At 39.4% G+C, this 110,688-nt stretch overlaps 1 protein-coding gene across 3 annotated transcripts; it reads right to left on the bottom strand.

Annotated features, from left to right (window-relative positions):
- Positions 1-20,805: 20,805 nt before the first annotated feature.
- On the bottom strand, positions 20,806-83,863 carry NFATC3 (nuclear factor of activated T cells 3). Of its 3 annotated transcripts, XM_082769677.1 has the most exons (11): positions 83,643-83,863; positions 67,526-68,657; positions 59,667-59,829; positions 46,606-46,805; positions 45,248-45,420; positions 44,358-44,498; positions 41,970-42,025; positions 41,201-41,327; positions 38,358-39,410; positions 29,741-29,842; positions 20,806-21,157 (listed from the first exon to the last, which is right to left on the bottom strand). In XM_082769677.1, exons 1-11 carry the CDS (start codon positions 83,740-83,742, stop codon positions 21,033-21,035), a joined length of 3,372 nt encoding a protein of 1,123 aa, XP_082625803.1. In that variant the 5' UTR covers positions 83,743-83,863; the 3' UTR covers positions 20,806-21,032. The 3 variants fall into 3 exon arrangements, with proteins under 3 accessions (XP_082625803.1, XP_082625804.1, XP_082625805.1); XM_082769678.1 differs by lacking the exon at positions 29,741-29,842; XM_082769679.1 differs by lacking the exons at positions 41,201-41,327; positions 41,970-42,025.
- Between the last annotated feature and the right edge of the window lie 26,825 nt (positions 83,864-110,688).

The following is a 110,688-nucleotide window of genomic DNA, read 5'->3' as shown; positions in this document are numbered from 1 at the left end:
CAATGGTGCATTTGAGTAAAACGTATCTTTATCCAGCGTTTAATATAAAGATGCTAACAAACTTTGGTTCCCCCCAGTGGCCTCAGGCTCCTTCACCCCTCAGGGCCAGCACTGCTGTGCTCGGGGCCTTGCTGGGGGCTGCCCCAGCCGTGCTCCCGCTGCCGTCCCCTCAGGGTGGGCCTGGGATCGTTGGTCCCCTCAGGCCCTTGTGGCGCCCCACTGTGCCCGGCTCCTTCTCAGCGGCCACCGAAATGAAATTAATGAAGAATGATTTTTTTTTTTTCCGGAGGGGTTGACTGTAGGGCTGGGGGAGGCAGAGGAGTGGTGGGAGAGTGCGGGGAGCCTTCCTCAGCCATGTCAGCCTCCATCAGTTGTGTCCCCGTCTGGTGGTCGTCGTGTGCCCCCTCCTGCCGTATGCCCAAAAAGACTGAATGTTTGCCTCTGTCATTTGAAGTGTTCTTGTGACACGTTTAGGAATAAAACCCCGTGTGACTAAGGCCTCCCTTCCTGGCCTGGTGGATGCCACCCAGCAGGCTGTCCCTGAGGATTTATGTGCCTCACCTGTGGAAGGGGAGGGAGGGGTCGTGTAATTTGGGTGCTGGAGACCTCAAGTACAGCAGGTAACTGCTAGAAGCTGAGGTGAGCTCACAGTTTGGCTGTGCTTCTGGAAGCAACATGCACCAGAAGTAGTGTCAGGACTGTATGAAAAAGGTATTAATCTTCTCAGACTTGATCCCCAAGCACCTTCATCATGCCTTCAAATGGGGGCCTACATCGCTGGAGAAGGCCGGGAACTTAGGGTAAGGCCTAAATCTGTTTTCTTCTATTTGATGCGTGTGTTTATTTCTTGCAATTGAATTTTTAGACCTGCTCTGTTTTGGAGGACTTCTGAAGTGGATTACTGTTGTAATAAGAAAAATAAGTACAGAAAATGTTAAATGTAAATTGTTTCACCAAAGAGAAAGATGAGAAGCTTGGGAAAGAACTTCTTTGAGAAAGAGTCCTTACTCTCTGTGTTCAGCCACAAGAAGTGTTTCTCAAAAATTATTATATGATTGAAGTACGGAATTCACATTGTTTGTATTTATTTGTTTCTTGATTTAATGCTTCTGATGGTGCTGGCTTTGAGATGATCCCTTAACTGGTGCATTCCTCTTCCTGTTCTCTTGACATTGATAATTTTACCTAGGAATTATTTCTGTGTTGTTTATCTCATGTTGTGTTTCTCCCCAGTTCTAAAATAAGGTAGTTTATTTTTGTTACTTGAGATTGGGGTGAGATGAGACTTAAAAGCTTGCAAAAGCATCTTGTTCCCTGTTCTAATGGTTACAGCTGTGTTTCTGGATCAGGTGTTTAGTGTTAGAATTGCTTCATCAGCAGAGCTAACTCTCACCCTAGGCAGGTTGATAAGTTTTGCTTGTTTATGTGAAGTAAAATATTTTCAACAAACTTTTGCCAGTGATTATCAATTCCTGATTTTTTATGTATATATTTTTAAGAAAAAAATCTTCTTGACTTTTGAAATAGTATTTGTATCTTCTTTGGTCCATCTGTATCTCCTTGGTCCATTGAAATAAGTTTCAAGTGTTATGGTTTAACTAGTTGAATAATGTTTTGTATAGACATATATTTGCCCGAGTCCATGCTGATAGGTTTTGAGGCTCACGCTTAGTGTCATGTAAAAAATGATTGCATCTAAAGTTGGCTTGAAATAGTATAAAGCAAAAATCTCTCCTCATGTGTGCCAAGGTTTGTCTGAGGCCAATCTAAAACTTTAGCTATTTAGATTTACTTGTCATGTAGATACATATATTAACAGAATCACAGAATTTCTAGGTTGGAAGAGACCTCAAGATCATCAAGTCCAACCTCTGACCTAACGCTAACAGTCCCCACTAAACCATATAAAAAAAGAAAGAAAAAAAGCAAAACTAAAATGAAACAGGAGCATAATTTTCTTCTTCCTATAGAATTATGTGATGACCACTGTATTATTTGGATGGATATCCAGGTGGACAATGTAACTATTCAGGTAAAAATGATGACAGGTTCATCTAGGCTTGTTTTGAATAACCCAGTCAATTGCTGTTTCTTACATTGGTGTATATTAGTGCGATCATATTTCATTTTATCTATATGAGTCAAAAAAAAAAAAAAAAGCTATTTGTTTCTGCTAATCATAAAAAATACAGTTTAATTAAAATGCCGTCTTTTCTACAAACACTACTAAATTGTAGTTATAATTTGTCTTTAATGTTGTCTGTGTCTTTGACAGTTTTTAAAGGCCTTTACGTAAGTGATAGTAGCAGAAGCTTCTAGATTTCTCAAGTGCGTCAGTGGATTCTAGGTTGGTACTGTAATTTTATTAAACTGGCAGTTTGGTGTTTCATGCCTGCACTAATCCTTGCTACCAGTAGATGTCCCCTTTCGACCAGGCGTTGCAAATAGCAAACGAAATACAAATACTTCGGGACTGAGAGCTTCGATGTTAGCAACTGCAGTAGAAGAGGCGTGCAAATATTGTTAAATAATTTAGTGTCTTAAAACCTCTCAAAAAAAAAAAAAAAAGCAGTTAACTTTAAAAATTATTATTATTTTATCCATGATCTTCAAATTTAAATGCTTTCTGCCTACAATGGTTTGTTTATTGGTATTTGTTAGAGCTGCTTTGAAATGTGCAAATACATCTCCAGTTGTTTCCTTTGGTTGAGCACCATGAACTGACAGTCTTCAGAAATTGTCTTTGTAGACGACTTTGTGCACAGTAATCACTCAGTGCAGTGTGTACATAGTGTAGAAATAGGGTTCATAAACATCAGAAGGGGTTTTAGTGTTGGATATCCTTGCTCCAGCACTTTGGGACTGCCTCACTTGTTCAAGAGAGAATTTTGTGAAAACAGGAATCATGGGGAAGGGGGGGAGAAAGGGCAGTTGTATAACAATAGTTCTGCTAAAAATAAAAAATAAAAATAAAAAAGGCAAACACCCTTTCCCACATCCCTTAACCTTTTAACACCTGAGTTGTCTTTATAGACTCTTTTTTGTTGTTTTGAAACACTCCATGTATTTAGGAATATCCTTGTCATGATGGAAAGGTTGTTTCCTGCAGAGCTTCAGAATAAATGCAGTATTTTAAACGCTTTTCAGTTGTGAATATAGCAATAGAACTAGAAGGAAAACATTAGCTCTTGGTTCTTTATAAACTTCCCACTCCTTGTGTTTAATTTTTAAGAAAACTACAGTAAACTCATTTGCCAGGTGTGTTTTTAAGTGAAAGCATAGAAAGCCATAATCTTTGTCATTTAGAAATTCTAGTTTTAAAGTGTTGAGGTGTCCAGTTCTGTGTCACCTTCCCCAAGCCCCTCTGTAAATATAATTAGTATGTACTTTACTCAAATTTCTGATCGTGAACTAAGAATGTTGAGTCAGCAGAAAATACAAAGGAATTGTTAGTAACAGAATTTAGAGACAACTTAGCTGGGTTGAGTCTATACCACTATAACACAAATTTAGACTTAGGAGAATGCAACTCACCTTGTGTCCAAAGCCTGGGGATGTTCAGCAGGGCATTTTACTGCTTTTACAATATATATATATATATATATATATTTATGATAATTTTGCAGTAAGAAGGAATGGCAACAACAACACGTTGCATTGTTTTTATTTTGGGAGAGCATCTTTTATAATAGACCTGCTTAATGTGCAGTTACTCCAGTTTATATCAATTTCTTCTATTTGTCCCTGCCTTCTGCCTCAACTGTTAAAGTGGTGTAACTTTTGAAAGTTTTGTTGCTGTATGTTTGTTTGCTTTAATGATCATCTGTTATCAATACTTAATTTTCTGCTTGCTGGGAGTGAGTGAAGCCAATTTGCTATTGCCATGAGTCACTTATAAGTGTATATTCCCTTTTAAAGTAATTTAGGATACTTGCAACTGTAGCTTTTGGACTGTGTCTTTATGTGCAGAAAGCTTCAGAACCTTTAGTCTGGATGCTTTTAAATGAAAAACATTTAAAAGTATCCAAGGGTAAAATGAAGGAAAACTATTTCCATGTCACGGAGTAGCATTAAAATTTGACTTTGATGCATTGAAATCTAGCACTAGCATGCGTGTCAGGAAGAGGAAGAGCTGTTCCTAAAGTTTTTGTACTATGTCACTCTTAGGGATGTGTCTTCCTAGGCCCAGGTGTGCACTGCCTTCAGTGTGGAGGGCAGATAAACACAAAGACCAGCTGTGGGGAGGAAAGTAAAGGTGTGGTGTAACTGAACAGAAGCAAGAGGCAGGCTGCAGAAGGTGCTTCCTGTCTCTTGGCAGGGCAGGACAGACTCAGCCTCAGCTCAAGTGTACCAATTGTTGCTACAGCTTAACCCACGGAGATCTTTAAATGTGCTCTGAGAGCATGGGCCTTATTCCTGTTGGATTAAGTGTGTCTCTCTTCTGTTTGATGCAATGCAGTCCTTCAGCAATCAAAATTTTACTGTGAAAATCCACACATTACATCTAATATTAATTCTAGCAAAAGCATTAAAATGGCCTTGACGATTTTGCTCAGTTTTTACTTAGAGTGGAATAATCTATGCTTGATGAGGATAAAGTTGCATGATCGCTTACAATGCTGCATGTTCTATGCATGGTATTTACATCTTAAATCTTATTATCAATCTTATTAATTATGTGTGTTATTTACCTCTTAAATCCTTTTAAAATGACTCACCAAGTCAAGTACATTGTACTGGTGATGCAGTCTGGAGAGGAGGTTAAATGATGACCTGCAGGATGTAAGCAGACATGTCCTGAACAAGCAGTAAAAAGGTAGAATTTTGCCTGTTTATGCTCCTGTGAATAATAGTCTATTTCTCTCACTTGTAAGTAGGAGAAGTCTTGCAGTGATGGCAGCTTCCAGGTGTTCAGTGAAATGCAACTTCTGCTTATCTTTAAGTTTAATCTCTTTTTGTTCAGTTAAAAGATATTGGCAACTGAGAGATTACAGCATGGTGATGTTTTCCTTAGAGCATTAACCTGATCTTACTGGGAAAGTAAGGAAACCCTGGAAAATAAGGGTTTCTGAATTTTCATATTATGGGGACAGTTTTGAGGCTGGTTTGGAGAAGAAAGCTATATCACAGTGCTATGGGCCTAGATGCTGCTCGTGTAATCCCATAGTCAGTTTGCTAACAAAGGGAAATTCAGAATACAGTAGAAGCAAGTTAGAGGGTTTTTTCCTACTCTGTTCATTGCACCAGGAGAGGATCTAATTGTTCTTTCTTAAATGTAGCAAGTTTGAGAAACAAGAATGCTGGCTTGCAACTGAAGTGGACCTCAAGACCTTTCAGCTACAGGGGAAGTTCAGTTTTGGCTCTTGTGGCTTTCAGAAGGTTTGCAATGACTAGACCAGTTTGGCTAGTGGTATAGAGATTAATATCGTTCTGCTAAGGATTGAGAAGGTGGTATGATTTCCTGACCTGTTTTGAACAGGAAAAGCAGGTTGGAAATATGCTGAAGAGGCAGTCGGTGGTGTTAGACGATACTCTGGGTAGGATGGGCTGAGGTGGAGGCAAAGTGCATTACTGCTAAGAGGCTGTTCTTGGGATAATTCTGGACAGGCCAGAAGAGGAAGGTGGAGCAGGAAGGTGAGGAGACAAATTCATCAAAGCAGTTGATAGGTGATAGGTGTAACTAATCTAGCTTTGAGCCAGGTAGCTCTGGAACTGCTAGCTCCGGGCCTTAGCAGCACTGATTATGTCAAAAAGCTGGACAGACAGGGAGGCAGTTACAGGACAGCGGCCATACTGCTCGTGTTGCTGGTCTCATGACCTGCAGTCACAACAGACTATAAAATAGGTTGCTGAGTACAATTACAGTTTGTTGGTTGCGTGTATGTTGTTGAGCATAAAAGAAGGTTTAGCCTTTAGATATAGGATAGGAAACTGGATTTGGGATCTGAAGAAAGGGCCAAGGAATCACTTTGCTTGTGCCAGCACCTTGGCTTTCATCCCTGTCAGGCAATGTTTATCTAGTAAGAGGGAGCATTTAATATTTGTACTGATGTCACTGTAAAAGCACATAGTTTTGCTTGAGGTATAATTACGGAGTTGGTTTAAAAAAAAAAAAAAACACAAAAAAAAAAACACAAAACAAGACACCCTTAAGCACCCTTGAATTTCTAATGCTGGCATTGGAGTTGGAAATTCCTTAGAAATGCTACTACAATTAACAAGTAAGTTTTGAATTCTATTTAGCAAGCACAGCATGTCTTTTCAGAAATTCTTCTTGTTCCTACCTATTGTTACTGATTTCAGAAATATTCAGCATCATATTAGGTATAGGTATCAACTGTGTGAAGCACACAGGACAAACTTGACTGCAGTTTAACAGACTATACCACTAAAAATCAAACTCTATGAACTCTTTGTGTAAAAGGACTTGCATTTTTTCCTGAATGCTCAAAACCACTGCCCTCCCCCCACACACTTGAATGTTTTTCTCTATTGTTCAGTGTACCCAGGAAAAATAAGACTCTGTGGTTTATCATTCGCTTTTATTTTTTACACACAATAAACCATGGGGTGTTTTTCAGTGTTTTTATTAGAAACACTCCATCCTTAGTGCCCCAAATCAACTGGTGAGCATTGATACCAAGGAGATCAGCTTTTCAGTAATTTTGTGATATAAGTAACAAATAGTGCTTTTCAGATGCATGTTGTTTAGTTGTTGTTGTGAGTGAGTAGCTGTGCTACGTGGAAGGGTAACCAGTATGAGAATCTGCTTTGCTGGAAGGTGCAGTTAGAATACCAGTTATCCCCTCTTCTCTCTTAAATGGGTTCTGCTGATATCCTATAGAAATTATATAAAGTTTCATGGCTGCTGCCCTTAAATCACTTCAAGTCTGATATGTTTATGACAAGGTGTTTTTCACAAAATATAAATGAAATCTTAGGATCTGGAACTTGACCTCTCTTCTTCCTCACCAGTGGTAAGGTTTGCAAGTAGTTGACATGAGTGATTTGGATGACAGACCAAACTATTCCCTCTCACTGGGGTAGCTTTTCAGTGCTAAAAGGAGTAAAGATGGTGGGGGTTTGTTTGTTTGGAAAAGAAAATGGAAGTGGCAGTTTATACCAAGGATAATATAATACAATCAGTGCAAAGGGAAAGCTTTTGTTCTACCTTTGATGCTCATGAGTAGCTCCTCAAATTGTGTTTGCAAAACTTCCTTGTGGCACAGCCTAGACTATGTTTCAGATCTAAGGGTCTTGTGTTTCTCTGACCTGTTCTTTGTATATTCCCTCTTTAGAATACGTCCCACTTCTGTGTGGTGGATGCTTGGTAACCTCTGCACAGCAAACAGTTTTATATCAGGTTATCTGCTGCGTGATTTTCTTGAACCTTTCTCGGAAGGGATTGTGCAAGCAGTCTGGGCCAGCTTTCAGCCCAAAGCAAGAGAGACGACATGGCCCTGGTTTCCTCTGATATTCCCCACATCTGAGCTTCATTTGTAAAAGGAGCTCATCTAGTTCTCACTTCAGCAGTCTGGTGTGTTTGAAGCATCACATTAACATTTAGCTTAGAGTTATCTTTGTTTACATGCACATCAAGAGTTTATTCACACAGTATCTCAACACTGAATAAGATCGGTAACCTGTGATTTTTCTCAATTTCTTGAATTTTTCCCCCTGCATAAACTGACTTTCGTTTACAGGCACAAAGAAATAACTCTTAAAAAATGTTTTCTACATGAATACAGTAAATGCAGTCCATTTCAGACCAAATAGTCAAACCACACATGTAGCCTTTTGACTCAAATGTATTAAAGTATTGAAGATAATGTTCTCTTGATAATATTTCATGATGGGAAAACATTCCTCCCTTTCAAAAAGTGCCTTTACATTTATATTGCTGTAGCGTTCACTAAAGGATTGCTAATGTGGAGCTTTATAAATAATCCTTTCTGCACTGCAGTAAGAGTAATTTAATGGGCATTTCTGGGAGGACATGCTGATGGGAAGATATTTATAGGAAGTATCAAGGGATGCCTGACAAACTGAGGTGCGTGGTTTGGCTTTTAAGTATTTCTTACCAGCTCTGAGCAGAGAGTGGGGTGGTGATGTTGGTGAGTACACAGTTTGCTGCTGTGCGGTGTGAGCACGCTTTGTGCCCACTGTTCCCAGCCCACCCACCATGTTCTGAGAAGAGCTCAGCTCTTCAGCTCTTGTAAACATTGCTCCAGCTGTGTGAAACCAGCAGAGTGGCTACAGTAGTTGCTGGAAGGCCAACCGAGGCCAGCCTTAATTATGCAGACTTTTTAGAGAAAATAATTTAAATGTTCCCAACACTGAGCAAACAAGGATTTCCTCTTAATCCTATGAAAGCAGAAAACCCTATTCCTGAAGGACAAGTTTATTTTTTTTTTTCCTTTCAGAATGGCTTCTCTTGTTGAAAGTCATCACTTAATCACAGGTTGTACCTGGTTGTGCCTCCAAGTCCAGCTCCTTTTGTCTCCTTTCTTAAAAAGGGAGGTTTCTCCATGCAAAATTCTATACTAAGATGCTGTTGAGGTTCCTTTGGGCTTGCTTACTTTATTTTTTTTCTTTTTTTTGTGAGACCTGTTTTGTGGTATATCTTGGGATGCCAGGAATCCATTCTGAAAGATTTAATGTTGTCTTTCATAAATGCACCTTCATGTGGCCTTTCCTCTAGTTGTGTGCTTTTTTCTGTGCAAACAGCCAGTTGTGCAATGCGGCCTTTCAGGTAGGACCTCTTCTGGCAGGGCAAGACTGAGGACTTTCTGAGAAGTTATTTAGCAGGCCCCGTGTTTGAGGCAGTCCTTTCGTGTGGTTCGGATGGTTCTGTGCTGTTGCAGGGACAGCAGCAGGAACATTGAATTAATTGTTTATATATAAATTATTGATTGGTTATAAATTAATGAAACCAACACGAGAAGCACATGTTAAAAATGTCTAGGGTTCATCAACCACCATCTGTTACTTCAGTGAATTTGCTGGTGGGATATAAATAAGGCATTAGATGAACCTGAGTATCTTTTGGTAACAGCAAAAAAAAAACAAAACAAAAAGATCTGAAGAAGATGACTGTAAACATGAAATAACAGCAACAGAATGGAGTGAGATAACACAAACAGCTCTAACTGCAGACATTACTGCCATTGTAGATTTATGCTGCAGATAACAGAAGTACTTGAATAGCCCTATCCTGCCCCCAGTTTAGTCATCCCCACACATTTGCTGCTTAGCAGCTTACTTCCCTTGTGAGTACAGGGAGGGCTGGGGACTTGTGGCCAGTGCCTCATCCTAACCTGTCTAATGCTGGCTCCTGGGTTAGGGTTCCTAACTGGGAGGATCTGCATGTCACTGGTCCTTTTCTTCGTCTCCTGAGGGGAATCTGGTATGAATTCACTACGTGGCATGAGAAGTGATTATCCTTTCATTAGTACCTTAAATTTCCTCTAGTTTTAGACTGACTTTAAATGGTGAATCTATCTAGGATGGGGAGGGACACCCTTGATAAAATGGTGAGTGGTTTAGAAGTTTGAGTTACGGGAAAGGTTTATGATGAAACAGCTTGTGATCGATATGCGGTATGCTGACAACTACTGAGACTGTAAAAGGTGTTCGTCATAACTGATAAGGCTCCAAAATGCTTTAAATATATGACCTGAACTGTCAACCAAATATCGAGTTCTTGGAACTGGGGATTGGTACTTAAGAGATTTTATGCTATCTCAGTGGGACGCAGTGGAAAATAACTTGATGGAGTTCAAATGGTGATTGCTTGATGCTACTTAAGAACGCATTTACCTTAGTGGTCTGCACAAACTCAGGTAATTATGTAGCACCTACCTGAGACTCATTGGTATTTCAGCTAGAAGAAATTATATTTCTTAATCTCTTGACTTCCTGTGGTTACTATTAAACACTTGCTGCAATCTACCTTAGTGGTGGTTGTCTCCTTGGTGACTTACATGCATTTTCTGCATGTATTTGAAATAACTGATAATGCAAAGTGTTTTTTAAAGCAAGCTAAGTTACAGTGATACTGAAAAATTAGCAAATCCTAAGACCTCTTTGTTCATTTTACTAAAGCTTATTCAACTCTGTGATGTTCTGTATCCTGTGAGCTATGGGGTTCAATATGCTCCCAGCACAGAGCCTCCAGTGTGGCCAGTAGTTACTGGAAGTTATTTTTGTGCCTGTGGCCCTTGTGCTGTCAACTCTTCTCTGGGCAGTGCTGCTTGAATGGGAATGCACTTTGTTACTGTTAAGTAAGTGGGTGAAGTACTGGGGAACCAGGCCACTTGCTGAAGTCCCAGTTCATAGATCCACCGCATGTTAGGACAAGGGATGCCTTGCTGTTATCCAGATTACTTTATCCAGCCAGAGTTAAGTGTGATTTAGATTGTGAATACAGTGTTTAACTGTATTGTATGCTCAGAGTAAGCAGTTTGCTTTCTTTAAAAAGTCATAGGTGTAGAAATAACTAACAAACCAACCCCCATGTTTAGTCTAGTTGCATTTACGCTAGGGGAGAAAGCTCTCAATTTGTGCATTAAGCGTCTTGGCTCTTTCCCCATCTGAGAAGAGCTACTTAAGGACTTAGCCTTTGTTTTTCTCCTTTTTGGTGGGGTATCCTTATCTTTTACAGCCAATATTCTCTCTCAAGTCTTCTAGAGAGTTTATATCAGTTTAATCTCTCTGGCTGTCCCCCTGCTTCCACACCCTCTTCTTGAGTAGGAGAGAGTTTGGCCATCCTGTTAGTTAAAATAAAGGCTCTTTCCCTTTTACGTGTATGTAAAATGTTGCCATATCTTCAGCATCAGTTCTTTTACTAGACTGCTAGGTTTTTTATCTAATTCTCTCCTCTCTCTGATGGATAATGCTGCTTGCTGCAGAGCACTTTCACTGAGGCAGTATTCTGTGTCTGTCTGCAGAGAAAACAGCACGCTGCAGTCATACAGCTTATTACTGCCTCTTGAGAGAGACCAGACACTTGCTACCACTCAGCGGTAGCACGTTGCCAACCTTTTCCTATTTGTAGCTTCCTAATGTTTCTCTTTTTAAAAGCAAACTCCACTAAACTGTTTTTTCTGTCCTGCTCAGCCCTGTAACTAAGTGTATGTGAGTGACTCCTGTGTTAGCAGTGGCACCAGAAATTCAGACATTGCTTGCTTTCAGCTGGAGATCTGTCAGTTCATCTTCTGGGAGAGGTTATTTCCTACCACTGTGGGTTTTTTCAGGAAAAGGTGCAAGGCAGTCTGGTCCTTAGTTAAGGTTTACCAGAAGTAGCAGCAGCACTGGCTTTACCAGCAGAAGGCACTAAAGAAGTTGCGAAGCTCCTGATCAGTTCTGCTTGATTCAGTGCAGGCAGGCCAAGGCTGTTTCCCCTGGTGACCTCTCTACACGTGATTTCATCTTCTATTGCTGCTTGCTTATGGTCATCTTGTGGGGGGTCATATTGCAAATAAAGTGACTCAAAATACACAGGAGGGAAATCATTCACACTGCATGTGATCCTAGATATACCTCTTGGGTGCAAACAGGAAGCTAAAATTAGTGTGTGCTGTAAATTTTTTGCTTTGTGCCCAATGTCTGTGTCTTCAGAAAGCTCGTGAAGTATAACTTGGGCATGTGCTTCGTGAGGACTCACACCTCATTTGCCAGGCAAAAGGGCTGCTGAAAATTCCTTGTAAGAAAAAAAGAAGTTGGCTAATTGTTCATAAACTTTTTTCTTACCCCTGACTTTTCTTGTAGGGAATTAGAACAGCAGGTGTAAAGGTGAGATCTCTAAGTTGATTAAACATTATACCATCCCTTCATCCCCATCTGTGTTTTTTTGAAATAAAGGCAAAACCAAACAAAAAATCCTAAGTCAGTATGCTGCTGACAATGGAAAACTAGACTGTATCCATCCAAGTGGCAGCAACACCAAAGATTTGCTTGGTTATTTTAAATTAATATGGAGCTTGAGAACAGCTCAAAAAGCATCTCAACAGTGTGATTTTTTTTTTTTTTTTAACATCATCCCTGAGCATTTTCTTAATGCACAATATCCAGTTCTGATCTGCTTCCTTGGGCCCATCTGCAGCAGGTCTTTACTGCCTGCAAAACGGCCTTCTGTGCTGCATCAGCTACTCAAGTGGATTTGGGATGAAAGAAACACAATGCTGCTTAAAAACTACCTTACAGAGTGGAAAGATACAAGTGTAATGGCCTTTTTCACTACTTTGTTTATGAAAGACTTAGTCACTGTTTAAATATTTAATGTCACCTGCTATTGTACTGTATTTAGACTGGGTCCCTCCAACCAAATGGATTTTTTGTTACAATTCATAGGATTCCATTTTATCCATCCAGCCTGAATGTTGTTGGAACTGCTAAGGGTTCACGGATTGCTGGAAAAAATCTTGAGCATAGTGTAATGCATGTGCAAGTGACATGTAGCAAGGAAGGCATGGTCCCTGCACTGGGATCCAGGAGGAAGGGCAAAAATGGCACAGAAAAAGAACAAACATTAGAACTTGCCCTGCTTGGCCAGTGGTATGTTTAACTCTTGCTTATCTAAGGGCTGTTTTATACAGCGTATGTGCTATCTAAAAAGAATTGCTGAGACCTTTGTGAGAGGTTTTTCTGTCCTCTGCTATAAAGCAGGAGTTGAGATTAACCTTCTGTAGCAGTGGAAGTCTGCGATTGGAAACAGACCTGTTCGGTAAACAAAATCCCACCCCTCCCTCTCTTTTTTTTTTTTTTTCTTTTTAGGGTGTGGGGGTGGTGTATGTGTTCTCCTTTCTAGCAAAGGAAACCTCATTGATCCCCAGTCTCATTTCAGCAGCTGGATTAGTGCCATAGGTTTTCGTCTCAGTCAATCAGCATTTTAGACTCAGTGAAACTCTGCTGACAGCCACAAAATGTATGTCTCTCCCTCTGCCTGCAAACCACGATGTCATTCAGCCCAGTACTTGGCCAGTGTTGGATTGCTTGTTTCCTTCATTGTTTGTGCAACTTTTCCATTATAACTCCTGTCACTGGTGAGGTCAGATGGCAATGATGACTTTCTTGGCATAACTTCTTTTTCCCCTCATATCCTTAGAAAAAATAATCCCATAGTAGCACTTAATTCAGTTTCAGAATTGCCTTATTTGTCCTATTGGGTTGATGACTTGCACTCCTCATCCAGCTACTGTGACCACAGCCCTGTGAATGCCACAGGGTAAGCAACCTGAGCACTCAGACGCTGACATAAATTATCTGAGTACATGTTGAATTAATGCCAATCTGCAAAAATGACATGAACTGAAATTGTTTCAGATTTGTAAATAGTTGCACCTTAATTATGATTTTTAAAATGTCAGACCTTAATATAAAAACGTAATTCATGAAATCATAGAAAACTAGGGCTCTGGAGCAGGCTGTGCAGAAGCTTTGAAGGCACTTGTTCAAATGTCAAAAGACTGGAAAAATCTCTTCTTACATCATACTCACAGAATTTCCTACTTGAAAAGTGGCATACTTCTAGAAGTCTGTCTTGTCTTTTTCCAACACATTGTGAGAGAAACTTGGCTGGCAAAACCACCAAGGAGCTCATGAAATATTTACAAACAGATCCCTTTATTGCAGTGAGGAAAAACTTTTGATACATGTAAGAAAACTGGAATAACAGCTGTAATTTTGTATGTTTCTTGCAGTATGGCTGCCAGCTTGGTAGAGAGAATCAATCGTGTTTTGTATGAAGCTATATTAAATTTAGGAAGGGTACCCTCACCCTTCATGTCTTGTCCTGAAGAATGCTCAATACCAGATTAAATCCTCAAAGTAGATGGTGATGTTGATGCCAGTGCCATGGTAGCTTCACTCTCGCTGCTTGCACAAGAGCCAGAATGTGGAGGAACTTTCCAAGTCACCACTCGCTCACTTCTCATTCCACTGACACAAGAACTTCTAAAAGTATATTGCTCCCGTTCCCCCCTGCTTATTTCAGGTGATACCACTGATTATCCAGCACTGTGTGCCCAAACAATATTTTCTTGAATGTCCGAGTCCCCTTTAGATGCAGAAGACTGTAGTCTATCACTTTTCTTTGAAAATGTTGACACGTTGATCAAAAAGCACAAGCTGGCAGTAACTTTTTTCTTCTGTAAGAGGTGAGGTTAGGAAGGAGTTTGAATGGGTGGGAGGATGGAACTGCATTGATAATGGAACAAAACTCCAGTCTGATCATTGGGGGTGGGGGGGACAGACACCCACCATCCCACAGCAAACGGCATCTAGGGTACAAATACACATTGTCAATTACTTTTATTAGGAAGTACGGCCAGAAAGTTATCTGTTGGCATTGAACATCTTCATGCAAGGGGCAAGGACCACTCTGACCAGAATCACTCTTGATTTTTCAGACTGTCTTGCCTGTACCTTTTTGAGGCCCTAAAGCCCCATGTCCCCCACCCTATTATCTAGAGAATCAGATCAGTCTGTCCAATCTTCAGGCATGCTCCATGCTGTTGGGTCTGGAAGAAATCAAAAAGATGTACTTTGTATCTTGTCATTGATTCCCTTTTACCTGGATAATGCAGCTGCTGCATGCAGAAATGGTTATCACCAATATACTTGCCTTTTTGATCTGCTCTGTCACAACAAATCTTTCTGTAAGGCAATGGCAAGAATGGCTTTTGAAATAAATCTGTAAGGGCTGAAGCCTTGGGCTTCAAATAACAGATCTGAGAAAGATCTATATGTGTTTTTCCAGCTGTTACTAAACAACTTTTTAAAAGATTGGACTGGGTAATTGATGGTCTTGCACCAAAACACGGCCTTGTGAAAAACAAATGGCAACTCTAAGATTTTTTTTATGCTCTTTGCTTATTTGTCCACCCAGAGTTTGGTCATTCGATGTTTGTGTTTTATGATTGCCATATATATACAGTTAGGTTTCTGAGAGATGTTCAAAGTGTTTGTTTATGGAAGGTTTAATGCTTTCTGCAATGTATTAAAGGGTCAGGACTAAATAAACCTAAGTCAGCCAAAAAAAAAAAAAAAAAAAAGGTCTACTTCAATGGGATTTTGCTTGGTCTGGTTGTTGTTTTGTTTGTGTGTGTGTTCTTGCTTCAGTTGCATTGCATCTTCAGGAGATGCTTCAGTGAGAGCTGAAAAGACAGGAGTTGCACATGCATAGCATTTAGCATGGCTTCCTAACAGGCATAGACAGCTGGAAGGGACTTCTGCTTCTGGTGTGAGCTATTTAAGTTTTCTTGTAACAACATATGCATTTCTTTCTGAGAGAAAAAATTCTGGATGAGTATGCATCAATTGCACAAACGTCTTTTTTTTTTTTTTTTTAAATGAATGAAAATATCAAGTGAGGTATCAGAGCCCTTCTTTGTAGGGGAAGAGTCTTTGCAATGGGAGTAAGCAGAGACCACAAACACTTTTCCAGCTGTTACCTGCAGATGACATAACAATGACAGTAGGGAAGAGATAAGCACTGTTGTTTTGAGTTTCCAAATTGTATTTCAAGATAGTAAACAAATTTTAAAAAATAAATATGAAATAAACAGAAGAACAACTTTCCCTCACCCCTAAATCTGTGGAAACATTAGAGAGAACTCTGCCCTAGCTGTAAGGTGACTGTGTAAAGCTTGACTTTTCTACATCCATCTTTTTATAATAATTAATGATACATACAACTCTTCACAAAGCAGCCATCCTATTTTTCTTGCTCCTGTGTCATTTATGACTGTATGTTACAGGCTGGTTGATTACAAAAACATACATGCACCCCTTTATGTGTAGCAGATGTTACTGGTAGCAAGAAGTTATTATGAAGTAATTTTTTTCTTAGATGCTCCCAGCAAACAATGATGCTTTTTGTGTAAAGGGCTGATAAAACTTGCTCTTCTTAAGAGGCAGAATGAGGTTCAGTGTTAATGTTAATTACCAGTGAAGTCTGCATGCAAATCTATGTATGAATTTAAATTCTTTTTTTTTTTTTTCCCCATGTTGAACTAAATGCACTCCTAGGGGGCTTTTCAAGTATCTTAATACTTTAATCACTACAGCAGTGGCTACTTCCTGATTATTTTTGTCAATTAATAAAAACCAAAGGGGGGGGGGGGAAGGGCAAGGGAGAATATGTGGAAATGATCTCATCCCTCACCTAACTAATTACAGTGGGGTAAGTGTTGGATTCAGAGCACACTTGTATTTGAATTGGGCTGGGAGAGATGGCACGGGCAGGGCCAGAAGCTGAGGCAGATAGTAGAGCTATTGCTGTGGAGTACTGAAAGGAAATTAAGAGAACTGAGACTTTTGCCAGCACTTCATCTCTTCTAAAGGCTTTAACAGGATATTTTCTTCTTTGCTTGCCTGAAATCACAAAGCAGTGTTTTATGAGTTAGAAGTGATGTTTTCAAGAGGCCTAGAGTAAGGTCCAGCTACCTCTGCTGTGCACCACGACAGATGGGGGTGTCAGCACGGGTGCTCGGGGTCAACCATGCTCAGCTTTAAATGCCTTGGCTGGAACACAAAGCCTATCAGCTTTCAGACCCTATCAATCTTCGTGAATCAGCCTTCAGCTTACTTGCATCTGAAAGGCTTGAATTGGCAGTAAAGCATATACAATCAATCCATGGATTATTACTAGTATTGTTGGTATACGCTAATTATATCCTGGGTAATCATACTAAAACAAACGTGTGGAGCAGCTTTGAAAAAACATGTATATATTTAGTAAAACTCAGGTATAATGACTTCGCGTTCAGATCCTGGCACTGTAGCCACCCCTTTCTGTTATATTTTTAGATTAAAAACCATCGGTGAAGGTAATCGCTCAGGACAAGCGCTGTAAATAAGAGGCTAATCCTAAACTGGTCTATGTTCTCACTGCAATGTGAGCAGGAGATCACGGTGATCTCACTCTGTTTCACTCTGGGGCAGGTGTGCATTGCTAGGCAAAGGCCAGACCTTTGCTTCAGCATTGGAACTGGAACACTTGCATGCCTCAGTACACCTAGGTATGCAAGTGGGATTCCATGGATGAATAAAAGACCCTGTGGCCAAACTGAAAGGGAGACAAATAAATCTTTTCAGTAGCACTAGTTCCGCTGAGATGGGATGTAGTTTTTAGGGCCTGATTCTGCTGTTGCCAAGGGTGTTTCCCTCCACACCACTTGATTAGCCGACCTTGGGTTAAAAAAAATAATTCAGACTGTAGGAATTTTAAATCTGTTTTTGAAACAGCTTAACTTACCTGTGCTAATATCCCTTCAGGGATGGAGATTACTGTTTATAATGCTGTTCCTGAATACTTTCTGGAATAATTTCTGAAAATAATCCTGTAATAGCCTAACTGAAACAATCACCTTTGCAAGCAGGAAATCACCTGTTATTGTGCAAAATGAAACTGTCAGAGCTGCCCATTGCCCACCCACTATGTACGGGCTCACTGTTCCTGGGGCTAAGCTGAGCCCCACACGCTTACCATGTTGGTTCAAACCCACCACTCTTCTAAGGAGGAATATTAAATGTCCCTCATGTTATAGGTCATGATGGAGTGCAGCTGTCACCGCTGCATCACAGCTAGGGATTTTCTTCCCACCCTGCAGTCAGAGATGCATTTTTAAATAAATGACAACGCATTTGCGTTCTTTTTATTTATTTCAACACTATGATTTAAGAGCCTAAATGCAAGTTCTTCCCTTTTATTTCTGCAAGTAGCACTGCAATCATAACTTACAAAAATGTTTAAAATACAAAATGTACATGAAATTACAATACAAGGCTCTGTAAACATCTAGAACTTAATCTTTATTGTCCCATATTTTTAAATATAAAACTTCAATTTGAATGATTTCCGAACCTCAAGGAATGACATCCATTCTGAGTATCAAAAATAGAGTTTCAAAGCTTTGTATCAGAACAAAACAGTCATGTTCTTTTCATTCTTTGGTTAAAAAGGATGGCAGTTCCACTGACAACATGAAAGTGTCTCTACACAAATTGAAATTGCTAGTTTATGTTAATTTCAGAAATAAAACTCCCTCCCTCCCTCCCGGATTAATTTATTGTCCCATAAGCTTTAGTTTTCAACGTTGATCTTTTCTGACCTTCCTTATAGAAAAGCTACCTCATCATTAAGGCTTTCCTTCAGGACAATCTAAATCAGTACAAGTTTTGGAAGAGGTCTCAGGAAGAAGAAAGGACTTAAGGGCCAGAAAGTGGATGCCAACAAAATATCAACAGTTGCCGGGTTCTGCTGTTTAATTAATTTTGCATAGTCCAATAGAGATTGTGTGCTTTTTATATCACTAAAATTATACAAGATTAACAGTCTTTACCTACGTTATCACACAAGCTAAAATAAAATTAAGACCCTTGTATTGAAGCTTTTACAAGGCAAATACAAAACTGCTTTAGTATCCAAAGCTATATATATTTTTTTTTCATTTCATTTTTAAATAGGAAAGCATCTCTATGTCTACAGGCATCAAGGTATTTAAAGGCATCAGAAAATTTAGTGCATAGCAACTCTGGATTGTTTGGGCTCCTATATTTTAGGTACAGTATGAATTCCAGCTACTTACTTGGAGAACTTGCAAGGAGAGTCTGTACCAGTAGGATAAAGGAGCATAAATCCCATACAGTATGAAAAGCTTTTAAGTTAGAATTTTCCTACAAATGATGCTTAATGCAAAAGACCCAATAAATGGATGAAAACTGGAACATGCCTTGCCACCAGCACGCAGTCTGAAGACAATTACATAGCTTACAGTGTTGTTTTTTTGTTTTTTTTCTATGTTGAAAACATGACTAGATGCATTTCTGAGCATGTCAACCCTTTTCTAGGATTTTTAAAATAAATGAGTAGAGGACAGAGTAAAGCACCATCGCTGAGGGACAGTTGTAATATCACACTTTTCAGATTACAGCCCTGCCAATCTTTTACTTCAAATCTAAAGATTTGCACCATTGAACAATACATTCACAAAAAGGATGCTTAGATTCCCAGCACATACACAGTGTCCTTGCATTGTTTGAAATAACTACGGAGTGTTGAGATAGTAGCTTTAGGCTGCACTCTTAAAAGGAAGCAATTGATAAAGATTTATATTTCACCTGCTTAATGTATGGACTTTGAAAAAGTACAGGATTCAGCTATTACAAAGATGCAGTTGTGTAACTACTGTAATGCTAGAACTGGGGTGCTGACTTAAATTTAGGAGTACCGGTTTGTCTGCAAAAGGCTAAATGTAAAGTCTTCCCCTGTGATTATCTGCCAAAACGCAACATCAGGAATCCGAATTTACTCTTAGAGGTATTACAATTCAGTAATGAAGTCCACTTTAAGACTTACATTTTACTGTACCTTTAAGAGCCTAGAATATTTTCCTACAGGACACAGGCACATCCTCCATGTGTGTTTAGCTGTTAACATGTCCACAATTGTCTGAACGCTTCAGTGCAACTACATTTTCAGTATTTCAAAATTTTTGAGTGTATTCTCTTTTCATGGCTTACCCAAATAAGGAACTAAAACTAACATCTTAAATATGCTGAACCTCAGATGCTTCTCATCTTATTTGGCTGTGATTGTTGTACCCTGTATTTTCCGTATCAGAAAGCTATGTAAACTACCATTTCTTGTGGGGGAGGGAAACATTTGTGACCTAAGCAGGCAGTTTCAGATCCTCTCCTAGGTTTCTAATCATAGAGGCCTGAGACTTTTAATAACCATGTAAACAGATTGCTTCAGATGTATCAGGTTATGTGGGCAAGGGAAATGCATCCTTTGAGCACAACAGTTTACTGCTGCCATGAATCTTCTGCATTTCTTTGGTAGCTTCTGCTTTACACATTTACAATTAAATGTGGGCAAATTATACTACTTAATTGCTAATTCACAGGAAATTGCTTTTTAGCAGTCTGAAGTTTATAAACGGTTTACATTTAAGGAACTGTAATTGTCATCTCCTTTTGGACTTCAAAGTGGCATGGTCAGGCATACAGCACATAAAAGATACAGATGTGATCAAATGATTTATTGCATGGAAAACTTGAATGCCACCGAATTGGTGACTTCAAACCATATTCTGCAGGGTTAATAGGAACACCTGGATCCTCAGCAAATACTAAAATTTCTCCTGTATCTAACATGGCTTTGATGTTGCTGTTCTTTAATCTAAAACCCTACTTCTCAAATTTGATTACAAATGTAACTTTCTAAGAAAAAGCTATTTCAAGAAGGAGCCTGTGCTAATAAAGAACAGGAAGATTATCCACAAAGTTATAAAAGTTAAATTTTTGGAATGTCATTTCTATCCCAACACTTTCATGATGGAATGGTCTTTTTGCAGCCTATCAAGTAACATTTTCAGTTTATAAACAAGTGCAGATCTATATTTGGCTTTGCTTCCTATGAATCTAAGAAAGAAAACACTACAGTATTTGTATACACAATGGCTTCCATGGCATTGGCTTCAGATGACAGGTATGATCTGCCACTGGAAGATCATATTAAAAAATAATAATAATAAAATTAAACAATATAAGCTTAAAGGCTTTCCAAAATGACCAAAAGGTGTTAACAAATCATCAGTTACAAACTATACTATCTCTAAGGGAAAGCAGCACACTGAAGATGTGTATTAAATCTTTTTCCACATTCAGTACTGTGAATATTATAAGAGCAAACTAACATCTCCACACATTTGAAGCACTTACAATATAAAAGTATTCTATTTAAATGCAAAAAGCAAAGCTTGTTTGTAACTTTAAAACAGTTTAAGTATCTGGTGTAGATTCCACGTGTCCATTTTAAGAAGTCTCTTTACAGCATCTGAGGAACTATAAATGCTCTGTCTCTACATCAAAAACGTAACCCACTAACAGGGCTTTGCAAGGATCCACTGTTCCAGTTCATAAAGGCCACAGAGTTGGAAGCACAGTAAGTCTAAAGAGGAAGAGGATGAAGAAGTATTCAGAGAGACCGTGAAGTTTTCATGGATGTTGAGTTGTAAGCTTATCTGTTACTGGATTCCGTCAGATATTCTTGTCTCCAGAGATCCAGGGCACGTACGTGGAGACTGGGTGGCCACTGTTGTTCCATGTGACACTGAGATCTGTGACATATCTCTTCCTATGATCTCATTTACTACAAAAAAAAGAAAAGAGAAGTGGCTGTTTTTATACTTTCCAAAATGCTGAACTCATCAATCCATCTCTTTTAAATCGAAATATTGCAGTGCTAAGCCTTGGTGCAGTTCAGTAGCAGAGGATGAATGAGGAAACTTCAGTAACAGTTAAACAAGGAGCAAAAGCCCTAGCTTCTCTTATTACACCCTGTACTTACCATAAACATCTGAAAATCTCTAAAACTCCTGAAGAAAATAAGCAAATGTATATTCATCAAAACAAGATCACCATCAGCCACAGCATAGGTCAGTTCAGTACAAATTTCCCCACAGAAGTCTGAGATCAAAAGTGTTACAGGCAAAATAAATAACTCCAGGCTTTCTCTAGCTACTTACAGAACTTCCTCAGAACTTGTATTTGGGTTAACAGAATGTGTTTTTTTTTGTTTTGTTTTTAAATACTACATGCCTATTTAATTGGCCAGTCTTCTTAATCTTACTCAGTCTTATTCTTTATTCTTATGTTTCTAACACTTCAGTAACAAAATCTTCCTCAGTCATCAGTCAGCTTTTCTACAGTCAAGAATTAAGATCGACTAATATGCAGATCAATTCTCTGTGTGTGTGTGTGTCACAGTACATGTGGAATATCTCTTATTCATCAAAACTTTGAATATGCCAAATGATTGTAGTGAAAGAAAAGCCCCTGTTGTGAATTTGTTTGGATGTTCTATAAGCATGCACAGAATGGGATCCTTTTGTTGAATATGGAGCACTCCTCGTGTAACTGTAACTAAGACTGTTCTTCTGCTAGTAAATTGCTTTTATTAAAAAGCTTAAGATACTGTGAATGCTCTGCTGTATGTGGAATGTGTACGAAATCCGGCTCTTGTGGACAGGCTCTGTCTGCGTGCTTTATGTGGGAAAGCTTGAAGAACACCTTATGTCATGTACCCGTATGTAATCACGGAGGAGGTGTTTGTTATCTAACAGTCGATCAATGACAATGGTATTCTCTTGCATGAGTGCAAGGACAGTTTGTTTAAAAATACACACTATGGTAGCCCAAAGGTTAAAATAGTCCAGATGACCTATGTACTAACAAATTCCCTTGAGCATTGCAAGACTGCAATTTGCTAAGCTTAAAAAAAATGTAGTTCAAAGAACTTAAACCGGCACTATGCCACTGAAAATTGTGTGACTGCAGGTAGGATGCTTTTCCAAACATTTTTTATTTAATCAAAATAATGCATAAGTAAACAGTTGTTAAAAAACAATATACTTTTTTTTTTTTTCTAAACAAAATTCAGATTTTTGCTTAAGTACTGTGCTCCCTCAGTTTCTGTCAGGATACTGACTGGCTTGCTCTGTGGGACCCCTAACAATTATCTGCTGCATGCTGCTGAACAGATTGCTTTGTGCAAATCCAGTACTGCAGCTATTCAGTACCATTAAAACTTTGAGTGGTACAATAAAAAGCAACATAGCTAAATCCAGTTTTTGCTTTGAAAGTATTAGACTCTTACTTCCTTTAAGTTTTGATAGATTTTAGATATATCTATCTGTAGTAGGCAGCAGCATATCAAACTGGTCTATACTGTTCAACATTTTGTAGTTCCCACATGCAGTGGTGTTTACTAAGTGAATAGCACGTCCCCACGTGGCATTACGCTTTCCTTAAATCCCATTGTATCATGAAAACAATAGCTGGTCATGTGATGTTTTATTTGCCAAGGTTCTGCATAATTCATTAGGTAGAGTATTGAAGTTACAGGTTAGTTTGTAGTGTTTGTTTTGTTTTTAATTTCAGTGTGGTATCTCTGTCACACTTGGTATTTTGGTGTTACAGAACCTTTTTTTGGCAACATTTTTAGCCTGTGACCAACAGAGATTTATCTGCAGGCAACAAATGGCCAGGGGAAGCACACTCCAGACATCTATAGGTTGCTTTATGTTATGTACAGATGATGGTAGAAATGTTTCAAAGAAAGTGCAGACTGCAGAAGTCAGCAGCCAAGATCAAAGTGTGCTAACCCACAGCACGGCAGCCTGGCTGCTGGCTTGGAGACACGGGGACAGGGCTGTTCCACAAGTCCTGTGATAATGTGCCTCTAAGGGAGGCCTGGGGAGCCCTGATCCAGTGTAGGAAAACCCTACCACTGCAAAGAAGTCATATTGAATCTCAGGCAGCCGCAAAGCCCTTTGGAGTAGCTCAGGAAGTACCACCCAGCTTTAAGGCAGCAGTTAATGAGATGCCTGGATATATCGAAATTGGGAAGCATTTGGCTTTCTATGAAGGACAGCCTACGTTTACCAGCATTATAATAATTAACTTGTCTTTCTGACAGTGTGATGGTAGAAATTAAGAAAGTTTAAAATATAAATTGTGTAATTGTTAAGATGAGTAAGAGACTGCAGAGAAATATATGAGACTGAACGTAAAAATCACATGGTGCTTTCCCCTTTGTACTCATTTGTGATTGATAAAATTAATATTAAAGACTAAATTAGAAATCCACAAGTTAGAATTTGAATGCATGATCTTCCTCCATACAGGGTCAATATTACCACAGAACATTTACTGCTCTGTGATTAAAACCGAAGACTTAATTCAGGAACATAAGCACAGATTTTCTATAATGTTGGCTAGTTCTTACATGACAAACTGGGAGAGGAAGTCTAGTTCAACAGCCTGAGACTGGCCAGAGCTCGGGGTACACTGACAGTGCTCTATAACAGAAAGAAAACTTCTTTTCTATAGTTGTGGCAAAATGCTTTATCCCACCTTTTCTATTTTCAACTACGGGCTGTAGGGGTCATACTGTTCTTGAAATATGGCTAGAAAGATTTCATATACCTTTTACTTAACTGTAAAAGCTATTCAATCAGCAAACAGAAACTGGGAAACCAAGATATATTCTTTTTAAATACATGCACATATTTTTTTATAAAACTTCCTTTCTTCCTTCAACATAAGTTTATTGGGGAAGGTTGCGAAGCCTGCTCAGGATTGAGCAATCCTGATCTTGGGTATGCTGTTAAGGTTCTACAGTCTGCCAGGTTCATTCCTGTAGTGTAGCTTACAGTTCTGCTCCCTTTTTGAGGTGAGCCAATCTCATGAGTTCTAAGACGGAAGGGAATAGGGCCTTGACTCTTTCAACTTACTACTTTTTTTTTTTTTTTTTTTGAATTTGCATACTAAAACTCTTGCCTGTTTGGTATGTTCATGCCAGGTGATTTGAATACTAATCCCACACCCCAGACCCCTACTTCCAAAAGAATCAGAGAGATTTTACATACAAATAATTAGAGATCTAACCAATGTTTAGTACTCAGTATGTACTGATGACCTAAACTTGTTTTTAGTTTATCAATGCCAATTGCATGGGTAACATCAAAAGTGTTATCAGATGCTTAATGTGCTAACAGTTTAGGTTGCTTATCTTTTAATAATGACTAGATCAGATCAAAAATGAGAGCAGTGGCACACACTACAATCCGTGTAGAAATATGGCAAGTCCGTCCACTACAAAAGCAATAACTGCATTCTGAAAGCTTGATTGTCAAATATGGCGAGGATCAAAATGCATAACAGGTATTTTAAATCAAGCTGTTAAATGGAAATTATTTTAATAACTCTCCAGGGTCTATTTCATTCACTTCTTTGGCAGTTATCCCATATTTCAGAATTTCAGCTGTTATTTTATTTGCAATAATTTTATCCTTTTCTTTCCCAATGTCTATACATAGTTTAAATTGGCTGGCAAATTTATACCCATACTTAAAAATAGGTGGTGCAGAACCGAATTTAGCATGGTGAGAAAAAACCTTCTGCTACAGACAGATTAGATTGGACCTGTAAATACTGGTAAGATTGTAATGTTGTATTGCAAGGGTTCCCTGCTTCCGTCTCCCTGTCCTCCAACCACAAAGTCTGAAAGTCATCTGGATGCTCAGCCCCTATAACCTTTCAAAAAAAAAAAAAAAAAGCAGCATACTAACACCCGTACCAGTGGAACAGAGTAGAGGATAACCAGCTCTGACTTTGGGGTTTGCTATCAAGCTTGTAAAATAAGAGCAACCACACATTCTGTTTTCCCGGTTTGTTCCCACTGTTTTGATTTCACAGTGTTCTGTTTGCTTTTTTAAGTCCCTGCTGACTACACACATGAACGACAGCTGAGCCACTGAGCTTGATATAAAAACCGGACCACAACTCTTTAGAGGCTCCTCCTTCCCTGCTTGCCTCCCCCTTGACTTTTAGTCAGAGGACTTCACCTCTTGCTCCCTAAAGACTTACACTGGGACAGCTGATAAAGCTATTGCTCCAGCTGCTAGCAGCATGAACAGCCAGACTGTTCGTGAAGATTCCTTAACTGTTGCAATTTGCAATCCAGAGTTTTAAAATAAATTAGAATTGGGTTGAACAGCTCAGCCATTTGTGCAGTGAGTGACACACACAGCTATGAGTTGTAATCTTGTCAGCTGTTCCAATGGAGATGTGTCCTGTGTCCCATATGGAGCAACTTCCTGCAAGAAATTCTCACCTACAAAGTTATCTGCATTAGCTGTTTTGAACAGAACGGGGTTCTTGTGTTATGAAACATCACAACATCATAAGAGCTGGTGATTTCTAAAAATAGGTTGTGTTTTTTTAATAAATAAATAATGACAACAACAAAAAACAGCTTGCAGTAGCAAGTTCTAAAAAGGAACTGATGCTTTTGTATATTTGTATGGTCTGTTTTTTCCTCCTGTTTTATTTCTTTCATCAATTCTGCAACGTCACCTTTTCAGTGTGAGACTTAGCCATAATTTGTGAGTCATCTTGTATACTTCTACCATCTTACTACATATTTCATATTGGAATAAAAGCACAATTAGATGTAGCGTAAACTCTGAGATAGGTGTTTGAAGTTCTAAATTCAGAAGTGAAGGTGTTCTCTTTTTAAATGAAATGTCAATCCAGAACTAGCATCCTCCTAATTTGGTCTATACCTCATTCCCCCAGTTTCTGTGAAGGCTAAGAGACACGTATTTTGTACAGGAACACAGAAAAACATAAGTCATTCATTCCTGAACCCTAAAGGCCACTCTGGTAATAATGAAGTGACCTCCTTTACCTTGCAGGAAGCTGGTAATCTATAATCAGCATGGTAATCTACTATCAGTCCTTTCTACAGGTCTCTGTAATAAGCAGTTGCCAAGCATTTTAGGTTTTCATAGGTCAAAATACTGCCTGAAAACCTCTAAGGAGAACTATCAGGAAACCAGTTCAGATCACAAACTAGATATGTAATGGGCAATAGCAGAGAGAGAGAAAAAAGTAGGGAAAAAACATCATGATGCTTCTACCAGGCTTCAAAATGTGCTTGGCCAAGGGAATTCCTGAGACAGTATCTTCTGTGCTGAACAGTCCAATCTGGATTTTTCTCACGGGGGTCTTTTGGGTCTGTGCAAAATTCTGGCATCCGCAACACTGTGAGGCGGTAAGTTCCAAAGGTTAACTACATGTAGCCATATCAGTGGTTTTTATTTGTATCAGTCCGTTACTTCACTTGCTGAACACTTTTTTTAATCAGCTTTCTCAGTAAGTTTTTTTGTTTGTTTGTTAGTTTTTCCAAGCTACCCATTCATTTTTAACATCTTCCCAACATTCATTTTCCTGGAATGAATTTCCCATTCATCTCTCCTGGCTGGAGAGAGCTAGCTGATTCAATGGAACTTCTGTTCCAAATCTTTAAGCTTGCTGGTTGACCTTAACCAAAACAGCACCTAATTTTTTTGTGGGCTCAGGGAGGAGAGAAGGGGACCATAACTGAAATGTGGGCACATACCCTATCTATGCAGTTGTATTTGTTCTCTGCTGGTTTCATACTCATTCCTGGCATTTATTCACCCCTTTAAAACAACTAAATTTTCATAGAATTGTCCATTTTAAATTTAAGACTGCTTTAAATAAGAATAGTCCAGAGAGCTTATCACTGTGTGTATGGAAATAGGGCAGTGTTTTTTTCTTTTTCCTCCTTCCCTTACCGTAATTGCCACTCCTTTAAGTAACATTGATTTTCTTTAATCATGAGGTTTTCCTGTAGATATTTTCAGCCAGTTCTTGTTTTTCACTATTCTGAATAGCTCAGCAGCAGTAGTGTGACATTTATCAGCTTCCAGTCCTCTGGCTCCAAATTGGGTTGCGAGAGGTTATACGTTGTGGTTAATGGTTCAACTGGTGCTTACTCTTCCAGAACTGTTGTATGGCTTTTCATCTGGTTGCAGTGAATTCACTGTCTGTTTTATCTATTTGTTGCGAAACCCTTGTTTTGATGCTTCAACTTGAGACTGATCCTGCATTAAGTTCCTCTTTCAAAGGACTCTGGCATAATAATCTCGAGTTCCTTGGTTGTGAACATCAACACAAAATATTTTCTAAGGTCGTTGATAGTTATCGACTTTAAACTGAATTCCTGATTTATCATCTGTTGGTCAGGTTTCAAGCTTAACCTAATAATTTTCATGTTCTTTTCTCTTTTTGGTATTTGGAAACAGCTTCTGGACTCTCTAACTGGTAATTGTACACTTAGTCTGAACCTTTGCAAGTAGTTTGCAGACCACTTGCAACTATTTTACCCTTTTGACCATCTATTTTTTTCTTAAGTTTTACTGTTTTCCTGTAGTTCCCCTTTCAAAGGATTACTGAAGTTTGTAATTTTGTTTTACTCAGCCTGTAATGCTGAGACTGTGACAAAATGAAGAAATATATATTTTTTTAACTAGTTCCTGTACGCTACTTGGGACCAAATAAAGCGATGTTTCCCCTTGTGGGTTCCTCTCATGACTTAGTGCTCCATGAAGCACTCATCACACTTACCCATTCTATAAAGGATGACTCAAGTATTCCATTCGTGTGTTTCCTGCCTTTGCACATTGTCTGATCTCCTGCAGCACACTACAGTTACGGTTGCTGTGCTGTTCAGTGGAGTAATTCAGAAGCTATACTCTTAATTTAAGCCTGGCGTCCATCCTAGTGAGTGATACAGTTCTTTTGTCTGATTTGACACTAAGCATTCTTTAAGATACAGAACCATTCTTCTGGCTTTCCTGTGTAAATATTAGTTTACATTACAGGATTAGCATCCCACTGACTTGCTTTCTTAGATGAAATACCTATTACTTTAATTAAAAAAAAGTCACGTTTCCCAATTGTGTTTCTCAGATGCTAGTATTTGTGAATAAGCATGTTCCTCTATGGGTCTGGTTTTAAGTTTGTGTGCCCTTTCAGAAGCATACATCTTGTAATTCTATGTTTGGGTTTTGTCAGCCTCTGTCTCACCATTTACTTGACAAGACTGATGCATGCTATTTTATTTTTTTTTTATTACCCCATTGAGTCCATCATTCAAGAACTTTTCTTCAACAATCATTTTGTACCTACTAGATCCAGAATTGCACAGGCAGTAGTCTAGAACACAGAAATAATCTAAGCCAGAGCTGGTATTTTACTAATCAGTTTGCTGTTTCAAAATGTTTAAATGTCAATTCACTGTAGGGAGTCCTTTCGCAAGTTTTGCCATTCTGAAGTGTAGCTACTTACCTTACTGATCGCATTCTGATGATTTAAGTAAAGCAGGACTAAGTAAGTTTTTGAAAGATGGTAAAAGATCAATGCTGTGATTTATTTTAAATTAGTTACGTGAGCAAATCTAAGGTAAATCTACACACTAATCGTGTGAGAGCTTTATTAAGGCTATAACAGATCTAGGTTACTTTAGTGGTAACAACCCTACATTTAATGTACGCTTACAGGTATTCCCCTTTAAAAATCTACGGGGAAACTAAAACATGTTACATATATATGGGTGTATGTACATGACTGTGTGTCCATCTATTTATATATATCGAATATATATGTAAAGGGACAGGGCAGTTCTTCGGCATTTTAGGCATGTTTGTAGTAAAGTGAAAAACTTAAGAAAAATGACTCTAAATACAAACACGTCCAATATACCACTTGTCAATTTCTAACATTACTATTTAAAAGAGTCATGGTGCATAATTACCTTGTTTATACGTGAGACAAAGAAGCTGAAAGCACCTTAAAGCAAATCCAGATGAACTTTCCCCATTGCATAGTATGCATTCAACTAGAACTCTATTTATGAAACCCAAATTTCTGACACTTAGATTGGTAGTGCATGCCACTGTGTTCCATCTATTTAGATTGACATTGCTGTATCTTTTTTTTAAAAAAGGAGAAACATTCTAAGTTTCTCAGAATTAACTGATCTGGCCACTTTACAACCTTAGCTGTATTTGGGTTAAGATTTTCATATCCTCTTCTGTTATTGTACTAGATTCTACAGCACTCAGGAAGTTCTGTGGCAGCTATATATACTTCAGGTGGAGGCTTTTACTTAGTGAGTGTACACCTGGTTCACAACTTCTGAAGTTTCCAACTATTTCAGAATACACAGGTGTCCAATTATAGCAATACTTAAGTACTATATAGTGCTTTTCACTTATATATGTTAGGACTATTAAAATACTTTCCCCTCTCCTTTGTGCTCCAATTTCAAACATTGAAGCATTTCCGTAAGCAGACTCACCCTCTAGATTTTCCACATAGGAGTTGGACATGAGTGCTGAATGTTGAGTCCATTTCTCTGTTGAACCTGATGGCTGGTATTCCAGGTCAGAGATAAAACTGTCTGTGTCAGAGAAGAAGACAGACATAACTACTGACTGGACTAAACCAAGAAGTTACAGTTCACTCAACCAGGAAGTGACTTTCAGTTTTCTTTTAATAGCACTAACTTTAAATACCCAGTTTCATTCACAACTACTACATACGTTGACAATAACTATTTATAAATTGTCAGAGTGCCTATTAGAAACAGTATCACTTATCTTGTATATTTAATTAGTTTTCAATTTGTAGCCAGAGCCATAAAGGTAATGGTTAATATTTTTGGATGTCTACCTACTTGTATAATTGTGAACTTGATGCTACATAAATTTCATTTAGAATTTGTGTTGGCTTAGCACATTCCTCTGTCAGTTTTCTCAACCTGCTTTACTTAATGCAGTCAAATGAAGAGTGCTTATACCTCTTGACAGCATCTCTACTGAACATGGTAGGCATGGTAGTGCTAGTAAATAAGACCTTTATTTTTATGACTCTTATCCTTTAAACAATGGAAACAATTCCTGTAAACAGCTGTTTGCTTCTCCTTACTTGTCAGACTATCTGAATATTTTGCCCAAGGTACTGCTCTCCAGTCAGTAAGGCCACACAGTTTGCAGTGTGGGAAAACAAAGCATTATCTTGGTGTAGGTGGCTCTGTCAGAGGCACTGTGAGAAATAAAGAGGAAGAAGAAAACTGTTCTTCACTGAACTGTTCCTAGGGGAAAAATGAATGTAGAATGGTGTATTTATTAATTTAACCAACAAGAGTGTATTTATGCAGCTGTGATTAGTGACTATGCAGAACTTATACCAGGATACCTTTTTTTTCCTTTTCTGTCTAAGATGGAGCCACACATTTTTGTAAACGGGCCTTTAATACAATTAACGAAACTGCTACAAAAACTGTCTAAACTGTGCCTTCTGGATAGAGCCACACAGCTGTTTTGCCAGCATGGTTTCTAAGCAGTGCTCAGGGAGGACTCCAGGGAGAATGAAGTTTATTCTCATTCCCTCCTGAAATTCAAGCAGTTCAAATTGCTTCTTTGGATGACTTGTCAAGCTTAATTGTTTAAAGCATAAAGTTGCATGTGGAAGTGGAAGGCATTAGCTGTGTTTCAAAGAAATATCAACTGCCATTTTGAAGGAAAGGAGCAGATGAAGGACAAACTCTTGAGAAAAGCTCACTCTTCATTAGTTCATCTCAAATAATAGGAGATTAAGAAAAGAGCATTTTCTCACCAGCTGGTAGAACCAGCAGGAAAGTGACATTTAAATACACATTGAATCCAGGGAGCCAGGCAGAAAACTACCTGGGGATGAGACAAATTAACTTTTTCACAGTGTTCTTTAAAGCTCAGGCTTTCAAAGATGCAGACAACAGTGAGAGCCTCCAAAGCAAACAATGGAATTAATTGCTCCTTTTAAGCAAGTGTCTGAATCATGTCAGCATCGTTTATACAGTAAGGATTATCTGTCACTAGTGGAGAAATATGATTAAATTTTTCCCAATTAATTTCATACATAGAGGGACTGTGAGTTACTTGAGATACAAAGCTGGTGACAGTATTGAATTTTCACTGATACAAATTCCTGACACTGTATGTTGTATGTAGCATGTGTAACAGGTCTCCTGCCAGTACCTGCTGGAATGAAGCATGCACGTGCCTTAGGCACAATACTTGTTGTTTGTGAAACGTGGTAAATACAGCAACAGCCTTTATAAGTGGGTAATACAGCGTAAGGGTTTTGTATATGAGCAGTGAAGTTGGATAGAACTTGAGGTACCAAATAACCATACATTAAAAATATCTTTCTACCTTATCATTTCATAAACAGCTGAGAAAATTCTGCCCCCCCCCCCCCCCATTTCCATTAGCTGTACCAGACTTGGGTCAGAGCTGTAAAGCAATGAAAAATTGTAGCTCTGTAATAGGCTCCAGGCAGATCAAAAAGTTAAAGGAGTTCTACCATTTGGTTTTCAGGATCTCTTCAAGTATCTTAGTTTTTTTATTTTTTGTTTTAGCACTATCCAATTAAAAGCCTGTATATCCTTTAGTGCTATGAGCTGAGTAAGACGTGGGCAGCTAGTCTTAACCTAGAAGATGCGCTATTTCTAGAACAGTGGATCCCCCAAACTATACTAGAATGCACATTGTTTGTGGTGCTGGTAGAGCCAGAGTGGGTTTTTCATATCTGATGAAAGTGTCTGGCAGGTTGTACCAACAGTCAAGGCTTGGTGGTATTGCTGCATCCAGCTAGGAACTTGTGTTTTGGATGACAGCAGACTGAATTATTGTATTTACAGATGTAACAAGGATCAGTAAACCTCAAATAGCATTAGGGACAGACTGCAGCACATGCTTCCTTGCATATAGGCCTTCTTTTATCAACTCTGGATTGAGTTCTATCAGCTGTATTTATATTGAGAAGCCCTGCAGCTACATCACCGTTAGCACCACGTACATGTACTTAGCCTGGTTTTGACTCTGCAGAACCAGCAAGTAGTACAGTGTCAACTTTCCTGTTTAAAAAAAAAAAAAAAAAGCAGCAGCTGCCAGGCTATAATTAACCCTCAGTCTTCTCTGCTGTGACTCTAGGGGTTGGTGATCAAAAATAGGCAAATGGAAGGCCATGTTTGCAATGGCAAACTCTCAAGGACACGATGAGTGGCCTTGCAAGTTACTACTTCAAGCCATAAGATGTACTTATTTTAGAAGTTTTGGGTTTACACCAACTTTACTAAAAATTACTTTTTATTTTTTAAAAAACAAAAAAAAAGATGTATGAAATGTTAGAAGCATAGTTTTCATGGGCATATGTTTACAGCTAATAGAGACAGTGTGTGGGTGCTGCAGAGTTACAGCACAAGCTGTAAGTTGCTCAGTACAGTAACAAATCTGTCCATGTCATGGCTATGATGTCACACTCTGCATTTATATATTGTAGTGAAGCCACCTTATGTAAGTCACATCGCTACCCTTTCTTTCAAGCAAGAAAATAAATGAATTTAAACAGTTTAACATAGTAAGCATTAGGCGTGAATCCTGGAGCTGGAGGCCACATGCTGGGCTGTGGAAAGCAGTGCAGAAGTGTCTAAGCATATTTTTGCCAGTGTTGTGATGACATGCCTAACTCCTTTCAGCTCTGCTCCTAGTGGTAGTATCTGCACCATGATGTAGACATAACAGTTGCATTTCCAAAATGAGTTGGAAAACCTGTCCAAATTCTTAAATGGGAATCTTTTTGTGGTGGTACAACTAGGTGTACTTAACTGGAAATAGATATGAGGTGTTTTGCAGCTCTCAGAGACAAACAGGAGGATTCATACATTAGCTGGTCACAGTGATCTGAGGATTTGTGCAAAGTTCTTAACACATCAGCAGCCTATAACTGATCTTCTCAAAAGACACCTTCCTGGCCTCAATTTTATGAACTAATCCACTAGAATCCACATAACATCCTTTAACTGCTAACAACCCTGGATGATAACATCCTTTTCACTTTTAATTACTATTCCAACCTCATCCCTTGAATCTACTGCTTAGCGTCTGGATTGTTCTCTATTTTATTCATAACACCCAATTCTAAAAGCAGAGTGCTATTATTGTCCAACACATGTCAGGTTTTGCCGTATCACCTTACTCAATCTCAAGACGTCACTGCAGGAGCCCATAAAGCTTATGGGAAGAGTAGGAATTGTATATTGCTTTTTATTGCAAAGCCTGTATACTTGATAATATATACTTAAGATACAGAATAATAAGAAAGATGGGAGTTTAAACACAACCTTATTAAACAATCCACAGCAGTGCCATTTTCTGAATGCCTTTTAAAATCAGGAATATTCTGAGTTCAGTGTACAATGCAGGCTGGAGTTCTTGCTGCAGAAATCCGTGCCAGGTATGTTGCAAGATGCACCATTTTGTTCTGGGATTTAATATTAGTGTCTGACCTTCAATGCTTTACTTGGCAGGAAGTTGTCTTAATTAAGAACAACCTATTAATTTGAAAATTTTAAATACATAGAAATAGAAAATACAGTCATTCTGCAAAAACTTTCTTATTAGTTACTGCTAATAGGATACAAGTAGTGATGCTAAGTTAAGATGAAGCTAAAGTAAAAAGATGCCTGTAAAGATCCACAGATTTTCTAGTAAAGATCAGAATAATTTCTGAGCTTCCAAGCAAGAGAACTTATCCACTGAAGAGTTATCACAGAACTATTAAAATGAATGAATGCAAGTGGCTTCGAATTCTATGTGGAATGCGCCTGACAAAGCAGACTTGCTGCTTTACGTACACAGAACTGTTAGAGGATTTCTAGTTATGATTTATAATAAATCCACATACTGAATTTTCTAATCTCTGGCTTTATGTAATGGAGATGCAATGAGTAACAAAATGTAAGAGGATTAGCAGAAGGTCATCCTGATTTGCTGAATATAGCCTAACATAATACCTTGAAAATGGTTAAATACAGAAATCTCATCACTTTAGAAAGCCGTGAAATCCAAGGTAAGCTCACGCCTAAACTGCAAAAAAACACAAAAGCCTAAGTTTTAGATCAATAGTATTAGAACAGCTTTAGATTTAAAACTTGACAGTGGGATAGGCAAACTGCCGCACTAGGAGCACTTCTTAAAAACAGTGAGTAAAATCAACAGGGCCTCATCATATGATGAGACAGAGCCTGACTGACTTTTTCAAGTTGTGAAGGAATGGGACCTTCGTTAGATGAGTACACAACATAGCATGGTATGGATGATGGATACAGGAAGTGACCGGCTGCCTGGTTGTCATGTTAGCCTTCTTGTTTACACCTGCGTGTGGCCCTAATTATTCTGCCATCTGTACAGGGAACAGTTAGCCTGGGAAGATGTGCAGAAGACAGACTTGGTGAAAGCTGTTAAGGGAAAATGGAGGTCTAACATGGGAGAGACTGGGGGAGGAGGAAGAGAAAGGGATGGGACGAATAAAGAGTAGGAAGCTGCTTTTATGCAGTTCCAGTCCAAAAGTTTCTCCACCTGTGCAGATTGCCTATTGGAAAGTCCTAAGCAGAAAAAAGTACTGTTTTTCAGAATGTCTTTTAAGTGGTAACATACGCTACAAATTACTTTGAATTTGTGTTACGTTTCACACATTTTCTGTAATGTAATTCTAATTCCATATCTAGATGCCCTTCTGCACTTTGATTTCTTGTTTCGTTAAGTGGGGGGAGAAAGGATTGTGGGGAAGAGGAATGACACTATACACACAAGCAAATGCAAGGAAGGGATCAGAAAAGGCTAAAACATCAATTCGATCCTGTTCAAAAATGACTACCCAAGTTTCAGTAGGGGAAAAATGAAATTCAGTGTAACTTCTGCAGATGTACAGGTAAAGGATCTGCCTTTAAATTCTGCAATCTTCTGTCACTTGTAGTCCAAACAGAGCCCAACTTGCACTACTACATATTGGGCAAGGGAATAAAACAAGATTTTAGCAGTCACCCCATTCTGGTCATTACCAAGCATATCTGACTTTGCAGAAACTGTAAACGGTGAATCCAGATGGGTTACACCTTCCAGTAGATGCTGGATCAAGACTAATCCAGATGCTCTTGGTTTGAGTGCTGATGAAGCAGCATTGTAGTTCTACATTAAGTTTCAGATTTGGGGGGAGGAGAGTCAGAGTTTGAAGAAAAAACCTGAATGTTGGCTGAAGAGGCACTGAAATCCACTTTTGGGAGTCTTGTTTAACAAAACTGATGTATAACTACTAGCTACTTTTTTATTATGCTTTTTTTTAAATAATCATACTCTGTCTAGCTAAGCAATTAGAAGTAGCACTTCTGTACTGCACTTGAATTTTTGTTCAAATATTTTCTTGGCAAATAAAGTATCTACTATGCTAATTTTGAAATCCTGCACACTACTAAAAGACACAATACTTACGCTGTCAGGGTGTTGTTTTCTGTTTTAACCTCCTGACTTAAATATTATTCGACATTTAACAACTCTAATCCAGATGTGATTTTAAAAAAATTTTAATTGGTTTTCCCTTACTATTATTTTGAGAGCAGTTTATTTGCCTTAAGTTGGTAACCTTTAAAAACCTGTTTTCCAGCTAAATATAGCTTTCAGGTTTGATAAATTACTTGGGAGAACATATCATATCAATATTTATCTACGTATGCATTTGTGTTTGGATTTTTTTTTTCCATAGTTCTTATAACATTAGAGTAATTCATTCACAATTTGTGTCTAGCTCTATCTGTATGGAAACGAAAATTCAATTATAAACAAAAGCAAATTTTTCAAATTATCTTATAAACCACAGTAATATATTAGATACATTACAAAAAGAGTGTTCCTGTCTAAACATGTTTTCTAATTTAAAACTGATTAAGCAGAGGAAGTATTTATTCATGTTGAGAGTATTGAGCAGCTTGTTCCTTTGCACTATGAACTTCAAGATTTTTCAGACAGCAGGTTTCAGGCTAGACATCTAATTTAAATTTTGAGGTTGGAAATGAAAAATTCAAAAACCAAGTTTTTCTGTTTCTTTGAATCCTAATACTGAATAAATCAATTGCTGTATACCAGTAATATTAAAATGAAATGAATGTAAGCTCAGTGCCTGTAAATGTACAGCTGCTGCCAAGTACTTGTTTAGTATTAAAACCAAGTTCTGTTTCCATATAGGAAATGTATCATTTAATCGCCAGTTATCAGAGCTTTAAAATTCTCCAACCAGCGTTATTTAAGAAGTAATAATTATTAAAGCTGTGGTCACAAATCATCTAAAGTATTAGCAAGTGGTCAGCCTTTTATAATGTATCTCTTTCAACTTTTCCTGTGATTCAAAGTATAAAATATGTTTGTCAGCACAGAAACAATTCAGTAATTTCATTATATATATAATAATATATAAATAGATTAGATTATTATATGCTTCATTATATTTATTTATATTTCTAAAAGCAGCTAGTATTTACGCTATAGGAAAAAGAAAAAAAATCTGGCTCTCTTCTTTGCTGTGCATTCCTTCTAACTCCCAAACAGGTACAGACAAACTGCTGAACCGCTCATAAATGCGAAACACTTCTACTTAGGTTGTGTTATATTTAACTACAGTATTTATTTTTTTGGGTTTAATTTTTTATTCCTGTATCTTTTTGGTGGGTGTGAAGGGAAGCAGGATGAGAAAAAGACAGCTTCTACCATGACATTTTTTTTTTCAAACTTTAAGATTTCTTTCTCACTCCTAAAGCATAGAAGTAGATAGATATCTTTCTTTTTTTTTTTTTTTTTTTTAGGTATTCTGTTTCATAAAGCCTTCCTCTTCTTCCCTCAGCCAAGTCCATGAAAGGATCAGTCTCTTCATTCTTTTCTAGATTAAGGAAAGTTGGTTGATTTTGTGCAGCGTTTCTAAAACCAGAGTATTATTTAACTAGGGTGGCCATTTAACTGAAAGCCCAACTACATTATCACTTTCTCTCATTTTCTTTCTAGTATGCTTTGTCCTAATGGCATTTCCTACTAAACTTTCTTCCTACCAACTGGAGGTTACAATAGCAAAGTTCCATTTAGGCAAGGAACTGGGACTGATCAGGATATTTAACAGATGACCTATGCTTAAATCTTTATGGTATTGTTACTGCTGATGCAATTAAATAATTACAAAGGACAAAAATTACAGTTATGACTATTGTAGAAAAAAGATACTAGTAAGATTCCCATCATCAATATCAAGCACCTCTGAAGGTCAGGCCTTCTGTTTCTTCAGTTATTTTAGTCTGACATGTTCTTTAAATGGCTTCTCATCTATGCCTAAAATAGTCTGATGCTTAGGAGCTGCTCTCTCTTACTTTCCACTTGGTTGGAGAAGTTTTTTAACTTAACATTGTGCAAGTATTTAAAGTAGAGGACTTTGTAGTCTGGCCTCAAGCATTAGAATGTCTTCCACCATGGTCCTTGTTTATGGTAAGCAAGTGAATTCTCAAAAAAAAAAAAAAAATGTAGCCAAAGTGGTAAGGAAAAAGCATACAGCTACCGTGAGCAGAGGTGCTGAATGACAACAGCATTTCTACAGAATGCCTATGAAGAGACTAGGACAGTGCCAAAATGCATGTGCTACATTTTCAGTGAAGTAGGTTGTCCGTCAAAACTCGGACAACCCCATGAAACAAGACTCCAAACTACAGTTATGCAACTCAGACATTGTTAGGACTTTCACTGAAACATACCAGTAAGACAATCAGAAGAGGCTTCAAATTAATTCCTTGTATATAAGGTGTCAGTATGTATGAGTTAATCCTCTGGCCCTGTTTTATGACTAAAACCAAAGTCTAGCAAACTAGACTGAAGTACTTGAACTGTATAACTACAGCTGATATAATTAGTTTTAAATAAGTCATTGCTTTAGGCACAAAAATGACTCCATTTTGATAGTACAAATTTACTCTTGTAAAGAGTGTTCTAAGTTAAACAGCCCTCCCCCACACCTGCTGGTTTAATGTAATTATATCCCAGTATTAAAATATTAGATCTGCTTACCATCATCCAGTGTGATGTCTTGTAGTCCTATTGTTTGAAAATTCAATTCTCGATCTTCAGGTTCTGGTTTAATGTTAATAGCTGCCCCATCTGGTGAAAATGGAGATGAATCGCATACGGTATGGTGTACTAGGGACGAAGCTGCATTAAGACCTCCCAGTGCAGGACTGTGTGCTTGAGGGGAGTGCTGTCCCGAGTGACTTACAGTGGTTGGCGGGGGAGATGAGGCAGGTCCTGAGCTAGGAGATTGATAAGGCATAGGCTGTAGCTGGGGTGAAGAAGGTCCAGACAGCGGTGAATGGACCATAGGGTGGGAAGCTGTTGGGGATGGGGATGAAGCAGATGCTGGGTTTGTAGGATGGTACGGGACTTGCTGCAGCTGGGGAGAAGACTGCCCAAGGGAGCGACTCATTGCAGAAGGGATGGAGCCTTGCCCAGCACTCGGGCAGTGGTATCCCATTGATGGTAGGTGCGAAGATGACTGTCCCGAATGAGCTGAGTGTGCTAGCGGGTGCCCTGCGGTACTCGATGTTGACACAGAACCTGGATTTGAAGAGTGGAACGGCATTGGTGGTAGAGCTTGGCAGCTAAGATTTATCAAATGAGGTACAGCTGTGTCCTGCTGAAATGAAATAGCATCAAATCCTTGGCTGGCAGCAGAGTTCATGGGAAGACCAGACTGTCCATTGTATACATCGTTAGACTGCATAGGCTGGTAGGAAGGCCTCACAGGAGGTGCTGATGTTACCTGAAAAGACTGAACCACAGCAGGGGGCAAAACGTGACACTCCTCACTCGGACTAAGGTTTCTACCTTGCATATGCGACAGGTGGGACACTGCTGAGGTCACCATTGCTGTGTACGGCGGCTGAACTGGACACACAAGGCTCCTAGGTGATGTAGACAGTAAATTATCATGAGGATGCCCTTGCTCTGGTGAAGGCAACTGAGTTCGGATAGAATGTAGGCCCTGGACGTTGCTTGTGTGAGGCAGGGCCAAAGAGGGAACCGCAGACAAATCCACCTCATCTCTGTGCTCTTGCTTCATTATAACTAGAAAAAGTAAAACAGCATGTTACAATTCCACCTCATTTGTATCCTGTGATAAATGCACACTAATAGCTGTTCAACAGCCACAATAGCATCATTACTGCCCTTGTTCTAATTTCCCTTTTCCTCTTGCTCTGCTTTCTTTTTCTTGGACTTTAAAGGGTCAGCATTACAGGTATATAAAGGGAGAAGAATCCTTCTAGCACTTATTTAAAGGCAGGTCTCTTCCCTTCTAAACTATCCTCCTATGCAGTGTATGGTTCTTAAAAACATCTGCAATTCAAAAAAAGTTACAAGAAAGAGAAAGTCCAGTACATCTGAAGGATCCGCTCATCAAAGGCATGTGTTGTGGGGACTGTTGCTGGGCTCCACTGAAAACAGGCAGGTGAGTGCAGTATCAGGCACTAGGAAAAGGTGAATGACAATTTTTTTTAATCCACATTTCAAACTTTCATTAGCCTTTGATCAAGATGACTGCTGACCTTTGGCAACTCAGTTCCATTAGTCTGAGTAGTGTGTGTTGTTAGGGCAGCTCTTTAAGTATATTCTCTAATTTCAGTGATGGCAACTGTTCTAAATAGGCACACTTACAGGACTTGTTTTTTGAAGCCAAAGGCAGGCTCATTAAAATACTGATTTTAAGCGTAAATAGTAGAAAAATGCTAACATTCTTAATGGCTTGATTTCTATTTTAAACAGTACATGTTAAAAGCGTTATAAAAAAAATTGGATTTTTAAAGGGTTTGTGCAGTAACAGCTGCAGTTGTAAGTAAAATAACTTCTTATTTAAGCGGTAAGTTTCATTACTTCACTCCACCACTTAAATATGGATTTTTCATACAAAAGTATCACTTAAGATTCTTCTTTTAATTGTATGAGGAGCTGATATTTGTAAGAATAACTGCTGAAAGACATCACAATTTTGGTAATGCATAAGTGAATACTTAGTGTACCACAAACCTAAGTAACATTACTCAAATTATGCATGAAGTATTTTAGAGCACAACAAGCAAGCAAAACTTATTTTAAACTGTAGAAACTAATAGAAGCTTTCCTTGCCACTATATAAATAAGCTTCAAGAAGTTTGTCTTAATATTTATATCTGACTTTAAAGATTCCTTCAGCTATCTGTCCTCAAGTACTCCAAATAGTCCTAGAAGATCTAGCTCTATCATTAGCACCAAGTGAACTGACTACTCTAAGTGGGCATGAATTTCTTAATAGAAAGAAAGTGGCAGGCAAAGTAGTAGGTATTTTGTATCTAGATAGTAGTTTCTAGTAGCACTGCTTGTGCTAAATGGAAGGGATTAAAACTTTTTAACTGAAGTAGGTACCATTTTTCAGTCCTGGCTATGTTCCAAGCTATTTTCTCTGAATATGCTGCAACACGTCCAGAGGACTACTTTTTCTTCCTTGCATATAAAGCAGCTTTTTGGAATATCAAAGGAGGAAAAAAAATGCCTAACACATGCATAAAAATGCATATTCTGTTATCTCACTACCATCACTGTGGGTATTTAGAAGAGCAAATTTCAAGATTCACTTAATTTTCAAAGACTGGTAAAATGCAAATTATTCTGTAAAAAGTATAACAAAGAAATGCCTGGCTGTACGCGTAGCACTGTAGCTTAATATCCTAAACTTCAGCTTTATCATTAAATGAGTTTAAGGTGTTTTACAAATTGTTCAAATCTAGTCTTATCTATCTTTAAAAAGTATGAGACTGTCTGATACACTTTCAAATGTCTATTTTACATGGCAAAATAGAACGCAGCTTTTGTTTTTTTAATACCTGGTGTATAAGTAAAACGTTGAGATTGGCTTTTTTTCCTCTTGCCATTGCAGAGATAAAACTGCACCTGAACTGCAGCTGTAATAGTTTTGTTATGGTATGGAGGAACTTCAAGTATGATGTTTGCCTATATGAAAGTTGAAATGAAAAAGCTTTACATATTAAATGCAAATGAAACTGCTATTAATTACAGAAGAGTTAAAACAGTTTTTATTACAAAACTAAAGCAAATTGATATTCCAGAATAGATAAACTTAAAAGTATATGCATATATTACATAACAAAATAGTACTATAAGCAAACTGTTATTTAGAGACTTTTTTCTTTCTTAAACCCAAGTGTTCTGAAGGTAACACTTGAAATTAAGAAGACACATCTAAAGGATGCTTTGTTTATCTGCCAGAGAGAGCATAAAACACTCTAGGAGTCAAAGAACTGCAATTCAGATCATTAAGCTTGCAAGAAAAATTCGAATGTGCTGGAAATTATTTGTTATCTTAGAAAAATTATCTTCAGATTTCTTTTAGTTAAATCTGAATTTATTTTTTCAATGCTTTCACAGCAAGCATGCTACTTCCAATTCTTTCAACGCATTATCTTAATAAGTACTTTATAGTAGTAAGCCAATTTAGAAGTCTCCAGTTGTCTGTCTGGATCAGCCAGTGATCTACTTTACTAAATGAATTCTAAATTTCAGAACAACAATGAAAATTGAGTATTCTCATTTGAAAACAAAGATTTCTAAAAGAAGAGAAAGTAAGTGTCTCACCCCTTGACACTTTTCCCTGATTATTTTCCCTTCTACCTCCCACTGAGGTCTTCCATCTGTTGAGAGAAATTTACAAATAATTCAAGCAAAAAGCATTTTCTAAAATCCTTAAATACTTGATCTAAAACTGCATTTAGTTTTAGTCATAAAGAGGCAATTCAGGGAGAGATACAGCTGACAGGCATGTTGTAAACAGACTGCAAGTACAGGGATGCTTTCAGAGTTTCAATGCTACAGACATTGTGAAGCTGGGTGTTGTGCAGGATCCTGCGTTTTAGAAGAACTCCTGCTGATTACTTACAGTTAAATCTAGTTCTAGAGTAGGCAGTGTGTACTCTAAGTGGCTGGGAGTGTTTCCGTATTTTTCCAAAACATTTTTAAAAGAAAGTTTAAGAACTTCTAACATGATTATTGAAACAAACATGCTGAAGACTTACAGTATATATTCTCTTTCACATAGTGACTTAACCTGTATCTTCATGTACATATCCAAAGGTTATGTATTTAAGACAAACACCCACCCCTGAACTAAAAGACCCTACAATTCAACTACAGGGCAAGTTACCTGTGTTGTGAGGGAAGTTCACCTTGGTGAACCTCTCCCTGCTCTCACCTAGCATAACCTAAGGCTTGATTCTCTGTTATTGGGTTTAGTGCAGGTTATCAAGAAACCTACTGTCTAGCAGAAGTACTTCTTTAAAGGGGCTTAAAAATGCAGCTTGAAACATTGGGTGTCAAAATATAATGTAGGAAAAAACACTTTATATTGTATTTGCTAATTAAAACAAAATCAACACCACATTTTTACTTAAATATTTAAGGAAAAGATAAGATGTAGAGGAATTGGACTTAGCTGCAAACTTTTCCTTTTAATGATTTACTTTTGCTACTCTTTCCTTAAAAGTTGAAATCAGGTATTCAAGTTCCAGTAGCAATAATTTAAGTTGCTCAAATGTTAAGCTCTACATATTAAAGGAAAAATCAGAGAAGAAAAGGAAGTCCCTGGATCAGGACAGCTAATCTTTAAACTACTTTTCATGGATACTAGTTTAAAGAAGAAGCATTAAGATCATAGCACGTATCCAGAACTGCTACAGAACCAGGAAGGAATGATGGATAACAGAACATCTTTAAGTAAGTTGCATATATGTACACCTGTGTACATGACAAAACAAAAATATTTTCATAGGGCTATGGGGTGTTAAAATTTATAGTTTATGTAGTTGCATACCAATTTGATTTTGCATAATGATGAAAATGGCATTTGTTTTTGGAAAAAGACTAAACTGTGAAGAAAAGGGTTTACCTAGATAAAAAGCAATGCTTTTCTACTAATTATTGACTTTGATATAGTGCTATTCTTGTGATACAGGTATTGTTTGTAATTTTGCATTTACTAAGTTTTCTACCTATTTGGGATTTTGAGATTACAAAGAACTGAACTTGTATGTTGGTGTTGCAACCACCGAAAACTTAATCACCCCTTAAAATATAACTCTAAGAGTCATATATTTTCAATTTGTGTAAGAAATTAGATTTTACTAACAGGCTGTGTGAAGTTTTTAACTATAACAGCAATTATCCACTGCTTCTATTCTACAGGAATGGATGCGTTTTAAACTTTTCAACTTGAAGTAACGGAAGGACGAAGCAAATGCCTTTGAAAAACCTTTGATTGCAACCACAGCCTCAAAGCAAAATAGTTCAGGTTTGTCACAGGTATTACATACTTCAGTGAGAATAATGTCACTCACTCTCCATGCCCCCCAGCATTAAACCTTCACAGAAATCAAAACAAAGTACTGTGCGCTCCGAAGACCGTCTATCCTAAAACGCCAATTCCTTTGACATCCCCTACTCCATTCCTTCCCCAAGTCTAGCACTGCTCTTTTCTAATGACTTAAGCTATGCCCCCGCGGTACTACTTAGAGCTTTCAAATGAATTTTTTTTTAGCTGCAAAGTAGTGTCATGGTTAAAATGATAACCTGAAGCAGAACAGAAACACAAGAGAAGTTGTGTGTTATGTTGCAGTTCAGGGAAAAACAATGAGAACAGATAAATGTTTGTGTTTTGACAATCTTCCTAGGCTATCCAAGTTTTAGAGCTTTTCATAACGTGAACAGTAACTTTACTGACAGGCATACTTCCATAACTGCCTGGTCAATGCTTTGTACCTGAAGAACAGATGTTTTTAGTATTTTGAACAAAACTAGTTCTCCAGAGAAAAACACAAAACTAAGCTCTCTTCTGGAGTTCTTTGATGTTTGAAATTAATCCAGAACCATTTCAAAAGTGATAAAAGAGATGAAGAACACACAAAGTCAAGCTCAAGTAGTGGTTTTGGTTTTGTTCTTAAGAAGAAAAAAATGAAAAAAAAGGAGATTTACCTTGTCCTTTTTCAAAAAATATAATTTTTGATTCTGGAAGAAAATTGGATCCTGTCACTACCATTTCATGGCCTCCATTTACTGAGCAACTACTGATGCTGTATTTCTCAATCTGAGGAAGTTCTTGAGCAGATCGCTGAGCTTTAAAAATGAAAAAGAAGAAAATAATCCATCATTTTAACCATAGTAACATTGCTTTTATGATCCTAAATTGAAGAATCACAGATGAGAGTAAAACAACCATATATAAATCATAGTTGTGCATTTATCTTTGTTTTCAGAATTATGTTGAAATTATACAATTATAGAAAAGAAACACAAAGGAGTCACAAAACCTAACAGTCTCTACTGTTACAGCAAATTAAAATTTTAATTTAGGAACACTGGTGTAAAAACTACTTTAGTATTTAATAGATAAAATGAGTTCTAGGACTAATTAAGATTAAAGTCATGTTTTGATTCCTTACTGCCAGCATTTAAAAAACAAAATCCCCAGAAGTTCAGCTGTTCATTGGGTAAGTAATGGTACAGACTCCTGTAAATGAAATGGTATTATTTGTTCCTAAAATGAGTATTTATTTTCACTGAGATACATGGGCTGCCTCCCTTCATATACAGAAACTTCTGAAGCTGCTAACTGCATGACTGCAGCTGTTAGGATTAAAACCTAAAACACTGCTGTTCCTCCAAACAGCAAACGGGGTTGCCAATTGGCAAGTAACATCTTTAAATAAAACTATTACTATTTTTACATAATTTAGCTCTTTACGCAAAATGGTTGTCACACGATTGTTACATATATTCTGACACTAAATACTGTCAGAATGACATTACTACTGACACATGCAGAAAACACGGCTATAAATTATGTACAGTTAAAGCAATCTTACAGCATTCAACAGGTATGGAAGCAGTCTGCAGAGATAAAACTTTTCCACTAGGTTGTGGGATGTGAACACGGAACACAAGCCGCACTCTGGTATTCTTTCTTCCAATATCTGTCTCTCCTTTACGGAGCTCTATATCTGAATTGCGAAGTTTCAAAATACCCGCACAATCGATACTGGAGACAGGTGAGAAAGGATGGATTAGAAGAGAAATGGAAGAAAACAAATCAAACTGTTGCTAAAGTATACTCTGTAAGCCTTTCTGCTAAGGAATGGAGAACATTCCACTTTTTTCCCATGTTAATGGAGGCATTAAAATAACATTAAAAATAGCATAACATATCTGTTAGTGTCAGAAATAGCAGCAAGTATTCTCTTTAAACATTGTTCTGTCTTGCAAACATCTAGTTGCTGGTTTCTTGAACCTTTAAAAGATTGTTATTCCACTTAACTGCATATTGTTTAACCTTCACAGTAAGTTGTTTAACACAGTAAATATCATTTTCAAGGATGATATTTAGCACTGCTTAGGAAGGACTAGAGAATGATCACATCCCAGCTATCATTCAACGTGCTTATTGATTATTTATATAAGCCACACATACTTCAATCAAACAACACACAAGGAAGCTTCTGAAGACTTTTTATGGGCTCATAGCATTCAGTGGTTACCAGCGTGTAACTTCAGGAAAGCCTAAGCTGGCTTCAGAAGTATGTGTTAGAAATAAATATGCTACATTAATAAAGAAAAAGTGTAGTTCGCTCAGTTCCCTGACTCTCCAGGTAGAAAAAAGCAGTGTAATTGTTGCTAAAACTAACTGGTATTAAACTATTATTCAGTACATTCCATCTGGCAGGACCTAAACCATGAGAAGAATCTAACTGCTAAAAATAAAAACTATGTAAAAAAAAATCAAAATAAGGAAAATGCCATTGACATGGTAAGTTAGATGACCACATTCAATGAAGAAACAAGCAGTTGAACTGTATGGCTATACTTTCACAGAAAAAAGTCACCTGTTATATAAGAAAAAAACCAAACACAAACCACCAGCCATTTATAACCTCCATGCAATTCTACAGCTGTGGGATCACACATACATACAGACTGTACAGGAAAAGAGAACCCCAGAATCATTCACCCATCTTCCCATTAATCATACCAGCTGCCTCGTCTCTCTACTTCACTACTTCTAATGTTACCTGAGGATTTATTTCTGAATACTGGCACGTTTAAAGAGTTGCGTCCAGCTTAATCATGAGTCATACGTGTGGAAAATTAGCTGTTTTACAAGACACTTCATTCACATTTGTACAAATGGGGAAAAAAGCCACATATCAACTACACAGTTGCAATGTACCTGGCTGACATATTATTTTCAGGAAGAAGTGGTATTTCCAAAACTTTCGTGCTGGCAATTATTATCTCTTGGCTAGCTGTAGCAACTGTTTTTCCAGTGATTCGGTGCACCTGGTAAAATGCATGAGGTCTTAAGTAGCGATCGTCTGCCGTGCCGATGAACATTTGCAAGTTTACAGGCTTCTCACTGTAGCCCAGGAGCTGATAAAAAATGAAAGATGTATTAAAATATTAGTTAGCTTTTCTGTATTTGCATTAAAGAGTAATAATAAATTACAAACTTCTTCAGTCTCTTATGTTTTCTTCAATGATAAAGAAAACTGAGTACAGACACCAGTCCTCCAGCAACAGGTATCAGCAACATTTACCAGAATAAATGGATATCAAGGTGTCTGTATTCCTTCTGAGTCCTGGACAGAGGAAAACAACCAATCATTTCATCTACAGAACTCTGTTAAAACTATGTTATGCTATACGTGCATTTCTGATATTGCCTTTAAACAAAGAAGAATTAGCAATATTATTAAGGTACATCTACAGTTTCTAGAATTATTGAAAATATTTTTAAATTTACATTTTTATTACAAAATGCAATTTAGTGAGCTTATTAAGGGGTCGTATGAATGTAAATGTATTATGTTAGGGTAAAGAAAAATTGATTCATAGCTAGAAAATCAAGTAATATTATTTTATTTATGAAAAAATAATCATTATCAAGTTTTGCTTTTTTTTTTTTTTCCTCAAAGAAGTTAACTCGTGCATCTTTCCCTTTCTAAAATATGACTAACTACCAATGCACTCCGCTATCACAAAACTGCCTCTTGTTTGAGCTAACAGTAATTCTAGGCATGAAACACACTGATGCTTCAATAAATAAATTAAACTAGCTATAAAAAAAAACAACATGCTAGCTTTATGATTATACACTGCTAACATAGTTGTCCAGAAGAGTTAAGGAAACAAAATATAACTGACAGTAACACCCAAGTTTCCTTTACCCACTGCAATTTTAAATGAGACCTACAAAACAGGTCTTACAAATCCACAACACTCACTTGATCTTCCGTATTCGTGCAGTTTGTGTAGACTGATGCACACTGCAAGTTACATGACTTCTAAACAGCAATATAACACATTTATATTTCACTGACTTTAATTTCAATTTATGTTACAAATGGAGGGAGGGGAGACAGTCACTCTTTAAATGTGGTTTTGTCACATCAATACTTTTGACTTTAAAGTTACTTAGTTGCACAGCAATATTATCCAAGCTCTTTGCAGAACTAGCACATAAAAAACAAAACAAAAAAAAAAAAACAAAAAAAAACACACACAAAAATGCAAAAACCCATGTCAATTTAACCTACTTACAAGAATAACAACACCAGTAGTCAGCAGTACAAAAAACAAAGCACACCCACACAAAGACATCTGAAGCACCACTGCAGACTGCGTGTATCTTGATGTGCTACAACTGGTGCGAAGTTTTACCTACACCCAACAAATGCCTCTTTCCTATGTTAAAGTTACACCCATGACAACACCTACCTGTGCTATCACTTGTATTAGAACTTTTGTCTCAATCAATGACAGGAATGTTGTTTCTCAGAGTCTGTAATGTTAAAGAAAGAGCCATTCTCAAAGTTTCAGCTATAGATCTACACGAATGCTTTTGTCCAAGATGTAATGCTCCACCTAGATTTAATTAAGCCATCCAGATACAACCATGTGGTCAATATTTCCTGTCCATTAATTTTTGGTTCAATATGATTGAGAAGCATAACAGCAAACATCTAGACCATGCTAGATGGAGAAAACTGTGATTAATCATAAGCAAAACAAAACCAAAAAAATGAAGCTTGTTCTTCCCCTTTTCCCCCAGCACACACAGAATCGAAAAATTCCTACAGCCATCATACTGCAGATAAAAATCTCCAGATAAGCTACAGCACATAGCTGCTGTTGAGCAAGAACATATGGATCTTGAAGAGCTGACAGAAAAGCTTGATAGATCTAATGTATTACGTATGTTACAATTACAGCATTATTAAGTAATTCTGTGGTGTTTTTTTTCTTCTGTTTTTCCATTTGTTTTTTAAAACAGTAAGAAGGTCCTAAAAGCCACCCCACTAAGACCATACCATCTTCAAGTTCTTCACAGTGGGAGACTGAAGGGAAAGAAAGGCAGCAGTTCAGCATTTCTATCACTTTCCTGGGCTGGGTGATCTCAAGACCATTCCTACAGTAAGGAGACCTTGCTGCTTTTCATAGCTGATTGAAGGGAAAGAATTCTGGATTCTGTTGTCTTCAGTTCTCCCTGTACCTTTCCCAGCTGTTGTGCTTTCAGAAGTCAGCTCAGTTCAGTTTTATCATAAAACGCAGACTAAAAATAAGGTTACACTAAAGTAAACTGTCCTGAAACTTCATCTCTCTTCATCTCCCCCTTGAGTCCAACTACCCGTGGACTCTCAACTACTCTGTGGAACTGACCTGTGCATAGTCAAGCAGAAAAAACGGACTTAATAATGTTCAGTCAGTAAGTCACATCTCTTCCTGGCTTTAACACTCCTTATCCCTTCAGACCCTTGGTATAATGAAATAAAAATATCTGCCACAAAAAGCCAGGCAATCTTTACAAGTCACAGCAGCTTTTATCAAACACAATATCCTGCCCTATAATTGATAAATTTCCAACTAATTTCTTACATGATTTCATTTATTTATGTATTTCTACATTTCACAGGCATATGTTCTGTCAAATATGTCAATGGTTTTGTTCTCATTGGAGTTCTCAGCACAAAGAGCTAAATCTAGGAAAAAACCCTACCAATGCCTCAGCCTTCACTGAGTGGAGGCAGTCTAGACTGTGTTGATACCCATGTAAATAAATGCAATATTCAGACATTTACAGATGTTACAGTAGAGACGATGAACTTCCCATGACCACCACCAGTGTTCAGGTTTTTCTCCATCTGTCAGGAGTCACCTGTAAACTACAGCAGCACAACCAGATCACAACTTTTACCCTTAATTATCATCCCGCTGAAAGTGGAACATGGGGCCTCTCATCAATTATGGCTACACCCATTATACTCAATGCAGGGCTCCAATATCTTTCTAAAATATTTTTTTTCCCAATAACAAATTAGTATTTCTGGAAGCTATGAATTTCAATAATTTAAATTATCTAAAGAAAAATTAAGACCTTATATTCATTTAGCATTTACAGCAGTCACTTTTTGCAAAACTCTCAACACTGTGACCCCACCATCCATTTTCCTCAGTTAAAATTCTGTCTTAACATGATGAAACACAGCCTGAATGTGAACTTTGTTAAACGCATTCACTCTCATACTGGGAATTATATATATTACAAGCCAGAGCTATTAAAAAAAGTTAAGTAACATCCAAACAGGGTCACTGTGACAAAGCTGCTTTCCACTTAACGCTATCTCCCCCATCCTTAGCAATGGATACGTACACAACAGTTCTAGAGATAACAGCAATGAGAGACTGAGACTGACTCACAGAACTGCACCAGTCTGTCAACAGTCAGTGGAGGCCCTGTCCTCTACAGCGGCCCAGAGGCAGCGGGAGCTTACTGCAGTGAAGCAAAGCCCACCCAGTGCCAGTGGTTGCACTGGTGTTGCCTATAATGCTCTATGGCTGCACACCACACTTGAGTTGCTCCGAGCTGTTTTTAACAATGGTTTTGCTTCCATTATGCTAGAGCAAATGTTCACCCTCTATGCCTTCCCAGATACGCTATGGAAGACATACAGGGCCTGGTTTCCAAACATTATTCTGCAAAAGATGTTGGAGACGTGGAAAGCGGCAGAAAACACAAAAGCTCCCTACCCCGCCAACAGATTAGCTATATATCAGCAGGGTATCAGGTGCATTTTCTGAATGATCTTGAAATGCAATCTGACTGATTTACGTCACACCAATATGCTAACCTTACCTCTATGGAAATCTGAAATTATGTTACTACGGCTTGAAAATAAACATAATAATAAAAATATTAATAATATATTAAAAAAAAAAAAAGAGCCACCACATAGCAGCACTACCTTTGGCACTTTGCTATACTTTTCTACATACCAAATTAAACAAAAGCAAACAAGAAATCCAATGCACCGGCAAAACTGCAAGTTAAAAAAACATGCTACTTTTTCTTCAATGAAAATACCTACATAATTAACTTGAAAGAATACATACTGTTTTGTTCAAATACCTAGTGAAGCTGTGGTGTCTGTACCTTTAGTTTACCTTGGTAGAGAACCCATGATATATACAAATAAGAATATAGTGTCACTACACAGCTCACGGGCATGTAAATTAACAAAACTATTTTACAACCTACAACCTGCTGCGGCATCACCACACTGAAGATACACATGGTAAATTGCTACAATATCAGCCTGTCCAAGATTCAGTCACAGTTCACACACAGGAAGAGGGTAACTTAAACTACTGGTTGAGCACTGGGGCTTTTTTCCATGCATGCCTTCCAGCACTTATGCCATTAATATGCAATCTTAGAGCTGCATGCTAAAAAAAAAAAAAAAAAAAAAAAAAAAAAAAGATATTAACTTTAACTAAAAAAAAAAAAAAAAGACACAAAAGCAACACTTTCCCAGGAGTAGCAAGCACTGTGCTGCAGACAACTAATAAGTTACTGCACACTGTCACTACTGACCTCTAGAAACCCTCCTCTGTAATAGAATACTGATACACCACCCACTGCTTTGCAGAGGAAACTCAGCCAAGTTGTTTTTGTGTTTCTATATCGTTTCCATAGCAAAGGTCAGTGCATGCGTAAGTTAAACTAAAGCTGGAAGGCTAAAGACTGAAGGTCACAACAGGATAAGCCAGAACAGCTTCAGCCAAAGCAGTTCCAGCAATATTACTACATGCATTCAGTAAACTCCTGCATGTCAATACTTAGTTTGCAATTTTTATGATGCATGTATGAAGAGAGTAAGTTACTGAGAAAAATTCCGTCATCAGGATGTTGTGTTTTTATATTACAAAAACATTCATACGTCTTTAATGCATGTATAGAAAATCCTTTAGAAAAAAACAACTGTAACACTAGAGATCAATGTGATCACTGAAGTCAGCAGCATTTGCACTTGAAAGTTAGTGGTAGGGGTGAGAATCTTTTCCTTTCTGAGGAAATCAGACAGGTCACATTAAGTAAAAGGCATCAACCTAACGAGGGCAGCAGTTTTCCAGATTACATGCAGATTGTACTGGGCCATTATTTTGCTCATACGCTGTCAGTTCCATGCTCTGAGCTAAGGGAGAGCTTGCATTACCCAGCAAGCTTGTCAGAGGGCTTTAAATCTCAAGTATTTAGAAGTTCTGCCTCCCTCCACTGTCTATTTTTTAAAACTAAGAAGGTTCTCTCTCTGTTTTCCATCTGTTGTTTCAGGCCAAGTATTACCGATCTCTATTCAAATATAAATGGTATTTACCCACAACATGTGATTTCTCGAGAGCTGCAACAAGACTTGAGAAGAACATCCAACAGAAAACACTTCACAGAAAACAGGTACTATGAGACCACCATAGCATACTTTGAAATACTCTGTTTTTCTGAAAAGTAAAATAACCCAAACCCTCTTTGTTTACTTACAATAAACCAATCTCTAATATTGTCACTAAATCCAGAAGTGATGTCAGGCTTTCACTTGGCTATTCTTTTAGACTAAAAACACAGACAAAAAAAAAAAAAAAAGGAACTAAAGCTTAGGGAAAAAATAAAGCGAAATCATTTCTTTAGCTACATTGTACACTCAACCAATCCTAGATACTAATGACATTTCAGACAGTGCCAAGACCCATTTGATTGTATTTTCAAAGCAATTTTCCTGTAAAACTTTCCAGCATTCATTAGGAAATAGCCATGTTTAACCAAACTTTCACTTGTGTTTAATATTCATGTTTTATCCTTTATGCACTTTTCCTTCAATTAGCAACCAAGCAAAAAAAAAAAAAAAAAAAAAAGAATCCTATTGCCACTCCAGTGCTCCCTCCCCTTGGACAATTAATTTACTGCTTATGGCATTACTGGATTGGTAAAGTAGGCTGATTAGAAGGAAGTCTTTTACATAAAAACAGATGTCCCTAAAAATAGAGCATAGTCTTGAAATACAAGACATGTCAGGGAAAAAATCTGTGATAATCAAGGCTTTTGTTCACATAGGTTAAAAACTCCAGCTTCATCAAATGCACCAGTATTCCTGTAAAAATCCTCAGCTCAAACATGAGGAAGGGGGAAGGAAATCCACAGCAGTGTGAAGAAGTGTAGGCACACTCTTCCCCTTTACTTTCAACAGTGAGGTCCTAGGCTTTTCAACACGGTGACACGAAGCGCACGACTAACTAGTCATCTCCTCCTTGGTAGTCTCCCTGCAGCTGGATGTATTTCAGTGGTTCGTTGGAACAGCTCCCAGAGTTACACCACCAAAAGGAAGACAAAAGAGGACAAGAAAGGCCCAGCGAGATGAATGCAAAGGCAAAGATAAAGGGAAGGTAAAGCTGTACTCCTGAATTAAGTATTTTTACTTTTACTTTGGAAGACTGCAGAAGTGAAGATATGGTATAATTTACTTTGGGATCTAAACAATCCTAAAAGAAAAGAACTTTCACTACTTAAGGTTTAGTCCACTTTTAAACAGTTGTTTACAAAACAAAACTGCCAAACCTCCCCATAATAATATAATAAAAGTTCAAAAAAAGAAAAAAAAGGCTTGGAGGTGTTTTGTTCTCTGAGACAATGGAGATGTGACCCATAACCTTAGACTATTTCTGACAACAGTATTCAAGAGGCACTGGAGCATGGCTCTGAGGAACCAACATTTTTTGCTTCAGACATTTCTCCACAAGAATTTCACTTTTGATTGGTTTGCAGCTACTTTCCAACAGAACCGTGAAGACTGACATTTTAAAAGCTGAAGGGTGACTGTTCCAAACTGAGCAGCACACCTAGTAACAGCTAGAAATAAAAACAAGGGATAAAAAAAGATCCAAAGGCATGAAGATTATCAAGAAATTGAAACAAAAGCTACAGAGTGACTAACACTAGTGGTGCAATTTGCCCTAAATTTATTGTCAGTGGCATTTTGAAAAGCTTGAACCAAGCTATAGATATAAAAACAAGTTCAGGGAAGTTATTGAAAGTCAGACTGACCACAGCCATCCCCTCGTGGCTTCACAGAGGTGCAATGAGTGCTGACCTATGATCTTCTGTGGACTGTTCACAGGAAAGCAGCGAAACTCATGGAAGAGAACTCCATTCAGATCTCTTAGACAATACCCCAACCACTGACTTAAAAGCTTAGCAGTAGATGGAAGTGTTTTTAATAAAAAAAAAAAAATCATTCCCATTTCACAAAGGATTTAATGTTACAGAAAGTTAAATGTATAATTTTAAAATTAAATATGTTGTAACAACCTACTTCCCCTTCCTGAAGCACGGTACTATTTTCAGTCATTTGATTATCTGATGTAGGAAAGAAAAGCATGCACACCAGAGAAGCATCCTCCTTCCTCTTTTGCTAATAGCTCATTGAGTAGACTGACTTAAAACCTTAAAATAGTATAGATCTCTGCAATTCTGAAAAATAAAAATAGTGAGGTACAAAAGCAACAAGTGTTAACAAACTACTAGACATAGTGGCACAAGTCCAGGTTTAACAGCATTTTAAAGGTCATCACAAAGACAAATGGGTCCTGAAGAGAACCAAAGCCAAAAATAGCAGTGCATTACTGGCCATGATACCATCTGGTCATTCAACGTACGGAACATCCTTAAAGGTTTTAGAACCCGGATTCTTCTGTTTCTGAAATCTCACATTTCCTTGCTCACTGCTTGCAGACAAGACTGACTACTTGAATGCTAATTTCAGGCATATTTTGAGGAGTGTTTCAGCTCAGAGTCCTGTCCCATTCTATGCTACCAACAAAAGACCAAATCATAACTAAAATAGTGTTAGACTAACATTACAACTTCACGCCGTGCAGAATTACTGACCACATCTAACTAGCTATCACCATACACAACCCATCTTCAGTTAGCGCTACACTATCAAGAAATCATGCTATTTCTGAACCTCCAATTCCCAGTGCCAAATTACGCTATGGACAGCTTTTCAGATGAGCATTTTCAGGAAAACCCATGTAACTTGCAAAAAAACAAAAAACAAACAAACAAACAAACAAACAAAAACAAAAACAAAAAAAAACTAATTCTACTTGGAAAAATAATTCAATAGTACCCTTCCTCATCTTAGTAACCACAACAACACAAGAAGCAGACAACCGTGTCATTACCGATCCAGTATGCCATTTTCATTTTTTCCATGTTAATATGTAAATAATCATTGTATTGATTAAGTGTTCAAACATCTATTAGATGCATGTGGATGGGTTTTACTATCTATTCTGGGGGGTTCTAAGAGCCGATTACATGGCTCACACAGGCTGAGACTTACCTTCTGCATTTATTCGCAGGATGTTGTCACCAACAATTAGAACTGGGATTAGAACCTGCCTTCTGGTGATGTATGAATAAAGGGAAGGACTTGAGACAAAAAAACAAAAAAAAAACACACATAAGAACTGAAAAAATGGAAGGTGGGAAGAAGGGAAGGGTCATAAGACGCAGAAAAAACGGTCTGTATACCATTCTCTATACCCTTCCTCAACCATAGGACTGCTGACCAGTCCATAGATTGCATGGATTCCCCTCTCCCGTTGCAGCAGAATCAAGTACTGTGCAAATTTGGCTTATGGCAGAGATGAACAGCTCTTACCCTTGAGCCCATTAAAGTATGGCAAGAAGACTTATGGCACAGGCAAACTCCTAATAGGTACCCCTGCCCCAATTTTCTGTGGTAACTCACTACAGGACAGATATCCTCCTTGCGTGCAGAACAAGGAGCTCTTAGCTCCACTGCCCCTCAGTAAATCTCACTGCAAGGTTATCAAGACTATCGTGGAGATCACCTTCCTCAACAGCAACAGGACATAAGGCTAATATATTTGTTGTGCACAACAGCTTGTGGAATTTCCTACTAGAAGATAGCATCGAATTTAAAATACTTAAGAGAACTCAGCAAATTGCAGAAGCTGATGTGAATTGCAGGAACACAACATACAATTATTTTTTTAAATGAAACAAGTCATTTTAGATCAGGAAGCTAAAATACAAAAGCAAGAAACTATCCATGAGAGATCCTTATTGTGTTCCTGCCTGCTCTAAAATGCTTAAAAACCATTATCTGAGTGAAGTCTCATGAAAAACCTTAACCCTTTTAGAAAACAGTTAAATCTCACTCCAGCAAACTGTAAATGCAAACATTATTTAATTATGTACAATTTGACCTGGTGCAAGGGTGAGAAATTCAAGGAATTATGAACTTTCATTTAAGAGTTAGATGAAACATAGCAGCTATTTACTTAAAAGGCTTCTTAGATGGGTAGAATAAGTACTTTAACCTACTGAATTAGGTAGACAGTTCTCAGAGGCCTTCTCTGTCTCCTGACTATGCAACACAAGATTTCCCCGCAGTTTGGATGAGAGAATTTCAAAACGTCACCCTTCCCACTGCTTACCATGCTGCCAAGTTATTTATTCCTTCCCTGTGACAAATGTCAGCCTTATCTTGCAATTTTTCTAAACAGGTAAAATAAGTAGTGCGAGATGACACGGATTAGCTGGAACACACTCCTAAGCAAGCACAGATTAAAATGACAGTTGAAAACCCGAAAACAGTAGAATTTCAGCACACAATTCGCTTCCTTGAAGTCAATGGACTTACAAAACAAAACATGATGCTCAACTCATTTCATTTCCTCACATTTGGAAATAAGCTGATTAAATGTACTCACAGCAGATGATGCCAAATTTGTCAGAAGCTTAGTCTCCTAGCAACAGGTACAGTACAGCATTAGTAATAGATTAATGACATACGCTAATAGATTAATGGCTTGAAGCCATGTACTATCTTAAAATCTTTATTTTAAATAACACATCAACTGCACATGCAGAACTACAGAGGTTCCACAGTTTGTAAATTAAATGTTCTTCCTATAAAATACCGTGCAAAAGCAACAAAAACTCTGTAGCAAGGAAAAGCACATAGGCCTTGAGGCACGCACATCCTTTCTTGTCTCTGACACTGGTTAACTGGTTAACTTACAGGCACAAGGAGACACCGAGTACTTCTTTTTGCAATGATCACCCACATGGACAGAACTGAATGTTGTAAAGCCAAGAGCACCAAACAGAAAGAAGTTAAGTCAGATACAAATAGCAATGCATATCGTGAAGTGCATTTGTGTAATAACCTTCTGGAAGTGCTGGAAAAGCTTGCATCTTTATGTTTAAATTGAGTAATTTATGTCTACTCACAGCTATTTAATGTTTGCTTTCCACCAAACTTGGTCCTTAGCATACTGTTTTTACCAGCAGCAAATAAAAAGTTAATTCAAATCCTTGTTTTGTTTCGTAACAACTTCCTCTCCCAACAAGCACAATAATTAATTTCTAATCCAGCTGGAACAGATGAAATTGCAAAATAGAATATTGATTTGCATTCGTAGTCATTTTAATTGAGAGGCATAGCACCATGGATGTGTTTAAGTACGACACTGTGAAACAAACAAATACTACACCCATTTTTAAAACAGCATTCTTGTAATAGCGAGGTATTTCACAATTCTAATTAGAATAAAGATCTTTGAAAATAATAAGTCACATAGATTACAGATCTGTGGTTTTTCTTTCTAATTTACATCTACCACTACAATTTAAAAGCATCTGGTTTTGCAAGCAAAAGGAAGCCTAGATATATTTGTCAAGTTTTATAACCATCAGCAAACTAAGTTCCTTTAAAACAAATATTAGTGCAAGATGCAAAAACCCAGGTGGAAAAAAAAATAGTTCCCAAATGCTCAGTAGAGACTTCTTTTGGCAGCTAAAATCTCCCAAGATTCTGTCCTCATTAATGATGTGTTAAATTCCAGTGCCAGCACCTTGGCATGTGAAAATTGTATCTACTTGTTCTCCAGCAACTAAACACAATGCTCCACATGAAGAAATTTGCCCTGGCAACTACTTTCAGATTCCAGCCTAGCTCAGGCATCCTCACTTTTCTCTAGTATGCAGCACAGACTTACTTCCCCGCTGTGTATTCAGTCATTGCCTCTACTGTGCTAAGAAATCTAGCAGGTCTGACAACAGGAGAAGGTTTGAGCTGGTTGCACCGTGGCATTGTCACCAGGAGAACACTGAGAAACTCTGTAGGGAACATGAGAGCTGGAGGAAGAGCTTAGATTAAGAATGAAAATGGAAGGATGATGAAAACTATTCAAGGAAGAAGAGATGTGATGAAGAGATCCAGCCTTCTTTTCGAGGGAGGGAAAGGAAAGATACAGACAAAAAAAGAGTCCTAAGGAGAAAACAGTAGGAATGAAAAAAATCAAGGTAAGGTATCAGAGCAGAAACAGAGTTGGATAAATAGCCTGAAGAATGCGAATAGGTGTCAGGTTAGAAGAAATTTTTTAGTTGAAGAGCTTAGAAAGATTGCTTAGACAAGGAGAAAGGAACAGACAGTCCAATACATTTAAATTCTGCTGGTACATCTTTACTTATGCACATGTAACTTCAGAGCTCTTCCAAAACTGATGTAATTACAAAGCATGACAGAATTTGCTTTCCAGTGAGGAATAAAAAAGCATAAGGAGAAAGAGTGATAATATGTTTACCCTATAGTATGAGTAGGAGAAACAATAGGGACTGATTATGCCAACTCTATTACCACTTTTGAGTCTGGTTTTAAATACTAACAAGTTACTTAAACTATTGGAATGGGACTAATATAACAAATACATTTGTAATTCCTCGATTGCTCTTGTAAAACACTAAGGACTGAAACCATGACTGCCATTTTCCTGTAAAAGAACAGGAAGTATCCTGGGTTTGGGGGACAAAACAGACCTGTGGTAACCTTAAGGTAATTAGATTAATTTCCATCCCCCGCACCCCCTCATTTATCCTTTATAGCTGTTGTTTCTTTTGACATATAAGTGAACACTTGATTTTTATCGTAATATATCTTAATATATTTTGGGATTAAGATAAAAATCATTAAGCAAGATTGAGGTGAAAAAGTAAAGAGACATTGCTTTCAGCCAAGGATGCAGCAAACTTACAAATCAAGGAATCTTAACAAGCCCCATAATTCCCCAGCACAATCTTGTGTCCAGTGAGAAAGAGGGCAGTTCTGTTGCCAGCTGGCACCATAGGTACTAAAGGAGACATAAGTGACTACCAGTAAACTAATCCAGCAGCCGACCTAGCATAGGGTAGGAGATGTGTGCACACCTTGTCTCAGAGGGGAGCACATCACAACTTGTGTACACAGTTATTTATACCCACAACACCAAAACCACGCTTCTTTCCCTTCAAAGGAGATTATGATGGCAAAGCTTTCACATGAAAGCCAAACCTAATTTACCAGGACCTTACATCCGTCCCTGAGCTCAACAAGAATTGGATGGTGTTTGCAAAGTATTTATATACTACGCTTTAGATGTCTTTAGCACTTCAAATGTTTAGCGTGAACAAAGGAACCCAGCCAAAGCAACTGTTAATGACCAGTACCAAGTATCAAAACAGTTTGTGTACCACCACCCTCTGTTAGTCAGAGGGGAACCGTTGCCAGCATTACTACGGCATTTAGATCAGTTTCAGTACTGAACAAAACTGTTCTGAAAGACAATAAAGCTTGCTTGATTCTGTTAAAGCAGTGGAAACAGTGACAAGACACAAGGCAGGGTAGGAAGGGGAACAAGTCTTGCTTGCCCTTACAGAGTAACAGTTCAAATCTGAACTAATTTTTGTATTGCACAAGGTACATTTAGGGGAAAATCTTACCCAGGAAGGAATATAAGCTTCAAAGAAGGTAACGACTCACGGCATTGTAAATACCAGTAACTGTAGCTAAGAGAAAGTTATCTTTGATTCAGGAAAGTCAGACTTCCTACCTTCACTACAGGGTGTCCTCCGGTAGATGCTTTTACTGCTCCTCTGCTTCCTTCTGTTTCATAGTGAGCTCTGTGATGAGTTTTAGGCTGGACATCTATTTTCAGTTCGCATTGCCCGTAATGACTTGGTAAAGGCCAGTCGAGAGGTGGCAACGAAGATGTGCTGCAATCAAGACGTGCACACTATGGTTAAATGTAATATGCCATTTGGCCAGGGTACAATCACAGGAACTTCTCCATAAATACAGACAATGATGTTGTTTTCCTAACACACAATTACCAAATAAGAATAGCTATTAGCCTAGCACTATTTCTTGAAAATTCCTGAAGTCTTCTGGTGCATTAAAATCTTCAATTAAACATTTGGGGGGGGGGTATTTTTGGAGTATACTAATGTAGTGCTGTATTTCTTCCTTCCAATCCCCGATTGAAAGAAAGGCCCTGCATTACCAGCATTATTCCATAATGCTTTTATTTTATGTTTTTATTCTCGAGTTTATCAACAAGCAAGTTCAAGCGGTACTAAAGGGAAGAGTTTAAATTTATCTCCTAAATCATTACGTTTTAAAAAATACTTGAAGATAATAAAGCAGACAGTTACTTTAAGATTGTAAAGCGCTGCACTTTGTTAACTATCATTTAAATGAACACTACCCGATGATTCAAACTTTTAAGACTAGTAGTCCTGTCTAAGCATAAAGACTTACTGCAACAAACACACCTAAAGAGCATGCTTAGCTTATGCATGGATTATACCCTTACACCCAGTAGCAAAATTGCTCCAGGGAAGGAGGAAAAAAATGCAGGAATAGAAGTAACATGAAAAACTCTAAGGGAAATAAGCCACATGGTATCACCATTTTTTTTCATACCTATCCTTTTACCTGCTTAGATTCACAGACTTCTAATATGAAGAACAGTAGGATTCAAGTCAGTAATTACCTGGTAGAGCAAATTAATTTCTAAACATTTAAAAGTGAATGTTTATAGCACTGTGTACCACACAAGAACATATACAATAAAAATAATTTTCTATTGAAATAGTTTTTATTATCATAAACTAACCAACAGGGCAAGCAAAGTAGGTTTTAAAGAGATGGACAAACACTGGTTTGTACTGTTGCCTGAGAAAGCTCAGCTCCATTTCTTTCTCCTTTACAGGAAGTCAGGTAAAACCCCACTGCTAGTCCAAAACCATGCACACTTTCACAAACACAAACAGCTACAGATCCACAAAAGATAAGCTGTACCTTCTGGAGAGCTGCAAACTATGAAAACATATCTACAGTTGGGAAAGAAGGTAATGTTTTAACTGAAGGGGGAAAAAAAAGGCTGTCTTTAGTAAGTATCTGAATGGACTTGGGCTCAGGCTGCAGCACCATATATCTACCTTTTACTACAAACATCATTGTCACTAAGCATGGAAAAGGAGGAGAAGAAAAGGCCCCACTTGCTGGCATCCTCCTACAGGAGGGCCACCTATAAACCTGCTGGCCTGCTGCTTTGTGGAGTACCTCCGACTGTGTACTTCAGGAGAGAGCTAACAGATAAACTCATCTCCTGAAGTGCCTTTTGGGGAGTGAATGGGAACCAGAGTTTTTCCCTGTCTTCTTACTAAAAGTAAGAAATGAGAGCAATGAATCATGTCCACAAGCATTCAGTGTGTAGCCAAGACTCTTCTTCCCCCAGTAAGCAGGTCTTAGGACCAGTCCTTCCACAGCAATACTATTTACTGGGTAGGAGAAGTGATGTCAACAGTAAAAGAGGAAACAGGAAAACAAGAGGAATGCAGCATAAGCCCAGTCCTGCCAGTTACTTACCACAGCCCAAGGCGTACTGCCTAAATGCTATTATTGGCTATCAACTAGACCTTGCCATTCACTTTTATAGTTACTGAAGAAGACTCAAGTCTTCAGTCTGAAAATGGAAAGAAAACATCAGGATTAGAAGATACTAAAAATAGTTTAAAAAAAAAAAATTAGCATGCAATAATTTGTTCTTTATTATTTCTGAAAAAGTTTTTTCTCCCCTATAACCAAATATTTGATGTTAAGATAGTTGGTATGCGTAGTGAACAGATATGGTCCTGCAGAGAGGTTGGTGTAACATGCACACCACAGCCTACATACCAATTACTGAGAGATATTACTCAAAGTTACATATTAAACTCACTCTAGAAAAAGTATTTGTTGCTAATGATGGCTCTCTGTAGCTCTAAGAGGTTTAATCCTGCAATTAACTAATAAAAACGTAGCACAAGCCATATCAGAGTCCCATTATCTGCTGAAACAATATTTGGAATACTAAAACAAACATGGAGACAGGAAAATAACGAGGTCTCAAGATTTTGTCATTCTTTGAAAACAAATAAAAAAATATCAGCGTGAGGGAGTGAGCAAGCACACATGCATGTGCAGATGCCTAAATGAGAGACAGAGAGAGAGAGAGACAGAGAAAAAGAGGGAGGGAGGAAGACGCTTCCAAAACAGGTTTCCAAATAAATTGTGTAGCATTAGACTTTTAGGCCTTGCTGCTTCAAACTGCTGTTTTCTAGACAAAACAGACTACAGTTGTAGCTGCTTCCCTTTAAGAAACAGACTGTGATGTTGGATACCCAAAGCGTTAAGTGTTTATCTTTGAATATTTTTCTTGCTGTCTCCATCACCCTCAACTTCTCAGCAGCAATGGAATCCTAAAAAGTTTCAGGGTACGGTGTCATGCATCTTTCTGCCCTGTGACAATATCATTTAAATTCATTTCTGCTTCCATACCACTCTTTCACTTGTTTTGAGGAAAATGCTGTAGAGCAATGCATTACAGTGAATCGGTGATCATTTCGAAAGGTAAGCTTTTTACTTCTGTTAGTTTACCAGAGCCTCCACTACCTAAATGGTTTGTTCAAACTGAAATAACAGGAGAGAGGCTGAACAAAAACTTGCCTTGCCTGTCACCTTCTGAACGTCACATGGACCTTCAAGCTCGGACACTAAATAAATATATAAAATATCAGAATACAGTCTATAAACTTTTTTCCTTTTTTGTTTTCCCCCCCCCCCACTAGGTAGAAATCAACATCAAAACGGAAGAATCATGTCAGTGCTGGGGTGTGAATCGACACAATCTCTATACCAGACACTGTATATAAGAAACAAATTCTGAAGCTGCTAGCTGGAGTAATTGAGTAAATAAAGTTGATACTGAACTCTAGTGATCTCTGATGATTTAAAACATAACTAAGACACCTATAACGTGTTTAAAAAAACACAGCTTTTTGAGGAATGTGCAAAGATTTTGTACTGTTACAAAAAGAGACAAAAAGATTTGTCTCCCTCAGTTTGCACACAGCATGATGACATTTCTATTACTGGCAAAGCCATCTCTACCTTTGCACTCAGAACAAAGGATCTAGATCAGATGCTGAACTGTTTTTTTGTTTTGTTTTGTTTAAAAGTTATTTTAGACAAAAATATTAAAAGAAGTAAGAACTTCTGTTTTTCAAATCCCTCAATTGTCAAACTTGAGGGAGGAGGAATGTATTAGTAGACACTTCCACATACTTTGTTACAGAAGTTCATCACAAAATTACTGTTACAATACCTTGCAACTTAGTGGCTTTTACACATGGTTCTGTAATTTTTGCTTTTCGTTGCCTGAGAAAACCCCTTGTTAACAGTACAGTAACCTACTAGTAAAGCACCAAATCACATACCAGCAAACAATGACTCACGGTCATCCTAAATGCTTCATGAAATCAAATCTTAGCACGTTGTTGAGACAGCACCAATCTGTAAAGCTACAAATGTTCTTTCAGTAATACCAAGAGAATTTCATAATCTGATTAATACAAGTCTCCAAAAGCTCAAACTTCTATCACATCAAGATTAAAGGATTTAGAGAACAGCTGCTATTAAAGGAAACTTAGAAGTAGAGAAAGAACCCTTCAGTACCATCCTCAGCAGAAGCCATCATATTTAAAATGATCTCTTCAGTGTTCACACTATTAATTCAATGGATACCTTCTTCACCTGCAACTATGTCCTCCAAAACAATACTGCTTCTGGCTGCTCACATTGATGAACATACATCTAATGCTCATCAGAAGGACAATCTCATGGATTCCTCTGGATTTCAATGTTTGGACCTGTAAGTCAGGGCCCCACTCCATGGGCTGTATCTCCTTTGCAAAGGAAGAAACAAAGCCTAGAAACAAGACTGCTTGCTTGCATTCAACTTACGCTTTATCCTTCCCTCTATCCCACGCGCAGTGCTGTGGGGCCAATGGCAGCTGTGGAAAACAATCCAGTTAAAAACTGAAAATGGTTATCTTCCATTTGGAGCACTCCTCCTTGGCGATTCACTGGACAGCCAGCTGGGGCTCTGTGCAGAGAGCAATTGCTAACCCTGGTACTTAACTTTCACAGACCTGCTACTATAGTGCTTTTTAAATTATTATTTCTTAGTTACAGCAAAAGTAACACTTTACACTTGCAGCTCTCCTGAAACATGAAAATCTGTGACTGTGAGAAAGAGCTCACTGACCAATGGATATTCCACAACTTTTTCACATCCTGAGCTTTTGCAAAGAATAACCACCAGCGTTGGTTACAAGTCAATGCCGTGACAAAACCCTTCAAAATCTCAAATCTTACTATTCTGCAATATTAGGGTCCTTCTTTGAGAGTTCTTGTGGAGTGAAAACACAGCTGTGATTGCTCTTCACTACATAGAACAAAGTAACATGTTGGAAGTTAAGAATTTGGGGGCCATTCCAGTTGCCACAGTAGATTATCAATAGATTATTATTTTTTTTAATACTGTTTACATTCAAAATATCACTGTTCTACTACTAGCAGACCTACAGTTAAATATGCTTTACTGATATAGTATACTGCCGAGTAAAATCTATATTCTATCTTTCAGAACAAAGGAGAGAGCTGAATCATACGTACAGCACAGAGGTCGTGTATTAAGCAGTCTGAATTTCTCTGGATTCATTAATGGTGTGCAAACATTACAGCAATAGCCTGGCTTATTAAAAATCTAAGAGGTTCAAAGTTCTCTTGCTTGTCTCACTAAGTGGGTACTTATCTTCAAAGTCAGCGACTTGCAAATATTTTCACTTTAAAGTTTTGCTAACACAGCACAACTGGTGTTATTTCTATGTAACAAAAAACAGATGGATAACTACGTAACAGAGTAAGTCTGCCTATAGTCCACTCACATTAAAAGGTTTATTCTTCTTAAAATTAAAGACTGAGATCCCAATTGTTATGCTAAAAATAGAACAATTCTGTTCCTCTCTGCTCCACAGACTTCCAAGAGAAAGACTCAGACAAGAGAACTAACTATTGCAAGTGTTCTAACACCTGCCACTATATTTACATTACTTTTTTCCCCGAAAAAGAAGGTTAACATAGTCAGCAATCTTAGCTTTCAGTGGAAACTGCCAGATAGTCACAGGTAAAATACTCTCAAGTTGCCATTAAGCATCCACCACTAAAGAGATTCCTGAACTGCACATGCATGTGTCACAGCCCATTTGTTCACCACCACTGCAACCAAGATACTGCCTGGTATCCCATCGCTTTGCGGTGCTCCAGACTGAACTTGTGCCACGGCATTATGAAGGAAACTGTCAGTTTATAAAGTAGTTCTTAATCAGAACTAATTAACTACAGAGCACCATATCTGTGGATGTTAACACTAAATGTTGCTCAGCTCCTATGAGATGTACTTTTAGTGAAAAATCCCCATCCTGAGTATTAAATTGAGTATTAAATTACATTATAATCTTTTCTCATTAATAGTTTCTGGGTTGTCCATGCAATGTTTTCATTTTCCTGGATCAACCTAAATTAAAAAAAAAAAAGCCTTATAAAACTTAATCTAAGATGTCTAACTGTAGGCATTGTAATAGAGAACATCAGTTTCTGTGAAACAATTTACTTATGCATCACTTCAAAACACTACCTGCTACTTGTCTTTCTAAAACAGCAGCTTTGTACTTGAGGCAGCTGGCTGGAATCTACACAAGAAAACTTTAGAAGGGATCAGTCTTGATGAACTTCCCAGTATGACATGATTTCATAAATATTTACTAAATACCTACTAAATGGGAATTCCACAAAGTTTCAATGACTTAAGGATGCGCTTAAGATAACTCACATGAGCATACTAACCCTTTTCAGATGGTGCCTCGCCATGAGCAAGTGGATCACATTTAGATATTTGCATATGAATAGGCTCTAGGAACAAACACTTTCTCTGGTATTCTCCTGGACTACTACCTATAGCCTATACTGACATAGGCTATCCTGAAGCATCTATGTTGCTCTTCAGACAGGTAATACAGAATTTGAGAAGGAATGAAGGAAAAAAATAATCAAATTCATAAAAGAAATCTGAAACTACTTTATACGAGAACCTAGAAATAGGTTTGAAAGATTCACTGGGAAAAAAAGTATTGTCGGTGGATGAAATTCAAGCTCTTAACAGTAGACATGAAAAAAATAATAAAACCCAGCATCTTCATTAAACAATGGGGCATCAAATGGCAAGGTCAGATCTACTGTCTCTATCATAAGATCCCAATAAGAAAGGGATTTTCTAAGTGGAGGGGATGGAAACATGAAATACACAGAAAGTCAATTCTTATCCTTCTTCCTAACGGAACCTAAAGAAAACAAAAAAAGGTGTCTTAAACAAGAGTAAGAATGTAATAAATAAAATGACCAAATAACTTCATTGAAAAATATACTGAAAAACGACCAATTTAATCTACAATTGAAAGAGTGCTATTCTGCCATGGTACTGGTACTGTATTACGTAGGGACATTCTGCAATTTATGATATATTTTATAATTTATGTTATGATATAATGCTATATACAGTGCATATATAATATGTGATTAATATATAAATTGCAATTAGTATCCAACCTGAGGTGCTTGCTTTTGGTTACTGCTATAAACTACTTCAACAAATAGTGGATCTCCCTACATTTAATTTTTCTTCCTAAAGGGTAAGAGTGAACTTAGCTTCCCTACTTCCTAAGTAGCAAATTCAAAATACTATACAATAGAATTAAATATTGGAGTATACCGAAGATGCCTGATCTCACAGTACCTCTGGAACAAGCTACAAATGCTAAGTAGTTTGACTTTTCATACAGGATATAGCTGCTAATGCAACCATTTCCACTAATTCAATAGTCAGGCTACATTTTGGGCAGCTAATGTATCATTTTATTCAGTTTACTTGTGAATAGATGTAGTCTTTACCACTTTCTGCATGTGTACCTGTTTTATATTTTTGAGAAATGTCAGCGTTTAAATAACTTCTGATATTCTGTATCAAGTCATCAGCTCTTGATTTTGCTCCCCCCTGACTAAGGGAGCAATTCCTTCATCCACCACACCAATTCCTTCATCCACAACGCCCTTGTAGAGCAAATCTTAAGCACTGCCTCTGTAGAATGACACTACTTTAATTAGTTATTTTAAAATCAAGGCAGACTAGTAGGGGAACACCAACATTCACACCCACAGTGTGCTTTTATACAGATAATTTCTTTATGGATATTAACATAACATAACTTTCTTAGAAAATTTCTACACAGAACCGGTCAAGCGAAGTCAGTGCCTATGTTACAGCGCATCTACTGTATTTTTAAAAGGAGAAGCAGATGGGTATTCGGAGTCTCAACTTGCTTTTTTTTTCAGTTATATTGTTTACCCGTCCACAAGTTTTCTTTAAATAGTCTTAACGCATCACAGAAATATTAGTGCATTAGTATGTGTACACAGGATGCACAGGAGTGAAGCCTTCTGAAGGACTTAAGAGATTTGCTTACCACTTACCGAAATATAGGAGTATGACCAGGCTTTGGTTTGTTCCAAGTAAAGTGCGAAGGAACAGAAAGAAATTGGTCTCCGGGCAAGTCTTTTTTCAAGGTGTGTTGAGATCCAGAGCAGTCATCTACTGCAGTTTCCAGGGATGATGATAAGTTACCCTGTTCTTCAGGACAGATATCGATTTTTCCAGATAAAGTGGCAGTCTGATCCTCTGAGGTCTTTCTTGTTTTAAGAGGAATATCAGTCTCTGTACAACACTGAAATGGTGAAAGGCCGGAGTTAAGACCTTGTACATTATGGATGGAAGTGTTCAGCCATGTGTCTTCTGTTATGCTTCCTCTGGGAGAATGACCAGGTGATGGAGTTGGAGAATGGTGAGGAGAGAGAGAACCAGCATAGCAAATCTCAGCACTGGAGTGTCGTCGTTTCCCACAGGGGGATGTAGGTCTTGATGAGGGCCTTGATGTTGGTCTAGGGCTTAGCCAATTTTCATCTGTAATGCTAGTTCTAGGAGAATGACAGGGAGACTGTCGAGGTGACAAGGCATGCCCAAATCCATATGGCTGTTGCCAAGATTCATCACTGGGACCTCTTGGAGAACCACCAGGAGATGCCAAAGGAGAGCCAAGGGTAAATCGAGCAGCTGCTTCATTTAACTCCGAGTCTACATCATCATAAACATGGGAAATGGATTCGCAAGAGGAAGCATCTGAAAACCAACTTCTGGAGGAAATGCTGCTGGCAGGGCTTGGGCTAAGGGATGATTCCCTGTATGATGGCTCAAGAGGAAGATAGAGATGGTCCCTTGAAGGCCTTTCCATATACTCATTTTCTGTGCCATTTGTGTGCAATTCATCTTCATTGGCTTCAATCCCCTGATGACAGTTAGGTGAAATTGATGTAATTTGAATACTAGGGCACTCGAAGGGTTTGGGTCCACCTAGTGGACTATATTTGGATTCTGGTACCTCACAAGTTCCTTCATAGTTCTTGTGACTCTGAAGTCTTGTAGGTGGTGACAGAGGAGAGGAGTGAGACTGCAGTCCATGGCGAGGAATACAAATTGGCTGATTTACAGACGATGATGGTTGGTCTACATTGAAGATGTATATGGATGCACAGTCATCTGACTCAAGATCTGAAAACAAAATAAATAAAGGAAGAAGAAAAAAGAGGAACAGAGTCAGAGTGCAATACTTGAAAAACGTCACAAGATCTTTTTTTGAAAACAGGACGTGTCCGGGAAACATCCTAGACATTTCTTATTATACTAGGCACACAAAGTAAAGCTCATTATTTCAGATCCCCTTTACTTATTTATAGATAGATATGACTACAGCTTAAGTTTTCTTTCATAAATCTAGTTTTCAACCAGATTCTAGTTTATCCACATCTTCAGTGGTTTAAAATGTAATACACACAGAACACGGGTTTAAAATATTGAAAGCATTTAAGACAAAATGCTCAACTCAAACTTCCTCTTCCATGAATTAATTATGAATTGAATGTAGTTATAGTCCATTAAATATTTAATCTTTTTATATGAATATGAACAAACACAACACTTTCTGCAATCCCACTAGTCAATACTTATAAGCCCGGGAGTATCATATGCACAGTATTTATCTCCTTTAACATTGGAAAGCATCTTACAGTGTCTCAAACTCCAATGAAGATGACAAACAACCCAAAGCATTTAATCAAAAGAGGCCTAACAAGGAACATTATTAAAGATATTAGGAAGAATCTTATTCCAAAGGCCTTTTTGGTTGCTTAGAAAACTCTCAAGTGCCCATCCCACAGAACAGCATTTTTTCAAATTGAGTCTCGCAAAGTTTGAGCGCAAGCTGTTCAGCATAAAAAAGGCAAAGTATTCCCAGATCTCACAAACTTATCCCAAACACAGGAAATATTCCAAAGAAAAACAAGCAATCACGAGGGAGTGCAAGTCCAGTTAACAAAATCAGCAGCTTTGTCCCACAGAACCAATGCAGATATTCTTGCCCTGTTTCTCAGCATAGGATTAAGCACTCCTACAATATATTTGTCCTTGAAATAAGTAGAAAACACATCTTTTTTCTTAATTTGTAATCGCTACGTTTCCACTCACTTCCCTAGTAAAAAGGATCCTTCCCTCTAAAATCATACAAAGCGTGAAGGAGACCCTCAAGTTGTTCACCACTCTATCATCTCCTAGAAGATGAATTCAACGTACTTGGATTATTCCCACTCAATACTGAAACTAGTCTGAAAAATCTGTTAACAATATTGTCTCTATAGGATGAGTAATTTGTTTTAATGCTGAATCACTTGGAAAGCTTTTCACCCATTAAAATTGTGCAGTTTCTAGTGTTGCTTTTATTTATTTTTTTCCAGTAGTAGGGGACTATTAGGCAGAAACCTATATATTTCCACAAAAAAAAAAAAACAAAAAAAAAAAACAAAAAAAAAAAAAAAAACAAAAAAAACCTGCTCCTTTATTAAATGTAATGATAAGACACCATGTTCATCTGACTATTTTCCGTAAATGCAAATCAGATGGCATTAATTGTATCTCAGGGTATTAGCTCTTTTATGTGTTTTTTTTTGTTTTGTTTTGTTTTGTTTTTGTTATTTTGTTATTTTGTTTTGTTTTTTAGTGCTGGGTAGAATATTAACACTTTACCAACTTTTTCAGATTTTAAGATTCATTAAAAGTTATTAGGCAAAAGACCCTTTCAACAGACTCTTTTTACACACTCAGCAGAAGTCACTTATCATTCAAAAATATATATTAACTCTAGCAGATGTTTCAGTATTATCCCTCAATTTGCTGCCTTTGCTGCCCTGAAATGAAGATGGTTTTAAAATAAATTTATTCTGTCTCACAATCAAATAAAAATACCCAGACAGGAAGCCATGTATTTTAGGCCCTTCCACGATGGAAAAAAAAAATAGGATGTTAATCAAGTCATTCAGCTTCATTAATAGCAATCATCTTAATATTAACTAAAAGCCATTATTCAGAAACAAAACAAAACAGAACAGCATCTCCTCAGAGACGAGAAGGAAGCATCTTCAAGTGGAGACAAAGCATACTGTTACCAAGGAACAGACTACACAGACAATGATCCTCACATTAAGAGGTGCAAAAAGGAATTTAAGACTAATACTAAATAGTTTTACATGCATTGTGTGATTTTATATGTAACATTACATTTATATATGGGCGTTCACCTGCTATCCCTCCCCAGCAGCATGCATGCGTGTACTCAAAACACAGGCAGCTGGAAACCTGCAGTCAGAACATGTTAGCCTCTAATGAACGCCAAATCCCACAAGCGCACTTAAGACTGTGGAAACAATATATTTTGAAGTCTAAGTCACGCAAGCCAATTTCAGACATGATCAATAAACCAAACTAAGATTTATCTTAGTTTGTGCCTGTTCTCCACCCCTCACTTTATAATCATGTGTTAAAATAATCTGCTAGTTACTCATACAAAGAACAACATTAAATATTAGGACTGTCTCATTAATTCTACTATGTTAGTTACCAACAATTTTGTCATATTAAGAACTGTATAAAGAATTTGATCTGCAAGAGCCCTCTAACTAAATAGATGGAATTAGTAAGCATACAAAGATGAATACAACTTCACTGAAAGAAAGGAGGGGAAAAAAAAAAATCCTGACAATCCTTAAGATGGAAAGGAGTGAGAATAGCTGAAAGAAATCCAACAGAGGACTTCAAGAGATCAGAGAGTAAACAAGCTCACGGGAGTATCACAAAAGGCAAGTACAAGGCAAAAAGGAGTTATGCAAAAATCCATGGCAAGGGATGGAGTTATGGAAATCAGATAACTGAATGGGAGAGCTATTACATCCAAGTAATCCTTGTAAGGGAGCAAAAGATGTTGTAATAAAGGAGTAAAGACGGCTTAGGCCTTTGCTGACCTTAAAATATGTGCTGGAACCATTGAAGAAACAGAAACTAGGTCAGATTACTGAGGTAGAGCAGAAAAGCCACCACAAGCACATGGAGGCAAGATGCTCAGTAGGACATAGCAAAACACAAGGACAGAGAAAAGCACTGCCATCCACATCCAAATCCTGCCACAATCCTGAAATGGTAGACTGTAAATGCTTCTTCAGTAAAGGCAAGCAAGGAAATTAACAAAATTAATAACAATGCAGAGTAAAGAAAACTGGCCCGAGTAAAAGGTTAAAAAGCAGTGAAGAATTACAGATCAATCAAGTTAACTAACTTCAGTTATAGGAAGTAATTTGCTCCTGTAAGCATTTAAAGACCAAGAAACAAAACAAGAAGTCAACGTTTGTTAAGAACAAAACCACATCAGACACATTTTGTTGTACAACCGAGGAAGGCCTTTTGGATTGGTAGCACACAGAGAAGCTCAGCTTTGCTTTAGCTTACTACAACACCACACACTACCATGCATGGCGGAGGCAGCGAGTCTCTAGAAATAAGCAAAGCCCTCTTCCCCTCCCCAATGAGATGGTGTTTACTAGTGGGCTCACAAAAGGCAGCGCACACCCTGTATTCCTAACATGCCCGTCAGCTACACGGAGGTGCAGCCTGCCACTGGTGTCTCCCTCGTGTGTCTGTGCCTCAAGGACAGCCAGGCGCTCCAGCACTTGGAGCACACGTTTGCTACTGCCTGGAAGCGCACGAGCCCACAGCAGCTCACTGGCAGCACCGAAACACTGGCTGGTCTGTGACTGAGCTGCCAGCTACACTTCAACGTAACAATATTCCTCAGTTAGCTCAAAGAACACCCAGAACAACCATTTCTAAAGCACATTTTGCTCGCTGCCTGACATATCACACTGCTATTCCGGACCAGCAATGCTTCCCACCAGTTGTTCTCAGCGATGAACTGGCACAGGCGTATGTGCAGCTGTGCAGCGAGCCCCATTTCTCCACAGAAGGAAGGTCAATTACTATCAAATGTCTGAACATAAGCCCTGTGCCAAATATATCCAAACAGTGGTATTAGTCTAGGTTTGTAAGCCCATAAACAAACAGGTTCAGACAATAAGAGTTGTTATAAGGTACTAAGAAAGTGCAACATGACCTAGGTCTTACAAAAATACTACTGTGAAAACAGGATCAGTAATAAAGTCCTTTAAATAGCATAAGGAAGGACTCGAGCATTGCCACAGACATCATGTGTGCTCTAACACGAGTCATACAATCTGTCTCCATTCCCCAACTTTAAGAAGAGAAGGACACCCTCCTCTGTTTTTCAGGTCTGTCACAAGTCACCTTTACCTCTTTCCAAATTTGATGATATTAAAAGAATGCCACAGAAGTATCTGTTAACACAAACAAAAAAACATCAGTAGCTCCACTTTTTAATTTCATTATCCTACTCAGTTGCAGCAATTCATATACCTCTTGGGGAGAAAAACGAGTCCAAAGCTTCACAGCAAACCAAACCCACTCAACAGCCCCAATTTGCTTTTTGTGCACTTAAAGACAACCCATCAGCGTTCATGGTGGCGCACTACTCCACTAAAGCTCTATAATTGGACATTTAACTCCAGATTTCCATTGCATCCTGCACATTCTCCAGAGACAATTCATGTCTTCCAACAAGCTTAAATGTCAGATCTAGCAGGGAACTTCAAAACAAACAACCCAAAAAAGCCCTGAAGAACAGCCACGTATTAGTTTATGAGGAGTCTAACTGACTAGCAGGCCACCAAAAATGGTAATAAAAAGGGTAAATTGTGAAAGCAATTACGGCAGCAATGGGGAGCAGGGGGAAAACACCCCTTTGTAGTCCAAGTTTACAAACACACAAAACATCAGTGCAAGTTCAAGCTTCCAGGAAAGGTTAATTTACTCCACCACCATTTGATGGAGGAGTACCCCATGTTCAATGATGTTGTGCTCTCTTTCATGGTCATATCTGATTACCCAGAAAGGAGAAAAATAAATTTTACTTCTTGTGTATGCTGCTAGATATAGGCAGCTCTGTTGTGCCCACCAGAATTTCACTCATCTTCTCGTCTTAAGCAAGGATCCTGAAAATGTGCATGAAAAACACTCTTTCACAGTGGCAGCTCGTCAATGAATCTTTTTCCGAGTCCTAGTCTAGATGAGAATTAATTATCCTCAGTAGAATCGCAGAGCAGTAACGAAGCTGCTCTAGCTTAAGCAAGAGAATAATACAGCCTATCAAGTGTTTACAACTGACATTTCACAGAAAAAGACCAGACTGGCTCGCAGGGTGTAACTACATGTTATGTTTTTTTCTGCAGTAACTACCCTCCCACGCACACTCACACGTATACAAAGCAGGAGGGGAAACAAGAAGAGTCGTATTTTTAACCCGGATGATTTTAGTAATCTGATTTACAGTGCAGCTACGTAAACTTTAGGACGTGGGGAGAAGCAAGCAGCCAGGACTGGAAGTGCAGGTGGTGTCACTCCCAAATAAAAACGTAACGTGCAACTGAAGCCTTCGGCCGTCGCCTGGTACACATTTCAAGTAGAAGGGCTGTCCATGGAGCAATCACGCTTCACCATGAAGTAACAGAATTCAGTTCCAAATAGGGAAGTAACAGTCATGAAACTTTATTGGGCACGTAAGAAAAACAGACTAAATAAACATGAAAATCAAGTGTATCTACTTAAGCCACAAGCACGTTTCCAAAAATTATGTACTTCAGTTGTGGCAAATGGAGTTAATCTCAGCTGAGAAAGCTTCTTCCTTGTTTTTAAAATCCAAGTTCTCATAATCTTTCATTGCAGAATGCTTTGAGAGATGCTGGCTAGACTGATGTACAAAGCAGGCAAAAAAATCCAGTTAGTAACAGTAAGTTTCAACAAGAATTAGTCACTCTATGTTCGGTTACAAGAACAGCGAAGAGCAACCGGAAGCACTAGGCAGTGTTTATACCTGGGCCTTCTCAAGCTCTCCTGGTATTTCGGGTTGATTGTGCAGCAGGCTTTCAAATGAGAACTTTTTGGAGCTTATGGTTCAGTATCTGTTCTCTTCTGGGGACAATGGACTCCATGAAGGGTTCTCCAGCTACTTGAAGTTCTGGTTAGTGCTTGACCTACCCAGTGAAATTGTCACCCCTCTGCCGCATGTCTGCACGATGACCAGCTCCCACCACCCCAGGTGTTTCGACAGCACTCTGCTGTCCCAGGGACACGTCCAGGAGCACAGTCTGCCTCTGTCCTGAAATAAGCACTGCACAGAAGCCGAGTTACCAAAACCAGAGTGCTTAAGTAGGGCCAAAGCAAAACAAACCAAAAGAGTAAACAGGTGCGTACAAGAAAATGGGTATCTTAGTTTGTAGGACAGCACAGTGACCCGGGCTGTGATCTTTGTGGAAGTGCATAGAAAAAAATGCAATAAGCAAAGACAAACAGTTTGTGTGGGGAGAGGTTAAGTCCTACAGCAAGACGAGGGAAGACAAACGGGAGCCTGCCTCCTTCTGATTATCAACCAGAGCACAGTGCTGGCTGAGACCTGGTGCTGACAGCATCTGAGCAAACCAGTTTGGGAACCCCTCACACCTCAGCAAAGCTACCCCTTACTTCAGCTGCTGTCCTGCAATACAACAGAGTAAAGCCTGCTGTGCCGCAGCAGTCGGTCCTACCACATAGGTACTTTAAATCTTTAATATTACAGCTTTTCACCAATACATTTTCTAATACAGCTGGAGTGTAGACTTCACATGTACAGAACTCAAAGGCTCTGTATGTTAAGGGACTGAGATGAGCCAGAATGAGAAGTGCTCGCATCAGTGAAGAGTTATCACCCCCCCACCCCCTCTAAGTTCACTTTGCTAACTGACTGACACAGTAAGTGTCACAGGCAGAGACGGGCATGGAACCCAAAAGGAGACACCGAAGCACAGCTAGAAAGCTAGTTTTTCACCAATTTTCAGAATGATCCCCCAAAATACAAGCATGCCTCACGACTGTGTCACGTGCAAACCCTGAAACTTCCCATCTCTTCATAGAGTCCTCAGTAACTTGTATTTATTCCAGCAGGCACCTAATCAGCTTAAAATCAAATCTTCCCCCAGCCAGCAGAAATGCTAACCCCTTTGAAAGGTACTGCTATCTGCTGCTCTGAAGCCTAGACCCGACCATTCACACTGATGAAATACACAAACTCTGACCTAAATTAAAGTAGCTACATGCAAAACACAGAACGTTGACAAATTTTCTTAGCGGTTCCCTGCATTAAACCACACATTCTCTTGTGGCCTTGTCACTTGAGTACACTTATCCCAAGTGACACCACTAAAACCTTTTGTAATCAGGCTGTTACTCTAGCTCCTTTGTGTCCTTGATTTAGGGAACAGCTACTAGAAAGCATTTATATAAGGTATGGATGAATCCTTATCAATTACTGTAGACATTATCACCACCCTTTATCCAACACCAAAAGCAGTAAACCACTGTCACTCCCAGTTAATAAAAGCACCCTGGCTTCATTACCAGCTTGAGATCCTGGATATGTAGTGGGTTTTCAGTTTGGATATGAAGACACAAGAAGTTTGTAAAACAAGTTTAGTTACAAGGTAACGCTTTATTCCCTCTCTAGCATGGTACAAATACTGCTTATCAGTGAAATTTCTGTTTACGTGGCCTTCCAATTTGTCTGTTTAACCAAACCAATGTAAAACAATTCAGAAAAAAAAAATCACAGCATTGGCTCCTAAGAAAGAAAGGTAGCAATCACTGAAACACAAAGACTCTTGCTAAGGGGTGAATTGAGAGATAGTTGCCTCCTGCAATCCTGAATAAGCTCATCTATAAAAAAATTAAAAAAAAATCTGGGTTTGAAAGAACCTAAAAGCAAGTCCAGAGAGGAACACTTACAGGATTTTGAGTATAACTTCCTCCACCAACCCATTAAAAAAATAAACAGAAAGCCCTACTCCATCTAGTAATATTTTGCTATATTAAAAATATTTATCATTTTCAGAAGTGATGAATAACCTCCAAAAAGCAGCCTGAGAAGCCATTTTAAACAAACAATTGCTATTAAACTAAATATTAATATGAATAATTTCACTCTGTAGTTCTGAGGGTGATGTATTAGCCATAGGTACCTGCTCATGTTTCTACCTATGAATGTCTTTCTGCATGCTCAAATGAAGTATTTGTTTCTGCTTTTAAAAACCACAACACAACAAAAAAGCACACACACCAAACCAAACCGAAATGAGATTCCCATTTTTATGGCCATGTTGTTGGAAGATCACTGGTTGTGTTCCCATCATTGCACTCAGGTTCCCAGAAAGCTGATTCTTCTCCCGTTCCCCCAGGTATACAGAAACAAAGCCTGGCCCTCTCAACAAAACCCGCCAAAAATAACTCGTATCACACCTATCGCCCTTTGTCTGACAAGCAGCCATAAGCATTCAGTGTCAGGGAGACATTTAATCAGAAGAGCCACGTAAACGATTAAGTTCAGCTGTTCAGTCAACTCGAGAGACGTGCAGCCGGCAGCACAGACAGAAAGCCTTCTTACCGATCAGCTCTGCCGTTCTTCAGCTTTGAACTCATCTTCCCTGAAAGACTTTGAACAGCTCGGCACATTTTTGCACGACCTCGCTGCCAGCGTTTCGCCGCCGTACTTAGAGACGGCTGTGCTGGAGGCAGAACCGAACAGCGGCTCATTAATGGGCTTGCTCCTGCTTCGCGATTTTACTTGGCCTTGCTGATCACTTCACTCCTCTTGAATTCCACTGTCATCTGAACCCCCACGGCATGCCTGGACAAATGCAAGGACGGGGATGTTGTTTTACGGGCTGGGCTGCCTGCCAGCTCTGCTCCACGCACTTCCCTGGCCCACTAGGGCAGCTTTAGGCAACAACTCCTGTAGTTACGTTATTGCTGTGAACGGCCAAACTGCTGCTTGCGATTGACCCGGGCCCAATCTGCTCTTATTTCTCACTCATTCAACAGCAACAATACTAAATTTGCAGTTGTAGGGCACAAGGAAAAGGAAAACGTCATGTTTTCAGCAGAGGACTACTTTTTGCTTTCAGTAAAGAAACGATTTATTTCCAATTTTCGTATATCTGTAAGATAAAAGAATCAGCACAAACACTTTCCGTACCCAGCCCACCTCCCACACCCCGGCTCTCAGCACGTGTTCAGATTTACACCATCAGATTGGAGGGAGGGGAACAGAAAGTGGCACATCAGGATGAATACATACACGAAGTAAGTGACATTTGGTCAAACTGGGGATCTTTTCCAAATGGCTGCATGAGCACCTCTTGATGCTTTACACAGTGGGCCAAGAACCAGACACCAAATCATGAAAGTTATGAGATTAGATCAGGTGCAACTACCACAGCACATAACAGAACTTTTTTTGGCTTTTGCCAAATGGCCTCTTCCTGGTCAAGCTTTACCCAAAGAGGCAAGACTTCATTTTGCTAGCATAATATGAAAAACCACAACACATTTGAACATTACCATCTTAATCTGCGTTACTCTCAATGGCCAGGCAACACTGAATTTGGTGACACCAGCTTTGACTTTAATTCCTATCTCCCTCTGGTTCTTCCTCAGGCTCCCGACATTACCTTCAAGCCGTGCAGCTCTTGTCACAGACCCTCTATTTTTGGTCAGATGCAGCTGTTTGGTTTTCCCCCTGCCCTCCACCAGCAGATTATATAACCACAGCCTCTGCCTGATTTGCATCGTGTCCCTGCGCATCAGCCTTTTGCATGCACACAACAGCACTCACCAGCTTGTGAAATAAAATAGTGGCAGCAATTAAACTTCCCCACAAGCAGCAGTTCCTACTGCAATACATTTGTTGCTCTGTCTATCATAAATAAAAAAGTATTTTTTGTTTTAAAGTGTCATTTATTTCTAGTGGAGGAAAAAAAAAAAAAAGAAACAGACTTGAACAACTTGTTCATTCATCCCTTTCTTGCACCAGCTGAACCAGGCCTTCCTCTACACAAGTTCTCTTGCACAGAGCAGACACCTACAGAGCAGCACGGACAGCTGTATTTATACGGGTGGCTCAAACTATTCACATAAGCCTCAGAGATACCATCTTGTGCAAAGACTCGCTCTCCTACCCATTTACGCAAACAAATGAACCTAAACAGAGTAAGATGACTTCAGGCAAGCAATACAGGTGTGCAAGCTGATCTCTTAAAAAGCCTTCAGAAGGCTACGTCCCACAGGCTGCCCCTTCCCAGCTAAGGTGAGGGATCTGTAGCAGTCTGGGATCAGAAGCAAGGGGCCACAGGCAGGATTTCCACCTTCAGCAGCCCTCCCTCAGCCCCCACCTGCAGTGCACAATGACTTGCCAGCGTTCAGCCCTGCATCTTCCACCCAGCCCAGTTTTGAGACTTTCTTTCCTACCACAATGTGACTTTCTTAGCACTACCCACCCTAACCATTACCTTAGGGAAAAGAACAAGAAGTTCAAGTGCACTGCAGGCTTCTATAAACATTTTAGCCTGGTTTCTACTCTCTAACAGCAGCCCCTGACAGCAAAGATGTCACAAATACACATTTAAGAAGTGAAAAATGTTTTAGATATTAATGATCAAAGCAAAGCTATGAAGACTAGTATTACGGTGCTGTTTCAGTACAAGTCATCTGCTGTAAGATTTTTTAGTACATAACTGAATTAAATGACAGACATAGTGCCAACTTTTGCTGCAGAGATCTCTGCCTAGCTGCTGAGGAAAGTTCAGACATCGCTCCTGGGCATTCAGCACACCAGCAGCGAGCACCTGCTGAGCAGCCCAAGAAGCTCCAGGATGCTCGTAGGGAAAGAAGGGCAAACAGGGAAGGCTTTGAAAGGAAGTAGCAGGTATTGCTTTGTCAGTCACAATTGCCAAACGAGCATTTCATTCTTGGTATTCAGAAACAGCTTTGAACCAGTACACTACTGGCTCTAAGCTACAGGGAAAAGAAAAGAAAAAAAGTAGAACAAAAGCATACAAGTTTCCAAATAAACTAAAAAGCCAAATCCAGATAAACCAGAGCAGGGCTCCAGCTCACAAAGACATTCTGAACTGTCACTAAATCCATCACCAAACTGGGATATCAAAACCAAACAAACCCAAGCAAGCAAAACCAATAACCCACAACTATTTTTTTTTTTCAGGATGTAAGAGAGATTGTGGGAAATAATGCACCAGTAACAAGATAACTGCACAGCATTAGCTAACCAAATATTAAGTCACAGAAAATATGGAGAACCCTTTCTCAGTTTATTTCGTAGCTTCCAAAAAACAGCTATTATGGACAAAAACTCCAAGGAAGATAGCTTTCATTCTCATAGTAAAAACGTATCAGTACTTTTAAAATATTTGTATTTGGGGAAATCAAACAAAAAACAACCAAGGATGACTACATACATTGAAAGCTAAAAGGTATTATGGAATTGTCTTCCTCCACTTCATAATTCAACAGCAAAAAGTTGGGGGTTAGGGTGGGCATATTGTTCTGCTCTCCTGGGTAACAAACCCTTTCGCTTTCGGAAGACTTCTGCAGAAATAACAGGCCCATTTTTGACAGGATTCAGAACAGAAGCATCAACAACTCAGCTGTCACAATTTCCTAAGCAATTAAATAATTCATCTGCTGGATATTGACAGTCTCTAAGTCAGTCCTCATTTCACGTATTGAATAAATAATAATCTGGGATGTTACAGAACTTCACCAGATCTGGAATTCCCAGCTCAGTACCACATACTCTAAGTTCTTCAAAGGACCTTCCCTTGTAAAAACACCTTTTTTGATAACAGAAGATAAACCTTGAAAATAAAAAATCAGCTGAAGAAACAAATCATAGCAACTTGTACTTGCTCCCTTCTGCACTCGGCATTTTTCAATGCCAGACTGCAATTTTTACTATACCTCAACCTCAACAGGGTTTGTAACAGCAGCACCTAGCCCATTATGCAGTTTACTCGATTAATGCCTTATCAATTCTAAATTCAAACTTCCCAAGCTTACAGTTAATAGTATTGCAAAACTGAGCGGTAGAAGGGGTGGGGGCATCAGAAAAAACAGTATTCAAATTCTACTAGTCGAGTGTTACATATTCAAATCTCAAAAATCTCTAATTAAAAAGACCAAACGTGGTGGCACCTCAAATATGTTGACCAACAAAGGCAGTTACGTGGCAACCTCTTTTACTGGAGTTCACAGGACCAACAATACCGTAATCCAAATGCCTACTTCAGCAAAGGCAACTGATACTGGGTGGCCAGATGCAGTCAGATGCTGCCCCAACTAACAAAATAGTTTTGCAAGGAAGAGCACAACAAAGGGCCTTGGTTCACCTCAGGGCACTGGAGGCCTGCAGTGTTTTGTCAGCAGATGAAGCTGACCTGCACCTAGAGCCCAGAACCACCTGCTCTGAGCGCTGAACACTGCAAGATAAAAGCGATCTCGGGGACAAGGACACTGAAACACCAGGGGAGGTTTGGCAGAAGGTGCTCAGTGCCTGAACACCGCTTATAAGTATCTGAAGCACTTCTGAACCCAAGCAAATGCTCATGTCAGGACACGAGGTATATGAAGTGGGCAATCCCCCTGATTTTAACCAAAGAACACAGCAGACTGCAGTACTAGGCCACAGCCTCTCAAGTGCCTTAGAGCCATCTTTCATGCATTCCCCTCAGCAGCAAGAGCTACAATTTTCAGATCTAGCGCACAAGCTCCACTGCAGAACGGTGGTCTCAGTCTCTGCCACTGAGCACAAAGCTAAGCCCTTTAGTTCCAGCATCCTGCAAGCCCCCGAGAGTGTTTTATGCGCTAGCTCAGAATACAGCCTGGTTTAATTTCTCATATTGACCTTTCATGTCACAAAAAACAGCAACTGCAGCCTGGGTCTAGCATTTTCTCATTCTCAATCACTCAGAAGTAATAATTAAAAACAAAACAAAACAAAAAAACAAAAAACAAAAAAAAAAAAAAATTAAATGAATGAATAGGTCACATTTTTTGATTTTGGTTAAAAAGTCACAAATTAAGATATATAATTATTTATGTACCCATATGGAAGAATTAAATCCTCACAATACTGCAGTAGTCTCAGCATAAAAGAAAGCATTAACTTAGATTTTCGTGCTATTTGCACCAGAACTTAGTACCAGACACTTCTTTCACGAGGATGCCGATCCCAAACACCTCGGGAGATGAGCATGAGGCACAAGAACTTTCCAAGTGTTCATAATCACAGAAAACTTGGCAATTTAAGTATTATTTATTTCAAATTAAGCACCTTCCCCTGTCACCTACACACTTTATTATCACTACATGTTAGGAGAAAAAAAACCTTACCCTTACTTTGCTGCACAACTGACAATATCATTGAAGCGAGTGACATGGGATTATGAAACACGTGCTTTAAGGAGATGCAACAACTTCTGTTCGACTAATATACTTGGACAAGGGGGAAAGGGAAAGTATACGACTTCCAACTAGGGTCCTCTCTTACGAGGAATCTAGCTCTGGATCTACAGGCAGAACTGACAGCTAAGCTGTGGCAATGCCAAGAGGCAGAGGCCTTTTTGTAACCCCTCCGCCTCAGGACCACGTCTGGGGCACAGACCAGCCACCCCCAGCACGTCACCAAGCTGTCAAGTTTCTGAGTTGGGGACGCAGATCAGAGAATCCCAGAATGGCTGAGGCTGGAAGGGACCTCTGGAGATCATCTGGTCCAACCCCCTGCCAAGCATTTCTCACTGAAAGCCACAGCAAACGAATCTGTTCGTCGTCTGAATATCGCATTTTCAAATTTGCCTTAAAAACAGTTGTAAATTATCAAGCATGGAAGTTTCGCTCTCTTTGTAAAGTAATATCTGAGCCACTGGTTAAGGAATGCTACCAAAATACAAGTACTATAAAAGCGTCCAGTTTTCTGTACTCGTTTTCTCATTCTCATCTACCATTGACTGAGTAACTGAGTAACATAGTTTAGATTATTAGTTTAACATGAAAAGAAAAGCAAACAGAAATTGGGACGTCACCATTATTTTTGTTGTAATTTATTAACACTCCCCATTGTTTCCCGTTTGACTTGAACGCATCCTGTTCATCGGGTGCTACAACGCGTTTGTTTTGGCTAGCAGAACTCAGGCCCCCTTCCCAAAAGCACCATCTGCTTTTTACTATTCCTGTCTACTCCACCAAGCTGGAAAATAAGGGAGGAAAATCCCCCCCTTTGTTGGAGCAATCTGTAAGCTAAAACTCCGCATCAAAAAAGTTGGAGGCTGGGGTTGTTTTTTTTAGCAACTACTCCCCAGCGTTCGCGCTGGACTCTATGCAGAGCGTATCGATGAATTTTTTTTCCTGATCAACTTCTGCAGACCAGCAAGTGAGCGCACACAACAACATGGCTGCACCATCTCGCCCGGCTCCAGCTGCGTTTCGGACCTATCTTGCCATCTCACCGGGCAGGCTCGGGACGGCGCGTTACCAGCCAGCCCTTATTTCAAGTAGGTCACAAAAGAGGCGCAGAGCCGGCCAAGTCCAGCGCAGCCACACGCCGCACAGCTGGCTCTCCTTCATCCCCTGCACGACAACTTGGGGGGAATTCGCGTGCTGGGCGCTGCTCGAGGAAACGAGAGGGGTTTTTAAAGGGCTTCCAGGCTGCAGGGGCGCCCCACAGCCGGGCAGCAGTGCCACCAAACCCTGCAGGGGGGTCCCTGGGCCCCAAACCCCGCACCTCAGCACGCCCCCACATCGCGATCTGGGCTCCCCGGGCGGCGCAGGGCGAAGTTTTGGGGTTTATTTGTGTGAGTCTTTTAAAACTTTTTTTTTTTTTTTTTGCTTTTTCTCCAAGAAACCGGCGGCGGCGCCCCCTCGGCCTCCCGCCGGCGAGGGGCGGGGAGCGGCGCCGTGAGGCGGCTGCGGCCCCTCAGGGCGGGCGGGACGGCGCCGCTCCCCCCACACCCCCCGCTACTCCCCAAAAACCCCCCCAAACCCCCGGAACCCCCCCAAATCCCCTCGATACCCCCCTAAGCGCCCCCACAGCCCCCCCGATGCCCCCCTGGTTGCTCCCCTGGCCTCGCCGTGAGGAGAACGCAACCCCCCCCCCACGTCCCGTCACGGTCCCGTCCCGGGGTCCCCTCCCGGCCCCGCGGCGCGCACCTGCAGGCCCCAGCGGCGGCCCGGGGCCGGGCTGCCCGTCCTCGCCGAAGATGAGCCTGAAGTCGAACTCGTCGCTGGCGCCGCAGTTTGCCGTAGTCATGGGGTTGGCCGGCGGGGCGAAGCGAAGCGAGACCCCCCCGGCAACCCCGGGCCGGGCTGCGCTGGGCCGCCGCCGCCGCTCAGGGCCGCCTCATAGCAGCGGGCGGCGCCGCGGGCTGAGGGACGGCGGCGGGCGGCAGGGCGGGGGGGCCTCGGCTGTCAATCAGCGCGGGGAGCGCCCGCTATTGGCCGCGCCCGGGGAAGCCCCGCCTCCCTCCGGCTGGGACACGCCCCTCTGTTGGGAGTCGCACACCCCCCTCCCTCAGCGCTCGGGTTCTGTCTCGCGCGGGGTTTGGGCCCGTGACGCCGCGCGGCCCCGCCCGGCCGCGGGGGCTGCTGGGGGATGTAGTTCGCAGGGAGGCACCGCCCAAGGGGAGCGCGTAAAGGGGCGGGGCGGGGCGCGCCACGTGGCGGCGCGGGAGCGCGCCCGGCGGGCACGGGGCTGGGGCGCGCCGCGAGGGAGGGGGCGAGGGGAGCCGGGGCTGGGGGGGTGCTCCTGGGGCAGGCTGTAGGTTTGGGGGTTAGTGCCTTGTGGGTCGGATTGCTCAGTGCATCTGTAGCTGAGGGTATCGCTGTGCACAGGGCTGAGCGCGTTGCTGCTCGCATCAATGCAGATGTGCAGGTGTGGCGGCCCCACCCGTGTCTGCAGCCAGGTGCGCCTGTAGGTCAGCAAAGGTGATGAGAACAGAGCTTGGTGCCGGTGTAGGGTCCTGGGTCCAGGTGAATTGTGAGGGCCCAGTTAATGCCATCTGTCTGCACGCTCGTAAAGAAGCTCAGTAATCTGTGCTGAAGAAGCCCTGCCTAAACAAAAAGCCCCTTTCTGGTGTTACAGATTTGGTGGAAGCAGAAAGCATCGTGCTTAAAAATAAAACTGAAAAACCTCTGCAGGCCTTGGCAAGGGAGGAGCCCGTCTAACTGAGGATGGGCCGCTCCATGTAGCACAGAGTACAAAGCTGCTGGGGGTTTGCCTTTCCCTTAATCCTCTAATGCACCATCCCTTCTGCTGTCGCTTCCCATGCACCATGAGCTGTTTCTGTATGTAAAACCCATGAGCAACTGCAGCTATTGCTCCTCCAGTGCTTAAACTGAAGGCTGATGCTCCTGCTAGGGGAGCCCACTCCCTCTCCTAAAGGAAGCCCAAACCTTTACGAGCCCTTGGTTTGTTGCCTCTTTTATACCTCTAAATCCAAGGTCATGGAGCAAGACAAGCTGGAAAAGAATGTGTAATTGGATTAACCAAGGCTTAAAAAAAGCCCTCGTGCCTTCATTCTTGAATGAAAACAGGTCTTTGAGAAATGTTTAATGATAACAGATAATTTTTGACTTAAAACTTTGGGATAATCTCTCTGATTCTCAAAGCAGATAAATTATAATTCATCTTATTGTTAAATAATGGTTGTGTCAGGTTACAGCAGGTGGAGTAACTGTAGTACTTTCCTGTTCTGCTACACCAGCACGTTATTCATTATGCATGTCCCTGGAGTAAAATACAACCAAATTTGTTTTTGCATAAGGGGGTACGTGAGCACAACAAGCATTTGATCCCGGTTCTTTGATAAGATGCTCAGAGTATAATTCTAATCAGCAGGCTAACCTAAAAATGTACACTAGTGTTCCTTTCCTCTGACTGTAAAACGAATCTTTTCTCCACTGTTTGAGACAGATACTCAGAAAGCTATGATACCTGCGGGTCATTGGGGAGTGGGGAGTGGTTCCAGTCCTACTTACAGCTGTTGGTAAAAAGGAGAAAAGACCATATATCCTGAAATAAAATAGAGCAATCGGTTATCTCGTGGCCATCTAGCCAACAGAAAGGATTTACAGAATTTGTAGGAAGTAAGGCAGTAACCTTCATAAGGCTTTTTCCTTCAAAATCAGGTATATCCAACTCTTTGAATTCAGAATTACTGTTTCTTGCCAGTGATACCCTCCTTCCTTTGTCTTTTCTTCACCATATTTCTTCACTCTACTTTCTTTGTCCTGCTGCACCAAAATCCACGTCCTTTCTGCGCTGAATTTGTAAAAAGAAAAACCCCTTCAACCCCCTTCCACGGAGCTGAGGAGTAATTGGGGCGTGACGGAGAGCGAGTTGGCAGAGGCCCTCAAAAGAGTGACGTGGGTTTACATCAATTTCCAGGGACTTAGGTCAACCTCTGCGCTTGAGGTCCGCAGCGTGGATGGCTGATTTGGCATTAGCTTGCTACCACTGCCTGCTGAACCAGCGGTGGTAACGAGGGCAGCATTATTTCGCTTGTGTTTTTGTGAGGGGGTGCTTTTGTTTATTCATCTAATATCTGTAGGTGGTTTCTGTCCTTGCTGCTTTTAGGCTGTGTTATTGCATCCAGATGGGGATACACCTTGATCTGGTCAGAAGCTGGAGTAACTGCGTGTGCCTCGAGAAGGAAAGAACACGCTTCCTGTGGTATTTGAATCCTTTCCAAACTGGGGCTATTTTCTAGGCGTGTTGTGACTCTCGGCTCCAAAAACCTGAGGGCTGCGTTGTGCCGTGTTTTATTTTCCACACATCATCCTATGCTGGATAGCAAGGAATTCTGGAGCTGCAGCCACATCCCAAGATCTGTATTTGTCTTGGAGAAACAGGGATTCCTCCCCCCCTTCCTACGGGCAGCAAATCAAACCCAGCTGTGCAATTGTAGCCAGAATAGGCTTTGGAAGAAGCATGGTCAGGCATTCGTTCTGCATGATTCAATAAACCAAACAGACTCGAATTAAGAATATAATGCACAAGGTTGTATTTCAGATGCTTGATCTCGTTCCCTTTCGTGGTTGAATCTGGACCTGTTTAGAAGCCACACACACCAGCGTGGCATAGAAAGGGCAGATGAGAAAGCACAGAGAAAGACTTCTGGAATCAGCAGATAGTGTTCTTTGGCTGCGTCGACGGTTATGCTTTTTACAGCTACTATTGAAAAAAAGCATGAGTGCAGAAAGATTTTTTTTTTTTTTTTACTGTTGCAAATATATCCGTAGACACTTGCACTCATTTGCAAATGGCATAAAAACAAAATATCACAGCTTTTATTTCTCTCACTGCTAACAAGTCAAATCAATTTTTTAAGCATGCAGAACTGTGTTACGTAGGAGACGGATACTATTTCAGCATAGAGGCAGTGTTTGGGGAAGTTAAATTCAGCAGTCATATAGAAAAGGGGCTTGCATTCTGCACACGAGGTCATAGGTTATTTATATTTAATATGTGACATCTGGCATTTAAATAATTTCCTTGGCTAATTACCAGTGCCTGGGTGAAATGTGAAACTTCTGCCATTGGGGAATTAAAAGGAAAACAAAAACAAAAGTAGATTGCAGAGCGCTGGAAAGTTTTGTAGGAAAATTAGGAGTTGTCCTAATTCAGGCATCAGAATACATGGTAAGAGAAAATGGAGTAAAAGGGAGTAATTTGACTGAACTTTGATAAATTTTAAGATTTCTGGGAAAATTTGCAGCCATCCTTTTCAGACTCTGCCACTACTGTTGATTTGCAACACTCCTATCTAGATTTCATGCTCAGCATTTGATCAATGGGGCATTTGTAATAACAAGATCACAAAGTGAAAAAAAAAAAAGGTTGCCTACAAGGTGTGTGTTGACAAAAACACACCTACATAAAAATTTAATGAGGTCATAGAGTCTCATTTAACCATTTTACAGGTTTCCCCGGGAAGTTTCACCGCTCCCGTAAACTTCCTGCAGCCTTATTAGTACATTTCAGTAGATTTTTCTTCAATATGTATTTTACTTTAAACAATCAATTCTTTGCTTTATTGTTTGTTTAACACTCTGCCACGTAAAGCAGACATTACTTCATGAAGTTTGTTGCTGCTTTATATTTCCATAGTTTTACACAGCGGGGTTGAATCCCCCCATTTGGAAGTTACCATCACACACTAAAAAGAGCAGAGGGTCTGGAAACCTGGCACCTAGTTGCATTGCTCTCTCCACAGAACTTCCATTTGTAGCATTTTGCTCTCAGATCATCAAGTGAAAGCCAAATAAAATTATCAGCTGCGTTATTACTTACTGGTATCAACATATAAGGACACTCCAGGCACAGGTATTTGCTTCCGAAGAGATTGCTTTTATAGATACCTTAGAGTCTTATTACAAAGCCTGCAGTGGTTTGTTGGTGAAATCAGATGACAACTGAGATTGCTACCGGAACAAGAGCAAACTCCTTTAATGCACAGTGATGTTTGCATAAGATAAATATTTGTGGAAACTCGAATGAGGTTTCATAAAAGCTCTTAGGCTTGATACAAAGTCTAAGGGGGCATTTTAATTACTTTTGCATATTTTAACTTTCATTTTTGAAGGTTTGCTAGCCTGCAGAAAGTCCTCTCGCTAAGGTAAGGACTGGGACATAGAAAACGTGTTCAGTTCCAAGCTTCCAGTTTCTTAGAGGCTAACTTTTAGACTTTCCCAAAGGGCATAATTAATTTGCTCATTATGTAGTCATCTAAAACACTGCTGTTGGTTCCCTCTAAGGTGATGATAATGCAGATTTTGTTGTCTCTTTTTTTTACTTAGATAGCACATGCCTCTTCATAAGGACTCCAAAGTTTGGAATATTTCTTAAACATTGCTTGAGCAACCAAGCAGCCTAACTGGGTGATTTGGGCTGGTATTTCTCTTTGTGCTGGAAAAGGAGAAGCATCACACGACTATCACAGGAAAATGGAACCCGTCTCTGAGCCTCTTGCTAGTTCTCTAGGACCTCTACAGAATATGATAATCCTATGATATGGCTCTGTTTTTGTTCAAGTGTACTGCCTGTATGAATCCTGAGAGGCTCATTCTTCAGTGAGAGACTGTCAGCCTTGTGCAAATCACTTTTGTCCTTGACTCAGGTCAGCCTAAGCCAACATAAAACAATAGGCTCTAGTGCCGCGGAACGCTTGAAAGGCTCCTTGGTAGTTTGGATTTTGGACTGCTACCTTTTCTCTTTGTGGAACTGGATCCATTTTGCAGTCATCAGATCACATGTGCTCACACCACTTGTTTGGTCTGTTCCTAACGAGCTTTGTGACCCAGTGTCTTAATTTGGATACAACAGCTTTCAGCTGAGAGGCAACAGGTGTTGAACACGACTGCCATGTCCCAGCTGTGGCAGGTGCTTGTGTGTCTTTTGTACTGCGATCCATTCCAGTACGAAGTCGAGCAGCCCAGCCAGGTGGTTAACATTTAGTTTTTGCTTTGCATTAGAATAAAAGTAGCACTGGCAGCGTCATCAAGAGTTTTCATTAACTGCTCCTGCCCCTCAGTTTTGAGTTGATTGAGTTTCTGCCTGGCTTGGTGTCCAGATTGCATAGAAGAGGGTTGATGCTTCTTTGACCGAGCAAGGGCTGGGAGGTTTAACTATTTGATTTGGTCACAGAATCAATCCTCACTACAGCCAGTTATCTGACACCATGCTGCTGGCCCTGGTCCTTATCTTTCTACCCTAACCCCTTCCCAGGCATAGGCTTTGCTGGGTCCTCTGGCTCCTTTTATGCAAGACTGAATTGTGAGATAAAGGTACCGCTGTCTATTAAAAACGTATGGGAAGCAGAAAAGTGAAAACTCAGAACTGATTAAATACTGCTTTAGTATTCTTCCAAGCTGGAGAATGAGCTGTTCAATTAACACTGTGATCACAGTCAGCTCTGGAAGGATATTACTTAATATATGTTCACACTTCTAATATTGATTTTTTTTTTCTGTATTTGCAGGTCCTATATATTTGTTTCTCAGATTTGCATAAGCAATGGGCTAGCTGTTAATTTATATTGAACAAAACAACTGAGTTTCAGTGAATGCTCAAATAAAATGGATTTCTAACACGTATTCAAAAATCTTATCCCAAGGATTTATGTCATCTAGTCAGCAAGCAAAAACAAATTATATAATCAGTCTTTTTGCTTTTATCAAAAAGGCCATAAAGGTGTGAATATGCAGGCTGAGTTCACTGAGCATGTCACAAATCATCTGTCAGCAAATGCAAAATGTTTGACCTACTGCATACTCCTTGGTTGGCCAGGGCCTGGTGCTCCTATACATTAAGAAAGAATAATACCAATACGCCACAAGGAGGTAACTAGTAATAAGCTACAGAACAATTATTTTCAGATTAGGAAAACTGGTAAGAGAACATGCTAAACTTGTTAAATTTGACATTATGACAGTAATAGAATGGGTAAATAATTCTATTCTAGGTTTTAGCTAGAAACGACATAGTAGTTGCATCTAGAATGGTAGTAACAACTGGGAAACAAAGAAGGTAACCCAACGGGAAAGTCATCTCCATGAAAAAACAAACACACAGAAGTAATTGGTAATAAGTAGGTTAAGATCCATAAATGAAAGGCACTATATCAAAATTAAAAGCTACCTCAGGAGAAAGTAGATGGAAGTCAAAAAAATAATACTAGAAAACCTCTACATACTATTTATCTATTTATGTTACATCCATGAGGGAGCAGCAGCACAGCAAAACGTTTTGGCCTTCACAAATAATGTTCCCTAAAGCCAAGAGGGAGATGGAGTTTGTTAAGAATGCTGGGCTGACAACACCAAAGAAAAGCACAAAGGCCACTGTTCAAGCAGCAAATTATAAATGAACCTGGGCTCTATACTGGGGCCTCCAGTGATGTTTGCTCCATAGCAGGAAGACCAGCATTTGCTATAGCGGTACCAGATATGGAGATGTCTCTGTTATATTGTAGCTGCTGACTAACACTGCTAAACTAGTGGTTGGAAACAGATTCTGGCCTGAGCGGATTTGATACAGCTTCAACCAATAATGTGGAGATGAAAAGATGCCATGTACTTCTGCAAGCCATCTTCAAAGGCTTTTCTACAGATGGAAGATTAACACAAACCAGAGTTGAAGCAAGGCCTGCTATGAAACATATATCTGGAGGAAAAAGAATGCAAAACCCATGAAGATCAAAAAAAGCTCAGAACTATTGCATGGCAGAGTAGAGTGGTCTTTGATAAGGACACAATGAGGTTAAAAATAATTTAGCTTTTGCTAAACTTAAGAGAATGGGGGGAAAATCAGGAAAAGAACATTTAAGATTAACATTTGAGGAAAAATGTAAAAAAAAAAAAAAAAAAAAAAAAAACAGCAAGAAAGATACTCCATCAGGGAATTGATCTTATTAGAAGGAAAAAAAAAAAGCTTGAAAATTGTTGTTTTGCCACTTTTGTCTCTCCTCTTACTCTTTGTATTTTTATAGAATAAGAGCCAAGTAAAACATCAAAAAGATGGATAATTTTTCTATCTCAAATATCTACTGCTAATATGCAATCTACCTTTTATCTTATTGTAAACAAAGAAAATAGGCAGACAGTAGATACAAGAGTTTTAATGCAATGTTAGAAAGCTATGGATAAAGATTCTGGAAAAGAAAGACGTTGGAAGAGGAGAGTAATGTAAAGAGATGAGTAAATGCATGTGTGTGTGGGCACTGCTGAGTGCCCACTGCAGAACCACAGCAAATAAATGAATCAGAATAGGTTCTGTTTATATAGACTTTTATCTGGTCAGCCATTAAGACAGCAGGAACAGAGGTAAAATCTGAAATTCAGCCTAAAATCTAGGGTTGGACAACAAAGGAAATGCTTTCAAAATCTTACAGTACTATGACTGCAAGCCTGTCCCTGTAAATAGATGTTTTCGGCACATCAGCTGGCCATAATAGATATTGGGACAGTGTCAGCCTACTTCCTGTTGAAATAAAACAACACATGTCCGTTCTCAAGCCTTGTTCTGAACAGTCCAAAATGGTTTCTGAAACATGCAGAGAAAAAGATTTTAATCAAAGGGAGGATCCTGAGGAATAATGTGTGTTTTAGCAGCAGCGTGCAGAGTAACAGTATGCTTTTGGTTAAGTTCCTCTTAGAGTAGGAGGCTATGGGTTGAAGCAGTTAAAGAAAATATCCCATAAATCCAGTTAAAAATAGAAACTAATTAACCCATAAAACCACCCAAAAAGACAGGTTTCCAAACAAAAGGATGGGACCGAGTTATTTTTGGAAAACATACTTCAGTATTTATAAACTAACATATAAAAGTATAAAATACAGGGAGGTGCTAGTCCCTCCTGCAAATCTCTTCATTAACTTACTAAGCCCTTTTGCTGAGCTAAATGTACTCACAGACAAGAAAAGGCGAAGCCTCTGGAATCTGCTAGTTAGTTTTCCATTTGAATTAAAACATATACATCTTCTCCAGTTTTGCTCAATTAAAAAACAAGAAGCAATCCATCAGCCATGAAGCGGTTTCTGCTGGGCAGGGATTCAGCAGGAAGTAGTCAGCAGGACTGTATGTACCCACAATCACTGTAATGCATGACTTTTTTAGCATGTAGTGGCATTAAGCTGTCCTGATGGCTTTGAGATACTTTTGCTCAGCAGAAAAATGCTGAAGAGAGCAACAGCTGCCCTTCTTGGTGCTCTCCTGCAGGCAGCCTCTAATCCTCTGGGTTTATACAGTTGCTCGAGAACCATTAAAAGGAAAAGCCTTCTAAAACACCAGAGGCACCAAGTGGGAAACTGCTTGCACCGAGTTCTACCTGTATGAGGAAACTCTGTGTTTTGTGCTTATGAAATTTCTACAGTGGCACCTTCCAAAACCAGTCAATATATTAAAGATCTGTATCACAGAATACTGTCTCTCATTTATTATCACAAAGGGAGGGGTGTGTCTGCCACAGTATGAGCATAAACTGGAAGTGAATCTTTTTCCAGTCAAGACAGCACATGAAAGTTATTCGTCTAGCAGCTTCCAAAGTTGTAAACCCAGTTCAACTGGCTACCAGGCTCTGACTGTGCTTGGTACAAAACAATTGGTATGTACCAGTGAATCAGACAAAAGATCAAACCAAAAATAGTCTCAAAGTTGATATTTATATACATTCAGAGTCTTAAAAACAGTCTTACTGGATTTCTTTTCTTTTTTTTTTTTTTTGTCATTGGGAATGCCCTAATAAATTATACCAAGATTGTTATAAAATTGATTGTAAAAGTTTAAAATTAAGCTTTAAAATGATTTAGAGTAGAAAACAATTGCAAGCCAAGAAATGTTACTGTTGGAGTAAAACTTGAAAGAAATCCAAGCTTGTTAAGGCATAGAACCTCATACAGTATATGCAAGGAATGTTAACTCTTTCCTATAGCAGCCCTTTAGTTGGAAAATACATTTGATGAATCCTTGAAAATGAATTTAATCTGAGATTACAAATCTATTACAGTAAATCACATCAAACATTTGGTATTAATGTACAGTGTTCATGGTGTCCGTAACTTTGTGAGATACCTAAAATTCTTCTGTCAATTAAATGTAATATCAATTCACTATTTGAGGCTTTATGGTAGGAAACAGTAGCTACATGTGGTTTATACTGCAAAGAGAATCACAAATAAGAAAGATCCTAAAAGGAAAGGAATGATTGCCAGTAAACTGTACAAGACCAAAGGTTAAGTAACTCTCAGAACATGGGGTTACGGGTCAAAGTAGTTAAAGGGAAAATATCCCAGAAATACATTGAGAAAATGAACTAATTAACCCATGAAATCACCAGAATGACAGGTCTTTAAACAAAAGAGTGGGAAGAATTTCTATTTGGGAAATCTATTTCAATATAACTGGCCCAAATATAACTCCAAAGTTATATTAAAATAGTGTAGGATTTAAATTTCCTTGTACCTAATCTCTCTGCACTTCTCAATAGCGTCTCAAACACTCAAGAAAAATATTATTTTTGAAGAGAATTTTTTATATTTTTTCTGCCTCAATGTGGGACATATTTCTACACCACCTTAAACCAACCTAATGCACAGCTGCCACAGCCTGCCTCTCCAGCAGCCCTTAGCTGCTCAGAGATTTGTGCTGATGTGAGCACTGCGCAGTAAGTCAGCTCAGGGATCTGAGCCAGTTAAAAACAGCTCTCCAAAGAAAGCAACTTTTTGTCTCAGTTCCCTGAATACCTCATTATTTGGTAGCAAGGCTGGCACAGGGGAGGGACCTCACCTCGCTCGGTTTCACGCAAGTTTGATATAAAGGGCTACAGAGAGAGCCCCTGGGACCATCAGCTGTCCAACACTCAGTGGCTAACCATCTGTGTACGAGCATCGTAGCTCACAAAATAGTGACTTAAACTATAATTAGCTTTAGGGTCCACAAATATGGCAGCTAGTAAATTAAACGGACAAAACTTCGCTAAATCTGATACCTCTGACAAGGGAACGGTGACATCTTTCAGCTGGTAAGTCACAAATCACCCAGCATGACTTGTTCTAAGTTGTTAGAACCAAAGGTGCAGTGAGTTAGCTGCACCGGTCTAACACCTCCCTGCTACAGGAAGGAGGGTTTACTGCTTGCTCTCCTTCATTTGGCCATCAGAGAATGGACTTAACTTGCTAAACCAGATGAAAAAGCCTCACTTACTTTTGCTGTGTTAATTTTCTGCCCGAGGCAGTACAAGGTGGGAACAGGATCACTTTCTTGTGGAAGCAGCAGGTTTTTCTCAGCTCAGCTCTGCCTACCGCCTTTGCCTGCGGGGCTGCGGATGCATGTCCTGGTCTGATTGCTGCTGGGTTGGTGAAGTGGCTGCCTCTCACAGCCACCTACACAGCTTACAGAAGCAAAGCAGTGAACACCCCTTCTGCAGCTGCAATGAAAATCAGCCACGTTAGCCCCAACAGCTTAAAGAGCAGCAATTCCTTAGCTCCCTCTCAACGCAGACCTGAAAACTGGAAAAAAAATGAAAAATCACATGGATCCTGTAGCTTTGTCACCCCCATTCTCCTCACCTGCCAAAACACATGTGAAAGGCTCTGCACATAGCCCCTTTCTGTTCCGTTCCTCCACTGCTGTGCCTTCTACACACCCTCTCCATAAAAAGCGTAATTTGTACCAAATGAACATGCCCACTTCCAAAAAAAGTCAGTAAGGTACTGATAAGGATGAACCTGCTGCTTCAATGTACATTTTCAATTGCTTGCCCTGCTCCTCAGCATAGACAGAGAAAAGCAAAAAGCTTTGAAAATGTTGGGGTATCTGCAGGTTGGATCAGAGAACAAACCGTGGAGAATGAATGGGGGGCAGCAAATGCACAAGCACAGGTTTCTGACCTACAAGACTTACAGGAAAAGCCAGCACAAGTCAGACAGAGTGCAGAAATCACTGGAATCAGTTCAATTTGACTGCGTGCCAGAGCATACTCTAATCTAGGGAACAGAGCCAGACCTGACCCCATTTGCAGGACCTTTGTTGCCGTTTTAAATGTTTCTTTACTGTACCAGAAAACAAACCCAAGACAATATTAACTTAGTAATTAAACAATAATTAGCAGAAGAGGCAACGCTTTGATCTGCACCAGCTAGGCAGGCTGCCATTAATGCCAACTGGATATAATAAGTATAGATCTTTCTCTAACGACGTTTTAATCAATTGGAATGAATAAATGAATGTAGGCTACAAGATAAACTACAGCACCTATGTCTCAAAACCTGCTTATTTCATTCTTTTATACTTAAAATCAGCAACCTAGCCATTAAGGTCAGTTGCAGTTACAACAAATACTAGGAAATAAATTTAATATTAACGTCTGTTTGTACTTTGAGACTAATAAGAATATGGTGATATGGTGTTAGGCAATACCAGCTAAAGGGTTTCTTCCTTCTCACTGCACCTTAGGAGCACGCCATCAGCTCACCTGTTTTGGCACAACCATTTGTCAGACCAGCCTGTGAGATAGGTCAAGGAACCAACCCAGCTTTATTCTTTATCTGAGGGGAGAGAGATTGATATAGTTAGGTAAGTTCCCTGATCCGATCCAAAGCATGGCCCCACACAAAGCTGTGTCAGCACAACCATTCAGGGGTGGTGTAGTGGCTGCAATAAGCAATGCAGACCAAGGACATCTTCAGCCAGTGCTGATGCCAAACTCTGTGTCATGAAATGCAAGTGCACGAGTGGTACTAATAACTGTGCCTGCCTGCATGGGGCAATAGCAAAAGGCCCCCATACACTGCCAAGGCAACAATTCATCACAACGTCTGTAAAAGGGACCCAGAACAAGTTTATAAGTGAACAGATGCTATCTCAAGGGTAAGTGCTGCAAATGCATTCCTGTAGAGTGACTTTAGAAGAAAACCTGTGATGAGGCAGATCAACAGGGAGGGAAACTAGGAGAAAGTAAGTCTGAAAAGTAACTACTGAGGTCTATTGCAAGCGATAAAACTAGGGCAATTGAACTATTTGCTATTGGATTTTCTCTTGTTAACCTTACTTAGTTTCACAGGTATGACTTGCGTTCAATAAAGAGAAAGATGATCACTTCAAAGGACCGTTGTTAGAAATAAGTGATAAGCAATAGTAAATCATCAGGAAAAACAGACTGAAACCTGCTTGAAGTTTGTATTCCCTTTGAGAGAATCTTTAAAGCACTTGGACAACAACTCATCGATTTATCCCCTTCCCCACAATTCATACCAGTAACTCTGAAAACAATCTGTCCTCCAGGGATGATTGTTGTTCAAAGCCATGGCTCTGATAGATGTATTATTTTGTCTCAGATATAAGCAAGAGCTACAAAAGGTTAAAAATGTGGGTATAGTTCAGATAAACATCTAAAAGTTTGGATATTCATCTGAACACTTTCTGTCAGAAAAAGAAAAAAAAAAAGTGCTGTACGTCTTATGAGAAATAGGCTTATTTGTGATGTTGTTGGCACTTTTATTTCTGTTCTCAGCTGGAATATGATGAAAGTAGTCAACTTCTCACATAGTGTTTTGTCTTCAGAAGTTGTGGGGAAAAAGTTCAATTCTAAAAAAAGATTACGGTGAGAATCTTGTCCTATGTAAACTAACTTTGTTTCTTGTTACTGAAAAAGACGAAGTTGGTAAAGTAAAATTTTGGTGAAAACTGAGAAGCTGCACATGGTTCAGAACCTTTATCAGGAGTCAACCTTAGTTAAAACAGCAAAAGGAAATTAAAAACAATATGGCTTAAATTGCAGCTCAGTCACTAATTCTATAATGTTTCCACTTCAGAGATGGTAAAATTGGCAGGCAGCAGCTCAAGAAGAAATCACTGTATCCATTTTATGTTCAACATGAAAGACAACTTCTGATTTTTAGGTACAATGCACTAATCCAAAATGCTTCTCCTAATTAACCTATAAACTAACTCTGACAACCACCAAGTTTGTTCAACTTTGCCTTGAAATGAAGCTTGACCATTTGAAGTTCATTGTAGGAGTAGGGTCTTAGCTATTGCCAGAGTAAAATTGTCTACAGTATATAAATTTCTTCCAAAAACTAAGTTTCATTTCCAAAATGCCTTAGGAATGTATCAGTCTTTCATTACAAGTCAGTGGGACGTAGTCTCCAATAACAGATCTGAAAATGGAACTTGAACTTTTAAATTATTCAGACTTGTTGATTTTTTGTGCTTTTTAAACCAACAACTTTATGCGACGAGGATACACATTCATCTGGAAAGGCCACACTGTACACGTGTGCACAAATCTTCACGCTGTATCCAACAGGCTGCCCTGCCTCACCAGGGGCAGCTATGGGAACACCACATCACTTCCATAATGGCAGCTCACATTTTTTTTGTTGGAACATATGGGTATGGTTAATGCTTCCTTGGGCTTGCTCTCTTGGAAAGCCTAATGTCAAGGACATCCAAATCAACCAGGTAGTAAACATCTATAGGACACAGTCTGACAAATACTTCTCTTGTCAGCAGTGCTGACTTAAACCACCCTTGTTACAGGTTCCTCATTCCCCCAAAACAACTGTTCAGAAGGTTGCTGGAAGGGGGCATGGAGGAGAGCATGTTCTTAACCAGCATCAATTCCCTAATCTGTTTTACCCCAAAATGTCATGAAAGATTGTACTGCTGCAACTATGACAGTGATACAGATCTGAGAAATGAACAGCTGGGGATTGAAGAACACTGACACCAGAAAAGGTGTTTGTCAAACTACAGCAGCCAAGCTGACGGAGAATAAAATGTTTCTGCTACTTATCTAGGCAGCCAATTAAAGGAGAATTCTTGGGAAGTAAAAAGGAATTAGTGAAAGATTGGCAGCAAAACTTGTCCTTTAAATAACAAAACTATTTCAAAATGAAACTGGGGATTCCATTTAAACAGCCTGAGTAGAATTCAGTGCCTTGCTTGCAAATATGCAGAATCACAGAATGGTTTGGGTTGGAAGGGACCTCAAAGCCCATCCAGCTCCAACCCCCTGCCATGGGCAGGAACACCTCCCACTAGACCAGGCTGCTGACAGCCCCATCTGGCCTGGCCCTGAACACCTCCAAGGATGGGGCATCCACGGCTTCTCCGGGCATCCTGTGCCAGTGCCTCACCATGCTCAGAGTAAAGAATTTCTTCCATTCATGTAATCTAAATCTACCCTCCTAGTTCAAAACCATCACCCTCATTCCTATCAGCTGTATAATCTGGTTTCCCATTTACAAATTCACAGTATAGACCATTTACTTAAAGTACCAAACTGGGCTTGTTTACACACAGCTTGTGTAATAGAGTTCTTACTGAAGTTTCAAAAATTGTAAAGGGTCGGATCTCCCCATGCTGCATATTCAGAATTCCTAGGGAAATCTGATGCAGTTTTGTCTGTGCATGAGCTGGATGATGTTGTCCTTTTCTTCAAAACCAAACCAAACAAACAAAAAAACTATCTATCTATAACTCAAGCTCTTTTTATGAGGACTAAGAAGATGCCCTCTCAAAAAGGATCACACACAGTTGAAATCACACTGTAATAAGCTCACTCTGCTTAGTCTTCAAGGGGGTCTCTCCTTCTCCCTCCCACCCCAGACGCTGTTGCAGTTGCATACAACATTTTTATGAACAAGCTTGTTGTTACTGACTCTTGCAGTTTATTGGAAAATTAGAAATTGAAATATGCAGACTATTTTATAACCACACATAAATTTACAGACTTCCAAGATCCAGTGTGTTTGCCTATTCCCAAACCAGATTACACAATACAGGCATTTGTAAGGGAAAATTCACAGACAGATTTGTAAAGGCTCTAAAACACTCAGAAAAGAACTGCTAAGCAGCTGCTCATTCCCCACTTTTATGAATACTGGACTGAATTATTACTCCATATAATACAGTATTTGTTTTGTCGTAAGGCAGGAGGTAATCCCTAAATCTTAGTCTGTTTATGGATCATTTTTGTCTCCCCAGTGATACTGACAGAGCCTGGTAAATTTTCTGAAGGGCAGGGGGACTAGACTGAGTACCTTTCAGACTGACCAACCTATATGCTGTCAAAGAGATTCCAAAGAATATGCTTTTGTTTTACGAAACAAGGGCATTTTTGTTTTGCTCCACCCCTCTCAAATCGTTCCCTTTAGAAATGACTCTTGGCAACTCTGCAAGCTTGTGTTTTTTTTTGTTTGTTTGTTTGTTTGTTTTTTATTATTATTCTATAGACAAAAATATGGAGACAGGAGTCAGATAAAAACTAAAATACATAAATCCTTTTAAAGGAACTTCTATCTTATCTAGGCTTATTTTGATGTGGTAGGAATATGGAGACTGGAACCAACTGTACTTTTTTTTTTTTGCCAATCTGCACTAGAGCTTATGAGTGAATAATGTCATAAAGTTGATTTGCTTTCCCAAATATATGTTAAAAGATCCACAGATAACAACATCTAGTTTGTCTGTCACCTATCACAGCAGCTCCAAGAAGTACCTGGATTCATCAGGAAGACATGAAGGTGTCTTGCGTGGAAGATATCATCATCTTTTGAGTTTAAAAAATAATAGGTCCTCAGGAAGAGCATCAAAGATAATTGAAAAATGGTTAGCATGGATCCTGGAACAAGTTCTCTTTCAATTCTTTCCGCTGAACCTTTGCCTCTCCTTACATTTTTCCATCCCTCATGCTCTTTGGGACCAGTCCAGTGTGGAGGATATCTCTGCAAACCTTGGCTTCGCTCACAGCCAAGTAAAGCAAAGGATCAAACTCGTTTGCCTGTCTAGAGCAATCAGAACTTCAAGTTTATCATTCAGAAATCATATGGACCATAAACTGAGTATTTAATTGGCCTCTTTTTTTGAAAGAACTGGTCTCACAAGTCATCTTGGGAACAGAACATCTGTCTTCTCTGCCTGGATCAGAGAGGGAACAGAGAAGGAGCATTGCTGAACTTGTGGACACAGTCAGACTTGTGCAGCTGATCTGTATTAAGAGGTGAACTCCCTCACACCGCCTGTAGTTGCCAGTCCTCTCAGATCTGCCCGTCTGACTTCACATGGAGCCACTCCCTAACCTGGTTCTGTCAGAATAATCTGCTTTTCATGGCAAATGATCAGAGAGCCATCGGAAAGGAATGAAAGAAAAGTGTTCCTTTTTGTTGGCTCCTGTTACTCTGGGGACTGGACAAGGTTCTCACTGATAGTTGGTTACCATGGCTATTAATACCCTGAAACAAAGTGAATGAATGCCATGATTTAGCTAAAGAAGAAAGGAGCAAAATCTCACTTAGGGAAACCCTAGAAATATCATAGGGGTAGGTGACTGTATAGCAGTTTCTTTAAAGTGAGAAACTGATGACCATTTGGAAAAAAGTCTTTACATTTTAATGATCTGTAAAGTTCAGCCTCTGGCAGTTCTATTTTAAAAAATAATCTTTTACAATTAAAACCAGTTAACTCAGAAACTGCTGCAGGAAGAAAATCATGATTGCTTGTCCACATCATGAATCGCCACAGCTTTTGTTTATTGCAGACTGACCCCCCAAAACACTAAATGCTGATATCTTACGTGTATACAGACTAGGCACAGCATCTGTTACACGGTCAAGAAACAACTCCGACTGTCTTACTGCCAGGAAAGACAACTCACTTTGTACAAGAATGCTATTTGTCTGTTAGCCATGCGAGTATCCACTTAGCTCCCATTACAGCTCATTTGTAGTTGCCAATATCTACCCTTTAAATACTTACAGCTGCCACTTCTGTGTTGAAAAAGTATCTATTTTCATCTTTTCATTTAGGAGTGAGACACTGGCCAAAGCATCTGGTAATGTGAACTGTGGGGCCCTGGAGAGCCCGGGAACTGCACAGCCCGGTTCAAAGTCATCCCGGATGAGAATGAGAGCGCTTCTGGTGGCTGTGGCCCTTGGTTATCAAAAATAATCCACCCAATAAGTGCACTATTTGGCTGGCTTGTTTCTAACCCGCAGCAGTTCCCCCGGTCTAGTTAGCCAAACAGCTGTGCAAGCTGCACTTGCAGAACTGAGAGGGCGACGCGGGGGCAGGAAGAGGTGTCCGGGGTTACCTCTCTAGAATTGACTCCACCAGCCCTGGGTAACGCTGACTTGAGTGCGCTGTACTGAACCACAGGCAGGGGACTTCAGCCTAGACAGGCACTAATCCAAACCTTTCCCAAAGCGCTAATTCCCTAAACAAACATTTACAAATGTGCTGTGGATTCAGTAGCTATTTCAAGATATTCCTTCTCAGGAAATCATAGGGGGAGGGCACAAAGAGAAAAAACACGGTGTTCAATTTTAGATTCTACTCTTGGCTGAGTTGTTTGTCAGCTGCCATGATCTGTACAGCAGACTGGAAAGAAGCAATAAAACATCTAGGGTTAAATGACATCGTCTTGCCTAAAATCTCTTCCCTAAAATCACCATCTATCCTCAGAAATGGAGATTGCCATCACTCAGACTGTTGCCGTGTGCATCACAGTGGATGTGTACCCCACCAGAACTGCAGCTATTTCACCATAACAGAAAGCAGATACCAAGCCACCAAGTCCTCCCACTGCGACTGAGTGTGTACGCACGCTGTAGGCATTTTCAGAACTCCAGCTGACACAGGCAGAGGCAGCCTCGCTATAAAGCAGCCACGTTAGCTGTAGCTGGCAAAACCCTTGCAGTGCATATTTCATTGCAGGGATGCATGACATCCTACAAAACGAAATAAATACTTGAGACGTTAGTCCGGCTCTGAAATCTGTTTGGGCCTAGCTGTTCTGCCAGTAGCCAGTCATCTTAACTGGTATTTTAACAATATGACTTCAATTACATGGAAATAACATTCGTCAGAGCTGTTCTCAGGAATCACAGAACTCGCAGAGCAGACTGTTTCCCAACGGGCAGTGCTCTTACTCAGCTCAGACTGTCACCGTGAGTTACGCTACCTGTAACGACAATTTGATGCACACAAATACAACTCTGATTTGATTAATCAGAACCCTGCACATAAATAAGACCTACAAATGCAAAGGTTAGCCTGCCAAGAGAGATTCTCTGGGCCTGAATCTAATGAGGCTGTACTGACCTTTCCTGGGTGACGAATGCTGATTTCAGCAGTCCCCATTTCCCCTTCTTAGGGACTTTCCTTTCTTGGGCACCCTTGCTTGACTAAGTGCCATTCTTGCTATTGTGTCTCTACAGTTACTTGTGGGGTCCCAGAGTGAATCAGACCAGGGAACTGATTCCCCTGAGAAATAAAAGCAAGCATAAGCAAGCATCTCTGCTGGCACAGTGGGGGTGGCAAAGAGCAATGGAGGTTGCACTGAGAAGCAGGAAGCAAGAATTTGGTAAGGTAATTTGACATGAACCACAGCCTATTATGTGAGCCTTGAAAGCATACTATGCCTATGGTCCCAAAGCAAATATAACTATAAGAGGATGAAAGCACCGATGAGTCTGAATAGCTCAATGAAAGAGCTCAGAATGGGTGTCAAGTCAGCTTTCACAGTCCCTTGCCTTAGTTATAACTTTTTAAGAAAGAAAGTGTTTACATGTTTGAATTAAATGTTACAGCGGCTTATTTAGTAGCTTTGAGTGTCTCTGAGAAGTGTGTGTTGTTTCAGGAATAATTAGTCCCAGGAATACACTGGCAGCTCAGACACAGTGCCATGCCAGTACACCTGTGAGATTCAAGGACGGATGCCAACTCCCCTAACTGATGTTCCTTCAATACTCCTTTTTGGCATCCCTCAGTTCATCTCCAATCTCCATAAAGTCTAATACATTTCAGGAGCAATCTCACGCAGTCCCCCTGAAGTACTGGATAGCAGTTCCTTCCTTTTAAGCACACAATTTTAAAACTTCAAACAGAAAAAGGCCTGAAGCAAAATTCCAAGCCTAAATAGCTCTTAAGTTTGTGAGAACTTAGATCCAAAATATGTTACTTTAATCCAGCTAATTTACCCAGCACTTCATGCTTTCTAGTAATTCAGTCTAAAGCTTTACAGTCAGCTAGCAAAAACCTGGAACAACACTGATCTCCATTTTAAAGACTCTGCTGTCAAGAACCATACACAAGGAAGTATGTCCCAGTTCCCCTATCTATAGCGTGTAACTCTGAATTCAGGATGTTACCAGCAGCTCAGAACCACATTTAAATCACCAATACAAGCACTCAGGGAGAGAGTAAATCATCTTACTGATACGGTTTCACGTAACCCCATTTCCAGGCCCCTGTTTTAACTTTCTTCTCACTGGTTTGTCCAACAATACATTCTTTACGCTGCTTTATACAAAAGCTTGTCTTTCTTCCATGTCATGATTATGAAATTCAATCCACTCTTGAGTCCCTCAGCTTCTTCCTCCCTTACAACATCCATCCTCTAGCATCCCAGGGAGCACAAAAAGCACAAAAACGATGCACTTCATCTTCTCCTCTACTCTTGTGAAAAATGGGTCAGTCAGCTTTGTGCTCCTCCCCACCTTCTACCCTTTGTTTATGGTATATCCTGTCTGCCCCATCTTTCATGTTTGTTCTCTTAGTAAATTCTTCATAGCGGATGTTCCATATACTTACAACACTTGGCCTATTTTGGATGTTGCTATATTACATAAAATATGTTATTTCGCATAGACCTAAACTTCATCTTACAACAAAACCCCAAACTTTGTGCATAATTGCTAATGTTTTTAAGCCAGAAAAGGGAGGTTGGAATCTATTTTTAGACATTGCTAAGTTTCACTCACTTTTGATAATCTGCATTTTCCTTTTGTGGAGTGATGTTTTGTTTATAGTTTAGAAATTGTGTGTTAGATCTCACATGATGACCTTTAAAATAAACCGAGCTTAGTATCTCAATATCCACAGTGGCGTGGGAGTTTAAAGATGTGGTTGAAGATAGTTGTTTCTCGTTAGGAGGAAACTAATGACAGATCATGCAACTTCCTCACTTATCAAGGAAGATCCTCTTGGTGCTAGTTTTATGTAAAACTACAGCAGTTCATGATGTACTGTGGGTGTGTTTGTAATACACAGGCTAGTTGCTGACAGAGCTCAATACTACATATTGCTCTTTACTGGACTAACCTATACAAATAATTAGCAGAATACATTTGATAGCTTTTACCAGCTGTGCAGAGGTTATGAACTTGACTACAAAATAGTAGGCAGTCTGTAGAAGTGTAGTGGATAGAAATACACTAGACATTTCCCATTTCCATTTCTAGAATCGCAAGGAAGCTTATCAAACAACTGCACATCCAGTTGGTCTGTACCTTCTCATCTCACTAATGTCTGTGCTAAGTTGCAAAGAAGGGTCAAAAAATGAAAATGATTAAATTCTTTTAGGAGATCCAATGCATCTTAGACAGTACCAGGACAAAGTCCACAGAACCCCAGTATTACTTACTCTGAGTCCTGACCTGCAGACACAGCACTTGAAGGAACTACAAAAATATTTTAATTGCTTTTTTTTTTTTTTTTTTTTTTTTTTTGTCTTCTGCCACTGATCTTTGTGCTAACACTGTCAACAGGATGTTTCATGCTAAGAACTGGACTGTAACCAGCAGCTCATTCCACTTCAGTTAAAACATCCCTACTGTCTGCATATGTATTATCATTAGTGCAGGTGTTAGAGCAAAAGGCTCCCTATCTGTTTGCATCTTCCATTTTCATAATTCATCTTCAGTATTCTCGCTACATCGCTGCCCTAGCCAGTCTTTACCTGTCAAGAGAGGCACTTCAGGTGTTGAGTAACATTTGGTGGCAGATTTTGTTGGAGCAAAAAAGGTGGTGACCACTCTCGGCTGCCTGCTCTGCCCATCTGCTAGCTGCACCTGCTGAAGGCTTAGCACCCCAGACAGAGTGTGAGGAAGCAGCATTGTGGCAATCAGCACTGACACTAATCAAACGCTACAGGCAGTACACAGCAGAAGTCAAGGAAGAGGTATCTGTACTCCTTAGGGGTCTGTACTACCAAAGCAATCATTGCCAAGTGAAGATAGGAAGACAACAGATGTACGGGTTCATCATCCCAGCTAAATGCCTTCTTGAATAGAAGTCAACACCTGTACAGTACTGTACTGGTAACTCAAGTGTAACAGTTGAATACAGAATCCATTTTCACCCAAGGATGCAAGAAAGGCTTGTCATGGAAGAATGGGGATTAACAAGGTAACTGTGTTTGGATAAAAGGAGTGCTGAGCTTGACATGCTGATTTTAAACAATGGGTGGGGAAAAAAAAATAATAAATAATTCTAGAGATGCTAACTTCATCTTAGTGAGGCTGAAAAAATAACTGAGACCAGCAAATGTTCTGAGCTACCACTGGAGGACCTCCCTCTTCCCACCTCCACACTGACCTGAGTAAAGAGTAACTCCAATGAGCCCACAGTAGCTTTTTGTCTGTATCCCAAAGTCTGTTAAAAAGGTACAGAAGACTTCTTCTCTAAAGGCCAGGCTTTATTTAGTCAAAATGAGTTTAAGTCACAGTTACAAAAAAGCCAATCAAACTTACTAATGCAAGATGGAATACAGCCAGCTGCTTTCTACATGTCTGTTTGGAAAAGGGTCCTAGAACTGTGCAAAACCAGGTACCATTGCATACTAAACTAAGGCATATCCCTCCAGTTTGCTCACAGGCACTTTTATCAAGGAAACTTATTAGAGAGAGCAGAATAACAGTAGGCCACATACACATGACAAAAAAACATTGCAAGCAGCAGTAATAAACTACAGACCTGGGTGTGGGTCCTGGCCTTAGAACAGAATTATTTTCCACTGGCCCCAGGTACCCGTTTTGGAAGGATATAATTAGAGGATTAAAATGTCCCAGAACAGGACAGATCCTGTGTTTGTTACCTCTGTCATTTTGCCAGAGGGGAAGATTTCATGGCCTAAGGATAAGGTGTGGCTCCCCAAAAAACTGTAAAATGCATAAAGGAGAGTATTCACTTTTTGTGCATGAACTCACACACAAATATCATTATTTATTGTTTGTCTTGTCGGGCCATATAGGATGTCAGTGTGATGACAGTGTGCTGTGGGGTTCTAAAGCACAGGGGAAGTGAGAAGAGTGTGAATTGTGTGGGCGAAATGTTCTCTCCGACCAGGTGATCCGCTGAATTCACAGGCTAGGCTGAGAGGGAAATGGTAAGCATAATGGCAATCTAGCAGTGATAGGTGAAAATACAAGTTGTTTTTTAACAGGATGAGGTTAGCTCTTCCTTTCATGGAAATACATCAACCCTTTCTGGAAAATCTCCTTTTCATCTAAATTAACTTTTTTGTTGTTGTTGTTTAATTAAGATGTATGAAAAAAAATAACCAAGTGGGGGTGGAACAAATCTGTTTGTCTTCATTGTGGTTCTCTGCAAGAAGACATGAAATGGAAACTGTCCTCCATCATACTTTGAGTTGCATTTGCTTCCACAGAACAGTGACATAGGGCATCACTTGAAATAAGTCATGTTTTACACAGCATGTTTCTAACAAAGAATGAAGAATCCTTGCACTGTGCCCTCAAGAGAGCTTAAATATGAATATGAATATGAGGAAAGCAGTTTTGAAGACAGAAACTATGGGTAAATACTGAAGCAATACTACTGTGCAGTAAGATGTCAGTGAGTAAGGTTTTTGTTGTTTGGTTTCGGGGGATTTGGTGGGCTGGGTTGTTTGCCCTTCTCATCTCTTCACCCCTGGTGCATTACTGCCATTATAGGATGTGCACGCATCTAAGGTCACACTGTAGTCTTTGAATGTTACCTCTACAAGTCAGCAAACTACACGTGATTTTTAGAGTCTACATTGTACTATTTGGCCTACTGATGAAAGTTAATGGGAAAGAAGATAATTTATTACATCTGTTATTAATTTAGTATTCATAATGCATTATTTTTATAGCCTAAGTACTATAAAACACTAAGTCCTGCAACTGCTTTCCAGGCTCAGGCAGTGCAAAACAGGAAAGCTGATATTAGCTGTAATAAACGAACGTCACAGGGCAGTAGGACAGTAAAAAAAAGAACTACATGCCACAGATGTAACAGGCAAGCATCATGGTCTAACTGTACAGTGATTTACCTGCTTAATCCTGACATTTCAATATTCCAGCTTCTGAAGTCCTGTCATTCTGATGCACCTATCAAACACCTGCTGTTCCTTCTCACCTAATGACCAGAATGCTTAATGTTCAATTAACTTCTAAAAAAAAAAATATGCAAAAAAAGCACTGTATGCCATACAGGGGAAATAAATGCATGGTACTGCTGAAGTGAAACTGTCCCACATTGTTTTGAACATACTCAAGATCTCATGGGTTTTGTGGTTCGTATAGGTACATCTACCCAGACATGTTTACTTGTATTCTGTCTGGTGTCCAGGATTTGCTTTATTTCAGCACAGTGAGCAGAAAACAATGGTTTTAACTTTTGTTTGCTGCCTGGGACGTGTATTGAGTATGCAATTAGAGCAGATATACTGATGGCCATGAAATTTACTTTACATTTCTGTAATTATTCAGACAGGTAGAGAGACTGTAAAATACTAAATGGTATACATGTCTTTGCTACCTGAGAAACTTAAAGAAAATTGCAGTAGTTAATTTCTAGATAAACATGCATTGAATCAAATCACACGGGCCATGGAAGCTTGATGGGAGCCTTTTTCTTTCTCTAAGTCAAAAGGAGAACATTTTCCAACACTAAAAAAAAGGTTAAAAGGTATTAGCTTTTAGTTTAATATCTTTATAACCTTGGTTTTTCTCAGCTGCCAGTGGGGGAAACCATTTTATCAGTTTAAGAAGTTTCAGATACAGACCTACGGCAGCATTCTAACAGTCCCTGCTAACACCTGTGCACAGCAAGCAAACAGACATGCGTGGCATGTGCAGCCTCCTAGCATGGCATAGGTAACTTCACAATCAACAGAAAACCTTCACAGGAGAGGTAAAATTTTAAGCTGTTTTAAAATTGTATAAAAAGTACATATTGAAGATCAGTTCTCAAATACAGTTCCGTCAGCTCTACCCCACAGAACACTAGTCAAAAATCCATTTTCACAGTTACAACTAGTTCAGTTGCAAGAACCAAGCAAGCGATATTTTTTAAAGGCACTTAAACAGGAAGCCCATTTTTCATATTACACACATGTACAAACTGAAGTATTCAATCTATGGAGACCATCGAGGAAAAATAAAGTCCAAATGGGTAAAACATCAGCTTTGCACTGCAGCACTTTGTAAACTCTCACAAGAGGATATCTGTCAGACAAGAACGTTCTAAAAAAGGAAACCAGAGCCTCTCCCACCATGCCGGGGCAAGGGAAAAGTATTTATTTATTTATCTAATAGCTATTTAACAGGCAGATTCCCATTAACTCCTGCAACAGAATTTCATTTGGGAGCTAAGCGAACACCACGAACATGTCTATTTTTTCAAGCCTCCCCTCATAAAAACCCTGAGGTTAATACTCCGAGTGGGGATACTGGACTAGGCTCCCTCTGGAGCTCATCAGTTCTTCTCCTCAACTGACCTAGACAACTGCTGCTTAACAATGCACAAGGCACTCCCTCCTCACCAAAGGCCTTGCATGTTGCTTTTAATGTTTTTCATCAGCTTTGTCATCAAACTCAGATTAAAAGTCTGCAAGGCCGGCCTCCTGCACTCTGGATGGACGGCAACTTAAGCCTTGTGGGCCACTGCATCAGTACAGCTTCTCGACTCTGAGTCCAAGAATCAGCAGACTCCTGTTTGATAAGGCAACAGCTCCCACGTATGTTGAGCTCGTAGGTTTGGTTAAAGAAGTGGCGATAAAACACTCGTGTGAATGAAGGCTTTTTTTCAAGCTAGCACCTGTTTGGGACCTCCTGCGATCTTGCCAGTTAATGTCTTTGAAAAGCATGCCCTTCTGCAGGTCATAACGGGTAAGTAAAAACCAAACCAAAACAAAAAACATCCTCCCTCCCTCCTCCCCCAGCAACCCAAGGCATGCCTACTCTTTGAATCAGAGAGCAGCTGAGCTGACATGTGGTTCGCCTGCCAGCTTTCTGAAATTGCAGCACTGGGGAACTCTAGGATTTTGATATTCAAACTCTGGATTTGTACCGCCAGCATTTAACCTCACATTCCAGGGCGGGGTTGGGCTCAGAGCCTGGGACATTCCAAAAAGCATTCCAACCAGCAAGGCCCCAGAGGTAGCCCACACTGAGCGCATCCATGCTAAAAGGCCAGTAAGCGTATCTTCGCGTTCCCATTCATGCTTTGGTAAGTAGAATACATGTAGGCTATCGGGGGGGTGTCACAGTGCTCCCTATGCACATGGATCACCTTTGGCAGGTATTAGGAACAGTTCCTGCAGCAGCAATACCAAGAACCAAACACAAGTGCTCTCTCATCTACTTGCTGTAGCCTTGTAGAAAAGAAAGATTGCTTCACTGAATTCCATTGGATTAATAGAATTTTTTCCCCACTACATACTTAAAGCATAGCTTCAGTCTGTATTGACCAAGTATCACATCCACACCATATTAAAAATGGCAAAATAAAAGTATTTCTGACGAGTGAGGCTAAACATCCTCCAACCCAACCGTGGTCTCAATTGCCACCCTATGCAAGAATGCAGAAATGCAATGGCTGCACCGCCAAATCTTGCCGAAGTCAGCAGATTTTCCTGGAGAAGAGCAATAAAATCTGCCACCTTCTGTTTATGAGAGGTACAGCAGAAAAGAGACGCACAGGCTAAACTGTCCAACAAAGTCTTTAAAACTAATGCTCTTTCAAACTAATGTGAACACAACAGCCTCTAGAAGGAAAGCACAGTGCTGAATTACTTTAAAACCAGTATTTGGGAGGGAATACACACGTTAAATACAAATTCTACTTACTGTAGAACTAATGAGGTTGGATTGAGCAATGGCACAATGTCACACATTAGTTGCAATAGAGTTAAGAATGAACAGAAAACAAAGCATAAGCAAAAATATTTTCACTCTGACATGTGCAGGTACACACAATTGCAAGTTTCCCTTTTGACACGGGTCAAGGATGTCAAACATATGCTATGCTTTCGAGCCAATTGCCAGAATTTACAGCACTTCTATATTTAGCATAGAGCGCTCATTCCGACAGAGTGACTCTCACTCCCATTTTCACGTGCTGTTTGGCCTAGTTGTGGTCATCCAGAACTACAACACAGACCACCTCATCAACATATACGACTATTACAACAAATTATGAGGAATAAATGTAAGCATTTCTGACCATGTAGTAATTTAAATTAGGATTTGAAGACATGCTCTTACTAGGAAACAGAAACAACCTCCAGAAACTTTTAGTTTTGATTTAACAAAAATACAATACATACACTTTGCAGTCCTAAACTGACGTAACATTTTTTCCAGCTTATAGAGGAATATATACTCAGTATTAGTCAATTCTCTCCATTAGCCAAAACAAGGCACATATTCTAGAATATAAGATAATTAGTAGAACTTTTATGAGCTACAGTATTTCGTACAACCTCTATTTAGGCATCTTTCTCCAACTATAGTTCTTCCAGGTATAGTTACACGTGATTTTTTGACAGAACTGCAGAAATCTGCTTAGTTGTTCAATGTAAAATCAAACCTTACACATTCATAACTGCCACTGGAGTTAACCGATCTCTTGCCATAAACAAGCGCT

This window comes from Aythya marila (genome assembly GCF_965140915.1).
Source record: "Aythya marila genome assembly, chromosome: 12".
Classification (NCBI taxonomy): domain Eukaryota; kingdom Metazoa; phylum Chordata; class Aves; order Anseriformes; family Anatidae; genus Aythya; species Aythya marila.
This window is presented reverse-complemented; position numbering and strand designations above follow the sequence as displayed.

Excerpts from the sequence above, each read along its gene's own strand:
- NFATC3 (XM_082769677.1), bottom strand. The coding sequence starts at position 83,742 with ATGACTACGGCAAACTGCGGCGCCAGCGACGAGTTCGACTTCAGGCTC. Across the intron at positions 41,328-41,969 it reads TCAGGGAAAAGTGTCAAGGG|GCAAACATCATACTTGAAGT; the intron begins GTGAGACACTTA and ends ACTTTCATATAG. Across the intron at positions 39,411-41,200 it reads ACGTTTTACTTATACACCAG|TTATAATGAAGCAAGAGCAC; the intron begins GTATTAAAAAAA and ends TACTTTTTCTAG.